Here is a 134,490-nt window from a genome sequence, read left to right on the forward strand (position 1 = left end):
AAAATAATAGTATGTAAACAATAGTTTTATCAAAAGGAAGCCTTGTAATTGAAATAAAAACAATGGGGAAATGGTTTCTATATTGGAGCGTGGCGCTTGCGCCCAGATACATGGGGTGAAATGATCGCCCTACCCCCATGAAATGCGTAATGTTTACCCTCCATAATGAGTCTATCTCTCTTTTTCATATGGAGAGAAGAGATATAGACTCATGGGATTGTTGGCGTAGGCCACACTCCCGGACAGAGTTCTTTTTTCTATATTTTTAATTTCATCTCTTAGCTAGGGATGAAATTAAGGGTCTATGATCATGGAATCGACTAGTCTAGTGATCATAAATATAGATCACAGTAAAGAAGGGCTTACAGACCAGAAACATAGTCGACTGAGACCATTTGGTGCTCTCAAATTTGGGTAGCCGAGAGAGAGAGAGAGAGAGAAGACGAAGAGGGTTGACTCAATCCCCTTAGATAGAGACTCGCCAAACAATGCTTTTTAAGTCGTGTAATTTTAATATTTTGCTATAAAAGCCACGCTTTGAAGTCTAAACTGTATCTATTACATGGGATAGTTTAAGACGGTTCGCTTCATTCTATCTCTTTTACTTGTATTCCACGAGCTATGAACAATGTTGCAAATACCCTGACTAGGAAGGCAATGTCCATCATGTGTAGGACAAAGTGACCGCATTCCATTCCCCTGCTCAAAAAGCCACAAGTTGTATACATGACTATCATCATCAGTAAATTCACTTTCAACAAATAAAATAAGAAATGCATACACGTATTATACACATATTATATGTGGTAGTCTTGTGCATCTAGCAATAATACAAGGAGAGAGGTTGGAGGTGACTACATAAGTGGTATAGCATTGGAGTGCACGGAGAGAGTAATTTCTCTCCACATACGTAAAGAGGGTTTGGACCAGGGATTTAAATCACGATATTGAGCACTGCCGATATCATTACTGATACCGATACTTGTATTGGATCAATTCGAGATCAAAACACCATTTTTTTAGTCCTATTGAGTGATCTGTACCAACAAAGTATCAATATTAGTACCAACCGATACCGATATATATCAATATACGATATCAAGATTTTATTTGCCTGATATAAACTCATTCTTCTTATCTCCCTACACCCTATCTCAAATCAATTAATTTTTAAGGGAAAAGGTTCTTGAGCCAGGGAGTTAGGTACGCGATTGTGGATTATGTCCTTGTACAAGTACAGTCCAAGGCCCTCTAAGGCAAGTCACATGGAATCCACATGGGACCGGAATCCAATGGGACCAAAGGAAGAGTGGATTTCATGTGAGTGGCCCTGGAAGACCTTGGATGGTATTTGTACAAGGACATGATCCGGTCTCAGGATACACTAGCACATCCGTGTCTATCTTTCTTGTCTTCACATAAACTGACCTTGCTGTCCTATATAAGATACCGTTTTGAGTCTTTTGACACTACCTCACTTGTACGTTCCCTATGCCATTAGCGCAGAGAAACCTCTCCCAATTTTTTTATTTTTTTCTCAGTCTACACTCTATTGTTCCGCCGACCGCCGTGTGCTTGTGGGCGAGTTTCGCTTCCAACCAAACTAGAAGTGGCTGAGCTGCTTAGGTCTGCTTACTCCAGTGTCTGCGTTTGCAAGCAGAGAGAAAGGAAGGAGATCAAGGATTTCTCTTTGCAGGGGCCGACCATGACTGGTATAATCACCCTCTTCTTTCTCATACGTTTTTAGTCATTTTAGTCATTCTCTTTGCTTGTTTTGTTCCAATGAAGCCCAAAAGAAAAGTCGTACTTCAAGATTATGTCTCTCCCTTAGATTGTCATCCTTTTTTACTTTTGTTTGGTAAACATGCCTTGATTAAATAATATCTTGGTTTTTCTTTGTGTGATTTGATGTTATTATAAGTTCTGATGGTTTTTATAGTTGAATATAATAGAGTTTGCCTCTTTTATGATATATCTGCGTTATTTATTTTTAATAATGTATATTATTTTCTGGTTGATCTGTTTGTTAGAATTTCGGTAAATCAGTGAATCCAAGGAGATGTGAAAAAATAATTATGTAATCTCAATGAGTTTGATTATCTGATTCCCGTGGCGTGTTTTCAAATTGATGGCTTTCTCTGGTCTCAAATACTTCCAGGGATTTCAGCATGCATTCATTTGCCGCCTGATAACTTCTGGTGGAGTTTAGAAGATATGATTTTCATTGGTCTTAAATACTTCTAGTGGGTTTTATTTTATTTAAATTTTTTTTAAGGTAGAGTGCATGTTTGTTTGCTTCATGACAGAAATAAAGGAAGACAGCATTTTTATAGGTCACTGATTTACAGAATGTGATTTTTCAATAAAGCAACATTTTTTTTGCAAATGTACCCCTCTTTCACCATTCTTACAAATAGTTTCCAACAGACCATGTACAAGAGCAGGAGATGGAAATTGAAGCATTGCAAGCCATTCTTATGGATGACTTTAGAGGTTTGCATTGTTGCTGAGCTGGATTTATCATTTATGCTGTTATGTATTTTATTATTTTAGGTTTTCCCTTCAGCTATATAAACAAAAGACACTCGTATCTCTGTGATGTTCAATGCCAGAAATTGGGTCTCACGAGAGTGGTCTCAATACATCAAATCGTTGCTTCCAAATTACTCTATCTCCCCAGGTACGGAATGTCTCTGATTGAAACAAAATATTTTCCTCCCCTCCCTCCGTTTAGATGTGAAGTGCATGGAAGTAAACTTGAATAAATTTTCATTTGTAAATTAAAGTTAAGGAAAATGAGAGGCAAAAAAAGGGAGAAAAAAAATTGGGTGTTTTGTTGGAAGTAAAATGAAGAGAACTTAGTTGATTTTATTTCAGTTTCACTCACTTCACTTCTAACTATATGGTCACTTAGTAAAGTTTGTGTTGATCTCCTCTGCCTTCACTTTAACTTTCATTTATAAATTAAAGTGAAGGAAAATGAGATGCAAAAAAAGGGAGAAAAAGAATTGAGTGTTTTGTTGGATGTAAAATGAAGAGAACTTAGTTGATTTTATTTCAGTTTCACTCACTTCACTTCTAACCATATGGTCACTTAGTAAATTTTATGTTGATCTACTCTGCCTTTTGATGTATGATCAGCGTACGACATGAGCTCATCCTGGCAATAGTATTACTTTGTCTGGTTGATACTCCCAAATAAGTCACAGCAATAGTATAAGTAATGCTATACTTCAGCATGTTGTGACTGGTGGTTGTTGTACTGTGATAGATGTTATTATTGGGAGTGTCAGGGCACAAATTGGAAAGTAATGACTAATAGGTCCTTCATACAAATGATGGAATTTGAATTAACCTCACAGTAGGTTTCAGATTCTTCCCAAAGGCTGGATCGTAGGAGTGTAGGGCATCAATGAAAAAAGTTCCAGATTTAGTAACTCTACCAAAACTCCAGATCTGTTGGACAGAAAATCACTAATCCTTGGTCGAACCTTCTTTGGCCTAGTTAAAGGATCCCCTGCCGGCTTCTTCTCCTCTTCCGTCAGTATTCGCCAAGGCTGCTCTCTTTCCCCCTTCCTCTTCTCTTTTGCCCTCGAGGTTCTCTCTAGGAGTATTCAGTCCAAAACTGACCAGCTCCTTATCTCTCCCATTCCCAAATGTAAAGCTCTCAACCTCACCCACCTTGCCTTTGCTGATGATCTAAGGGAGCCACAAATTTGTAGCCTATTGAAGCAGCAATGATCTTGATGTGGTAATCTTCAAGAAATCGACGTGACAATCAGTTGAAAGAAATCCCAGCAGCTTGTAGCACTCTTGAGATCGATTTGAACAAAATTAGGGTCTGGAATCAAGAACCGATGGAAGGGGATGGGGAAAAGGGAATGGGTATCTCACCTTAGGCCTCTCACCTATCCTATCTCAGGATTTCAACATTGCATAAGCAACTTTTTTATTCATTCAAATTCGTGTACAATGCTGGCCTCCCTTACAAACTTATATAGAGGACTCAAAAATAGATTTAGACACTAAAAAGGAAAGGCCGAATCCAATCCTTAACTAATAAGGTATCCTAAATTGACTCGGAAAGTGAAATAATAAAGAAAACAGACTCAAAATAGGACTTTAACTAAACTAACGAAGTGAATCCCGTTTTCTTACTTTCTACCCATATATTAGGCTTATTAAATTGGCCAATTATAAAATAAACACATAGAATCAAAGGCCTAATACATACATAACCCATCCCAAGGCTTATTTCCACTAAAATAAGACCTCTAAGTGACTTATCTACATCATTGATGGGCTTAAGTCTGGCCCATTAAGTGAAGCAAGCTCAGCCACAGAGGCCCAAACTGGGCTGCTCAATAGGCTAGGCTTGCTGGCCCCTCTGCTCTTCTTCCTTTTTTTTTTTTATGGATAAATTTCTTCTCTTTTTCCTTCTTTGAACTACATCAACAAAATAACACTTTGGCTGGTTGAATGCTGCATGCTTTTGTCGCTCAGCTTGGTTCATTGGCTTGAGCTGTATTGTCATTAAATTATGATTGACTTGATTTAGCACTCAGTTTTTTGTCTTCGTTACATTCCAGAAAATAGGAGGGCATTGAATGAATGCTACAAAAAGAAAGATTAATTGACAGAAGCAGAAATTATTTTATTGTCCACCTGTCCCCCTTCTATAGTTACATCAAATAAATCATTGACAGGAAAATAGGGGGATGGTGGTTGTATACAGCAAGCCGTCTTATAAGTAGCAATCATAGTGTAAAAAAATTATGTATAAGTTGCAAGTAATAGTAGCTATAGAACCTTTTTTCTAGGCGGGGTCTTACAGATGTACTTATTTTAAAGCCTCCATGTGTTGGTACCTGTATATTGGGATAGCCTTCAATAGGAAAATGTAAGCCTAGTTATTGAACAAGTTCACTCTTTTTTTTAATAAGAGAAGTTCATTCCATCTTAAACTATTGAAATTATCCATAGAAAGTTAGCGGGGATTTAAATAAAAATGGGCAGTACCTTGTCTCTCAAACATATTTGGTTCAATGGAAGCCAAGAGGTGCTAATGGGGTGGCTGATGAATGGCAAAACAAGGGGTATTACACACAAGATTATGTTTTGGAGATGATGTTCCTCATTGATAGTTCACTTCAGGTGTAGGTTGGATTTTATGCATTTAAATCTTTTAAGGCATTGTGTTCAGACCCCTGCTAGGGTTCTTCTTGTTTTTATAGAACGAGTTTGTATTTCTACATTTATTATTTTAATAAACTGTTACTAAAAGAAAAACCTATGTACTCATGTGCACTTTCCTATTGTAGCTAACAATACATAAGAATTTTTTTAAATCATTTAGTTAGATGATATGAGGATTATTTAGTTATGAGCTGTGGACTCAACTTGGTTCCTTATTGTTGAATATAAGAGATTGTTTGTTTATTAAATATTGATTATAAAGGGGCCTATTGTATGTGGTGCAACTTTCTGAAACTTGGGTGTGGTGGCTGTTAGTAGTTAGTCTGTTCTTTTCTTCTTCATCTTTCCTCCAACAATTCAAAAATTATAGATATAAAAGATTTTCATTTGAGTGGGATTGTCTAGTTATAGGTGGACTTGATTATTGAACCTGATGCTTAATCTGCCTTGCTTTAAAGCATACTTTGTTAGTGGAATCTCTTCCTTATTTTGTTAAAGAAGGGGAAAACATTTCATGGAGAATAATCAATCTACAGCTTTTGACTAGAATTTTCTTTTTAACTGTCAGATGTCTCCATGTCCATGAAATCATATTTCATGACTTTCTTTTATTAACAATAAAATTACTCTTTTTTGGGTTCATATATGTTGTACAAATACTTTTTTGCTTCTGGCAACATGCGTCATGGTCACATTATAGCAGGAGGGTGGGTGGGGTTAACAGTTAAAAGTTGTTAGGGAGGATAACTATCGAAACATTTCTGTTTGTGGGCAGTCAGGGAAGATTATGTGCTAATCATTGTTAGTTAGTCGTTTAAATTCAGGATTACTCTCTTGTTTGACGTGTTCTACATATTCTGATCTTTATCTTTCCATTAACAGGAAGATGATGATGTTGATGAATCAACAACCACTCCAGGTATCTCAATTTAGCTAATTGGAGCATATCTAATTTTTTAGAACAAGACAATCCAGCATCAATGGCATCTCTGATTTCCTTGTGGAAGCTTAATCTGCTGGTTGTATCACCTTGATCACCTCTTTACAAGAGTTGACATCTGTTAAATTTTTGTTGCAGTTCAACTGGCTCTAATTTTCTCACATACTGAAAAATATCCAGATGAGCCACCATTTTTGATTGTGAAAAGGTTGGTGAATGTATTACCTTGTTTAAATGTCATTTTGCAAAAATCTTTTTTGTATTCTATTGCCAACTCTTCCCTCTTCTATCAGTGAAATGAAGTTACATTATCTTCATTCATAAAAAATATTAGGGGAAATATCATCCCCCTCCCCTCTAAGTTTCCTTAATATCAACCCAATACCCAAGTTTTGAAAAATGATAATGCCCTCTCCTACTTTTTAAATATTCTATCAACTGTACCCTAGGTGACTAACTCTGTTAAAACAGCATATGAAAAGACAATATTACCCTCTTCTCTAACCGTTCAATGTAAAATCGCTTGTTTAGAAAAAAAAAAGAAAGTAAAACCGCCTGTCTGCAACCCCTTTCCCCACCACCGTCCCTGTTCCCAGACCTCCCCTCTGCAACCCCTTTCCCCACCCACTGTAAACTGCCTCTCTCCTTATGCTGCAAACCCTTTCCCCTCCACCGTCCCTGTTCTTCTTTGATGTCTCTTCTTCTTCTTCGTTCAGTTTTTCAAACAGAGAGACAGAGAGAAAGATGAAATCTTCGATTCCTTAAGAATGAGCAGATCTGCAACCAGCGTAATTCATAGATTCCATTAGCTCCATTGCATAAAACGAACTGAAATTTATAGAAACAGAGATTTGGTTCATCACAGAAGAAATAAATAACGAACCTTTTTCTTTTTCGAAGAAAAACTTAAACGCTGAGCAAAAGGGGAAAAAGTTAAGAAAACTCCTCAGCTTCATCTACCTCCTTCCATGGAAACAAATCTCAATACCGAAATACGAGTTTATAACAAAGCATAGACTCTCTGAAGAGGCAAAAAAAAAAAAAAAGAGAAGAAAGAATCTGATTTTCCTAATCTTTAGCTTCGAAGAATCGTTTCGGATTTCGTTTCTTCTACTAAATTAGATTTTATTTCGTTTAATTTATACTGTTATTTTATAAGTATGTATTAAAGCAACATGGAACTGCTCTCCAACTTCATCTGAGGGGTTTCAGTGGTGATGGTGGTGGTGGGAGAATTTCGCCACTGGTTTAGCCAGAATCTGATTCTACGGCAACGGGATAGTCTTCCCAAAGAGCTTAATAGCAGGATCTTTGACCTCTAACATTTTCTAGTCCCTTCGATTTCTGTTCTAGACTTCGACTTCGTCCAAAACCCAAAGAGGTCGATGCGCATGTCCTTCGCAACAAATCAAACCAAACCAAACTAAAAACACAGATCAGAGAGAGAGAGAGAGAGAGAGAGAGAGAGAGAGAGAGAAAAACAGGGCAGAGCGACTATGGTTTGATGAGCAAAACCCAGAAAAAAAAACTCTTGGAAGAAAAAAATAAGAACTCTTAAAAGCACGAAGAACGTGACGAAGGGAGCGTGCGATACTGCGATGAAGGGTGTTCTTTTTTATTTTAAATCGAAACCCATAGTCGCTAAGCCCCTGTTTAATCGAAACCCACTTCAAAGGATTCAACGAAGATGACGATGTCGATGAATCCTAATTTCTTCGCCTTGAAACAATCGAAACCCGCTTTGCGTCTTCGAGACCAGAGAACCAGAAGAACCAAAACCCTGTTCATGTTTTGCGATCTTAGGGATATTTCAAGTTTTGTAAAAATCCATGGCATCTGCTGTGTTTTTCTTTATGCTTTACTTTTCAGCTCATCTTTGCGTTTGTTTGATGTTCTCCAAACCGCTTTCTCGCTCTTCTTTTTCTTCACTGTCTTGCCGGAGAAGATGCTCTCAAACGATCCTGTTCCTGTGTATTGGCCATGGGAAGATGGGTGTTGCAGCTACTGCAACCTGCTCTGGGGCGTTGTGGAGGAATGATGGGGAAAGGGGTTGCAGAGGGGGTTCTGGCGACAGGCATAGTACTAAATCTCGTTTCGTTTCGGTGTTTCGGTCTGACCGAAATTTCCGAGATACCGAAATTTCTGAAACGAGATGACTGAAATTATCGAGATTTCCGAAATTTCCGAAACGAGATGACCGAAATTTCCGAAAATATTGCATTTTTCAATTTGATGTTGCATTTCGTTTCGACTCGACTAAGATACTCGAAATTCTCGAAATCTTGACCGAGACGAAACGAGTTTTAGTACTATGGCGACAGGGATGGTGGTGCGTTCTGGAGGAATGGTGGGGAAAGGGCTTGCAGAGGGGGGTGGTGGTGATGATGGTGGTGCTGGCGGAAGAAGAAGAAGAAGAAGAAGAAGAAGAAGAAGAAGAAGAAGAAGAAGACGAGGAAATGGGAGAAGAAGACACAAAAGGGAAAGTAGGGGAGGGCAAAATTGGAATAAAATTATATTAAGGGTATTTTGGAGTTTTAGAAATTTTGTACATGCCACATCATCACTTAATGGTGTTTTTTAACGGTTAAGGTACGGTTGATAGAATATTTAAAAAGTAGGGGAGGGCATTATCCTTTTTCAAAACTTGGGTATTGGGTTGATATTAAGAAAACTTAGAGGGGAGGGGGATGATATTTCCCCAAAATATTAACATTCTTCGTAATATATGTTTCATATCTGTCATAGATGTGTAACGTTAGTCTTAGAGGGCTATACTGATGTGGGCAGGGTTAATAGACCCAAGATGACCCACAGGCCACAGCTGATGGGCCCAATTCAAGGAGAAATTCCAAACAAATTAAAACTGTCAGACTTTAGGAATTTAATCAATAATTAGTTCTAGTCAAAGATACCCAACTGGAAACCAGAATACATGCACCCAACATTATAGATTCGAATGGAAAATTAAATAGGAGTTGGGTTGGCTTCCAACAAGAAAATTGGCTTGAGAAATGCAAACGAATCTGGTGAAAAATGTTTACATTTGTTGAAAGCAAAGTTGGGTAAGATTTCTCGTGCCCAGTGTATCATATACCTTTAATCTTTTAGATAATTGCCTAAGGTCTATATTTTCCTTCTTGGGCTGCTAGTTGTAGTTCTATCCTCCAACATCAAAAGACCAGTCAGACATATACAAGATGTGGTTATGCCTCTGAAAAGCTAGTGATTTTGCTAATCCTGAAATATATAACTTACCAATGGTCCCTTGTATTGTGGGAACTGGGACTTAGCCCCATAGGGATATGCAAATGCATTCTTTTTGCTAGTTTTATTAGTACCTCAGAATATACCTGAGTTGGTCTAAATGATGTTATATTTCCTAATCTCTGGTGATTGATATATTGTGCAGTATACGAGGGATACAAGCGGAGGATCTTAAAATTCTAAAATCAAAGCTTGAACAAGAGGTTATTTTCTCATGAATTTTGCTTTGATTTATTTTTTATCTTCTTTTAATACACTATTCTGTTTATGCTTATATTTCTTTCTCTGCAAACAAGGTTTCTTGGAAATTACATGATGTTGCATGATCTGTATGGACTTAAATTTTAAATTATGATTTTATGGGCTCAATGGAATAGGATTTTGTTGGCGGAAGCAGGGAAAGGATGATAGAGGAAGAAAAAGGGTAGGTTTCTTAATGGCAAAGTGATTTGGGTGCAAAACAGCAAAGTGGAACATGTTAGCATTTTCCCAAGAGAAAAGTGCGAGTAACCAGAGTCACTTTAATTGAGCAGAGCATGGGCTTGTCTATTTCTCCCTCTCTCACTTGCTCTCTTGCTCCTTAAGTGTTCCTAGTCATAATTTAAAACTTAAGAAAGACTAATTAGTAGGGTTTGTAGTTGGGTTTACTCATAAGTAGGGCTAGTAGTTGGATTTAATTCATTTTATAAGGAAAAGGTTGTCATTTCAGTTAAATTAGGGCTTCTTTATTGTGCACACTTTCTGTAATATCTTTATGATCAATCTTTTAATAAATATAACATGGAGAAAGGGGTTTCAGCCAACCTTATAACCTAAAACAGGTTTAGTTCTTTGTGTTGTCTTCTGCTGTTTCTGCTATTTGAGTCTTTTGATTTGTTGTATTCTACTGAACAAACGGTAGGGATTGATTGTTGGGAATTTTTTGTATTGTTTATATACATCGTTGATTCGTTGTGTGCCCTTCCTAATAACTTGAGCTTTTGAGATAAGCAGTTGTAACATGGTATCAGAGCCAATAGGTTGGGTGTTCATTCCTTTGTAGGTGCGGGGGAGTGTGTTATTGTTCCCCTACATCCTGTACCCTCGGTGCCGCATCTTGGTATTGTATGCAGAGACGTGTGTGTGGGCCTATGCATGCCGGGGGGGGGTGTTGATAGACATTGTTGTGCGCCCTTCCTAATAACTTGAGCTTTTGAGATAAGCAGTTGTTGTATGCCCTTCCTAATGGCTTGAGCTTTTAGGATAAGTGGTTATAACGTGTACAAAAATTTGATACTTTTTGGTGAAAAGGTTGATAGAGTGTTTGATCATTTCTTGCAAATGAAGAACAATTCATACTGGAGCCAAGAAGAACTAAAGAACTTTAAGAAATTCATAAGCAGATACGTATGGCCAGGAAAAATGAAGTAGAATGATGTATAATATTTTCCCCTTTTAAATTGAGCTTGAAGAAAGGTGACAGAAATTCAAATTTTATTTTTAAGAAATCACTCACTAAAGAGATCCTTAACCTACTAAAATTAAGTCTAAGCAACAAAAATAGTTAAAACTATTGAAGGAAAATACAGAGGCCACGTGGGGTCCATGTAACCACCAGATGACCAGCTCAGCGGTCTCAAGGTATAATCCTTATACTTTCAAGGAGGGGAAAGAATGGGGATTCCCAAGGTAACTCGTGGGTTTTATCTTGGGTATCTGGAGTCCTGGTTTTAGTAAGTGAATTTCTCTGAATCAAACTGTTTCCTACATGGTTGTATATTTCCCATAAAATATGATGTAGTGCCTCAAGTACACCTACATTAAGCCAAATAATACTCACAATGCAAATTTTGAGAAAAATCATAATTCTTCAGTGTTAGATCTGGCTGGAAATTATTTAAACCTCTCTTAAAATGTTAAACGACAATCAAGTTCATGAAACTTTTTATGTTAAACGTTTTTTTTGTTGGGGGGGGGGGGGGATTCAGTACACTTATAAAGGGTCCTAACATGTGATGAAAATCTCCATTTGGACTCAAGCTTTAGGGCTCAGTTCCTACAGATCTACTATTCTGCCAAATTTCAGCCCAAACTGATAATCTGAGGCAGAGTTTTGAGGCCACGTGACAGTATGATAAATAGGCTCCTGAAATATATTTTATCATCCATACTCTCAAGGAAATGCCTCGAAACTCAAATCAGGGATAGATTGTGAACTGCCTAACCTATACCAATCCATTCCAATCAGGTTCATCATGCAAAACAATATTTGGTGGTGTTCATTTCTGCAATTGTTTTAAGAACTTGATAAGCGTGATTTTGACTCTTCTCTATGTTTAACAGGCATCTGAGAATCTTGGTATGGCTATGGTGTACACGCTTGTTGCATCAGCTAAAGAGTGGTTGAATGAAAGATTTGATCAAAATGCTGGGATTTCAGACAACGAAGAAGAAGATACAGCTAAAGATGACGTATGGCTGTTTGTCCTGCCTATGAATTTCACTGCTTTGTGGTGATGTGTTTTCTGAATTGCAGGTGTGATCTCTGTTGATGTTGCCAAGCTCTATTTTGTATTCCTTGGCTGCTAGAAACTGAACTTCGGAAACCATTGGAACTATTCTGATGTGGTATTTTAATACTATTTATCTGGTGTTTAGGTATTCAGTTAATTTTGTGCTGTCAATGTTTTTCATCTTCGTCTGTTTGCTTAGATGTAGTGCTTAATCTTATTTACTTGAAACAATCGGTGGACATCAATTCAACAAAAATTTATTGTACACATTCATTAAAAGTGTTTTTTATTGTTAAAATAAGTTCATGGAATCTTTAGGATCACCATTAGAAATCTGAATTGGTTTTTTATTATTCCTTATTAAGTTATTATATGCATGGTTCTGTTCAATACTTTTAATTGCAATTTCAATTCCTTCATATTTAAAACATGACAATGTTATGGATCCTCACCGGGACCTCTGTTACTGAAAATATTCTTGCAATAATATCTAGGCTTCCATCCTGCATCACCAAGCCTTGCTACCTTTCATTTACTCTCATTTTATCCCTGGCTTCCGTATTATCTTTCATCTTTCTACTTATTTCCCATCTTCCATTTGTCATTTTCCTTTGTCATTTCTCAGCTCTTTCCCCATCCCTCTTCTTCCATCTTTTCATCATCTTTTTTTTGAGTATTTCTATATTCTGTTTTGTTTGGATCCATGTAGCAGACCCCATTGATTTGGGATAAGGCTGAGTTTGTTGTTGTTTGTTGTATTGTCCAAAGTGTATAAGCAGCTCAGTATTTAGATGTTAGCCAGGGAAGAGTTTTGAATCTAGATTAATCTGATTCAGGATGGGGAAACACAAAGAATGGGAAAAAGCTATATATAAGATGGCTAAAGTGAGAGAAATAAAGACCAGAGACACGACCATGTTAGATGTATTAAAAGTGAGGAAAAAGTGAGGATTGTGGAGTATTAATAAGGGATGAGGACATTAAAGAAAGGCGGTCAAAGTATTTCTACAGGCTACTTAATGAAGACCTCTCGACTAATAGGGCTTACTCACCTTGATTCCACATGGCGTAGATATATACGCAAAATTAGGGTGCTTGAAGTAAAGGAAGCATTAAGAAGGGTGAAAGTTGGCAAAGCGCCAGGCCCAGACGAGATACCTATAGAAGTGTGGAAGAGCATAGGGTTGTGTGGTTTATCTTGGCTAACCAAGCTGTTTAACAAAATTATAACCACAAAGAAAATGCCGGATGAATGGATGGATGAAGAGTATTGTAGTCCCGATCTACAAAAATAAAGGTGATATTTAGAGCTGCAATTACTATAGAGGCATAAAACAAAATGAGTTATATGATGAAGTTATGGGAGAGGGTTATTGAAACCCATCTTAGAAAGGAAACTACTATTTCGGAGAACTAATTTGGTTTTATGCCTGGAAGATCAACGGTGGAGGCTATTTTCTTATGTAGGAGACTTGTAGAAAGAAGATATAGGGAGGGAAAGAGGGATCTCCACACGGTCTTTACTGACCTAGAAAAAGCCTATGACAAAGTCCCAAGAGAATTAACCTAGAGTATATTGGAGAAGAGAAGAGTGTCCTGTAAATATATGGACTTAATTAAAGATATGTACGATGGCGTGGTATCTAGCGTAAGAGCTATAGGGGGTCAAGGTAGTGAATTCCCAATTACAATTGGGTTACATCAAGGATAAGCCTTAAGCCCGTATTTGTTTGCGCTTGTCATAAATGACTTAACTGGGGACACACAAGATGAGGTTCCTTGGTGTATGCTTTTTGCGGACGATATTGTTTTCGTGGATGAGCAAAAGCATGGATTAACGCCAAGTTAGTGCTATGGAGATCAATATTTGAATCATAAGGTCTTAAGATTCATTACCAAAAAAAAGGTCTTAAGATTAGTAGGACTAAGACTGAGTATATGGTGTGCAACTTTAGCCATAGTAGGACAGATAATGGGGGTGAAGATTGATGAGAGGGATATTACCATAAAGTGATTGTTTTAGATATCTGGGCTCTATCATAAATAAAGAGGGTGACATAGATGGTGATGTTGCTCAAAGGATTAAAATAGGATGGATGAAGTGGAGAGGTGCGTCTGGTGTGTTGTGTGATCAGCGTATTCCTTTAAAGCTTAAAGGAAAATTTACAGGAATGTCATACAACCGGCTATGATGTATGGGGCGGAATGTTGGGCAATTAAGAAGTGTCATATAAATAAACTAAGTGTAGTAGAAAAGAGGATGTTGAGATGGATGTGTGGCAAAACTAGGAAGGATAAAGTAATGACTGACCATATTATAGCTGGACTGGGAGTAGCTATGATTCAGGATAAGCTCCGTGAGAGTTGTTTGAGGTGGCATGGCCATGTTCAACGGAGGCCCTCGGATGCCCTAGTGCGGAGGAGTAACTCAATTCAGATTGAGACAACAAAAAGAGCCAGGGGTAGGCCAAAAATTACCATTGGTGAAGTTTTGAAGAAAGACATGCTTAGCCTTGGCCTCGTTTCAAGTATGACTTCGACTAGAGCTGTTTGGAGAGCGGGATCCATTAGTTGGGGATAAAACTACGTTGTTGTTGTATTAATTTTATGAGCCCAGCATTCACCAATTTAGCCACCCAGGTCAAGAAACTTCTTTTTACCTAGAGGGATGTGGAATCCAAGATGATGCTGCAGTGCAAGTCTGGTTTAGGTCCTTAGAATTCAGGACTGGCTCACCTTCTGTAAGAGCCTATGTTGGTTCAGAGGTGCAAGAACAAGACCTGGTCTACTACTAATGATTTGGAGGTGTTAGAAGTCGAGAATATGGTTTAAGTGAGGGTGTTTTAAACTTTTTAGTCCTCTCTTTGTATTGTGGTTGCCCTATCATATATATCAGAAATAGGGGAGAATAATACGATCGATTATTCTCCCCAAAAGCTTACAGTTCAGTTTCTTCTTCCTTTTCTCTCTTTTCTTCATCTAATTCACTGATCTTTACAGGAGGCACGCTAGCAATAACAATTGTGGAAATTGGCCTTGATTTTCCCCCAAAATATTTCATATTTGTGTAAATGAATGTGCAAGATAATTCTGAACCCAGGATTCGAGTGTTAATTTTGATCCAAAATTGTTACACATTTACATGCTGGACTTCAGCACCAAAAGTGTGTATGACAAATTCTTGCTTACACCAATATAGAAACAATTGGTTTCATGCTGTTTTGTTATCCATAAAATGACTGCTGAAGAAAAATTGGGGAATATATCACCTATTTGCATCGTTATCTGCTGTTGGTGATCCATACCACTTATTTTGGTCATCCCTACTATGCTCTTGTTTCATGTAATATATCTTCGACTTAAAAAAAATCTACTTACTGTTTAGTATTCTGTAGATGTCTGCAGTTCATTTTTCTTTAATAGCTCCTAGAAAGAGCATGGCAGCTTTGTCATTTATAGAATGTAGTTATTGAAGCATGACTTTATTATCTGATGCAATTATCTTCTGCTATCTTAGAGCAATTGTCATGATAGTTGCGCATTGCATATAGGGTCTTGCTTTGTCTTATCTTCTGGTGCTTTTAATCATTTTTCTAAACAATTGAGTATTGTGATAAACATGTGGATTTGCTCATCATGAAGTTCTATAATGTCTGTTATTTTTTTTTTTTTTTTTGTATGTAATGGTGAGCTTCGCATATTCATTAATACTTTTTGTTCTTCTGACTGATGAGCTTGTTCATATTTCAATTTCAGATAGTTATACCGCATGGAGAACCAGTCACTGTTGAGACTTTTCTTGCATGGAGAGAACGATTTGAAGCGGAGTTGGCCCTTGAACGAGCCAAGTAAGTTTTTACACGAATCATATCAGATGGTTTATTTGCATGTTCAACAACACCCCCCCCCCCCCAAAACTGCAGCCAATATTAATAGACAATGACATTGGTTAAAGAAAATTAAATTGTGAAATGACAGATGATTATCTTTAGCAATTAAAAGGAATGATGTTTCCAGCTTTCTATTGCCATTAACTCACAAACCATAATCTCTAATCTTGATGTTGGTGGTTACTGGATGTTCTATGCGTTAGGATTGATGTTGATTAGATTGGTTGGATATCATTGTCATAATATTTGAGGGTTGTATTTCTGTCACAACAATTTGTGACTTTCCTGGAAGTCACCAACAGATTTGTTTCATCCTTTTCTAAGGCTGTGGTCATCAAAAACTTTCCATTCTGCAAAGGGTAAAAACAAATAGGGAAGTAGTTCTCTGTCTGGGAGTGTGGCCTACGCCAGCACTCCCATGTGTCTATCTCTCTCCTCCTCAAAACAAGGGGCAAATGTGTCTTTTCATATGGAGAGTAGAGAGATAGACTCATGGGAGTGCTGGCATAGGCCACACTCCCGGACAGAGAACTTTCTCCCAAAAAAATAATCTCCTCTCTCTCCAGTAAGATTGCCGGAAAACTTTGTCAGAGAACACCATAGAATCTTAAAAATCAAACCTTGAATCCTAAACTTTGACCTTAAATCACGAAATCTTAAAACCTTAGGCAATGAAACCTAAGCCTTGAAATATTATATCTAAACCTGAAAATCTTAGGTGTTGTTGAACCCCAAAATTATTGGAGTTCTGACTTCACCAGCGGCTGAAAAGAGACTGCCTGGAGACTGAAATAAGTATAGAAAGCTTGTTCGGTGGAGATACCACCACCACCACCCCCAATGGCATCACTGTCCATTGCCATCACCGTTGTGACCGTTGACCTCGGGTCCTCGACGGTTTGCTGCCATTATGGTTGTAATTGCCGCAGAAGTCGCAGCAACACTTGAGGGCTGAAGCTGTACCGAAGGCTTAAGGATGGAGAGTGAATGAGGAATAATCGGGAAAAGAGAAGTGTGCTAAAGGACAATGTTACCCCTATTACTTGTGATAAAATGACATACCTTGGACGTGTTAATTTTTTGCCTAATATTTATATTCTTGTTATGAACTTTAATCTTCATGACCAACAACCATGTGATTGTCAGGTTAATGCCTGAGTCTGTACTTGCGGCACCTAAGGACAAGAAGCTTTCAGGGCGACAGTGGTTTGAAAGTGGCAGAGCTTCTACGGTATTTCAGTTTTGCCAGAATATTTTTACTAGATTGTGGACGATCCACTGGCCAAAAGGCACACACACACACACGCACACTCCTGCAGAACAAAGGGGGAAAAAAGCCATTTAACAACCCAAGCTTTCAGAAACCACCCTGAGAAAAAGGGGGGGGGGGGGGAAACAGCCCAAGCTTTCAGTAACAAATTTCAAAGTCTCATAAAAGGAATTATGTTAATAGCATACTTGTTTTCTTCCATGATAGAAAGGTGCTATGCCAGTCACTGAAGGCTCTGAAGAGGAGGATGAGGAAGATATTGACTTCGATGATGAGGATTTTGAAGGTGATTTCTCCCCATTCATTTTAAATTTTTCTTCGACGAACTGAAACCAATGGCTCGTTGTTTTGGTGATATTCTTTTATCTCCTTTGTCAGGTACTGTAATATTAGTTTGATATGAACCATGTGATTATTTTTAGTGATACTTAAAAGATGTTGGAATTGCAGATGATGAAGATATGCTTGAGCACTATTTGGCAGAGAAGTCAGACTCCTCGACGCATTCTTCAAGGAGAGGCAACTGAAAAGATGTGTTGTAAACATGCAACTATCAGTTAACCATAGCATGCATGATATTTTTTCTGGTATTTGTATGGGGTGGCTAGTCATTGTGGATGTTTTATCGTTTCCATTGAGGGAAAAAGACTCAATTGGTGTTACCTTATACTGAAGTTTCTACTTGGTTCTGTGCTCCATTTGTTTCAATGGAAAAAAATTTCCTTGGAAATCAATCTGCAACTTGTCTTTTTGTCTAAGATGCCACCATTTTTTTTATGGAAACATCAAAAAATAATTGGGAAGGTGGTTTCCAAGTTCATACAACTTCCTTTTGCTTTTGGGATTTTGATTCTATCAAAACATTATTTTCTTTTGAATTAACTGAGGTTTAGTAACATGTTAGAAAGGAGGGGCTTAGGGCGGTATTGAAATTACATGAGAGAAATAAATGCGCCCTGTTTCCCTGTTTCTACTTCATGCTTCCAGAAACAACAGTATGGATCTACAATAGGATACCGTTTCCTCTTATTTACCTCTTCCCCTCTCCAAAATTTAGCAAACATAGAATCAAGCTTCAAACATAATTTAAGGGGTGTAATAAAACATTACGGAGGCCCAGTGTGACACCTCAGTAAGGAATGAACTTATTAGATCGGACTTGGGAGTAGCCCCGATCGATGACAAACTACGAGAGAGTCGTTTAAGTTAGTATGGTCATATTCAATGGAGGCCTAGTGACGTCCCAGTAAAGAGTGATATGATTCCAATTGAAGATGTTAAAAGAGCTAAGGGTAGACCTAAAATGACCAAAGGAGAAGTGATGAGGAAGGACATGCATAGGCTAAGGCTTGTTCCGAGTATGACCTCGGACAGAGCCTATTGGAGGTCAATGATTCATGTCGCAGACATCATTTAGCTGAAAACCCTAAAACTCTAGGAGGGGTTTGTGAACCCTAAGATGGTGGGTGAACCGTCCTCTATGGGTGGAGGAAAACTTTGTCCATTATCATTTTTAACAATATCCCAGAACTTTTGATCGAATATAGCAGACAAACTATCATGTCCTGGAGATTATAGGCCCCGATGCTAAAAGCTGCCTCCCTAATTTCATCCTCCAAAGGAAGGAAAAATCTATTCCAAAGAATTGATGAAACCGTTTTGTTTACTTGTTTTTTTTTGGCAGGAAGAGGATCGCCAGTAATTATTAAAAGAAGAGAAATGTCAAACAAGTACATATTGGTTCTAGTTGATCTGGCCTTAATAGCCAAATCATTAGCCAGCCGAATAAAGTCCTTATGTTGCTTAATTATACAAATGTCTAGAAATACAGTAAGAAGGTTTTTGATGTCCCACAAAATAGTGAAAATATCCCATGGCCATTGCATAGTTGTAGTTAGCCACTGTGTCAAATCACTACAAGAAGGCCAGACAGTGAGTGTAGTGCCCTGATCTTCTGAAAGTTGGCGAAGCCCAATTAGAAGTCCTTGCGCTTCTGTTTCCTGAGCTGATCCTATACGACCAAAGCCAGCACAAGCACAGAAAAACTGTTTATTAACAAATATGATAGCAGCCCATCCTGCATCGCCAGTTTCAGAAATGTAACTTCCATCACAAATTATGGTGACTGAGGTTGAGGGGATAAGGCTGAGTATAGGCGTGGGGGATAAGGGTGCCTGTTGAGGACTAGATGGATGAGTGGGTACAGCGGGGTCGGTTAAAGGGGTAGGGTAGAGCCGAAGATCAACAATCCAATGGTAGATATTTTTGAGAGTGGAGTGAGGATTTGGGTTGGATTGTTCCACCCAACATCGATTCCTTTCTAACCACAAGAAGTTGCAAGTGATAGAGATGGACAAAACAAATTTTAAATCAAACGATGGCCAGGGCGGACTGAGAATGAAAGAGTGGAAAAGGTCAATGCTAGAGGCTGCCCTAAGAGATTTAGTGCGGAGCCCCCAAGGTCCAGCCAACCAGATGTGCTTGGAGAAGTCACACGAAAGGAAAAGGTGCCAATGTGTTTCAGAACTTGAATTGCAAAATAAACACTGATCATGGATAGGCATGAACTTAGCGAGATTTGAATGAGTTCCTACACCATTCCTAAAGATATTTCATAAGAAAATTTTGAATTTGGGGTGAATCTTGAGAGTCCAAATTAATTTCCAGAGGGGTTTAAAAGAGTCAATTGGGTGAGTCTCATCCAGAAGGCGAGCAGCGACCTTGGTAGTTAGTTCCCCAATTTTGGTGAACATGAAAAAAAAGGAAATCATCCTGTGGGCATGACGACAGTGGGATTTTAACAATGTTGGTTGCAATGGGGTGAGGGAAGAGAGATTGTATCAAAGGAAGATTCCAAGAACGTCCTACCATGAGATCAACAATTTTTGTTTACTTGTTAATTTGTTGATATTTTCATTTTGGTGTCAGCCAGGGCCACAACAATCTTTTCAATATCATTTGAATTTCATTGGACCCATATCTCCATGGACAGTGGTTACGCGAGGACAGATTTGTTCTCTGTAGTCCATACAAGAGAATGGAGGTGAGATATACAACCAAAGCAGAACAAAATTGCCATTGCAGGGCCTTGGAAAAATATGTAGCCCTTAGCAACTGGCAATATCAACTCTAATATGGGAGTTGGTCATTTGGGATGCTCTGCATACCCAATGGAAATTGACAAAAAGGGGGTCATCCCCCATACTAGGAGTGTCAAATTCTAACCCGAACTGCCAAACTGGTCGGTTACTGACTGAAACGAGCGGTTCATCCAAACCGAACCGATAAATATGATAAAAAAAAGTTTGTTTCCGTAATTTGTACATATATGGAAAAACTTAGTTAAAACAGAAACCAAACAACCAAACCAGACCACAACCAACCAAAGTTGAACTTTACCTTATCAGATTGGCTTTGGCTTGGCCGAATACCGGACGAAACCAATTCAGCCCAACCAAAACTGGACTGTTTACCCCATACCACACCCTCCCCCCCCCCCCCCCTCCCAAAAAAAAAAAAAGACAATGACAAGAACAAAAATATGATTAACAGTCGACACCACTAGGAAAGGGTACAGATTCCATGGTGACTTCAGTTTGATATAGTGCACTTCTTTCTGCACGCCTGTGTTGTCACTTGTCACAAAGAATTACATCTTATTTTGAAGCATTTCTCAATTGCATCTCAAGACTTGATCTGCATATTAGGTAGACTTAGAACAGCACTTCTAGCAATGAATTTCCCATCCTTGCCATTCTATCCGTACTGCCACTGCCTTGTAAGCATCTCCCTGTGCAAGGGGAATGCAATTCTTAGGATCTTCCATGAATCAGCTTTGTCCAAAAAATTACAGATCAGCAGACATGTTACAACATGATGAAAGCTATTCTCTGAGCTCCTAAATCTTTCATTTCATCAGCTCAGGTATGCGAGTAATGTCAAGAGAGACCAAAACGGCAGACAATTGGCTGGGCATTCTTGGTTATCTCCCTATGGGTGTAGCAAATGCTCACTATAATTAACAGCCAGACAGCCATTTGATTCTCCAAATATCACTATAAGTTCGGGCAATGTCCATGTTCTACACACATCCTTGATCAGTCATTGCTTGAGCAAGTGTTAGGAAAGCAGAGATGGTTGCCCCATGTACCAAGGCCCTGCCAATTACAAAGAAAACGACAGAAAAGGATTCACAATCAAGAAAACAGAATTTTAACTCCTGAATATATATTTAAAGACTCCTCTACAAGTGAAAAAAATATTACCAATGCAAAAAAAATATATATAAATAAAAGTTATTACCAATGGAAAATTAAGCAACAGTTGGGATTTTTCACTAATTAATGAGAAAAAATATTTAGTCGTCTTGAGATGATTTTTTCTTGGCAGAAAGGGAAATGTTGATTGCTCTATTTATTACCTTATTTTTATTTGTTTTCTAAAATAAATGCCCAAAAGTAGAGAAATAAATAGACACCACTCACTTTTTATGAGCATCTACAAGTATGTTTTTTTTGGGGGGGTTCTTTTTTGTGTGGGTGTGTGTTGGGGGTAGGGGGGGGGTAAACGATGACCAGACACTAAACAGAACATTGGTTGCAAATGGCTGATTATCTGAGTCTAGTCTGTCGTTGGGGGACAATCTCAAGTTTGGACCACAGTTTGCAACACTTCAAAGCAGAGCTAGATTGGTTGCAAGAGTTTCTATGATACCCATAAAAAAGCTCGCTTGCAGGCGTCCCCCTCTTCATCAAGCCAAAATAGTGAAACCAAATTGATTGTCCAGGTAAATGAACCTAATCAGATGTTTTTATGATTCCAAGTTCCAACAAACACCATGACCCAAGCCACACACCGGCCCCTTGTCTCCAGGATACTTGTTTCTTTTACCCTTGCAAAATGACACGTAATTCAGGTTGATTTTTGACCTAGGTGACCACTTCAGTGGACAATCAAGTTGGTACTCTTGTTTGGGAGCCCATGACTTCAGCCATCCCTCAGCCATACTTGCCTAGATAAGGTATGCAGTAGGATAAACAATCACATACATTATACATATTGATCTCATCATTCCAAGAGGTGGTTGAGTAGTATGAACACTTACTCTGGACTCTCTTTCTGATACCCAAAATCAGTCGCTGCTTTGATGGCCTTCTGATAGGTCTGTTTCATGGCATCCTGCCAGGAAGGGTGAAAAGGACATCAGATTACCACTTCTTCACCAGAAGTTAAACTTGAGAACAGAAGCTAGCAACAAGGCTAAATGATTTCTCTTTCATTTTTCTTTAAAGAGAGGATGCTCGTACTGAATGTTACTAGCTCTTAGCAGATTTGCAAAAATAAAATACAATGATCATCTAATTCTACACAGGAAGAGATATGAAAATATATTCTGGTAGAATTCTGACAGATCTTGATCGAGTGTCCTGGCAGAAAACAACACTCGATCCCTTACCTGATCCCTCACACTGGAAAAGGGGTAAAGGTTCTGTTCTACGGGGTTCTCTTTTAAACGGTTTGGCTTGACTGAAATGGTTTGCAAACTGCCACATTAGTTTTGTCTCTTGGTTTAACCTTTTTCCTTCTCTTTTGGTTCTGGCTGGGGTGGTGTTTGAACATTTTAAATTGTAAGGAAAAGAAAAGAAAAGATAAGAAAAAGGTAAAATGGTTAAAAATTTATAAGGATTTCAGGAATTATATCACTGTATGTTCAGCCATACCTAAAAGAGCTGGTTTCTCACATGTTAGATTACCTGCATCATGAATGCAGGGAATGTTTGTTTCCCCCATAAATTTGCTGACAGGTGCTGGACATAAACAAAGTGAGGCCATGCATTGGACCCAGCTAAATGCCCAAATTTCCCAATGACAGGACTGCAAGTGTGCTGTGCACATGAGGGAGGGGAGAATATTCTAAGCTACAAGACCGTCAACAGAAAATTTGTAAATAGAATTATGGTTCAATACTTAAATGGCAAGAGTAAATGCGTTAACAACTTGGCTGCTTAGTGTCCTCCCTGGGAATGTAGATTGAGACTCAGTATTTATAATGAACATTGATGATATGGGAATCACCAAATGGATGCTCACTATAATGAATAATGGGAAGATAAGTCACACAAAAGTCTACCTGTAATTTAGTCTCAAAGTCCTCCGGAGACCAGTGCATAAAATTACACTCATGATTTAGCTCGAGTTCTCCAGCAGCAACCTGCAACCATAGTCATTATAAATTGATCAGAGTGAAGAAGACGCAAGATAAAGCACCTCTCATGAGTCATGAGCAATATAATTGTATATGAACAAGCATTTAAGAATGGGAAGATAGATTAAACAGGTCCATAATAAAAATTATTGTTCACGGTGTGCTGCAAACTTCATTAAAGCATTGAGTTCATTCCTTTATTGAAATTAGAAAAGCAAAGCGACATAACAGGGTCTTCACTAAACAAAGAAAATGACTTGGAAATTGGTTGGTGGCTGACAACACAAGTAGAGTATGGTTACATAGTACTGTAGAACCAGTCCCCAACTAGACAAGTAGGAACTAATTTCATAGTAGGATCTTTCAATGCTAACAACAGTACTTTATACGGTTACACCCCAATTGCCAGCAATATAAACACCTAAATGTTAGGCCAGCAGCAAGGTATTCAAGCTCTTACAACTCCAACAATACTTAATAGTGGCTTAAGAGGACCCCAGCCACGAGAGATTGAACACCAATAGTTTTAGGTCTATTGCAGGGTATGGTACAGGCCAAATAACCAAAAATTAAACCGTCACCACAAATAGAAACTAGATTGCTTGGATGGAACTGATGTTCCAGTCTATGGTTGGAACACCTTCAAAACATCAGCCAAAATCAATGGTTGGATACTGAGATATCTATGGGTTTCAGAATTAGAAGGTTAAGTTCAGATTTAGAAACTCACAGGTATAACCAGACCTGACCAATTGAGTGGACTCAAATTACCATCGAAGTAAAGGTTCAATGAGGGTATAATACTGACAAAACCTGGGCTGGATCAAGAGTTACAAGTCTTCGAACTTTTCTGCAGAAAAAACTCCAACACCATGCAACCACAGGGATGAGAAATTGTTCTTCAGATCTGGTCTCCACTGGATATTGAAGGGTTGATCTTCAACACATGGACAATCACTCAAACAGTGTCATTGTACCTTTGAATTGTTCTTTTCTAATTCTGGTTCTATTTCTATTTTTTGTGGACTGTAATTGATATCTCTCTGCTGGTTGTTGGATCTGCTATTGAGGATAATCTTTGGGGTTAGGGTTTGCAACCTAGCCTTACATTATGAGGAAACAGAACAGTAAAGGTACTACTGATACCTTCGGGCAGACAGTAACGAGAAAGAGGAACGAAATAAAAAGAGAATGATAGAGAAAAGAAGGAACAAGGAGAGAGAAGGAAGGAGATGGATACCTTTCGTCTCTGACACCAAATTGGTCGAGTGCCGGTAGGGAAGAAAGGGAATCCTGAGAGAGGTCTCAGAGTTGTAGGGGAGGGGAAGAAATCACATGGGAGGAAGAAAAAGGAGGGGGGGGGGGGGGAAGAAGGATCACACAAACACCAAAGTCACGTAGGCACTCTAAAACACTTCACTATTTCATTCTTCAAATCTGAGTTCTAATTGCACGGTTACATGTACTTAAATAAAAAAGAAATCCAACATGAAATAAAAGATTGCGTGTTAATCCCAAAATAGAAATAAATAAAAATCCTAAAATATCCTATTAGCCAAAGACCCAAATTGGACCCAGTTCATCTCCGTCTGGATACCCAAATGGGTTTGGGTCAGTCCAAGGTAGTGCACCTGCATCAATAAGCCAAGCTTGGCTAGATTATCTGTCTGGATAAAACGTCTCCGAATGTCAGTGGTTAAAGAGACTAGCTATCCTGTCAGGCTTGGCAGGATGGGCAGTTGGGCACCATATCTGCTATATAGCAGCTTAGGTGGCATGGAGAAACACAGGTAGGAAAGCCCTCCAGCGCCAGCAGGATGGGCCCGACCTTTCCCTACCAACATGACAACTTAGTTCAGAGGACTTCTCCCATTTGGCAAAAGTAAAGCCCTCTTCTCAACTTAAGAAGGTCAAGAGTTAGGTGCCGAGAATACAAGAGGACAGCTAAATACATGTTGGGCCGTATGAATGAAGGACTGACCAAAATTTGACAAGTTGCCAATACAAAAACCCCTTCATCTATAATTGTCTTGATTGGCAAAATTAGCGCTTCATCTGGCTCAAATTGAGCTGCATATCCTGCTAAGTTTATCAAAATAGCTCTCCAAAAAACCTATATCATGCACCCAGGTAAATCGCAAAGAAGGCTAACCATACCCCTCCAGCGCCAGCAGCCTTTGCTGGAGCAATCAGAACATTAGCTTTCCTCAGTACATCAATTGCTTCAGGGGTGCAGGGCATATTTGAACCTGTAATTCAGATGGTAGCATAGGATTAGAAGCAGGAGAAGGTAACAAATGAAAGCACCAGAAGGCATGAGGCATCATAGAGAGGACTTCTACCTTCTATTAATATACGACAACCTGAATTAACCAAATTGACAGCATCAGATTGGTCAATTTCATTTTGTGCAGCACAAGGAAATGCAATATCACATCTTTCACTCCAAGGCTTTGCCTCATCATAGTACTTGGACCGAGCATAAGTCTTCGAATAGTCTCTGTAAATGTCAGAAATAATAACAGAAAAAAGCCCTGGAGTCAATAATATTCAAGAAGCTTATAAAAAATGTCACGTGGTAAGTGAGAAAAAATGTCATGGAAGCAGGAAATAAACACCTTAAACTTTTTTGATGGGCTTTGATGTCCCTCAAAAGTGATATTTTCACATAATCAAACCCATCCTCATCCACCAAATAACCCTTGGAATCTGCAATGAAAACAAAATACATGTATTATTAGTTAAGTAATCGAATATGTCCAACAGCCATTTCCATCTACAACTCCCAAGATTAACTTAGATAAAAAAAATACTTTATGGATAGACATTTTGAAAAAAAAGAAGAAGAAAAGTTTAGAAGCACTAAGTTTCAATTAATAGAGCAATGATGGGTAATCACTAGGATTACCAATCCCATGATTTTGTAATTCCCAAATAAAGTAAGGAAAATGATATTTCTCAATAATGTAGAAGAAAGAAGAATTGGAAATGAAGAACTACGCTGGTCTTATACCTGCATTTACTTGTTCAAGAGACAGTGGTATTAAAGCAGCCAAAATACCCATACATGGTCAAAGCAAAGCACCTTCTCAGGCAACCACCAAAAATAAAGCATCAACTAGCTGCCTGCTTCACTTGGTTGGGACAATTAGCACACTTGGAACATGACTCAGGCGCTCACAAAGTTCAGTGTCAAAGCCTTCATTAAGGCATTGATTATGTTAGTTACTTATGCAATACTAGTCGGGAGGCAGGTGGCCGCTCTGATTATTACCAAATATATTTCTATATGTCAAGAATGGGGACCCACACTGTTCTACAGGTCTAGGGCCGTTATAACTCTCCATGATCTCATATGAAAAGTAGGATCAGGTTCCACAAATTGGTGGGTCCCATTTAAGAGATTGTGCGACACCCCCACCCCCCCCCCCCCCAAAAAAAAAAAAAATTTTGAATGGATAATCCTAATCTTATCCATGCAAATACGTTCACATAATTAAAGATATGTATGATGGTGTGGTGACTAGCGTAAGAACTATGGGGGACCAAGGTAGTGAATTCCCAATTACTATACAAGACGAGGTTCCTTGGTGTATGCTTTTCGTTGACGATCTTGTGTTGGTAGATGAGACTAAAGCAGGGATTAACACCAAGCTGGAGTTATGGAGATCAACCTTGGAATCAAAAGGTCTTTTTATGTAGAACAAAGACGGAGTACATGGTGTGTAACTTTAGTCGCACTATGACGGTAAAGGAGGTGGTCAATATTGAAGAGAGGGAGATTCTTCAAAGTGAGTATTTTAGATATTTGGGCTCTATCGTGAATAAAGAAGGCGATATAGAAGATGACGTTGCTCAGAGAATTAAAATAGGATGGTTGAAGTGGAGAAGTGTGTCCAGAGTGCTATGTGATCGGCGTATTCCTTTAAAGCTTAAAGGAAAATTGTATAGGACGGTCATATGGCCAGGTATGATGTATGGGGCGGGAATGTTGGGCCGTTAAAAAGCGTCATGTAGATAAACTAAGTGTAGCAGAGATGAGGGTGTTGAGATGGATGTGTGACAAAACTAGGAAGGATAAAGACATAAAGTAAGGAATGACCAGATTAGAGCTGACTTGGAAGTTTCCCCGATTCAGGATTAGCTCCGCAAAAGTCGTTTGAGGTGGCATGGCCATGTTCAATGGAGGCTTAGGGATGCATAGTACGGAAGAGTGATTTGGTTCTGATTGAAGTAGCTAAAAGAGCTAGGGGCAGGCCTAAAATGACCCTAGGAGTAGTAACAAAAGATATGTATAGTTTAGGTCTTGTCCCAGGAATGACTTCGAATATAGCTGTTTGGAGGGCTAAGATCCATTTGGCCAACCCCATTTAGGTGGGTTTGATGAGTTGTTGATGCTGTTGTGCTTTTTCTTTTTTTCTATTATTTTTATTATCTTGTCTTTGCAAAGATTCAGTAGCTGACCCCATTTGTTCAATGGAGGCCTGGGGATGCACCCGTACGTAAGAGTGATTTAGTTCTGATTGAAGTAGCTAAAAGAGCTAAGGACAGGCCTAAAATGACCCTAGGAGAAGTAGTGAAGAAAGCTATGCATACTTTAGGTCTTGTCCCAGGAGTGACTATGAATAGAGCTGTTTGGAGGGCTAAGATCAATTTAGCTGACCCCATTTAGGTGGTTTTGATGAGTTGTTGTTGATGCTGTTGTGCTCTTTTCTTTTTCTTTTTTCTATTATTCTTATTATCTTGTCTTTGCAAGGATTCACGTAGCCGACTCCATTTAGTTGGGATAAGGCTCAATTGTTGTTGTTGCTGTAATCCTAATCTTATATTCTTTATGCATATTTTTCACTGGTCCAAGAGAATTTACTCACTGATGGAGTTATGAAAAGTTCCAAAAAGTGACACTAAAATTAGACAGGTAAAAGGCAACACATCATGCTCATTTGTATCGTTGTATGTATATAAATCTTTAAGGTGTGACCCACTCGAATACTCAATTGTAGGTCCTGGCCCTTTGAATAGGTGAGAAATGACCAGTTATTAGGGTGCCAGGCCTATGTACATGTCTTCTAGATCCCGACCCAAGGAAATCCCTTAGTACTGGTTAATTTGATAGAAAAGAAGTCAGGTGATTAAAAAAAAAAAGAATAAAGGTAAATAAGAAAGATCAAAGAAGAGAAGAGTCAAAGAGAACGCATGATCATTGCTGACAGTTGAGGAAATGAAGGAACGCAGAGTAAACATGGAAGGCTGAAACAAAGATAAGGATCAACTCAACTAAGCCTTATTCCAAATAAATGTGGCCAGCTACATGGATTCTGTTTTGTCATTCAACTTTATTCAAAGCCATACTTCTAGTCAACCCTAAATCCATGCTTGTCATACAATATCAAAGAGAATACTGCTCTTCATCAAAATCTATAGATTGGAAGTCAGAAGCATGCTTTTGGTAGGACTGCATTTATCAAGGCACTCCATTTCCTGAACTTTGGCCATAAGAACTTGTTAGACATTAATCTATCTTATGGAAAATATCAAGTACCTCTTTCTTTTAATCAGTATTTTACATATACTATCTATATGACTTTTCATGTAGTATCACCGGCAACATGTATTCTACATAAAATCCAACTGTTAATACAATTAAGTTCCGGGGCAAACACAAATAAATTGGTCTTCGACTTTTCCAGGTGATTTAACACACAATGAATTGAATTTTGATGTGCTTTGTCCATTCGTCAAGCTATGATTATTCGATCAGTAGAGACATGTGAATGATTCATTTTTAGTGTGAATCAACCAAGTTCCAACGGATCTTTATCCAATCAACACACTAATCAAAGATCTATAACACACTTATTCTCACAATAAGAGCATAAGAGGCTTTATTCCACCTCAATAAACACCATTCAACAACCTATCATACCTATCTTGAAAATTGATTATTAGGTGTCACATAACTGCTTTTTGTAGAGAGTTCTTACAATATATGTCAACCTAGTTCCTAATAGATGTTCTCATTGAATCATATTACAAACTGAAAAACCTACAAAATGCAGTTTTCCACCTTAATATACTCCATCCAATGAATGGCTGTGGAACTGATAAATAGGCACCTTGCAGCAGGTGGTTACCTTCTTAAGTATCTCTCCTATATAATGGACAAAGTTTCCAAAAATAGACCAGCAGTGCATCTAATGGGGTTTGACACTTAATAGATTAGGGTTAGAAAGCCAGGAAGAATTTCCAGTACCGCAGGAATAAGGAACAATTCAGATTAAAAGGAATTCAATAACTAAACCAAATTGAATCTGATCAGAATAAGACTTAGGTCGAAGGCTCAATTAAACAGATAAAACAGGCCTATGAATTATGAAATATGAAGTGCTTCTGATGGTTGGATTGTCTTGTATGGAAGAATTCTTCAACTTGCAGAATCAATGGCCGACTAGAAAGGTCTGAAACCAGTACTGAATCAGAATATTAAGAAGTAGATAGCAAACAGAAACCAGAGTTCAGAACAGGAATTTAAAGGACAAAGTTTTCCTCCACCCATAGCGGACGGTTCACCCACCATCCCAGGTTTCACAAACCCCTCCTAGGGTTTCAGTATGTTCCAAAATACCCTCCCGATACCCATTCCCGCCCTCTCCCGCCCCTCGGTGATGAAGTCCTAGGTAGGAGTAATCCCACTAGGAGCCAGGGTAACGGGGACACACACAAAGGCTGGCCGATTGGGACAGCTTAGGCTAATTAGGGCAGACTTAGGGTTAGGACTAGGAGTTTGAGCTAGGGTTTATTTAGTAATGATGTGCAGGTCAAAAGGAAGCTAATGATATAGGTTTTAAATAGGTTTAAACAGAAAATTAAAATTCTGAAATTCTAGGGTTAGAGTTTGGGTTTTAGGTTTTAGAATCTAGGTTGAAAACTAGGGTTTAGGATGGGATTTTAGGGCTGGGTTTCAGGTCGAGTTTTACGGGCAGTGGGGGGAAGGTTCGATCAAATTATTGGTTAATTCTGATGGTTAAAATAGTCTGGACAGAATTGAGACTATCTTAGGGTTTTGGGTTTTAATGGGGAAGAGGGGGATTAGGGTTTAGCTGTTGGAATGGGGGCAGAATAGGGATCGAGTGAAGGAGATGGATGCAAGGATGCTGTGATTAAAAATTGGATGGATTTTAATGGATGGTTAAGGCTGTAAGTGAACTAGGGTTCAGGAAATTCAATTAAAATAGAAGGGGGGATGTTAGGGTAGGCTGTAGAGGATTAGGAGAAGAAGGGGATGAATAAAACTGTAAAATAACTTACTGAATTGCAGGTTCTTCAATGGCAGCTTGGAGAAACTTGATTGAAGAAGAAGAAGGACCTCCCGATCTACAAGATGCAAGGAGTCGCCGGAGTCCACCAGCCCTCACCTTGATATTACTCAGAAGGCCACCTTGAAATTACTCACAAGGCAATTCTCTGAGAAGAGAAGCAGCAGCAGCAAAAGCCAACAACAGTCCACGATTTTTTTAAACATAATAGGTGGGGGAGCCTCTCCCACGATTTTTATTAAATAAGAGGCCAAAGGCCTTATTCCTAAGTCTATTACAAATCAAATCTCTCACTTAAATCGTGGAGAAGTGGACCAATTTAAAAACAACTTAAAAACTTAAAGAAAAAGACTTATGTACCCCTAATGACTTACAAAAACAACTTAACTACTTAAAATAAAAGAAGATTCCCTACTAGCCAATAGGATATAAGAACCTCTTGGCCAATAGGATCACTTCACTTAAATTAGACCAATTGAACCAATTGGATGCAACCAATTTAAACCGGTTCAATTAAAAACACAAAATAAAAACTAAGTAGAGAAATAAACTAAACTAAGGCTCCTACTAAAACCCTAGGTTTAGGGTGGCTTCTTCAATTCAAGGAGGCTAGGATCTGCATCACTCGGTGAATGGGATCTGGGATCCCATTCACCGTGGATGGAGGGAAACTCGGTCCATATTTAAATATTTTGTGCCCAAAGAAATATGGGTTATTATATAAGCAATAACTTGGTGAGAATGGATAATCTGCACGTACATGCAGTTGAACTTACATCTAAGAGATAACCACATGTCCCTTTTGCTTCCATAAATACCCCTACTCCCCTTCTAAATGGCAAAAATAGGACAAGTGGTTACCTCACACATGTACGTGCCATAACAAGCTAAGGAAATAGTTAAAAAAGTAACTATAGAATTTCATGTAATTAAGAAAAAAACCATCCAACTGTAATGGAATCTAGAGGCATTTCAGTAATTTTGTCACTTTGAACTCAATCCTAAGGCACTTTCTCCACTCAGTTCCCCCCTTAATGTGATCTCGGGTTCAAAAAACCCTGTTTAGGTTTGCTATGGGCCTACCCAGGTGCCTAAATAGGTAAATATATAAGGGAGTGGCAATCTCGTAAATAACTAGATTCTTCAAGGGGTCACTTGGTAAATAAAAAGGCTAAGGACATAAAGGGAAATAGTATTTATTGAATAAGGATAAACTTGGAAGCAATTCAAAATAAGAATATAGGTTGATAAGAAGTAAAGGAGAAGTGCAATAAGGGCAAGAGGAATAATGATGCAGATCCAAGCCTCCATGAGCTGAAGAAGCCCCCCTGATCATAGGGTTTTAGTAGGAGCCTTAGACTAGTTTATACTCAGTTTATTTCAGTTCTATACTTAGTTTTATTTTTATGTCTTTAATTGAACAAGTTCAAAATGGTTGCATCTAATTGGTTCAATTTAAGTTGGTCTAATTTAAGTGAAGTGTTCCTATTGGCTATTAGGATCCTATATCCTATTGGTTGATGAGGAATCTTCTTAGTTTAAGAGTTTTAAGTTAATAGGGGTAGTTAGGACTTTTAACTTTGAGTTATTTCATTAAGTCACACTCCTTCCACGTTTTTGGAAGAGAGGGGATTTTAAATTGTATTAGGATTGTGGCCCTTAGGCCTTTATTAATAGAAATCGTGGGAGAGTCTCCCCCACCAATTAAAGTTTTAAAAAAATTCGTTTTTGTGCTGCTGGCTATTGCTGCTGCTGTTTCTCTCTTCTGAGATTGTCTTGTGAGTCATATCAAGACCCCCCTTGTGAGTCATATCAAGGTTGAAGGGCTGGTGGACCTCCAGTGACTCCTTGCATCTTGTAGATCGGGATGTTCTTCTTCAAAGCTGTCTTCAAGGTTGCTGCCATTGAAGAACTCCTTAAACCAGTAAGTTATTTACTGTTTCAGCATTCCCCTCTTCTTCTTAATCCTCCAACCCAAGCCCCACCTGCCCTAATCGATCCACATTGTCTCCTCCATTAAAAACCCATTGATCCCCGTAAACCCTAATTGTTCTAAATTCTGTTCAGCCTTGTTCCTCCATCCAATCTCAACCAAATTTCAACCACAGCCCCCTCTCATCTCCTCCTTCACTCGACCTAAGTTGCAGCCCCATCCAACCACTCAAACCCTAATTTGCCTTGTCTCTTTAGAACCCAAAAAAACCCTAAATTCTGTATAGCCCAATTCAGCCATCAGAATTACACCATATTACAGCCGAGTACCCTTCCCATTGCCCCTAACACTCGACCTTAGCCCCTTGCCCTAATTCCAAGTTTAAACCCTAGTTTTAACCTAAATTCTAAAACCCAAAACCCTAACCCTAATTTCTGTAATTTTTAAATTTTGTTTAAACCTTGTTCAAACCTACCCTATTAGCTTCTCCTAGACCTGCCCATTAAAACCATATAAGATTTAACCATATTCTCATAAACCTAACCCTAGATTTGACCTAAAATACCCCAATCTGCCTCAATCGGTCAGCACCTTTTGTGAGGGTTTGCTCTACCTGGCTCCTACTAGGTCTTCTACCTATCTAGGACTACATTAAATAAAAAGGGAAATAATATATTGTCTCTACAAGGTTGTCTTCAACCTCACGTCCTCACATAGAGCAACAGTAAACCAGCGGCAGTAGGCTCCTTGAGTTCGATCCAGCCCTTCAAATTGGGCTCCAAATGCCACGAGAAACTACGAAGAATAGGTTTGTAATCCCTTACTATATTGATTCCAAACCATAAAAGCATCAACAAGCAAGCATCAATGCAAAAACCAACTCCTGAAACTGGATATGGCGGAAAGGGGGAAACCAGTTCTGAGTTCGATTTTGAAACTCAGCTGTCCAACCAGATTTAGGGCTCAAATTTGACAGGATGGGTCACCTTAAGGTAATTTCCCCCCACCCCCCCCGCGGCGGAGTTTGAAGGTAAAAGGGTTAGGGAAGGGGGAGTTCAAAAACTCCACAGCCCCATGTTAACACCCAGACAGGGAAGGAATAAGGATACACAGAAAGAGAAAGAAGACGAAGAATAAAGAGGGGGAAGAGAAGGGAAACAACTCACCGAAGGAGAGAGAGAAGGGAGAAGACAGCCACTACGCTAATAACAACTCAATTCATTCTTCTTTATCTCCATCGGCAGTTACATGCTTATATAAAAAAAAAAAACCCGACTAAATTAGCATAGTTGTCAAGGCGTCGCCTAGGCGTCCAGGCGCCTTGTTGGTGCCAACTTGATTTTGAACCCTCTTCAACACCTTGGTTGCCTAGACGCCATGACAACTATGAAAGGAAACCTATTTAACTAGGAAACAAACTCAAATAAGGAAACTGGAAAATACAATCTAATCTCCTAGTTATTCTACCCAAATAAAATAAAAGAATACATAATTCTTCCAAAATAAAAACAAGTCCTAAATATCCTGCTAGACAAAAAACCTAAATTGGATCCGATTCATTTCCGTTTGGACTCCCAAACGGGTTCAAGCCGGTCCACGGAAGCACCACTGCATCACCCCTTTTGTTGAGCTGAAACTTGACTAGTGAGATGGGTGTGGGGTCCTCTATCACATGGACCAAACCATTGTTACTAATGTGGCAAGCCATAATGGATACAAAAGGGCACAGGAGATCATTGCCTGTCTAAGGACCCAAGAAACATATCATACATCATACTTTGAAAATAAAATAAAAATAGTTTCATTTTTTTCCTATTTCAAATCTTGATCTACACTCTGATAAGAGCAGTAGATAATCATCAAAGAGAGGAAAACTAAATGTTGGTTCATACTTCATACAAAGACTATAGGAAAATTATGTTTAAAATGAATTTAAATAATCTATATTTTCTTCATCTTCATATGACACATGTGAAATATCATGCCTCTTCGCTGTACCCTTAACAATCAAATTATCTTTGAAATGGTGAGATGCCTGAAATTGAATGCAGCAGTGGCAGAAAGAATTGTAAACCAAAGGCTCTAGATATTGATAGAGTACTAATCTTCAACTGTTCCACTTCACAACATAACTTATGTATACCCATGCACCAAGATCCAGCGTATCCACCAGAAAGTTTACCTGATACTGTAATGGGGAGAGCACCATAGGCAAGAAGCTTTTCTAAAACATGCATTGCAATTTTTCCAGAACCACTTACTACACATCTGGCAATGAAAGTTCAAAATAGGATCAAGAAACGAAAAAATATAGCAGCTTCTTCATACTTAAAAGTCTAAACAATAAGATAATGCTAATCATTCAGTGACTAATAAGTAAACAAGATTCTTAAATGAATCAATGAATAAACAAGTACAACAAAATATTATATCACCTAATCGTCCATACAGCTGAGCAAACAAGTAGTGTTTTCAGAGGTGTTTGAGGAGCATGTCCCAGGGCATGTTGTAGCCCAAAAAACCCTGGATTCGAGTTTGAAGAGAAAAATGCACATCAAGTGTAAAACACCTACTTTTTCACGCCTCTAGGCAAAGGTATACACCTTGTAACACGACATAGGTTCAAGATAAAAGATAAGACTACCAGAGAATCATTATAAAAAAAATGATACCTTTTTCTTTTCCCTAACATAACTTTCAAGTAAAACAAATGTTAGTAAAATCCAACCCTAATACACCACACAAAACACAAAGGGTTTTCTTTCTCATTCAGAAAAACAAAGAAATCCTACCAACATTGTAGGCAAATATAGATTTAATAATTACTATATCTTATGTATTTATTTCACAAAGGCATGGTCATAAGAATTACACCTCATGATTTTGGCAAGTTAAATGCTTTGTCTCATGTCTAGCATTTCAAAACATTGCATGATTTAAGATTCATGTTTCCATTTGAAAAAGAAGACCAATGTATAACGGCTATCACATCAAAAGCTAGAGGCACAAAACTCACATGATGCAAACCAAGAATGAGTTAGTTGACACATTAAAACAATAACAAGAATAAAAAAGTTTCTCTCGAGGTAATATAACAATTCCAAAACCAATTTACATCCTCATCTTGTTCACAGCCTAAACAGAAATATTTTCGTCCCTTCAATTTCGGTTTTCTTGATACATATTAACTAATCCATTCTAACTCTTATAGAGCTTCATTTGATCCTTACTAGACATTGTTCAAATTTTGGTACCATTGGACCTCAACTATTTTGGCAGAAATATATTTGAAATTGAAAACCATGCCAAAACCTCTTCTCCTGATAAAATCATTAAAAAAATCCAACAATTAAGAAATTATACCAATGGTAATGTATTTCACTAATAAGAAAGATCCTATGGGCTCCAAAAAAATCTTGCAAAACTCTATTTGCACAACTTCCAAAGTCAAGTTAGAAACCTTAATCCTTTCAATTCTTTATTCATATCTGCAAGTATAAGTTGGGCAAAGAAAACCTGCATAAGACACAATCTGTGAGATCAGAAACAAGTAAGATACTACGAAAATAATTTACTGATTAAGGAGGGAAAAAATGAGAAAACTAGAAAAAATTTATCAGGAGAAATGACTTACCAGGCCATAGCCAGTAGCCTCAGTTCGAAGGCTAGAACCTGACCAGAATATCCTTGGCCCTGTAAAACTTCCCTGCATAAGTAAAGCATCCATTTTAAATCCTAAAGACAAGACCAAACACTTACCATCAGTGGTTAAATTCACAAGAAGGGTGGAAGAAAGCGGTAGTAAGTATTTAATGGATGCCGTAATTCAGAAGCATCTTAGCAGAGCACATTAGCTGAAGATCACTTTTGTCCCCCTCCAAAGAAGTTATTTTTTGAGAATAAAATTTAAGGAGCAGAAACCGATGTGTCATAAGATCCAAAGAAAAAGTAATAGGTGCACAAAAAAGAACAGTTGCTTGATATAGTGAAACATTGAAGCATTGACCATTCCACAATCAAAGGTCCAACCATAATAAAATACAGAACAAAGATAAGACATCCTCCATTAATGTCCATGCACCCTCTTGGAAACTGCCTTCATTTTATCATGTGGACAACTCCGTTCAGCCTGAAACTTGTCATGGGAGCAGCATACCTTAGGGTTGACGTGTCCACCGAAGTTCAGCACCGGCCGACTTGCCATGTGGCACAATTAGGTGCTCTGACCAGCTAGGAATCGATAGGTGGGCCGTCCAACCAACCTTTGCCCAGTTAGGTAACATATAGTTTATAAAAACGATATATTGTACTGATAACACTATAATAATATCTGTTTTTATTTAATGGTGAGGCCTGTCCTGAACAGGGGATCATTTTCCAGTAACAAAAAGTAGTGAAATTCTACAATGAAGCAAGTCTAAGTAAGATGTTTCTTGCTTGCAATAACAATAGTATGTAGAAGAGGTCATATTCCAACACAAGTTGCAGAAAATGATACAGCTATTTATACCACTGACTCCTTTAAGTCATAATTACCTGAAAATGACCAGCTAGACGCCTATATTGTCCAAATAGGTAACCCATCTCCCGAGGACCAACACCCATATCTTCCGCAGGAAGATCCTGTATTGTACATCACAAATGCCAGATTCAAAGGTCTTAGTAATTGAACATTTGAATCCAGTAAGCACTTGCAAACCACATAGTGACAGTCTTTTCTTGTTACCCGATCAGGACTTAAATACCGATGTAACTCATCCATAAAGCTTTGGCAAAAACGCATAATCTGCCAACATGGATTTCAGATACAATATGAGAACCCCTTTCAGAACCTAAGCAACATAGAAACTAACCTGCTGCAGAAGGAATGAGCTTCTTTCAATACAAGGAATTCACACAGAACATGAAATACCTCGTTATCACTTTTTCCTTTTGGATCAAAATCACTTCCACCCCCGCCACCTCCTAGTTTGTATGGCGACAAAGCATTCTTTAATGTCTGGCAGAGAAGTAGTTAAGAAGTGTAATTAAAGCACAGTCTAGCACTGGGAGGACTCATTTCTGTTCTTATTCTTCTACAGAGGCCAGGGAGCTAGAATTAGATCAAAACTCAGGTCCAACAGGGAACTCATCGAAAAGAATATGAGAGGTAGCTTGGACTCTTGGAATAACAAGATAATACAAGCACATATTGGTCTTTACTAATAAATAAAGGGGAAAAGGCTGTGGCTTACCCAGCCTGTGTCTATCTCTCTCCCACCCCCTATGGAAATGACCCCCCTACCATCCCCATTGGGAACAGCCACTAGCTTACCTGGAGCTGGCGGCTTACCCAACCCTCTCCCTAAATAAAGTTAGCAAAACCAAACTAAATCAACTCGAGTACTAATCTCTAAAGACCTCCACTCACTGTAAAAGACTACTCTAGTTATTCCAACATTCAAATGACCATCAAGGAGTCCATACCCATATGTAGCAGTCAGATCCAGTAGCACCAACACTTGTCAAAAATAAAGAAAAAGAACAAATAGAACAACCAAAAACCTATTATAGGAAGGGTGAGGAAACTCTGACATTTTGAGTCTTAAGTTACACTTAACTGCAAGAAGGGATCCTGGCAATGGTAAAATCAAATGAGATCAGTGAGAACAAAAAATACCTGTTCAAACCCAAGAAATTTGGCAATACTTAAATTCATGGATGGATGATAACGAAGACCACCCCTACATGGACCCAAGACTTGGCTGAATTGAACACGAAATCCTCGATTTACATGTGTCTCTCCCCGGTCGTCAACCCATGGAACTCGGAAGACAATCATACGCTCAGGTTCTAATAAGCGCTCCAGGACATGGATATAACTGAAACACAGGATAGTCACTTGATAAGAATTGCATAGCCTTCACTGTGAAATCGTATTACTTCATATGAACTAGTCCTGATTGAAGAAAATTGCTCCTTCAAGTTAACTCACTGAGTATTCTTTGCTATCACCCGTTCTAAAGAATGAACGGCTTCTTGCACTGACTGAATGAATTCAACCTCATTTGGGTCCCTTCTTAACACAGCTTCAACAATTGATCCAGCAGTTTTTGACATAAGAGCTTCATTTCAAGAAACATGTCCCACACATGCCAATAAAAGGAAATTCAGTCGGAAAAAGATAAATATTGATTAAAAAATGCCAAAAAACTTTAACAAAGGTACTAGGATATAAATGTAACATCAAAACTCACAAGAAGAACCTTTAACTCAAGCATTTCATCCAAATTCACAGTTGAAGGGAAAGTAAAAGAAAAATATCAAAACATTTGCACCATGATTCTCCAGGATATCATATTTATACAGTCAACAGCCATGGGCAAAGAGAAAGGTTCATACTTTAAATAAAGTAACCTATAAAATAAAAAAATCAAGAACCAACTTTTCCACATGATGAATATTATATACATTAACTACTAAGATGTATGGATGTTTGATCTTTGGTGAGTTCCATCACTCTATTCAAGACATCTGCTGTATATTGAGGTAGTTGTTACTTACTCTCACGAAATAATTCAATTCAATGACAGTCTCATTTCTTTTGTCATTTTCTTTCAAGTCTTTTTCAACTAATCTGCCAATTCCTTGAATAATGGGAGATGGAGACAACAAAGCAAAGTATGATCAATTTAGTGAAGGAACAATTGTGTTATACATGGATTCTTTGGGAAAAGTATGCAACAAGTTTTAGCAATATTCATAACTTACGCCTCAAACTTTTGAATTGAGGGACAAATTCTCTCCTAAGACCAGCAGATAAATATCCTGCTTCAAATTGATTTGATACCAAGGTTTGAAGGCAAGCCACTCTTTCAGCCACCAACATTATACACCATGTCATTATACAGATGTTAAATTCAACATCTTAGGGATAAAAGGAGAGTTAAAACAAGAATTCCAGAAAATAGTCTAGATTCTTTTCCCCCTCAATGACAGTATAATTGGGTTAGCGGGGGAGGGGGAGAATTATCTATGCATTCAGAAGTGTTTGTGCATCAATTGAAATATCACCAATATGCACAATTAAATCAAAAAGGATAAGTGGTCATCGACCATTACAGTTTTCCAATTTTGGCGAAAAGGATTTCGAAGCATGTAACTGACCTTTTACATAAATGGGTTTGTCAGCAATTGTTAAAATTTTATCCTTGGAGGCCATCTGAAGCCGAAGAGCTTCCTTATGAAGCAAACTATTATTGTGTTCCTCCAGTGCACTCATCTGCATATTTCTACTTCCTTCGTTTCCATAAGGATTCCTCCGGTGCTTCCTCCCATACTCCCGGCAAATAGAGCAAAATATCCTTGCAGTACCCTCCTTAACATCAACATAGGCCCATTTGTAGGTGTCAGCCCATTCCTCCCTCCATCTCTTGACAACCTTCTTCTTCCTTTTAGTCGACTGTGTCTTCGAACCTTCTTGGTGTTCATTCTGGTTCTGAGAATCCATTATAAGCTGCTTTTGCTCTTCCTGTTCTTCAGCAGATGGTTCTCGTGGGGGAACACCCATTAGACTTGTGGTTGAGAAAGAAGGGTCATCATCTCCAGGCCCAATCTCCAAATCAATCTCCTCCCCAATTTCCCTCACCACCAAGTGATGCCTCTGTGCCTGCTGAAGCAAGTTCATATCATCCATTGCGGAATTCATCCCTAACCGCTCCTGGTATCAGCATTCATCATAACGTCTCAAAACCCTCCATCCCCTTCCCACAGGAGCACACTGGATAACTCCAATTATCAACAACCCTGTGCGTAATACCAGAACTGAAAAACGGCAATAAATTAAGGAATTGATGTCACAAAGGCAAAATATTTTTTTTTCTTTCCAAAAAAGAAGAAATTTTTATGACTACCCATCATCGAAATCGACGAGAATGATCAACTAACATTAAAAAAACCCAATGAACACATACCTCCTAATTGAGAGACGAGAAAACCCAAACTGCAGTTTCAAGTTTCAACTGTTATTTTCAGTCAAAAGGTCTCTTTTACCACGGCTGTGATAGGTGGTTTTGCTCAACTCCTGACTGCGATTCTGAGCATGTACCATGGGGTTCGGTGGTTTTTTTAGATTCACCTGAACTCCTTCAATCTGACTCTCTGTGCCCAAATTAAATCCAGAAACAAAAAACGAGAGAACTTTTTGTCACGATTTTGGCTTCAGTGAGAAATTGATCGTACACTCCCACAGAGTATGCGTGTGTGTGTGTGTGTGTGTGAGAGAGAGAGAGACCCCAAATGATGGAAATTCAAGAAATGGAAAAGTTTAGACTAAAGGGTCTAATGGTAATGCCACCTCGATCATGATACATCATTCGCTTCCCCCAATATACAGTTTACATGTAAAGGCTGCATATAGCTAACCATTTCGGGTATTTTGGTAAATTCCTGTCGGAGGATACGGTAAAGAATGCCCAATGATTTGAAGATAACTAAGGTAGATTGGTAGGTCCATTGTGAGAAAGTGTGTGACTCTTTACTCTCATCAGGGTTTGAGGTTATCCATCACATCTAGGCGCTACCCACTACCTCAACTCCTACAACCACTTACAATCCCTCTTAGGTCGTGTGCTGCCTTCTATCTTCTGCACTGAACAATTTTTCCTTTCTTTTTTAAGTATTTAGATTATTTTGGGTATTGGGTGGAGACTATGATTTAGGAGTGCAAGATTGGTCCTGACGGTCTGAACCCATCATAGCCCGCCCTGAGCTCGAACAGGACCTGGGCTGAGATACCTGACCCTGAGGGCGGTCAAGGCTGGAAATTGCTGGCCTTGAGTCAGTGTTGGGTTGGGTTGGGTGAGGGTTGCGGCCTCAGGCTGAGCCCGACCTAGCCCAGCCCAGCCCAGCCCGATCCTGTTTTAAATTATACTATAACATATATATATGATGTACTATAAATATTATAAACTTTAAATGTCACACATATTTTGTTATATAATATATATTATATATGAAGATAATAAGTGATAATTCACACATATTTTGTTATATAATATATATTATATATGAAGATAATAAGTGATAATATATTTTATTATAGTGCTATTTTATGTAAGATTGATAATTTTCTCCCAGACCCTGCCCAACTCAGTCCAGTCCATGCATCTCTACCTTCCCCAACTCCATGATTAGGGCCAATCAGGGTCAACCCGACTCGACCCTGAGGGCGGGTCAGGGTTGGATTTTCCAGGCCCTGAGTTAGGGTCGAGTCGGGTCGGCTTGGGCTTGGGCCCAGCTAAGGGGAGTCAAGGTTGGATTGGGGTTTTGAAAAGCCCAGCCCAACCCGACCCTGTTGCAGCCCTATATGATTTGAAGAATTAGAATTAGAATCAAAATCAGAATTAGACACGGATCGGCGATTTGGTTGAATCGATCCAAATCATAGTTTCAAAGATTGGAATGAGAATTGTTGAATTGCCTGATTCCGGGCATTTCAGAGAAGTCGATTCGAGGGTTTTTGGGGTTGATTTCCAATTCGGGACCAATTCAATCCTTGATATTCTCAAATTAAAATCCTCGGAATAAAAAAAAATGATCAATTCATAATTGCGTAAGCTCATTTTTGGTACACGAGTTTAACAAATCTTGATCAAATCCATATTTGTCCAATGGATTCAATCTACTCATGATAAGAGTTCGTAAGGGTTCAATGTACTTTTTTTATCTTCAATCAATGGCCCAACATTAAATGTTGATCGAATAATATGGTTGTTCGACCGGTTAAATCTATTAATGATAATAGTAATTCATTATGTATGGTTAGGTTTCATTTGATAATAAGGAGCTACTTACTGGTCTTATAGTTTAATTAGGTGTTTTATCTGCCTTCGGTTTCATCGCTTGTTGCTTTGTTTGATTCAATAATACTACTTATACTTAGTGAGTTTTAAGAGCCTACATGCCAAAAGCTTCTCAAACTCAAGCATTTACTTTTGTAGTTATAGACCAACCAAAGTCTTGTTAGGGTTCAGGTCAATTCCACCATAATCCAATTGAATCAAAATTAAATTCTATAGAAGTTGATTCTGTTGCAAATTCTGCTTACTTGAACCTTACGGGTGAGAGAGAAACAAGATTTTAAAACTCAGAATCAGAGTTGTGGTCGATAGATCAATCTAATTCTATTTCTAGCAATGGCTAGAATGCAGAAAATTTGAAATCAGAATGGTACCTTGATGAAGAACAAGTAAGAAACATTGACACCTAGGCTTTTGCAATCCAGAAATAGATATAGATAGGAACAAAGCTTAAAAAACAAGATCATCAAAGCTGGCTGTTTATTCTGGAATTGCTGTTACCAGCTTTAACGTGCCAAGTTGGTTTCTATAACTATATCCGTTCCTTATATCGCTCGGTATCCTTTGTAATAAAACGGAAAAATAGAAATTTAAGATTAAGATATTCTTGGGAAGGACTCGTACCTTTCCAAATATCAAGGAAGGACTATTGATCGATCAATCTATAAACACCCCTCTTCACCCCCTTTCACTTCCATTCATCCCATTTTCAAGGAAGGACTATTGATCGATCAATCTATAAATACCCATCTTCACCCCCTTTCACTTCCATTCATCCCATTTTCTTATTCCCCGTTCTTTTTTTGTTTGGTTTCATCTTCATTTCCTTCCATTTTCTTGTGAAAATGACAGTCATCGTCGAACAGCCTGAACTTGGTAAGATTTTCTCTCCCTTTTCTTCTGATTCTAATCGTTGTTATGTTACAAGAAAGGCTTTGTGGGTTTTTGAATCTTTTGATAATGAGAATGGCTATTTCTTTCAGGAAATCAAGGACAGGATAAAAAGATTCATGAAAAGACCAACGATGGTGGATTCGTGGTCCCTGAATCCAACACATTTGGCCAAACCTTCAGGTCTTTTTCTTGAAAATTCTTGACCTATCTTTTCCATCAAGAACTTCAATTTCCGAAATGGGATTCAATTTCCCCAACAATGTGTACCCTTTGTTAAGAGCAGATTTCTTATCTCAAAGGGTAACCATTGTTTGACTGTATCCGCCGATACCGATACGATACTGATACTTGGACCAACACGTGACTAAACTAGTTCTATTCAAATATTTTGAGTTTTTGACTGATGAGAAAAGTTTATGTAAAATGTGGTCAACAGAGATTATGATGCAGAGAGTGAAAGGAAAAAGTCTGTTGAAGAATTTTACAAGCAGAATCACATCAACCAAACATTTGATTTTGTAAGTCCATTTCTTTGATATGAAATTGTCTTTAACAGTTTTTGAAATTGGAAGCATAGCTTTGATTTTGATGATTATTTTTATGATCAATTCAGGTCAAGAGGATGAGGGAAGAGTATGGAAAACTGAACAGAGTAGAGATGAGCATTTGGGAATGCTGTGAACTTCTCAATGAGTTTATCGATGAAAGCGATCCTGATTTGGATGAGCCTCAAATTGAACACTTGCTCCAGACTGCTGAAGCAATCAGGAAAGACTATCCTAATGAAGATTGGCTTCATTTGACTGGTCTTATCCATGGTATATTACACATATAACCCTTCCCCCTCTCTGTCTCACTCTCTCACTCCCTCTGCAAATAATAATCTAATAATGTTAATGGATTTCAGATCTTGGGAAGGTCCTTCTTCACCGTAGCTTTGGACAACTGCCCCAATGGGCTGTTGTGGGTGAGAATCAAATCGTTTCATGAAGAAAACACTTCCTCCATTTATTGTTTGGAATTGAATTGCTCACAATATTCATACTACAGGTGATACATTCCCTGTTGGGTGTGCTTTTGATGAGTCCATTGTTCATCATAAAGTATAATTCTTACCTGCTTCAATTCTGTAGAATTGATTAGATATTGTTACAAGCAAATCCCTAACTTGAATTTATTTATAACTATTTTCATTGTTTATGTTACAGTATTTCAAGGAAAACCCTGATTACTACAATACAAAATACAATACCAAGTGTGGAATTTACACAGAGGGATGTGGCCTTAACAATGTGATGATGTCTTGGGGCCATGATGACTATATGTACTTGGTAATTCCTCTTTTACCCTTTTATTAGATTTGTATTAAACATTTTTCTCAACAAAAATTGTAGAATCTAACTATGGCTTATCAATCAATATAGGTGGCAAAGGAGAACAAGACAACTCTACCTTCAGCTGCCCTGTTCATCATCCGATATCATTCCTTCTATCGTAACTACCTAATCTATGCTCTCTAATTATTACAATCATATAAAATAGATACTAATTTTGTGATTAATCCATTTATCTGAAAGAAAAAAAAATTCAAACTATAATTTTGCAGCTTTACATAAATCTGGAGCATATAAACACTTAATGAATGAGGAGGATGTTGAGAATTTGAAGTGGCTTCATGTCTTCAAGTAAGATCCCCCTCTCTCCCACACACAACCCCACTCAAAAAAAAAAAAAAAAAAAAACTGTTTTTGATTTGGGCATTTTTTACTGGCAATTGTTAGCATGATTGCATTATTGTATAGTTTAACTCATTTTAATATTATTTGCAGCAAGTATGATCTCTACAGCAAAAGCAAAGTTAGGATTGATGTTGAGAAAGTCAAGCCTTACTATCTATCCCTCATTGAAAAGGTGAGCCTCACCTATGTTTATTCTCAAGTGACATTTTCTTTGAATTGCCATTTTCCCTCCCTTCCTTTTTCTTAATTAGATGAATATTGTTGTTGCAGTACTTTCCCTCAAAGCTAAGGTGGTGAGGTCAGTATAAGCAAATTGAAGAATAAATTTGAACAGTTTGAGCAGAAGATGGCCATGATGTAGACTTTGAGTTGCTGCCATTTTTTCTTCCCCACCCTTTCCCAAAAAAACAAAAAAAAAATTTCAATATGTGTAATAAATAAAGTATTTATTATTTGTTTGTGTAATTATTCAAAAGTTTCTCTGATTCTCTGTTCTACTGAAGTAAATAAAGTATTTATGTGTTTATGTAATTATTCAAAAGTTTCTCTAATTGTCTGTTCTACTGTCTCTCATCTTTAATTGTTTTAACCATTGAAGTTAATATTAAGAAAATCAGAGGGTGAAGTGTAATTTACCCAATTTATTTTAAAAATAAATCAGTAATGAACATTGTTCAAATCCTGAACATCAAAGCTTGTAACTGAGTAGATTCAAGGACACAATTGATGAAGGAAGCATTCACTTCTCATGCCATTGATATCTTGACTTTAGCTTATTAAAACTTTTAAGGAGATACAGTTAGTGACTCGATGGAAAAGACTCGAAACCTTTGCCACTTCAGTGCCGTATTGGTTGGATGAGGACCATGGGTTCTCATCATTATCATTTCATTAACACTTCAAGCTTGATTACTTCTACATTAATTTTTAATCATGTGAATAGTTAACACCTTGGATGGGTAGAGAACCCAAACTGCAGTTTCAAGTTTCAACAGTTATTTTCAGTCTAAACGTCTCTTTTACAATATCAGCGATTTGGTTGAATCGATCCAAATAGTTTCAAAGATTGGAATGAGAGCTGTTGAATTGCCTGCTTTCGGATGTTTCAGAGAAGTCGATTCTAGGGTTTTTGGGGTTGATTCCCAATCTGAGACCAATTCAATCCCTGATTCTCAGTTTAAAACCCTCGGAATAAAAAAAGGATCAATTCATAATTATGTAATGCTCAATTCAAACTGAAACCCTGAAACTATTTAATAAACGGTTCGGTTATGGTTTCAAATTTGAGGTCGTTTAGTTAAATGGTTTGAACCGAACCGTTTAACACTCTTAAATATACATAAATGTGCCCAAAAGCAAACATAAACCATTTACCGAAACGAATTGTTTAAAACTGAAAACGTTAAACCGTTTAATAAATAGTTCAATTATGGTTTCAAAATGTTGAACCGAACCAAACCGTTTAACACCCTTAGTGGAGACTATATGGTTTTAAGAATCAGAATCAGACTCGGATCAGCGATTTGGTTGAATTGATCCAAATAGTTTCAAAGCTTGGAATGAGAGCTATTGAAGTGCCTGATTCCGGATGTTTCAGAGAAGTTGATTCTAGGGTTTTTGGGGTTGCTTCCCACTCCAGGACCAATTCAATCCCTGATTCTCAATTTAAAATCCTCGAAATAAAGAAAGGATCAATTCATAATTACGTAATGCTCACTTTTGGTACTTGAGAGTAACAAATCTTGATCAAATCCATATTTGTCCAATGGATTCGATCTGCTCATGGTAAGAGTTTATATGGGTTCAATGTACTTTTATCTTCAATCGATGGCCAAACATTAAATGTTGATCGAATAATATGGTTGTTCGATCAGTTAAATCTATCAATAATTATAGTAATTCATTATGTATGGTTAGGTTTCATTAGATCATAAGGAGCTACTTGCATTGTAGTTTAATTAGGTGCTTTATTTGCCTTCAGATTCATCGCTTGTTTCGTTCTTTGATTCAATAATACTGTTTACGCTAGTGAGTTTTACGAGCCTACAAGCCAAAAGCTTCTCAAGGTCAAGCATTTATTTTTCTAGTTATAGACCAATGTCTTGTTAGGGTTCAAGTCGATTCCACCATAATCTAGTTGAATCAAAATCGAAATCCATGGAAGTTGATTCTATTGCAGATTCTGCTTACTTGAACCCTTAGTAGTGAGAGAAACAAGGTTTTAAAACTTAAAACCAGAGTTGTGGTCAATACTAGATGAATTGAGCATCACTAATGCTAAGTTGACACGGTTCATCCTGCAATCTAATCCTGAATCTTAAGACCATTTTTATATTTTGGGTAAATTACATGTCACCCCCTAGTTTTCAAACAAAACTCAAATCATCCCCTGATTTTTGAAAAAACTCAAATCACCCCCCTTTACAGTAACGCTGTTAGTTTGCTGTTAGTTATTGCAGGTATGAAAGGACTATTTTACCCTTGTACTAGAACATAAGAATTAAATTTACAATACTACCCTTCCTTCCTGGTCAAAGATAGTTTAGGGATTTAAATTTATTTAACTGACTGACATCATCACTTAACAACATAAAACTAACAGTAAGGACTAATTTGTCATATTGGGGTCTAAACTCTAAACCAAGAGGTGATTTGAGTTTTTTCAAAAACCAAAGGGCGATCTGAGTTTCGTTTGAAAACCAAGGGGTGACGTGTAATTTACCTTTTTATTTTTCTGATACTCTGAATTTAAGAGCATGATCTTATAGCCCAAGTTATTAAGTAATCATGACTTTATTAAAATTTTCTGTTCTTTTTGCTGGTCATCAGAGAAGGTGCTATCATTCATCAAAAGCCATGGGGTCGCATAGCTATCTATAACCAAGATATGAGCCTTTTTAAATGCAAGATTTCTTGCAGGGCTCTATTGATCAATCATATGATTCTGCTCACATTGTTATTAATGCACAAGCATCTATGATTTGTACGAAAGAGGGTAAATTAGGTATGTTTATAGTCTTAAGCTGTGTCTTACTATGCATTCTCAAAATAGATTTTTGGTCTAGAACACAATATTAAGATAGACAATGAAGAAGATTGGTTTCAAAATGCATTCTAGAATCTAGATCCATAATCTATTCTGAGAATGCATAGCAAGCACAGCCTTAGTGTAACCCATTGTAATTACACACAGCAAAACCCTATTTTAAAAACCCCCTACTTGATGGCCAAACTATGATCAAACCTGTTACCCAAAACAAAAACTATGATCAACTAGGTGCATGGAAATCGAGTATTCCGATTCAACGGCTGTAGTTGATCGTGTTCATATACGAATACAAAATCAACCTTTCAGTGTAATGTAGGTGACAGTTCAGAAAGTTCCAACACCACAGATATCCATAAGGAAACCTGCTCATTTATTTATTTTAGTCGCAGAAAATGGTGGAAAAAGGAAAGAAGAAAATGCTTCTATGCAACGACTAAAGAGAAGTAATCAATCTCATTTCTTCACAAATTTCATATATTTTCTATTGATAAAATTCATATATTTCACTTCTACGCCCTTGGGCATCTATATTCTATACAATCATATAACAAGCACAGATGCATGGAAAGGGAAAGGGGAGGAGAATCTAGACAATACAGATTTAAGTTAACCTTAACATATATGCAGTTGCGCAACCACCTGACCTGACTACCCTCTCATGTGGTCATGCCCCAAAGGATTTGACGAGTATAGTGGTACAAATCATCCATGCGCAGATTTTAACCGTGATTATCGTAAAATGGAAATTATTTATGATACAGTTTCCAATTCCAATGTTGTGCTTATAAACAGCCTTTGGTCCGGTGCAGAAGGGCTCCTCATACAAGCCTGTGGAAACTAAACTACAAAATATCCTGGTACGATGATGAAGGACCTTGTGCAGTTCTTCCTTCGAACATGTTGATCTAAGAGACCCAGATATTTTCTGTCCCTTCTTTCCATATCCCCCATCTCCATCTAACCCCAGGAAAATCTCTCATACAACGGGATCTGAGTTGGCTTGCAACATCAAAACTCACATCACAGTGGATAAGCATTGCAATGTCTGATAAGTTGGTGCATTGATCCAGTAGAGAGGAAATGAATGAACATGTGACCTCTAATTCTGATAATACCAAACGCACAGTCAATTTTTTCAAATCTTTCATTCTATTGCCATCATTCAAGCATCTCATACGGAAACACATCTCTAATGCTGACCATGCCCTAGGTCCCAATGTAAGAGCATAAACATTTGGAAAAGCACTTGACAAAGCCTCAAAGCTAACCTCTCCAACAACTTCAACTGGCTCATCCCATTTAGGTGAATCCACCACCAATGTTTTGACTGTTCTGCCATATTGAAACAGCTGTACAAGGATGTAAAGATTGGCAGATATAATGCAAAGGGACTTCAAATGGAATAAGCATGCCAACCTAAACTCCTCTGTTCCTTCAATGCAAAGGCACAGATCAGAAAGTAGTGGTGTTTCAAGGACTAGATTCCTTGGTTTGACACATTTCAATTTGAGTTCAGTAAGGTTGGGGGCGTGTATGGTCAGAGAGGTAGGAGAAGTGGATACCGTCCAATGACAAGTTCTAAGTTGCAAGAGATGTATCTTGGGCTCTTTAAGCTCTCCAACCCCAATAAGACTAAGACTCTGCAGAGAGGGGAAGCATAGGTTCACCTTGTCTAGGACCTCATCATCTAGTCTGACATATTCAAGTGCCAAACTTGTGAGCATCGGCATTGACTTCAATCCCTTCACTGACAACCAAGCATTCTTCAATTCTAATTCAAGAAGAACATGACCTGCATAATTCTTGTTTGGTCATGACAGTATGCATAGACAGCAACATGCTCATTATCACGCAGAAATAGAATTATGACGGTATTCAAAATGGTTGCTTCAGTCCTCCACCCTGTATGCCCTGTGGTCCACTAACATACTTGTGGAGTACTTGATTTGATTTATAAGACCCGATTGAGAAAATGCACCCAAGCATATGGTTACCAAAAAGAAGAACTATGTTTCTAAGCTTCTAAGCAGCTTAGATGGACCTTTTCAACTGATCTAAACCATTTATGTCACCAACCTGCTGAGTTTTGGTTCTAGATGGGAAGCCCAGAATCTACCTTTGTGATAATGTGAATTGAATGGGCATAGTGAATGAATGGGCATATGAATGTTTCTTAACCATTCATCAAGTAGATGAGTTGCTATCTGTTATGCAGAGTACGGTATAGGTTTAATGCAAAGTCGACCTCGAACCAGGGAAAAACCAGTGGGAGATCGATTGCAGCAGGATCAATAAAATAAGAAAGAACAAAATTGAATAGCTGAATTTTTTATTTTTTTTTACTTCTCTTTTTCTGTTTACATATGAAAGAAGAACATAGAAGGATTGGGAAGAAGAAGGGGATATGGAAGGGGGATAGAGGACTCTCTCAGTACAGGGTCTCTCACCCACGGCCTCTCACTGTTGCTGCATCCCACAGCCACTGCCTCTCACAGCTTTAAGCCATAGCTCTCTATTTTCTTCAATCTTCAACCGTGCCCTGTATTCAGTCATGCTCCTTATTTATGTAATAATCAATTACAGCTCTTTAGACCTTTCTTAATTAAAAACCAATTACAAATTAACCCAATCCCAATCTAATTAAGAAACTAAAGAATCCTAGAAAAGGAAACTACTAATTCATAAAACCTATAAAGTAGAAACTACTATGGGTAATAAAACACCCCCATGCAAGTAATAAAAAACTTCCTAACTAATAACCTATGCAAGCTGTCAAATTGGTCTTCACTTGATCTTCACCAGCTGGCCATAGGGCCCACGAAATCTGGGAATTATCTTTATCCTTTAATATTGGTCGATATCCTCCCAAATAGGCAATCTCAAAGCTAATCCTTGGACATAATTCAACTCAATTATGGCAGATATGCTCTCGTAATCAGCAAACATATCCCCTTGATATCAGCAAACTTGATGGCCAAAAAATCTGAAAATATTTCTCCAGATAAATCTGATCGACATCCTCATAATATGCTGACTTGACTGCAGAATATGGCTGCTCGAGATGGAATAATTAGAGCCAAATAATAGGCTGCTCTTTTTTTTTTTTTTTTTTGGTAAACCATATAATAGGCTGCTTGACAGCCCAAGCCATGGTCAGTTGTGGACCAGATTTAGAGCCCCATCGAAGACTTTATTTACATCAAGTTTTCATGTTCAGATCCCTTGGGGGAACACCTTAGTCAGCGCATTGATCAAATGTCATAAAAACTCATTCTTTTAAGAAAAAATATTAGCAGCCAATCCCAAGTAATTGTTGCAAGGCTTCATTAGTGTCAAGCATCTTCATATCCAAATGTTTGGAATTTGCAATGCTTGCAGACCGATAAATTTACTCACATGTTACTAATATGATCACAAAGGAGTTTCAGACTTTGACAATGGAATTTCAGAGTTCAGATAACTAATCTTCCTTCTTTAAGGAAAAATAATTTGGATCAGGTTGGTTAGCCAAGATGTCAGAGTCATCTTTGAATTGGTAGTTCGCCTCTGATTAGCCTAGACCAAGAAAAGAGTAATTTTTCCTTCAATGTCCCCACTGACTCACTGAGATGACAAACTAACAATAACTTCAGGAAAGAGATGTGACTTATTTAACTAGACTGGCAGGAGAGGGTGATTCCACATTCCTGCACTAGAATTTTCCCCTTGATTATTGTGGAAAAGGTCTTGTCAATGTCAAAGGATAGATGTAGGGAGAAGAAGGTGGTCCACAGAAATTGTCACATCTTATTAGGCAGATTTTCTTAGTAGCATTAAACAAATCAATTGGCTGATATGTTAGCCAAGTCATTTTCTAAACTTCTTCAAGCAAGGATTTAAACTCAAGACCACTGAGACACACCAAGGTGATGCAGATTCATCACCGAAATAGGCTTTTTTTATTAGGAATAAGTCTAGGATTGGGTTTTATACATGTTGGGCTCTGATCCCATGGGTTTTCTATGTAATAGGTCACTTTTATGGACCTAAAGTATGGGTAATATGGTTGCATACGGGATTAGTTGTTTTAGTTCCATACCTAGTTTTATTTTGGTGTTTTTGTTCATAAATTGAACCGGTTCAACCAATGGTTCAATTTAAGTGATTTTAGTAGTTTTCTTTCAAGTGTTTAGTGGGGCTGGATTAGGACTCTGTTTTGAGTCTATTTCAGTTTCCTAGTCAGTTTAAGTTACCTAATAGGTTAAGGATTGGGTTAGGCCTTTCATTTTAGTGTAAGAGTATTTTTTTAAGTATTTTATATAAGGTTGTAAGGGGAGCAAGTATTGAACACGAATTTTGATATTAATGAAAAGCTTTTGTTGTTATTCTTCTCCATTGAAGATTTTTGTCTTGTGTTTGATAAAGGCAGGTGGGATCGGCGTTTGATCCGATTGACACCTTGCGGTGGGAAGCCCGGGTGGTTCGTTGGTAGGATGAGTGTTTGTCCAATCGACACCTTGCGGAATGAAGCCCAGGTGGTTCTTTGAAGCTCTCATTCACGTTCTAGTTCAAGTTTTAAATTTTATTCAAGATCTACAACCAAACAAGTTGTTGCCAAGGAAATTTTGCAACAACAGTGAGTTTGATTCATCCCATCCCTTAAACTTTCTTCTTCTAATCCTCTAAACCACCAAACCCTAACATCCACTCCATCTCTGAACATCATTCCCATAACCCAAATTCTGCCCAGACCAAACCAACCATCAAAATACCATCATATTTGGATTGAATTTCCCTCTCACCCTAAGGAGAACTCGATCCAAATCCCTGCCCTAATTCCCATCCTAAGCCCAAGATTCCACCATATTTTCTCTTTTCAAAAACACAGAAAACCTAACCCTAACCTGCTGCCCATTAAGTTTACATACTTCCCTCCATCAAAACATCTCAGAACCTTCACTGTTAGACTCCCCTACATCAACTTAACTTATAACCCACACATCAAACCCTATCCCTACCCAAACCCTAAACCTAATTTCACCGAAATACCTATTTTAGCCTAGCCGATTGAGTGTTCATAGCAGATCCTGGTTTACTGGCTTCTAGTTTGACTTTTCAAACCTACGACTACATTACAAGGCCTTTATTGCGTAGCTTAATAGGTTGAAGTTTCAAAGATAAGAGTTACTCTAACAACAAGTTGAGCTCAAGCCCTCATATTTGACACACCAAGGCCGTAACCTGGTGGATATCCCCTTTAGCAGGGAATTGGCTAGGACAGACAGGCATTGGTCCTAACCTTTGGCATTTTTCAGACAAAGTAGCCTCCCAGACTCAAGTCTAGAATTTCATGCTGGCAGCCCAACATTCTTACCATGTCACCAAATAATGGCCTTAACCAAGTCAAATGTGTTCTTTAAATCCCAATTACCAAGTTATGCACATTATTAAACAAAGTTCAAAATACCAAGTTACAGACTGCAAATTAGTTATGAATTATAAAAGTGACTAAGTTCCTTAATAATAACTTGGATGAAGGTGCAACTAGAGCTCAAAGAGAGGCAACTTGTACCCCAAACTGTACCTTTTGTAAGTGAAATGAATTAAAGAGGTTTTCATTATGACCCTCCCCAGACCCTGTAGTGGCGGGAGCCTCGTGCACTGAATATGCTCTTTCCTTTCATACAGAACTACGTTTACCATTAAATCCTATCTAGTGATGGCATGTCACAGGACTGGAAACTATCCATTTGGAATCCGTACTCTTGATTCACAAAGAGCTACAGCCTTAACTTTAGAGATTGCTTAGATGTGTAACTAGATGAATGACCTTTCTTTCCCTGAACAGACAAATTCCAGCTTATTTGGTTTAGTCTACTACTTTTGGATGGAACTTGGGAACATATTTCAGATTTCAGTAAGAAAACATAATAATTAGAAATAAAAATCAAAAGTTTTGAACTTACAACATGAAGAAATCCGGGACAGAACCTCCGATTGTCGCCAGCAAGACTGAAACCAGAAATCAGTAATCGACAACGATCTCAGCCCTCCAGAAACACTCAGTAGCCATTCCGTCACGAAATCGACGTCTGAGAGGTACAGATCATCGGAATCATCATCGTCCAAGTTCCCACAAAATGGTTTCTCAACGCCAACACAGAGAGATTCAAGATTTCTCAAATTACAAAGGAATTGAGTAACTACTTACCGATCATAAGAGCAAATGAGCTTCAAGGATCGGACATCGTAGGAGATGGCGTTGAGGGTTTTGGAAGAAAGTCTACAGTGAGCTAGATCAGTGGCATCGCTCACTCGACTCAATATTTCCAGAATTAAAGCTGGAGGAAGCCCGTCCATGGCGAGAGAGAGCGCGCAAAGTTCACATTTCTTCCTCTATTGTTTTATATGACTTTCATCATGCCTAAAGTACCCCTGATTTCTATTAAAATTTCAAACCTGCCCCCGTTCTCCAAAACGGCAAAACCCTTTCTTTGGTCTTCGTCTTGTCTACTTCCTCTGAGCTCCTTTGAAACTTAGAATACTCTGTAGAGAGAGAGAAAGAAGGGACATGGGGAGGAGAATACTGAACGATGCATTGAGAACAATTGTAAATGCGGAGAAAAGAGGCAAAGCAACAGCAAACCTGCAGCCTATCTCCGGCGTTATGGCTTCCTTTCTCAAGATCATGAAAGATCGAGGTAAACTATCACCATCTGCTACTACTTTTGGGGGAAAACCATCTGTTACTACTGTTTATTTGATATTGGTTTTGTTTGAATTGATCTATTATGTTTTGTCTGCAAAAGTTGCTAGCTTCTTTTGGGCCCCGGTTTTTTATATAAAGAAATTGTGCTGATTTTGTTTCATATAAAATAGCATTTTTAGTTGTGATTTACCCTAAAAAAAGTACATTTTTTGTTCTCGGCAGGTTGAAGGATTAAAATGTTCTCATTTGTTTCAGTAGTTCCGTTTGAAGTTTGGGTTGCTTAAACCTTATAGGGTTGACATGGATTATTGTTGTCTAAACTTTATACATTGTAGGGGAATTGTGAAATCAAAGCTTTAACTGAACAATGGGTAAGGTAGAACCTGACCAGTTATATTCATTGTAAGCAAAGCAGATGTTGATGTTTACAACCTCTAGCATCTTTTTCAACAAAATGAGAAAGAGGTCTAGGTAACCGTAAAGGAGAGAATAAAACTAGTGTTATAATTGATGGATTTGTCGCCTTTCCATGTTCTTGAAGATCCAGTCGATATTTGTTGTTACAATGCTCCTCTGAGTACTCAGAAAATTCTAGAACTGGTAGCTAACCTTTATTATTTTTTTGCTCTATTGACTAAAAACTCACCACTGCAACCCCAAGGTCAGTTTTGAATTCTGCCTGAAAAATGAATCAAGAAAAACGAAATATTTTTCTAGAGTGTTACTGATTATCTTTGTGCATTTTTTAGGCACCATCTTGGACTTCTTCACACCAAAGCCTAGAAACCGTGCCAACCAAATGTCAAACTATGGTTCTCATGTTGGGTTTATAGCAAAACATACATCACAGATGTTGGGACACAAACATTTCGTGCTCCAAATTGAGACAACTTTTTTATTAGAACCTTATTCATTCAAATTTTTATCTCTTTAACCTCTTGGGTTCATATTGTTGTATTACACTGATTCAAATTAAAAAATAACCCAAAAGAAAAAGGAGACCTTGATGTCAATCAGGTATTTAGTGTTTTTTGTGTTTTTTTTTTTGATAGATAGGCCCCAAGGAGATTTGAACTCATGACCTCTTAATTATGAGGTATTGGTCTTTGCCAACTGAGCTTACCCCCTTGGGGTTATCAGGTATTTAGTTAATAGGTGCAGGGGAACACTTCTTTTGAGGAGAGACATCATCTGATTTCGTTGCTTCTTATCAGTTGCTACTGCTGTTTCTGTCTTGTGGATTTTACTGTTAGGAAACCTATTTGTTTAAATCATTCTATTTGCTTGGGAATGGCCGGGCCTTTGCAGTTCCCTCATCCTATGTGTTTCATATTGTTCTCTTCATTTTATGCATTCATTAGCTCTCACACAATGGTTCAAAGGGTAATTTGGAAGTTATTTGATTTGAAGCCTTCTTGCTGGGAAAGAGATATCCACTTCTCTTCATCTATATCTGTATTGACAAGCAACTTTGCGATTTTCTTGAAAAGAGAAAAGAGGGGGTGCTCTTTTTCCTGACAGATCCCGGACTAGATAATTGAGGAGGGTTGTGTCAGATTCATAGTTGCCAAGGCGTGTCGCCTAGGCAGGCGCCTTGGTTGCCTTGGTCACCTTATGTCCAGGCCCCCTCTGCCTAGACGCCGTGACAACTATGGTCAGATTGGTAGCCAACATAAAACCTACATCCAAATGGTGGTGAAACTAGATTTGCATTGTTGATCCCTAGGAGTTTAGATAACTTTGTTGACTTGTTTTGATTGTCTTGGTAGAGGAATATGCATGTCCCTACTACTCCAAGTGGTTGGAATAATGCTTTGCTGACTTAAGCTGAGTGTTTAATGTCTTTCATGTTTGTACTATACTGGTCTTGAAATATGTGCCCTATGCAGGATTCTAGTTCAACAGGTTTCACCATGGCAGCAATCCATTTGCCAGTCATTTGAATGCTATCAGAAACTTGAAGTGTTAAACTGACTTATTTTATTCTGCGTTCCAGGTTATATAAAAGATTTTCAGGTATCTGACCCACACAGAGTAGGAAAGATAACTGTTGAACTCCATGGCAGGATAAAGGACTGTCGAGCACTCACTTATAGGCAAGATATCAAAACCAAAGACATTGAAGACTACAGAATACGTATGCTTCCAACTCATCAGGTGTGTTTCCTTGTTATGGCTATAGCTTTTTGTTTCTAAGTTCTTTTGTTGTTTCCTTCTTTTCCTTCATTGTTTTAATTATACTTTCATCTTCAAAGAACCACAACCTAAAGAACATACCTATATGATTGGAATTTACTATTTCAGTTGTTTACAGCCTTTCAACCTCCAATCACTATGATATATGATTATTGTATAAAACCTTGAGAATTTCTGTACATTGACGTATTTGTATCCTTCCATCATATGTATCCAATCAGGAAAAGAGATACCATTTTTAGTGAAGAAATGAGTTTAAGAGGATGGAAAAAAGGAAGAGGAAAAACAAGATACAACGCTTTTGCATGGCACTAGAATGGCTTGGTTTGAGCTATGAATCCACAATTTATATACCCCTTCTTGTATACTTATGCCACTAAATGGCCTGGTTTGAGCTCTGAATCCATAATTTTCAATTCTTGCAGGCAATAAGTTTATTGGAATACCAAAGTCACCAAAATAACAGTTTTAGGTTATCTCTAATGCATTAACATTTAGGCTGTATATGGAGGAGAACATCATCCATATTACACATGCAACTCCATCCTGTTAGTTCTAGTTGCAGCCTGTACTATCATTTCAAATATAATTAGTCATGTTTAGTGAAACTGCAGAACATTCATGATGGTTCTGTTGCTGTGTAGCACATTTATGGGTTAAATTCTTGATCAGTGTTAAGAGAATCGTATTCCATTATCGTTAATAGTATTAAGCAGATGATGACTTGTTTTCTGTACTTTCATTCTTTTATGCAGTGGGGTTATGTCGTGATTACAACTCCCAGTGGTATTTTGGATCATGAGGAGGCCATTAGACAAAATGCTGGAGGTCAGGTTCTGGGTTATTTTTATTAAGTTCCCATCGTATCTTTGTTTGGATGGGAATTGTGAGAGAGACTGTTCTGTATGTTAATGAGGGTAAGACTGAAGCTTCTGGTAAAAGTTTAGCTACACAAGTTCACAACATCCTCTCTGTTTTCATGCATGATGATATTTCATGTGAATTTGATGATATCCAAGATTTAGATTTTATTGCTTGAATGATTTATGTAAACTTCATCGGAAAAAAAAATAATAAAAAGGTTGAAGGGATATCCTAAATATTATTGCTTCTTTGAGAGTCAAATATTCAAGAATATATAATATATAAAATGTTTACGTATACGGTATACCACTATTTCCATATGTTCAGATAAAACTCTGGTGTTAGTAGGGTGGCATGCAAGCGAAGACATGAACTTGCATTTGCATAATTCAACAGATCTGGAAATCTCCATATTCTAACAAGAATGTTTTAGACATAGTACACATGGTAATATTCTTGGTGTGTGTTGATATACATTGTTGTGACCCTTATTTAACAGCTGGAACTTTTGAGATAAACGGTTCTAACATGGTATTAGAGCCAGGAGGTTGGGTTTTCTTTCCTTGATAAGTGCCAAGGGTTTTTGTTATGTTTTCCTATGCCCCTTCATGTCTTGCCCCCTTGATGCCTCATGGCGGTATATCACATACAGAGCTGTGTGGGGTATGTGTAGACCTGCATGTGCCCGCGGGGGGGTGTTGTATGTTGATATACATTGTTGTAATCCTTAACAACTCGAGCTTTTGGGTACGTGGTTATAACAACTCCGAACGGTTCAGTTTGGAAAATTTGGTGGAGATGCCAAAAGTAGGGGTGGTCTCTAATTGCACATCTTCAGCGCAACACAATTTCTTCCCATGGTTCTAGTTTCAAAGTCTCTTAAACCAAGAATTTATGTTAAAGGGTCATGATAGATGTAATAATGGTTTGGGATTTTGGATAGCATCAAAACTTTCAACATTAGCAACCATGGGGAAGATTATGATTATGGATTCTATGCCAGTATTCTTTTGGTTGGTTTTAGTTTCATAAGTTAGGGAATAATCAGTGCCACTTGTAATCAAGCCCAATGATTGATTCTTGGGTTTTTTTGGGGGGGGCTGATGCATAGGTATGTAACTTAGCAATTTAAAAAATTGGAATTGGATTGGTTGATTCAGTCAATTCGAATTGGAATCGGACAAGTCTGTTCCGAATTGGTCGATCAGGAAGGTTTTTAAGATTCAGGTTGATTCTAGTTGAATTGGTTGCCAATTCCGCTTATTTGATGAACCTAGGGTTGCAACTGGGGCTTGAGTGGATTGCATAGTTGATGAAGTTTGGAAACGCTGAGTTCGATGTATGGCCTGACGCGCACCCATGTCTATCCTGAGAACTGAGGTGCAAACTGAAGCCTTCTTCTCAGGGGAGACCGACTTGCAGATCTTGATGCCGGGCACCTTCCCTTAAATAAAGGGGGAGAGGGGGAATCGTCCCAGCTACCCTTTCAACCATACTTTTAGTAATCGGTCTCGGCTGATACCAATCTGGATTGGATAGGTTTATTCTTGTTTCCTTTGAAAATTTAAAATTTTTTTTTTCATTTTTACCCTTGCTTGTACCGATCCACCGTTACGGGATTGGCCAGACTGATACATATACAAATCAGCCGATCCGATACCGATTCTTCAAACCATGGTTTTCAACTAAATCGTAAATCGTAAGCCACGTTTTTCCTTTAATTTGCGAAAGGGTGCACATTCTTTGTCTGGAAGCGCATCTAGGCATAGACACATGGGGCGGCACAGGAGTGGGATTTGGGTCATTTAGAGGGGTGGGCTGGCCATTTTTGCCCACCCCATGTGTCTGGGCACACCCTAGGGTGCAGAAAACTTTATCCCTTCGCAAAAATTACCTCCGTGTCCAGAGATGCAAACTTCAGTTAAGATATAAGCCTTAAAAAAAGTCCCCTATCAAAGCAAAGTGTAAACTATATTTTCCCATGGAGCCACCTTGACTCAGGCCCTCAAGCCTTACAATCATGTTAAGATTTTCTTATTTACAGGCTTTTGGTGTCAAAATTTTTTTTATTTTCTTTACCAAAAAAATAATAATAATAATTTTTAATTTTATTTTGGTAAAAAGAGTATTATTTGGTCACATGGTTTCTGCAATTAGAAACAGGAGTGTACGAAATAACCATCTAATCCCTCCTAAAATCCTAGACACAGGAGTGTGTGAAATAACCATTCAACCCCTCCTAAAATCACAAATCTCATCCATGTTGATGCCCCTGTAATGGGGTAGAGATTACATGACCAAACAGCTATCTCTTGCCCATTTATGTTTTTTTGTCATTTCACATGAGCAAAGCACACAAGAAAATGACAATTTTTGCGAGCCAAAGGATGGTAAATTATTTTCAAAATATTTTGAAAAACTTTCTTCACCCTTAATTTTTTAAAAAGAGTTAAAAGTATAAGACAAAGAACCATCAAAAGAAAGTTACATGTTCTAAATAAACCTATAGATGTGTATTTCAGACAACCCCTACACGCCAAGGAAGAGCAGGCTTAAATGAATATATGTGCACATTGATGTATATACATCACTGCACTCTGGAGCCGCTCTCAACTTTAAGACACATTTCACACTGTTTCTTTCGTTCTGTTTCTCTACAGTGGCTCTTGCTTTTACTCCCTCACAGCATTGTGGGCAATTGGATCAAGGAGTTGTGTGGCACCATCTTTGTCCAGGATCTCATGGTGCTGCTACAATCTATTGCCTATATTTTGAATTCAATATTTCCCAAAGGTTCAGAATTGAACATAGCTTCATAAAATTGGACAGGCCAGGCATCCGGCCTGTCCCGGCTTAGCTTTAATCGTAACCTGTATATGAACAACCCCAATAACATATATATTCTCTAGTCACTATCTCTGTTTCAATGCCAAATATATCTTACCAATTTGTCAAAAATCAATTACAGGTCATAAGATAACAGAAGCTCAACCCAAATCACTGAAATATTGACCAAAACGAAATCTTAAATCCATAACAAGTTCCATAGGAACCGCACAGCGCCCTCCGCATGCATGCTATTTAATAAAGGCCATAAAGATCAATGACAGACAATTGCCACAAAGTGTTAGTACCAAAAACTGCAAATTGTCATCTAAAGGTCTGGGATTGTCCAAATTAGAATACAGAGAACTTCTGCAGGTCCAACACAAAAATATAATATACAATTAATATAAAAATTGAGGGTGGGAAAGTAACACAGGAACCTTCACCCAGAGCCTAGAAACAGTGGAAACAATTAAGAAGAATCAGGGTCATTGTTTTCTGTTTAAGTCATAAAGAACGCACATGTCTGCGGCAGTCTTCATCTGAAACCGTCAAGAGATTCAAGCAAAGCGTCAATGCATAGATTTATCACTAAAAGATGAGTCTAAATATGAGAAACTGGTTTTTTTAACTAAGCATCAAAACCAGTCTATCTCCCCAAAAACGGTTCATAAAATAATATTTGGTTAATATACGTCCACTAAGAAACTTTAAATAGTATAATATTACAGTACTTGAGGAAATATAAGGACCAAGTCAGTGGTAAGACACAAAAACATATGATAGAGTGAGTTAATAAATAATCCCCTCCACCAGAAGACCACAAGAAGACTCAAGCCAGGGTCAGGGGGGGGGGGGAGAGAGGAATATGGGAAAAAAATGTGTACGGTGTTTTCCTCATACCAAGACCTCTGAAATTATACTTTAAACGTGCAAACCAATCCCAACCTCAACCCAGAGTTTCAGAACCACCTCACCCAACATCTCTAGCTCACCACCCCCCTCTTTTTCCCCTTAAAATTTATGTTTACTGTTTATTCCTTCCAAAAACCCTTTACACACACTAAACTCCACGACCATCCCCATCCTTGGACAGTGATCATCATTTGCCAGAATTTAGTAGAGAGACTGCTCTCTCTGTTTCTTCAAGTGACTAAATCATATCTTTGGTAGTATAAGTGCATTTGCAACGACGGATTTTGTCCACCTAGAAAAGTTAAATGCCTTAATTTCACGTGGGTACAATTGAATGCTGTAAAGCGTGAGCTGTGAATTGCTACTAATGAGCTCAAAAACATACTCTCTGCACTTGTTCTGAATTCTGAGCTCTCCACTCTTGTTATAGTTACTTATTTTGATACACATGTTGTGGTAATTGGTCATACGCACCATAGTCGTCAAGGAGCCAAGGCGACCCAAAAGGTCGAACCCAGTGCATGAGGCTCCCACCACTGTGGGGTCTGGGGAGGGTCATAATGTACACAGCCTTACCCCCGCAGTGGAAATGCCTAGGCACCCAATGTTTTCCCCCCTATCACATATATCTAATTATTAGTATAGACACATCATAAGTAATTTAACAGCCAATTAAAGCAACCGGCACTCCGGCAGTTACATATAAATTAAAATCCATTGAGGAAAGAGAGATACCGCAAAGTGACTATTGCAGATATTTGGGGTCAATCATAAATAAAGAAGGTGACATCGAGGATAATGTTTCACAGAGGATTAAAGTGGGATGGATGAAGTGGAGAGGAGTGTTCGGAGTACTGTGTGACCGACGTATTCCTTTAAAGCTTAAAAGAAAGTTCCGTAGGACTGTTATACGACCGGGTATGATGTATGGGGCAGAATGTTGGGCAGTTAAGAAGTGTCATATTGAGAAGCTATGTGTGGCAGAGATGAGGATGTTTAGATGGATGTTCAGAAAAACTAGGAAGGATAAAGTAAGGAATGATCATATTAGAGCTGACTTGAGAGTTGTCCCGATCAATGACAAACTCTGAGAGAGTCGTTTGAGGTTGTATGGTCATGTTCAAACCAGACCTAGGGACACCCCGGTGAGAAGGTGTGATATGATCCTGATTGAAGGAGCTAAAAGAGCTAGGGGCAAGCCTAAAATGACCATAGGAGAAGTTATGAGGAAGGACATGCATAGTCTAGGTCTTGTACCAGGTATGACCTCAAATAAAGCCTATTGGAGGGCAAGGATCTTGATGCAGGAGCAATTTCTTGGACTGGGCTAAACCCATTGGGGGACCCATATGAAGACGAACCGGGTCCAAGTGGATTTGAGGTTCAGTAGGCTACTTAATTTATTTATTTATTAAGGTTTTTATTAGTTGGGATTTATCTTGTAATTTTATATTTTAATAGATTAATTAGTGATAGAATTGCATTAGGAATTTATTTCAGTTTTAGATTACGATTAGGAGTTTTATTTTCTTTAAATACTAGCTTGTAATCAACGAAAGATCAGATTGGAATAAGAAACTTGGTTTTAATTACTGTTACCGTACGGCACACAGCAGGTCGTGCGACCTTTCTTCTTCATCCTCTGCTCTCTCTCCCTCCCTCTCGTTTCTGAACTTCTTTCTTCTCTGTTCTTCCATCTTCTTTCTCTTCTTCATGGTTAGTTTGATAACTTGTTCTGCACATTACTGATATCCCAAACCTTGAAGTCAATCTCTCTCAAACCATATCCCTTTCTCCTTGAAATTTGTGTGGAAGGTAGCTTTTCCCTGGGCGACCAAACTCTTAGAACTTCGTGGCAATAAACCATTCTTGCTGTGAGAAATTGAACCTGCAAATCTGAATGGTTCAAGCCACTGCCCAGATTTGATTTCAGAAGGTAAACCTCCTCTCTTCACTTACTGTTTTGACTGAATCTTTGTTGCATTCGAGAGGCCTGTCCATCATCCACCCGCCATTCAAATCTTAAAACAAATGGGATAGTATTGATAGAGATCTCTCCTTTGAGGTCTGCTGGTTTATTGCGCAAATTGGGAGCTGGAGGTTGAAGAAGACAACATCCTTTCCCCTTGTTTCTCGACTCCTTATTAAACCCATTTTGCCCTCCCATCACTTACGTAAGTTTCATTCCTTTTCTTTGCTTTGCTTGTTTGCCTTCTTTGGATTTCCATTAATTTACCAAAGTTCCATCTCCTTGGTTAACTTCAATATAATTACAGAACTACCATTATTTCTTGCCATTGAGTCATCTAGTATTCAGGTGGGCCCATAGTGAGCCCAATAAGGGTTATTCCAACCCGTCTTTCACTTTTCTTTTATTTCCAACTTTCATTTGTCATTTTCCATTTTTCATCTCTCATCTCATTTCCCATCCCCTTTTTTTTTCAGGCCTCAGTTTTTTCCCCACTTTGCTTTGTTTGGATCCATGTAGCCGACCCCATTAAGTTGGGATAAGGCTGAGTTTGTTGTTGTTGTAACTAGTAAGACTGAATGATTCTTCACAAAAAACTAGCAGTAAAAACCCGCAGCTAAATGTAAATTGATCGAAGATGATATTTCAGTAATAGTATGACCAGATACAAAATTATAACAAGGTTTAAGATTCGATGACATACTGCCAAAAATAAAGGTTAGGAAACGAATCTATATTATATAACCAGAAAAAAGAAAACACACACATAAAACAGCTTAAGGGGCCTGCCCAGTCACCTAAGCAGACCAAGGCGGTCGCCATATCTGCGTACAGTAAGGCGAGGCATTGCCTTGATACCCCAATAATGTAGTTCTAGATAGGGTAAAGCCCTACTAGAAGCCAATTACACCAGGACCAATAACAAGGAACTAGGGGCTGTTGGTTCTGCAGTTTCAGTAGGATAGAATTGCAGTTTTAGGTCAAATCTAGGGCTTAGGTTAGGATAATGGAAGGGGGGCTTAGGGGGTATGGCTAGGCAGGTTTATAGGACTCTAATACTGTAGGCATTATAGAGTTTTAAGTGTTTTGAAAATTCTGTAAAACTGGGCAGTAAGTCAGGATCGACTATGGGTTTTGGGGAAATTAATGAAGGATGAGGGGATTAGGATTTTGATGGACAAATATGGCTGAGCGGCAAGATCTAGAGTTTAATGGAATTAGGGTTTAATGGAATTCAAGCAAAAATAAAGGGGGATCAATTGGAGAAGGGAGTAGAGGATTAGAAGAAGAAATTAATGAACAAGTTGCAGCAGAAATCCACTAGCATATGCTTGGACAGAAGTGAAGGATAGAACCACCTTCGAATTGGGATCCTCCCGGCCATCACGGCGCAAGGAGTCGATCGGATTCCACCAATCCCTTTCCACCTTGATAGAACCACAAGGATACACACTCACAAGGAGCACAGGAGGAGCAACAATGGCAGCCAACAAGCAAAAGCCTTTTTTCATTAATCAAATTCGTATTCCAGGTTTTGCCCCCTTACAACCTTATATAAAAGGCTCAAAAATAAACTTCTACTCTAAAAAGGAAAGGCCTAACCCAATCCTTAGCCTATTAGATAACTCAAACTGACTAGGAAACTAAAATACTAAAGGAAATAGACTCAAAACATGGCTAGACTTATAGTGTCGTAATCCAGCCCAACTTACATCACATGACCACTTAACCAAGTCACATGATCACTTAAATTGAACCAATTGGATGCAACCAATTTGAACCGGTTCAATTAAAAAACATAAAAATAAACTAAGTATTGGGCTAATCCCGTATGCAACCTATATACCCCTAGTTTAGGCTCATTAAAGTGGCCTATTACATAAAAAACCCTTGGGATCAAAGGCCCAACATATATATATCCCAACCCTAGACTTATTCCTAATAAAAGAAGCCCAGTTTGGTGATAATTCTGCATCACCCAAAGGCGCCTAGATGCCTGAGTGACGCCTTGACAACTATGTGCACCAATAAGATATGACCTCATTCAATGTGGACTGTGGAATGTAAATAAAATTATTAAACATCAAAACAGGGAAATACAACACCAATGGGTGCAAGAAACATTAAAAGGTGCAAAAAAAAAAAAAAACCTGATGAGGTTTTGCAAATACACATGATCTTGTAGTATAGCCATGACATTTTATCTCACAAGTATGAACCCAAAAACCTTTATTAAAAAAAAGGGCGTACCCAGTGCACGAGGCTCCTGCAACTGCGGGGTCTGGGGAGGGTCATAATGTACCCAGCCTTACCCTTGCTTTCGCAAAGAGGCTGTTTCCAGTATGAACTAAAAGACCTTTGTCAAGTAAAATTCGTTGTATTAACATGTCACGACACTATTAACATGTCACGCCTCAACTGACAATGGACATCTCTTACCATTCTCATCTTATCTTGCTTATAAAAGACCACATCCAGGGACTACACATACTTAGCCACCCAACAAGAAATTTCCTTGTTCTCTCCTTGCACCTGTCCCCCCCCCCCCCCCTTTTCCAAAAAAAACCCTGAGCATGCCCCTCAGTTCCCATACTTGAATCTTTCACACACTACGCACTCAGTCAGATATTTTATACCTTCCCCCACACCCCCCCCCCCTCCCACCAAAAAAAAAAACCACCCAAAACAAAAAGGAACAAAAAAACTAATGTAGTAAATGTACAATCCACCTAATACATTAGTAACCACAAAGAATTAGCAAAAAGCATAATGCAATCACATTCCTTGCAATCAGCCAAATGATAATTTTTTTTACAAAGTGAAAAACTCTACCAGAAATAACCTCATTTATTTATTGTTCAGACTGTTTATAGTTTAAGTTCATGATTCATGAGTTCCTTTGATTCCTAATGCTTCAAAAACTAATTCCTACAATAAAAAACATTTTCAGGATCATCACCTTCAATATTACCTTAGTGCACATTGTGAGTAAATAATGCGGTGCTAAACTTGAACCAGGTAAATCCAGTCGGAGATTAACTTGCGAGATCACAAGAAAAGAAGTAGAACCAGGAACAGAACCAGAATCGATAGCAGGGTTTTCAGTGGTTCAAACAGAGTTCAATATTGATCTGATTTAGTGGATTAACAGCAGGATAAAACCTAAACAAAGTCCTAAAATAAAATCTGGAAAATAAGACTAAGAAACTGAGAATTCAGAAAATACGCTTGAAATAGGATTTTTACTTTGATGGCAGAAACTTAGTGGATTAGGACAGTAATAACAGAAACTATTCATTAACAGAATCAGAATAATATTCTAAACTTGTTTGCCTTGGACTAAGAAAGCTTGAATCGACTAGAAAAGAAGAAGATTTTGAAACTGACCTGATTTAATAAAGGAAGAAAAGTAGAAAATGAATCAGGAATCCCACTTGATCCTCAGGGTTGGCATCCCACCAAACCTCAGCTTGGAATCACCACCAAGCTTTCCTGAAGTCACCACCAGGTTTTCACTGAATCACCACAGCAGAGTAAGCTTTAAATCTCACATAACCAAAAGGCAAAGCCAATTTCTATTCATCAAATTCGTTGGTAAGGCATAGCCTGTACATATGTTTAAATAAACCTTTTAAAAAACAGAGTCAAACTAAATCTTAAAACTACTCCATTCAATACCTTGCTATGGAGGTAGTCTTAATTGATTAAACTCTAAATAACACAAAGGAAAACAGCTTAAAAGAAGGCTGGATTCATAGAGATCTATTCCAGACTAATTAAAACATTTTAATGACAGTTAAAAATAAAGAAATAGGCACATCTCCTCCGATGTATCTTCCAAGCTTAGCTTTATCCGGCAGCGACATTGCAAGGACAACTTCAGAAACAGGCACATTTTGATTTTTTGGGGCCTTGATATTGCCCTTTTGTGGCCTCCCTCCTCTGCGTAGGCTGGCTGGCCGCCTCCCCCTCCCCCTCCCTTCCCCTGCTTCTTTTCTATTTTTTTCTTGTACATTGGTTCCCCTTTCTTTTCCCCCTCTTGGGGTTCGGTAATATATTCATTTATCCAAAAAAATAAAAATAAAGAAATAGACTCTAACTAAACTTACTAATAAAGTAAATCACGTATTCCTACCTCATGCCCATATTTTAGGCCCATTACAAAGAAAACCCATTGGTCCAAAGGCCCATAACATATATAACCCAACCCCAGGCTTACTTCCACTAAAATAAGTCCACTTCTGTGTTTTCTCTGCATCAATAAAATATTCGAGCAAAAATCAAAGGAGCAGATTATTGGTAAGGCGCAGGACCATTTTAAGTTTTTGGGGACATATTTTGGAACTAAATTTCCAAAATATACAAACAATGAGGAAGACCTTCTTAATGGCCCTTGGAACTGAGCAGAAATGAAAATTTTTCATTTTTCCAAACTAAAGATAAGTTGAACAAATTATACCTGTATAACATTAATTGCTTGCTTGATTGCCCATCCGAACAAAGCCAAAGTGACAAGAAAAGAAAGAGGTGAAATTTTGCTCACATTATTTGCTAGAACCTGAAAAGAAAGAATACAATAACTCAAACCTAGAAATCCACATTGTGAAATAAAAGTACAACTAATAACAAATTAGACTTACAACAAGCACACTTTCAGATTGGTTTTCAGCAAGAAGGAAAAGGATGATGTAAATGACCTGCACCATCAGATACCACTTGTTTTAGAAAATAAACAGCGAATAAGGAATTTTCTTTAGGAGATAAGCTGAATTAATCACCTCGGATGCCACACAGCAATAAGCCATAAAAAATCTGTTTCCATAGTATGCTTTGAATAGCCAATTAGTACTGTCTTTAACATCTTTATGGCTAGCTTTGCCTGATAGGAAAGTACTGGAACAACAAAGCAATAGCTGTTTAAAATTTATACCAAAGACAACAGAAGGGTTTCAAAGAATTACTAGAAATCTGCCAAAGGCATGGCTCAGAATTTCGGTCAAATTTTGCGAAATATTTCGGTTTTGAGAAACCTTGAAACAAAATAGAGGTCGACTCTGTAGGCATACCAGCTTTCAACCGAAATTTCAATTCATTTCCACACAATTTCGAGATTCGCCCCTTTTTGCCTGAAAATTCCAGAACTACTACAAAACCTCAATTTTTTGGCAAAGTCCTTCATTTTACTATTGAATGAACACTTGGTGGTCAACTGTGAAGCATCCACTTATACATTTGGGACTATTTAGGGCATCATTTCGCCAAATTTCCTCACATTTCAAAATTTCCACCTATAAGGCTGTTGTGATGGAAATTGAGAGATTCTTCAAGCAGAAGATAGCATGACTGCCATATGTCATAGGGCCACCAACTACCACTTTGAGTATTTTTTTCCCCTTCAATCTAATGCTTCAAACATATGTAAAAAAAAAAAGGGTGTACCCAGTGCACGAGGCTCCCACCACTGTGGGGTCTGGGGAGGGTCATAATGTACGCAGCCTTACCTCTGCTTTCGCAAAGAGGCTGTTTCCAGACTCGAACCCGTGACCACTTGGTCACAATGGAGCAATGCTTAAATAGGCAATCCCTATTAATGGTCTATGATGACACTTTTTGACAGCGTGTACTATTAAATGGTTACTCTTCATTCTTAATACATATTTCAATTGTTTTTATTAAAAGTTGCATCTTCTAGTATTAAGTTATGTGTAGGATAGGTTATATAAGAGAAAGGATACTGATAAAAACAGGGTACAGTACAAACTTAGGGTCCGAAACCAAACTACCATTTTGAATGTGTTTTTTTACAATCTAAAGGTTCGAATATGTCTAGAGTTGCTTAATTAAAGTTTCCCTGAAGTTTCGGACCAAAATATCGCCATTTGACCACCGAAATAGCTAGCTGAATTGTGCAGCCGAAATGTTTCAGATTTCATTCGAAATCTCAAAAAATGGCTAAAGGTAGAAATGTCTCCTAGGAGAAGGTTTACTTTGTTTAGAGAACCTCTGGATATAACAAAGTGGGCTTAGATGAAAATCATACCTGTACATTTGCAGCCAATGACTGGCAATATCTAACGCAAGCAGGAACAAGAAAATCAATCCAGGCCTGCAAAATAAACCAATAAAAAAACTTTGACTAAATCAATCAAGATATAAATTTTTAAGAAATACCAAGCAAAGAGTTAGATATAACTGAAAAAATCTCAACCTGTAAAATTGGGAGAGGATTACCAACAGACAAGCAGTGCTGACCCTGGGGACAGGAAATTCAAAAATCAAGAATAGCCTCTCAATAACGTGAACTGTAATATTTTTAAGTGTATTACATGAACAGTAGACACTTGAATTTTAAAAAAAAAATCTTGATAAAAAAGCACCTGTCAGTTACCATGTCCAAAACAGCTCCAAAAGTTGAAACTGAATCAGGTAATCAGAGAGATAGGAGTCAAATGCAATGCTCAGACATTTCCTCTAAATATCTAACCATGCCAATGGCAATTTATAGAAGGATTGTAAGATCATAAAAGTACTTACAATTTGAAAAGGTAAAGAAATATACACCCTTCACATCAAAGAGGGAAAAAGGAAAACAATAGGAACATTTTGGAATTGTTTAAAATTTAAGGTTCTCTAAAATTTCAAGAAGAAGCATCACAATAAGTATAAGAAGACAAAAAGGGCGTACCCCATGCACGAGGTTCCCGCTGCTGTGGGGTCTGGGGGAGGGGCAGATATGTATGCAGCCTTACCCCCACTTCACAGAGAGGCTGTTTCCCTATTCGAACCCACGACCACTAGGTCGCCATGGAGCAATGTTACTGTTACTCAAACCAATTATTTTAGTAATTACATGCTATTAAAGTTGTCTAGGAATTGAAGAAGAATTATTTTCTTTCAATATAACTATTCAAATTTAAGGTTCTCTAAAAAATCAACAAAAATAAAATTTTGGAGCCCATATAATGCAATCCTAGGTCACAAAACCCTGGTTTGGGATCGTTATGGGCCCACAAGAATGATAAATAACTCAAGTCAAGAGTATAGTGGCAGTTCATAATTTATTGGAAGTTCAGAACCTTTAAGAAGGAATAAACTGATTTTGGGATAGGATGGGTATTTAATTTAAAAGGGAAGGTTGTGTTTGGAATCCTAAACAAAATATATATGAAATAAATTAAAACTTAGAAACAGAGGGATTTATGTAAAATAGCTAGTGAGGGGCTTATTCGTAATTATGGAAGTCTCCCCTTCTTCAACCTCACAATAAGGGCAGTGAACCAGTGGAAGAGGAAGATCCTTCGAGTGAAAGATCTCCCTTGTATGGCCATCGTTTGACCAGAGATTTCAGGTGATGCCTCGCTACACTCAATCCTACTGAATCCAACAAATAAACACTAGAAAAGGAGATCCTAAGACCAACGAAAATATCTGCAACCAATGTCTTGTGGAACAAGGAACCGGATTTGAAGTTCCAGCAGAGATCAAGTCTTGACTCTTAAGTCTAAACTGTGCAGGGTGAGTCGTTTCTAGCACAGGGATGATCTTTTAAAATTCCAAACTGATCTAAAGAGTATCACTACAGATCGATGTCAACACTTGGGTGATACAAGTAGTGTTATAACAGAGCAGGAATGAAGAAGAAGAATACAAGAATTAAAGGAAGGAATAAGGAAAAGAGATCAGAGAAGGAGAAGGGGAACCCAGAAGATCTCAACCAGATCTGGAAATCAGGCCATGCAGGGCAACTACTCGAAAAAAACCAACCTCAATAATCCATTCAATTCAATTCTGTCCATTACTTTGGTTGATAACATATATAAAGAAAACACTCCTAACAAATTAGAAACTACTAAAACAAACTCTTCTCAAACTAGGAAACTAGAACAACTGGACTCTAATAAAGTAAAACAACAGAACTGGATATGGAAATAAAATAATAATAATAAAGTTGAAATGTGAGAGGATCACTTGGCTTGTCAATAATGACAGAGGCCACCACTTTATTAATAGATGAAGAAGGGATTATAAATACAGAATGTTAACTAAGGATGACTGACAATCCTTATCTAACACACGGAACATATGCACAATGTATCTAGACACATACGATGAACCTAGACACTTTGACACACTTTAACAGATGATGATAATAATAATAATAAAAGATTATGTTGGCAGAACCGTGGGTTAGAAAGAGAGGAGAATTAGAGAATTGAATTGCTTATTCATTGATAGGTAAGCCCTCTATTTATAATAGAGGGTAAAGTTACAAAGGGACTGAAATAAACATAATTACCCCTAACTAACTGACTCTATAAGAGTAGCAACTTAACCTAATGACATAAGAATTAAACTACCCCCAAAATGACCAAAATACCCCCATGGTATTCTGGATTACATATTCCAACACTCTCCCTCAAGTTGACGCATACAAGGCACTAATGCCCAACTTGAACAAAACGGGAAGAAATAAAGGTGCAACAGAGTCCAGTCTTGACAGATGAATGCAGCTCCCAAATAAACCTTCAGAACTTGAAAAATAGATTTTCAAAACCAGGGCAGACTTGATCAGCAAACTTTCACCAATCTTCAATAGCTGTCCAATGATGAATCTCAGATTGTCACAGTGATATAAAATCTTGAAGTGTAAAACTAGGGCAGCAAGCAGCGAAATAAACTGAATTAGGCAGCGGAAATAATCAACCCAACTGTAAATCCTCAAATAGGCAGACAACAACCAAATATCTTCAATACTTTAATACCTCAATCTCCCCTTTACGGCAAACTCCCAATAACAAAGGATACCCAATGGCAATGGTGGAAACACTGATCTTCTATGTTTTACACCAAGTGTTCCTGCAAGTCTGCTTCTACAATGTCTGCAGGTGTACAGTACATAATCTCCCCCTCACGTGTAGTAGTACACGTGGACATAACAGAGATGATGAATGAGATAGTGCAAAAGGATAACCTTCCAGAGTTCTCCAAAGGTGTTATGGGTAACGGAAAAGAGGAACTAATGGCAAAGTAAATTATACAATAAACTTCCAAAGTGGTTATTGGTAAATGCCAAAGGTATGGTATATGAGATGGGTAAGGAAAAAAGGCAGTGGGATAAAGAACCATGGACAAAAAACAACACACCGTAATCTTCAACCTTCTTCAATCGATCAAACTAACTCTAAAACACCAATCTCCAATGATCATATCTGAATTAAATTAAAAAAAAAACAGGTCTGATTTGTTATAAGGAGAAGGCGCCATTCTTCCAAACTTGATCAATCTTCGCACAAGGAAGAACCAGTGTGCTAAACTCCAATTTGTAAACTCATGAAGATATCTGGGCAGAATTGATGTAATAAACTTCAAAAAAACTTGGATCAAATCTGAATTAGTGAACAATGCTAGGATCAAGCTCTCAAAGTAAACTGGATATAAACTTGTAGAAAAGCTTCACACAACTGAATAGATTCGTAGTCACAACCAATAAGCATGGAACACACTATTGTAATCCCAAATAGAAACCAATCTCCAGGGTAGTAGATCCGACTCTTCAACAATGTGAAAGAAATTCGATCTCCAATAGTAGGATACTCAGTCTCAAGAACAGGGCAGTAGTATTCCACATAAAGGCAACAGTAACAGGTTAACCAGTCATGCTTACAAAAGCCAATCAATAGAACCAGCAAGTATAAGATAAATAACCCAACAGATCCATAGGTAGTTGAAGCAGCCAGTCACATAGGAACTAGAAGATAATTAGGTTGATTGATGTAGAAGGTGACCATAAGGATGAAACCTGAGTTTTGTTAAAAAACTCCATGAATGATGCTGAAACTTGGGTCGAGTACTCCTCTGATGGTGACAAAACACTCCTCAAAAAATCAACAAGAGAGAACTGCCCTAACCCTTAGATCGATTATAGTCAGGGTTTTGTAAAAACCCTGAAACTTGAGATCGATTGGAGGGTAGGGGGCTTCAAAAAGTGACGATGACTTGTCAAAGTGTGATGATTTCAGGTAATAGATGTTGTCCACAGCTGCTTAAATGGATCTCCAATACGAACAACCAATCTCTTGTAGTGTGTGAGACTTCTTCTTCAAGAGGGTGAAACACCCAAAAGTGCAGAAAAAAAATAGGGCAGCATCTATCTTAGGTAAAATACTTATTCAAGCCATGAATAATTGAAGTAGATTGCCTCTCTTGATGGTAGAGACACCTCCAAAAAATTACAGCAGCAGCAAACAACCCTAACCCAAAAAATCGATATGTGTCAGGGTTTTGTAAAACCCTGAAAGTAGAGATCGATTGGGGTAGGGATCTTTTAGAAAACTTGGATAGGTGCAAGTTGAGGTCAAGTGGTCCTAGTAATGGAAGTAATCAACCCTCCAAAATCAGCAAAAGCTAAAACCTATAACCCTAAATTCGATTGGAGTCAGGGTTTTTAGCAGGTAACCAAATTAGATGGTTAAGGAAGCTTTGCTGTAAAAACTAATCCAGCCATCAAAAAGGGTCCAAACTTAGGTCAAGTAGGGCTTAAAGTAGTAGAGAATCACCCCCCAAAAAATCTGCTGCAACTGAAAGGAGAAACCCAAAAATCGATTGGAATCAGGGTTTTGAAAAAAACCCTGACAAGTTGCGATCGATTGCGTATGGAGGCTGGAATGTTAATGAAAGCTGGAGAAAGAAAAAAAGGGGAAAGAGGACAATGGAATAGGGTAGAAAGGTGTTGGAAAAGGGTGCATGGGAGGCTCCAACAATGGAGGATCAGCCTTCTTTAGTGATAGAAATCTGATCTTCAAGAAAAACTGGAGACCTTCAAATCGTAGAGATTGTTCCAGCAGAATTTTAATGGAAAAAATAGATAGGATGGAGGAGGGCAGCAGCTAAATCATTGGTTTAGGTTTTTACCTCATTAGTGCTGCCCCCTTACAAGGATGAGAAGAAGAAAACCAGAAGAAGGTGAAACCGAGAAAGAGAGGAAGGAGGGAGAAGTCGATTGAAGAGAAGAAGGGTTTTTTCTTTCTAACCTAGATCAAACCTGCTCTGATACCATGTTGACAGAACCGTGGGTTAGAAAGAGAGGAGAATTAGAGAATGGATTTGCTTATTCATTGATAGGTAAGCCCCTCTATTTATGATAGAGGGGAAAGTTACAAGGGGACTGAAATAGACATAATTACCCCTAACTAACTGACTCTATAAGAGCAGCAACTTAACCTAATGAATAAGAATTAAACTACCCCCACGGTATTCTGGATTACATATTCCAACAGATTACACCATATCTAGATCCCCCACGATCTTGGTTTTTAAGGAAACCAGAAATATCCAACAGAACTTTCTCTTCTTTCTGGCTGCAACCTGCATCACCATAACAATTAATTCAAAAAGGAGCCCAATCCTTAATGTATGCATAAATAAGCTTCTTGCCCACAACTTGGTTTGCTGACCCAATAAAACCTAATCTTATCCACTCCCTTTAAATCATGCCACTTCCCTAGAACTACAAGGACATTTTGGGACAATACAAAGAAGTTTATAATAAATATCATACCTGAAGATGAAATATGATACTTAATCAATTATGAGAGGAAGTCTCTTCCATGGGATCTATCTAAGAAAGGCCAATGAGGTGGCACATGGTATATGCTTATGGGAACAAAAAGAAAGGATGAATAAGCTTCCAAGATATGGAATCTCAAAGGTACTACAGGTGGAGAAGGCATTAAGAATCATAGAATCAGTAACCTCGACCGTTTAGAAGATTGAGGTTAGGGAAGATCGTTATGGTTCTATATGATAGTTTCTCTGGGATCATACGGTCCCTCAAAAGTGCAATTATCAACAGTTGGACCACTTCAGCAAATTCTCGAGAGATGAGGAGATGGTTCCACAATAGAAATATTATTTTTCCTCCTTTTTGGGGGTGGAGAGAATACTCTTGGATTCTAACAGAAGTTTTGGATATGAGAAAACAAAAAGAATTTTTCCTGTCAAAGCACTGGGAAGACATGCAAGAACACAGCATCATCTATGATGAATGATGATATAATTGTCACGGGTGAAACCATGTTATGCATCAAGGGATAAATTGAACCCATTGAAGCAACTACAGCTAGTATAGACAACAAAGCAATCCAATGGCACAATGGGTCAAAGCTGCTGTTGTCCACAAAATCCTACAAGCACCCACGTCCAAATTGGACAATATTGATTGACTAACTCTTAAACCCTAGACCATGTTAGCTTGGAAATTCTTCAAGAATCCTAAATGAACACATGAAACATTATGCCTTATGCCCTTTGTCACAACAAGCAAATTGAGATAAGTTAAAAAAAAAATAAAAAAAATTAAGCCAATAACAAGAAAATTCAGATTTAAAAGTAAAAAATAATACCATATTCCCATATAAGCTTTTTAAAAATAAAAAGAGTACGTTCCTCTCGGAAAATTGTGAGCAGCTTTTTATCAAATTTTGTGATATAATACAGTTCACAATATTGCCAAGGATGTGAGGCAAGAATAAAAGTTAAATGTACAGCCATTGAACAGATTCACTTTTTTTAACTCTTCCAGTTTCCTCTTCAATTCTATCATCTGCCTCCAGTTATAATTGATGGACATATAACTTTATAGAACTAGCATGCCCTTGTGATTAAGCTGACAACCATAAATAAGATTCACCAATTCTGGAACTTACTATTCTATTCCGAACCGAATTTTGAAATTTTATGTTAACACATGTGTTCTTGGTGAGGATGGAATGGATCTAACCGTACCTTGATTGAACTTGCGGGCAAACCAACCATCTATACCATCACCAACAAAGCTGAAACCATGTAACTTCAGTTATAAGATGGGAACAGCTATAGAATTCAAAAATAAGGTTTAAGAATTTGATTAGAACCTGATGAAATATAAAGCAGAGAACAATTTTCTGTTGGAAAAGCATTGAGCGAATGCAATGCAGTTCAAGACAATTCTCATGTATCCTGCATCCCCATGCAAAAAGAGATTACCCATTAAACCGATAATGTTAACTAATTTAATAGCATAAAAAAGGGAGGATGCATCATTCCACATTAACCACTTGCCCAAAACTGGAATGTTTATGACATAAAGCAGGCAAATCTTAATTCTCTTAAATTTAATACTTTTTAAAGTAGATAAAACATCATATAAATCCTAACATAACTATTAATAAACCTACCAATGATATTGGGGATGTAAAGGTACACAGACAACGTTCTCTGAGTGGAAGTTTTAGCCATTGCAGAAATTTAAATTGCAAAACAATGCATCAAAACCCTCACGCGTTCACTGTTACGCTCTCTCCTGCATGTACATTGGCCCAAAAAAATCAAAAAATTGAAAATTTCTGAAATGCATGTCACAAAATGGTGTCGTAAAACGCCAATTTCACTGCCACAATCAATTATATTTAGTGGAGAGCAAAATAATATGGAGTTTATAAACAAATTGAAGCCTGGGTTGATGCTGATTGCATCCATCCGCATGATTGTTCCTACTAATTATCATAGCTATTGCAATGAAGTCATTAAACTCTCAGGTTAATGAGGATAATGTTGAAATGTAGTAAGAAAAACGATGGCAACTAGGTAGATCAGGTGATTTACTCTGAAAACAATATAAACTTGTATCAAATGAAGGAATTACCTGCTAACAAATATTCAGATGTGACAGAAAGGAAAAGTGACTGGAATCCTTGTTTTGGAAGAAAACCTAAACGGTTCGAGTAAGTTCTCTTCCAGATTTTCGATAGCACTTCATCAGAACCAACAAAAATGGAACTTAACCAGCAAAAATGAACTTTCTCTGTTAAAATCCTTTTGGAGGTGAATCCGTCCCTATTGTCTACGCGACTACGCTACCTAAGAAAAGACGTACGCTGAAAGGAAATGATGCCCTTCGGCCCGTTCCTATTTGGGCCGTGTACCGTGGAGAAAAGGATTCTATCCAGATCCCTGCCCGGATAGGGGTGAGGCGGTCTTTACACGCCTCATTGTGTCAAGTACTGCACGTACAGCCCGGGTAGGGGCTAGACAGGAGCTGAGTCCTGTATAGTGGGCTGGGGAGTGAAAGCGTGCAGGGACATCAATATGGATGGAATTTTTTATTTCATTAGGATCATTATCCTCTTCGGTTCCTTGTCCGATATAGTTGTCCAGTTCCTCTCATAGGGGGTCGGAAAGTGACGACCTAATCCCCTACCCAAATACACTACCCGAGTGAGGTTAAGTTGTCATTTTCACCTCCTTATGAGAGAAACTGGACAACCGTACGAGGCAGAGAACTTGACAAGAAAAAAATTTGAGGCTATAAGTGACCAAGCATTATTTTCCCATTTTTTTTCTGTTGTTTTCCCACCTTAAACTTGGAATTGGATACGGATCGGTCTCATTCGATTCTGATTCGAATCATTAAAAACGAAATCGAGCGGAACTGTTTGGGAATCGACCTAACTTAATTCAACTCAATAAACAAATAATCGGGGTTTATAGCAATCGATATCAATGGATTCCAAGTCAAACCGGCCGATTCTATCAATTATGATCTCTTGGTCTCAACCCACACTCCCAAGGTGGGATTCAATCCAAAGACCTGACTGCAACAAGCCAATGCGCTTACCAGTTACCACTGATAAAACACCAACTAAAGCGATATCTGATATACCTCGAGAAAAGACTGATATGGTCACTTTATCAAAATGAGGATCCCAAATTTGCATGAGCAATAGGTGTTACATGTAAAGAGTTGTGTACCATGACTCAAATTTGCTTCCCAAATCAGTGATACCAAACCAAGTACGAGAGTAGTAGGTCCTGAACTAAGCTCTAAACTAAGAATGTAATGAGGTACTCCAACAATAGGTTCTTCGTACAAAAGCTCAAGGCTTGATGCTAAGGAGCATGAGCTACTTTTAATTTATTGTGAGCTCAAATGATGTATTCCGTAAATTCTTACCAGTTACCATGGTAGTTTTCAACTCAAATATTTAACAATGTAATTTAGATGGTGTTGTGGAGTGCAATATCTTTTAAATTTGTATGAGGGAGAAGGAATGCTAACCGTTGATGCAGCGCGGCGTGTACCTACGCTAGGCACAACCATGTGCAAAATGATCGGCACATCCTTGGTCCTTTCCGGCTTTCCAGGGGTGTGCATCAGTCATTTTGCACAAGGTTGTGTCTGGGTGCAGGTACACGCCATGTCGGTTAGCGTTCTTTCTCTCTTTTTATAATTTGATCTTTTCTCATGTGACATTAGACTACTCATTCTCTATAATAGAAGGACTATATAAGGGCTACCAGATGGTCCACAATTACAGACTCTCCAAATGAGTACAACACTTGATCAAACAAGCGATTGCATGAAAGTTTTACAACACCTCGAACAATCTTTACATGAGTAGGGCATTAAAGAATCTCTCTTCAATTCTTATGATACAAAACCCTAAACTCCAAAAATCAATACATTAGAGAGGACATGCGTGAGATTCATTGAGGGGAGAAATAATGACTACCAAAATGCATGAAAGAGAGAGACCCTTTCTTGCGTAAGTTGAAGTTTGTCTGTCCTCTTTGCTGCTTATATATTGATTTAAATATTATTTTCCATATATCACTCAATTTGCCAAGTGGTGATATTCAATTGGATGGTTCTATCCAGGTTTTCTTATGCAAGTACAACTTTTATTTCTTAAATAATTTTATTTACGCACAAGACCACTCAAAAATAGTAATAACAATTATACCCCAATTAAATAGTATCATTAGGATGTAGTCCATCCACTTTATGATATTGCATAGTAGACCGATGAGGTATTGAATTAACTACTATCACCACCCTAGTCAATTGAAACATCACATACAAAGAATCTTGATCACACGTTAGACATAAAACATTTTTCAAAACATTGAAAAATATAGGTATTAATTTTGTAAATTCATTTGCAATCTATTTATAAAGCATACCAACGAGCTTGAAATATCAAATGTCTCTCCAATCATAACCAGATAGCTCTCTCGGTATCTCCTTATATTTTTCCTATATATGAAATGGATTCCTTATTGAGCATATCTTTTATCTTCTGGCAAAACATCATATTGAGCATATCTTTTATTCACAAGTAAAACATCATGAATACAATGCATTGATAAATATAATCAACGAGGAATCAACCGTTAGTACATCAAAATCCACAATATCTCTCTCACATTTGGGGACCAATTAAAAATTATTATTGAGAATCTTGTTTTTAAATTAATATTTGTAAGATCATCGAGTGATCCAGTTTATCATACAAAAGCATGCATACTCACTATTGTGTCTAGAGTTGTCATTCATGAAAAACACACAATGTGACAATTGTATAAATAGAATGTCTACTTCCATCTTTGGTTGCGAATAGTTTAAGGTGTAAAACTATGGAAAAACATACGACCTGTGATTTCATGTAAACTAGTCATTACTATATAGGCAACTGCCCATATATTTTACAATCTTGTTTTAAACATTCATACAAATACATTTCGTGCTAACCCTTAGTTGAGGTCAACTTTAACTATAGCTACATCACCAATGCATGTATTTTAATTATCATTTGGTGTTTATTCAAATGTTAAATGTTAATATATCTACCAAGGAAAGCTTGTCTGGAAAGGAATCTTAATCTCTTAATAACACACTTCATTTGTGCCATGTGAAATGGTAACGCGACGATGCCAAGGTAGTCCAATTGGTAAAGACCAATACCTCACAATTAAGAGGTCAAAGTTAAGCTCACATTGGGGCCTATCTATAAAAAAATGTGGCAATTCAAAGCACCAGGTATTTGTGAAACAATTTGTATTAGTTGATACAAGTCAAATTTTGGTATCATGTTCAATAATACACCCTTTTCATCTAGCATTGCATCGGTCAGTGCATTATCTTGTAGTCCTATATTTTTCAATGTATTATTTTGTGACTTGATCAATTCCATTTGGGCTGAAACTTGACATGAGTTTCGGCCTTGAAGCATACCGATCCACAATATTTGGGCCCAATTAAAACAGTAATGTGGTAATCATGATTAAAATTAAAAGGAAGTAAAAATTATATTGAAAAAAAAAATGTAATCATGGTTATGTAATCTAACTAAACTCTTATCATATTTGATAATTATATATTTTTTTCTGTAAAATGTGTAAGTTATTTTTCTTTCTAAATTATAGGAATTAGATGACAAAGTAAAGTATGGTTTAATAACCAAATTTAGATTGTTTTGAAGTTACTTACACAACCATTTGATGTAATGGTTACAAAAGTTTCCACTTTGGTATTGATTTGATATCACCTCCCATTCCCTTCCCTTCATTTCCCTTGTAACTAGACGGAGCCTTAGCGATTGGGATGATGATAGGGCTCTAGTACCTAGCTCTGATGTCTAATAGTCTATTTAAAAATTAAAAGAAAGGATGTCTAATAGTCTACAATCGATCCCACATCAACCGTCAATAGGCCAATTTGGGCAAAACAGGGGATGCACGGTGGGGGAAGGGGTTGCCGAGTCAACTCCATGTTGGGTTCTAGCTCTAGCAATCTCAAGTGGTCATCTTATATGATACCAATATTATTTGGTAAAGATATGATACCAAGATTATGGGAGAAGAAAAATAAAGTACATTCCCTTTTTTTTCCTCCGATAATAACATTTCCTTCTAATTAAAAAGATAAATTTTCTAAAAATTTGTTGATAACATTGAATACGATAACAATATTACTTCATTTTCAACCAAACTACTTAAATTTAAGGCCAAACGATCGCTGCCAGATTGTGTGGCCCATGCACAAGCATGAGGCCAATGACAGTGCATGTAGGGGCATCGACGGAGGTGGGATTTTTATTTTATTTTTTTATCATTTTAGGGGGCAAGGAGGTCATTTTGCATGGTTTTGTGCTTGGGCATAGGTTGCACGCAGCCTGACATAAATCTTTTCCTTAAATTTAAATAGAAATGATGTCAAAGCGAGTAAGAAATATTTCAACAAATAAATAAATAAATAAATAATAGGAGTAGGAATATGTTTGAAAAGCTGTTAAGAAAAATGATTAATATATTTACCAAATTTATTAATTAATCAATACATCTATGACTATGAACCCAAAAAAACAAATTTATTAGTGAACAATATACATTTTGTACCCATTGCAGGCGAAACCATGGCTGAAGCTTTCTGATAGAATAGTGGGAGTGAAATTGTTTTGTATTAGATAAGTATATTGTAAAAAATATATGCTTTAGTTGAGTATTGTAACGAATCATTAGGATTGTAAGATTCCATTTAAGAAGATGGAAAAACTCTTGACCATTATAATGGTTAGATGGTCTGTCTACCAGAAAAAACTTATGCCATAAGTTTATCTTTGTTAATATTTATGGACAAGTCCATCGTTATCATTAACTATGTTTTACTCCGCCGTAGGAAAAGAATTCACCCAAAGTCCTAGAGCCATTATTACTTTCCCTACTAGTTTAAGGGTTAAATGCCCTCCCATATTTTTTGACACTTATCCATGGCAAATTTTGAAATCCTAGAAATAGAATTAGAAGGAGCAAATATTTCACAACATTTGTTAATTTTTAGAGTTTTTGATTAAATAAACTTCCAGAACTTGCTACGAATGGTAGGTTTCATTGATTTTTCTGTAAATATAACAACAAAATAAATGCAAAAATAAAGATCAAACATGATTCACTATTGATTCAAAAAAAGGGGTAAAAAATGGTTGGAATTGATGGTGAGGGTTGTTGATTTTGATTTAAATAGGGCGATTCATCCAATTTGATTTCGAATCTAAATCATATCGTCGAGATGGGCCATGGAATTTAATGGAGAGAGTATTAATTGTATTATATACTACCAAAGATTAGGTTGCCACATATTCTTCAATTGGAGCTATATATACTATTAAAAAAAAAGAGTATGTTCTATGAGCTGCTGGGGGAAGGTCCATTGCATTTTATCTCCCTTATTCACATGAAATGCCTTACTACCCTTTTACATATGAAATCATTTTTTTTTGGGTAAACTACGAAATCATACCATGGAACCTTATTGGCGTGCTTCTCTAGGCCACTTGCTCAGAAAACCCTCTCCCTTAGGGGGGAGAAAAGGGTTTAGGGGAAAAGAACGTTGCCTAATGCGTGACTCATGTGCCTAGACACATGAGCATGCAAAATTACCGCCTCTGGCCTCGCTTCCCATGAAATCAAAATTCTCATCCATATTGATGCTTTGCATAGGGATTCTATTGACCAAGAATACAAGAGGAGACCATCAAGTATGTCAAGACGTGGGAGCAGTATCAGCTATTTGGCCCAGTGCCCCATCAACAAGTAATACAACTAGTATCACTGCTCATCTCCATTCCATTTGCCATGTTGGGGATGGACATCGTGACGGACTTTGTGTCAATCTCAGGGAATAGAAAATACGTGGTGATAGCGATTGATTAGTTTATTAAATGGATAGAAGCTGAACCATTGACCATCATAAGAGAGAAGTAGATGGAAGAGTTCTTCAAAGATAAGATCATCTAGAGATTTGGGTTGCAGCGCATACTTGTCACTCACTGATATAGTTCAGGCCACGCAACCAGGCAAGGGTTTATTAGAGAGGGAAAGAATTTCGGAATAATATACAATAAAAAACAAATAGAAATACTAAAGTGTTAAGACGAAAATACCCTTTATGCGGTGTATCTCTTGCTTCGTATGCTCTCTCTCTATATGTACTTAAACAACCAGGAGACGCCATAGTGTCCCTCTGTGCAAGAAAACTGCGACACATTTCTCTTCTCCATCTGCTTATCAGGGACAAACACAAGAGATCAGCGAACATGCCTACCGGTAGACACTTCGAATTTGCTTCTATTTTCTCTTTCCGTCATCTCCTGTACATTATAGAAAATTTCTGCGTTTAATCTTGCGTGGTATTACGATGGCTAACCAATCTGTGCAACGCGAATTACAAATCTATGCACTTCGAATTTTGTGTTCGTTTTTGTTTCATTCATATTTGTTATTGATTTTTCTCGTCTATACAATCATGGACTTTGTCACTATATGTAATTGGAGCGCTAGTTTATTTTGTTTTAAATTTTAGCGATTTGGTTAACGCCATTACTGGTTTTTGTTCGCCCACCGATCTGGGTTTTTTGGGTTTCGCCTTTTAGTTTCCCCGTCAGTTTTGCAGCTTGGCGGTGCTTGTGGGTGATAATATGGATAAAATCTTTCAGCTTCATATCTTTAATAATTTCTTCCCGGAATTTAGGGTCAAAATACTATTTTTAAGGTGATGTTCGTCCCTACAGCATTATATTAACTGTTACGAGTCAAGTATGGGATATGAAGCCATTCATTGATCTTAAGTAAATTGTAAGTTTGATGATGCCAAGCTGAGTTACTAGTTAATGCCTGATTGAATAAGATACTTCAATTAGGACTTCTGTGAGTGTATATGCAACATGGTTTTCTCTGTCTAGCGAAGCTCTTTGCTTTTCCAAGTCCTGCATACTCTATTTCAGCCATCACCATGCGGAGGGCTGCAGGCTACTCAACTTCAACAAGGAACATTGTGTTTCTTTACGTTGAGTTCCTTTTAAAAAAAGTTTATTTTTTTAATCAATTTGTAATGGTTTACATAGATACCGATACATTGAACATGATCTACGAGAAGTTAAAGCTCTCGCCTATTGGGTAGGCCGGCACAGATGAAATGGTGCAAGCAACCTGTCCGACATATTGCTGTGATGCCTTCCGGGAAAGTGGAGCGTTACTCAGATTGCCTAACATTTGTGTAACCACAATCCAGGCTCTATTCCGTTGATCATACTGCAAGAAGTCCATTTTTCCTGATTTAGTCTCAAGACGATTGCTGTTAGTTGTGTTCTACTATTTTTTCGGTTACAAGCCTTGATTTGACCTTCTTGTGAGGCATAGGACACATCACATATTGATTATGTCTGCAACCATAGGTATGAAAGCCTTTTAGTAAAGTGAAAGCTGTTTGGAAAGGGATACCTGCAGCATTGAGAGCCACATAGAATGTTGCCTGCAGAAGTGTGGTAATATGTTACGATGCAGTGGGTTAAGAGCCCTTATTTAACATGTTCTATCAGTGCTACAACTTTTGGCTTCTTGGTTAGGTCAGTAACTTTTTATTGCCTTACCTCGAACTGGTGGAAAGCCCTCGGGAAGCAAACAGTTCTAATTGTTTTCCGAGAATGGAATGTTGTGGGAAGAATTTACTGATAAAACATTTTGTATCTATTCCAACAAATATCCGGAGGTATGGACTTGTGAAACAGGATGGTATGTATTAATACGGATTGGGTTGATATTTCTTGTTGAACTTCCTTGTATGCTCATATTGAGTCAACTTGTATGCGCGAAAGAACTCTAGAGTTGAGGTAGGAAGCCTAGACTTTAGCATATTATCTATGACTTTACGTACAACAGTGTGTGTTTGATTTGAATAAAGTGTGGTTTGTGCTGTTCCTATATTTTAGGTTCTGTTTCCCCAGAACCCACACGTTGGAAGTGTAGAGATATTTGAGATTGACGAGTCTATAATTTTTTTTTGACATTTCCCCCCCTCTCTAGGGCATCATATGCTTATCTGTATGCAAGGATGAATATTTTTTTTTAATGTTTTTTAATTAAAATTTTCGACCTGCAAGCTAAAAAGATTTAAGGGAGGGAGGGCAAGCTGGATGGTCCAAGAGAGCAGTGTGTTGGCATGCCACTAATAACGATACTAGTACTCTGATATAACTGCCTCTTGAAAAGAATGGTGCCTGAGAAGAGTATGATGACATTACAGTAGTGTCACTTTTGGTGGAGAGGGTAGAGAACATCCAGATACAAGCATATGAGAAGTGGAGAAATAAATGAACTAAGGGGGGGGGGGGCTTGGGAAGGGGAGTAGAAGCATAAGAAACCCAAAACTTGGACTGGTTTAGGGAGAGCAATTTGGATCTGGAATGGGATGCTAGAGAAGGCTGAAATCATGGACAAGGAGAAGGACTTGAGTGTGCGGAATCAAGGCATCACCAACCTCAGGAACGTAGCAACTACGACAGGTCCAATTTATTGCCATCGACACGACCTGTAAGCCTAAGTAGGAAGGATTTTATCCCAAGGGGGATTAGCTCAGTTGGGAAGGACCAACATCTCATGATTTAAGAGGTCATGAGTTCAACTCTCCCTGGGGCTTACCTATCCAAAAAAAAAAAAAAAGTAAGAAGGATTGTACTGTGTTCCACACTTTGTCTGGCTTATTTTCTACCTCAATCCTAGACTTTGCAGTAGCTTATGACTTTTCCATTGTGAATACTTTCTTTGAAAAAAGAAAGGAACACTTAGTTACCTACAAAATCGGGATTCATACCAGTCAAATAGAATTCTTCCTAACTAGAAGGGCGGACAAACTGTTTTGTAAAGATTGTAAGGTCATTCCTGGGGAGAGTCTAGCCACCCAATATAAAATGGTGGTCTTGGATATATACCTCAGTGCACAGAAGCGTAAGAAGAGGGAATCTGTGGATCCTAAGATAAGATGGTGGAGACTAAAAGGGGAGCCCCTAGGCACATTTATTGAAAATGTGGTGAAACGAGGAAAGTGGGACTTTGAGGGAGACACCAATGTGATGTGGAACGAGATGATGATTTATCTTAAGAGGGTTGCTAAAGATGTGCTTGGAGAAGCAAGGGGTAGGCATCAGACCCCTAGGGAGACTTGGTGGTGGGATGAGGAGGTCCAAGCTGCCATCAAGACCAAGGAGGAGTGGTTTAAGACATGACAACGGACTCAAGAAACAAAAGATAAAAAGAAATATATGGAGGCAAGAAACGAGGCTAAAAAGAAGGTGGGGATAGCTAGGGAGAAGAAATATGAGGAGCTCTATAGTAATCTTAGCACTAAGGAAGGAGAAAAACTATTTATAAAATAGTTAAAATGAGAGAAAAGAAGAGTAGAGATTTTTGACCAGGTGAGATGTATAAAAGGGGAGGATGGAAGGGTATTAGTAAGAGATGAGGACATTGTGAGGAGATGGGATGAGTATATTTGCAAACTTTTAAATGGAGATAGTTCGAATATAACCGAACCGGTTAACAATTTTATTAATCATGACACCACACATCATAGATATGTACGGAGGATTGGTGTGGCAGAACTTAAAGAAGCCTTAAGAAAGATGAAAGTAGGCAAGACACCAGGACCAGATGAGATCCCTATAGAAGTGTGGAAGGCCCAAGGAGTTTGTGGGGTATGTTGGTTAACCAAGTTATTTAACAAGATTTTGAGCACTAGGAGAATGCCTGATGATTGGAGGAGAAACATTGTAGTTCCGGTCTACAAAAATAAGGGTGATGTCCAGAGTTGCAATAACTATAGAAGCTTAAAATTGATGAGTCATACTATGAAACTTTGGGAGAAGGTGACTGAAGCCCGTCTGCGAAGGGAGATTCATATCTCAAAGAATCAATTTTGTTTTATGCCAGGTAGATCCACGACTGAAGCTATCTACCTATTGAGGAGGGTTATGGAAAGATGTAGAGCTAGCAGGAAGAATCTCCATATGGTCTTTATAGACTTCGAGAAAGCCTATGACAGAGTACCTAGAGATTTAATCGGGCATGTTCTTACGACGAGAGGAGTGTCGAGTAAGTATATAGAGGTAATTACAGACATGTATGAGGGTGTGGTGACTAGTGTGAGGTCTGTGGGGGGTCAAGGTAAGGAATTCCCAATAGCAGTTGGGCTACATCAAGGATCCGCCCTAAGCCCTTATTTGTTTGCGCTTATCATGGATGAATTAACCAAGAACATCCAAGACGAGGTACCATGGTGTATGCTCTTCGCCGATGATATCGTTTTGGTGGATGAGACAAAAGCAGGGATTAACGCTAAATTAGAGTTGTGGAGATCGACTTTGGAAACAAGAGGCTTTAAGATTAGTAGATCAAAGACGGAATATATGATGTGTAACTTTAGTCACACTATGATGGATGATGACATGGTGAAAATTGAGGACCGAGAGATACCGCCAAGTGACTATTTCAGATATCTGGAGTCTATCATACACAAAGAAGGTGACATAGATGATGATGTCTCACAAAGAATTAAAGTGGGATGGATGAAGTGGAGAGCTGCGACCGGAGTTCTATGTGACTGACACATTCCTTTAAAGCTTAAAGGAAAGTTCTACAGGTTTGTTGTCCGACCGGCTATGATGTATGGGGTAGAATGTTGGGCAGTTAAGAAGTGCCATTTAGCGAACCTTTGTGTTACAGAGATGAGGATGTTAAGATGGATGTGCGGCAAAACTAGGGAGGATAAAGTGAGGAATGAACATAGTAGAGCGGATGTGGGAGTCGCCCCGATCAGTGACAAACTCTGAGAATGTCGCCTGAGGTGGTTTGGCGATGTACAACGGAGGCCTGTGGTCGCCCCAGTAAGGAGAAGTGATCTGATGCCAATTGAAGGAGCTAAAAGAGCTAGGAGCAGGCCGAAAATGACCATAGGTGAGGTTGTGAAGAATGACATGCATAGTCTGGGTCTTGTACCAAGTATGACTTCCGATAGAGCCTATTGGAGGGCAAGGATCCACGTTATCGACACCATGTAGCTGAGATTTTCTTGAATTCCTGGGCTATCCTCTTTCCTCTTATTTTCATCTTTCATTTTCCACTACTTACCTTTCTTATCCAATTGCTTTTAAGTTTCTCTTACTTTCCTTTGTTTTGAAAGGATCCATGTAGCTGACCCCATTTAGTTGGGATAAGGCTGTGTTATTGTGGTTAATAGTAGTATTTAATTTTATGTTCGACTGTTTGTTCTCTACTTAGTGGATTGAACCATAGTTATGAAACCTGGCCTGGCAATCAACTCATTTGGTGGCTGGGATTCAGATCAAATGGTTCAGCAACTGGGTTGACGGGGTTGATCCAGTGATGTCATAATTATCTGATTTAAAATTCTAAACATTAAAATTCAAAAATAGAAATATACTAATTTTAATCAATTATGCACGTACCTGTAAGCCGTGCGCTGTTTTTCCTTATAGGATTAACAAACTCATGAAAAAGAGGTGTATGCTTTTGAGTAATGCGCTGTTTTTCCTTTTAGTATTAGCAAATTCATGATAACGGTGCATGCTCTTGGATTGAAGAGAGAGCATGACCCATACACAGGGCCCAAATGCAAGAAATAGGTTTTATATGTTACATGAATAGCAATGCAAGGAATACTGGGAGGCACTGGTGCATTGAAATCATTGAATGAAGCATACCACACTGCAGTGTGGCGGTGTGGCAGTATCACCCCCCACAGAGAGCCCACTGATGTAGAGAAGTGAAGTAGAGATATAGCAGTCTGCTCCCTCTTCTCTCTCAGGTCAAGGGTTCCTTCTTTTCCCAAACTCAACCAGGTTATTTATTATAGTAGTGCATATGCTTCAGTTTTCTTTTACTTTAATGTTGGAACTATATTATCGCAGATGAGCACATGCTTTGGATTATATGATGGTTGACCATAATCTTGTGATTGGATATTGTGAAAAATGGAACTTACAAAATTCTGTCAACTGTAACCTGTCACTGCAATGGAGCCACCAAAAGTCATATTGTTGAATACTGAGCATGTGATGTTGAGTCTTCCTGCTTATATTTTATTCCGTTTAAGTAACATTAAAAATCATCTTTTAATGTAAATGAATCTTGTGAGATTGTCAGTTATCAGTGTTTGTGCTTCTTTCCTGGTTCCCTCTTTTTACATACACCAAGCAAGTTGCTTACAAATGATGTATGTACACTTTGTGCAGTAAGCGTGAAATGGCAAAAGGAGGTGTTCCCAGCTGTAGAAATTGACACAAGCCAACCCCCATTAGTTTTCAAATGCCAGTTGTATGATCTAACTGGAGTACCCCCCGAGAGACAGAAGATTATGGTTAAAGGTGGTTTGCTGAAGGTAACTGCAATATTAGATGTGATTAGTCAAGCTGTTCTTTTCTACAATGAGTAAAACTAGCTTAGTTAATTTGGATGTTATGGAGCACTGGCAAACATTAACTTCCAAGTTATAGAGTTGGTATTATGGAAGTCAATGGGGGTGGTAAACCAGATTCATACTTGACCATTTTTTTCCTGTGGGCAATGCAGGATGATGCAGACTGGTCAACAGTAGGAGTGAAAGAGGTTACTAATCTTTCCTTATGGTTTCAAAAGTTCTGAAATATTTTATTCTACTTCTGTAATCAATATTCACTGTTCTGCAAACTTGGCTAGGGTCAAAAATTGATGATGATGGGAACTGCTGATGAAATTGTAAAAGCCCCAGAGAAAGGCCCTGTTTTTATGGAGGATCTTCCAGAGGAAGAGCAAGTTGTTGCTGTGGTGAGTTGAATGGTTGTCTGGTTCCACAAATTGTTCTTATAGCTGAAGTCTCCCTCCCCCACCTTCTAGAAAAAAAATATTATTCATGGGTAGTTCCTGTGGGTATGAGATCTCTTGATCATTATTCCATTGCTCTATGCTCTGAAGAGACATGATTTCTGTTTTCAAGGGTCACACTGCTGGTCTTTTTAATCTGGGGAATACCTGCTACATGAACTCCACATTACAGTGCCTGCATTCAGTTCCAGAGTTGAAGTCTGCGTTACTCAAGTGAGTGACTATTGTATTATGCTGCTATTGATTAATGAAAGATTCCTTAATGATTTTTTTTTCTCTCTGGGATTAAATGTGAAGGATTAAAACTAGAAAAGAAGGAATCTTTAAGGTGTGCTTTTAGAACTTGTGAAAATTGCATTTATTCTTTAACTACTTTTTTGCACATCAATGTGATGTTTCCAACTAGGTATCCTCATTCTGGAAGAAGCAACGAGTTGGATCAGTCTTCACATCTCTTGACCATGGCGACGAGAGACCTATTTACCGATCTTGATAGAAATTTCAAGCCCGTTACCCCAATGCATTTTTTGACGGTTAGTTATCTTTGTTTAATTGATTTTTGTGCTTTGTTTCACTTATTATCTCCTTGAATGTCAATCAAATTCTGCTCCCGTCAACCAAGGAATTACATTGGCCATTTGGTTTGAAATTTCTGTAATTTTTATTGGACCTTTTGATTTTACTGAAATTACTGAAATGATGTTGGTTTTTGTGCTTGTGAGAACAAAAATATTTTAACAATGTTGATTTTTTTGCTAGTAATTCAGCAATTTTAATTGAAATTTGTTAAAAGTTGATTACATGACTATGATCATTGTTGATATACATTGTTGTTGCCCTAACTTAACAGCTCGAGCTTTTAGGTTAAGCGGTTGGAGATAATTGGAGTGACCTCTAAGTAAGAAACACAAATAAAAATGAAGACCCATGATATAGAAAATGATTTTCTTGCAACTCTTCTGCAGAAAGATGGAGCAGAAGTATCTTTGATAATCTTTTTCATACTTGCTATAGTTGGTCACTTATGTCAGCCTTTTGTATATGCACTGGCTATCTTCCCCTTTCCTCTTTAAATGGATTTATAAACATGGAAGCTGGTAGGTACAAATTTTCACGTCGGATGTCCATATGTCAGGTATATCAGGCCAGCGAAAGAGAAATTGGGAGTTGGACAACTTTTTGTGAGAGCTGTATGGGACTGTCAACTTTTTGTCAGAGCTCATCACAAAGAAAACCCATGGGATCAAAGGCCCAACACCTACATAACCGTAGTTATCAAGGCGTCCAGGCTCCTTGGTCGCCTTGGATGCCTTGCCTTGCCGCCTAGGCAGTGACGCCTTGATTTGAGACGCTCTTCAACGCCATGGTCACCTTCCCGCCTTGATAACTATGTATGGGAGGGCTGGGTTCTGTATGTAAGGTGTGGGGATAAGAGGATTTAAATCTCAGGTTATTGGATGAGGTTTGAGGGTCTAGTCATTTGATGGGTTTGAGAGTTTTATTTGTAGGTTGCAAAATTTACTGTAGAACTAGGATATAGTTGGGGGGGGGATTAGAATTAGGATTTTAATTTGATTATGGGACTCGAAGGATGCACGATTTGGTCGTGTGCCTAAGTTAAGTAGATTTTCACATTCGCCTAGAGAATGAGAACTGTCCTCACTAACTTGGGGAGGTGTTGTTAGGCAGTCTTTGTATGTGGTCTATTACTCTATGGTGTACCTCTCCTAGGGGGTTAGGTATTGGCCTTTGTTATTGCTGTTTCTTATTTCCTATATCTTAGCTATTCTTTACCAATAAAGTTTCCTTTTATCTATTGAAAGGGGACAAAAAAGCGGTAGATTTTCTCAGCTGAGTTTTGAGTCCTGGTTGGATTTCTCGGACTTAGCTAGAGTTCTGATACTGGATAATCTGGTTATGGATGCTAAGATTTGGATTAGGGTTGAATTGCCCCATCAGTTGGGGTACACTTTTAGAGTTGTTAAATGATAATAATTTGAAAGGGATTTGTAGAAGTCAGAAAATTGAAGTAGGGAATTCTGTAATATTGGTGTTTTACTGAGTACTCGTTCTCTCTCTCTCTCCTTGAAGATCATCAAGGCACCATGCAAAGCAATTAAAGTTCCGTTTCTGTAAAAGGAGTTTTGCTGATTTCTTTACTGACCCAAGATTAAGTTAAATCCTAAGCAAGGCTAAGATTTAAGCCCATGATTTGATGAGACCTCCATTGACCCCTAAAGAAAGATTACTGTAATCTCCTATTCACAGAAAATAAGAGATTAAAAGTAAACTATCTGATAAATGACTACACCAATTTTGCTGACTGATAGGCATCTCATCAAGAGAGATTTGCAATAGGAGCTATGGGGGCCATGGGACTGTGAACAATAACTGAATAAAAGGAAAAGAAAAGAGAGGGATAGGGTAGAAGAGAGAGAGAAAAGATGAAGCCTTCTTGGCTACAATTCAAATTCTATATTCTATTCCATTGTCTATTTTTATGGGGCTGGGTTACATATTTATAAGAAAACAAAAGAATGTCTCGTAAATTTAAACTCTTAGGTAGCTAGATGAACTTAACTAATTAAAATTTTTGAAGTCTAAGTCTTCTAGATAACTTGGGCCTGATACATATAAGTCACCTAAAGGGCTTATTTATTGGAAATAAGCCTTGGGTTGGGTTATGTAGGTGTTGGGCCTTTGATCCCATGAGTTTTCTTTGTAATCAGCCACTTTAATGGGCCTAAAATGTGGGTAGAAGTAGGAAAATTGGATTTATTTCATTAGTTTAGTTAGAGTCATGTTTTGAGTCATTATGTTACCTTATTAGTAAAGGATCGAGTTAGGCCTTTCCTTTTTAGTGATTGTGTTTGTTTTTGAGTCTGCTATAAGTTTGTAAGGGCTATAGCCTTGTACACGAATTTGATTAATGAGATGGAGTAAAAAAGAGATAGCTTTGTGCTTTGTTTTATGAGAGAGTATGGTGAGAGGCCCGAGTCTGAGAGAAACTACCCTATCTTCTTCCCTTCTTCAATTTCTTGGTTTTTACTTTATTGTTCTGCAATTTCCTGCAAATCTGAGAACCGATGGAAGTATTTACTGTTGCTGGACCTGAAGTTTGCGATCCTCTTGTGGACTAGTTATCACTTGTGACTGGTCTACATTAGGGCCCTACCCAACTAACCAAAATAGGACTTTTTAATGACTAAACTAAAGCTAATTACATTACCTAATGGACTCCACTACGAATTAAATATCTATTTTTTGTATACCCTTTTAGGGTCTTATAATTCAGCCTATTACAGATAGAATCCAAATAATTAAAATTCTATACCCCATAAGGATTAAAATAGGACCAATTTGATCTTAGAACCCTGTCTACAAGTTGATCTTAACTTGCTGTTTTCAGATGAAATTAACGTGATCTTGGACTCAGAAAGATATTGGATGACCTTTCTAAAGGCACCAAAGTGAACAAATTTGTTGAAATTTAAGTGTCAAGATTGTGGTTCATGAAACATGGTTTTGATTCTGCGCTTCATTGACCACTTATCTTTGTATTTTCTTGTGCTCCTTGGGTAAGATTCTTCTCTGAGACGTACCCAAAAAATGAAATAAAAATTGATCAATTTTGGAGTTGGGAAGAAGATTGAGGGTCCTTTATTTTTTATGGTCCTCTTGCAGCCTTGCCGGTTGAAACAGAATCAGAACCAGTAACCAATACCAGCACAAGATAATATAAGGCGACGAAGAAGAAAAGAAGGAGAAGAAGAGATCAAGAGAAAGAGATTAGAAGAGAAGAAGAGGCTCACGGTTTTTATTTATAATCCAATGTGTAGAAAATACAAGTGAGGACAAAAGAAATAAGTTACACATAAAGAAAAGATCTCTAAAAACTATATTATCCCCTGCGCTACACTTTGACACTCCCCCTCAAGCTGGAGCATATCACCCATGCCCAGCTTGGAGCAACCTACAAGAAAGGCAAGACAAAACAACGCCTTGGCAAACATATCACCCAACTGACAGCCATTTTTTTTTTTTTTTTTTTTTTTTATTTTTTTTTTTTTTTTTTTTTTTTTTTTTTTTTTTTTTTTTTTTTTTTTTTTTTAATAAAAATTTTTTTTTTTTTTTTTTTTTTTTTTTTTTTTTATTATTTTTTTTTTTTTTTTTTTTTTTTTATAATTTTTTTTTTAATAAATTTAATTTTTTTTTTTTTTTTTTTTTTTTTTTTTTTTTTTTTTTTTTTTTTTTTTTTTTTTTTTTTTTTTTTTTTTTTTTTTTTTTTTTTTTTTTTTTTTTTTTTTTTTTTTTTTTTTTTTTTTTTTTTTTTTTTTTTTTTTTTTTTTTTTTTTTTTTTTTTTTTTTTTTTTTTTTCAAAAGCAACAAACGGTTTAGCAATCAACTTCTTCATAACAACATTCTAACAACATGACAATCCACAATGTGATTGGTCCATTCATGCAACACAAGATTGATGGCAATATATTTAGCTGATTGGTTATCAGAGAACATATTAATAGAAAATCCAAACTCTTGAAGAAGAGATTTTAATCACATTAACGCATCTGCAGTATGAGCATAGCTTTGTACTTGGCTTTTGCACTAGATCGGGCAATAGTGGTATGCTTTTTACTCCTCCAAGTAACAAGATTTCCACCAACAAAAGTACAATAGTCAGTTGTAGATCTTCTATTACTCTTAGCACCAGTCCAATCAGCATTTGAGTATCCAACAAGATCATTTTTATTAGGTCTGTATATAAAGACCCTTCCTTGGAGTACTTTTAAGGTAACGAAGAATCCGACAAGCTGCCTCCGAGTAAGCCCGTTTGTGCATCTCCATAAATTGGCTGATAACTACTGCAAGAGAAATGTTTGGCCTGGTCACATTAACATAAATTGTTTGTAATGATGTTTTTCTGCCAATTCTTCACCATCATTATCTCCAAATTTTTGGTGTGGATCCATAGGTGTGTCAGTGGGCTTTGAAGCCAACATTGTGGTCTCAGACAGAAGATCCAACATGTACTTTCTTTGAGAAAGACCAATGCCTTTGCTACTCCTCACAATCTCAATCCCTAAAAAATTCCTGAGGATACCTAAATCTTTCAGCTGAAAATTCTGCCGTAAATAAGATTTAACTTCATCAATGCCAATAGTATCATTAACAGAGATAATAATGTCATCAACATATACTACTAGTATAACTATTCTGGAATCATGACGACAAACAAAGACTGAATGATCGGAGTAAACACTGAGTAAAGCCACACTTAGTAACCACCATACTGAATTTATCAAATCAAGCTCTAGGGGACTGTTTCAATCTTTCAAACCATAAATAGCTTTGTGAAGTTTACACGCCTTACCAACATTCTACCCATGAGTAACAGAACCAAGAAGTTGCTCCATATAGACCTCCTCAAGCAAGTTACCATAAAGGAATGCATTTTTAATATCCAACTAAAATGATGACCAACCGAGATTAACAACAATAGAGATCAACACCCGAACAAAATTCAACTGAGTGACTGGGGGAAAAGTTTCAAAGTAATCAACACCCGAACAGAATTCAACCGAGTGATTGGGGAAAAAGTTTCAAAGTAATCAATACCATATGTTTGTTTATACCCTTTTGCTACCAATTGGGCCTTAAGCCGCTTAACAAAACCATCAGGATTGTACTTGATAGTGACACCCAACGGCATCTCACAACCTCCTTACCTGGAGGAAGATCAACCATGGTTCATGTCTTGCGAGAGATAAGAGCATCCATTTCCACATCCATAGCCGATTTCCACTCAGGTTGTGATAGGGCATCAAGATGGGATGGAGTGAAGGAGCAGACAAAGACAAAGCAAAATTATGAAGTGAAACCGCATCCAAGGATTCCGACTGAACAGAGGGAAGCATAGAAATAGATTCAACAACAGGAGCAATTGATTTAGAACGCTGCTGATAAAATTGCAGTGGCGCATGCCCAGATGTAGGCGTAGAATTTGAGAAAGGAACTAAAGCGGGAAGAGGTGGAGATTGAAAAATGTCAAAGTCATGACCCTTAGTAGAATAGTACGGTGTACACTTAAAAAAGTTACATCAACACTCACAAACTTTTGCTTGTTAACCGGGTCATGACAATGATACATGAATAACCAATAAAACCACACTTAATGGCTTTGGGGAGACAAAACAATGACGAGTTAGGGAATGCAACACTCATGGGACACTTATTATGAAGCATAGATGAAGGCATGCGATTAATCAAGTAACAAGTAGTTAGCACATCATCTCCTCAAAACCCTTTAGGGACATTCATATGAAATAATAATGTAGTCCTAGATTGGTAGGAGACCAACTAGGAGCCAACCAACCAGGATTTGTTATGAACAAGTGAATTGGCTAGGTCAAAATAGGGCTTTTGGTGAAATTAGGGTTAGGGTTTGATGTGTGGGTTATGACAAGTTAAGGTAGGGAAGTCTTCCAGTGAAGGTCCTGAGATGTTTTGATGGATGGAAGTCTGTAAACGTCAATGGGCAGCAACTTAGGTTTAGGGTTTTGGAAAAGAGGAAAAGAGGAGGAATATAGGGTTTAGAGTGGGAATAGGAGCAAAGATGGTGATTCGGTTCTGATTTGGTGTGGTTTTGATGGGTGGATTGGGCTGTGCAGGTTTTAGCTTATGGGAAAATTAAGAAACAAAAAGGGGGAAAACTAGGGTTCGGTTGTTTAGGGGATTAGAAGAAGAAAGGTTAGGGTTGGGATGAATCAAACTCACTGTTCCAGAATTTCCTTGGCAGCAGCTTGTTTGATTGAGAAACTTGAATAAAAACTGAATCTTTAACTAGAACTTGAAGGAGAGCTTCAAAAGAACCACCCTGGCTTCCCACCGCAAGGTATCAATCGGATCAAACACCAAACGATCCACTCGAGTTTCACATCGCAAGGTGTCGATTGGATCAAACACCAATCCCACCAGCCTTAATCAAACACAAGACAAAAATCAATGGAGAAGAAAAGCAGCAAAAAACTTATCATTAATATCAAAATTCGTGTTCCATGCTTTGCCCCCTTACAACCTTATATAAAAGACTCAAAAATAGACTGCCACACTAAAAGGTAAAGGCCCAACTCAATCCTTAACCTATTAGGTAACCTAAAATGACTAGGAAAGGTGAAATAACAAAGGAAATAGATTCAAAACATGGCTGGACTTGTAGAGTCCTAATCCAGCCCAACTTAAATAGTTAAAAGGAAAACTACTAAAGTCACTTAAATTGAACCACTGGTTCAAACCAGTTTTGGACCGGTTCAATTTAAAACAAAAAAAGGAAATAAATTTAAGTATAGAACTGAAACGTCTAATCCCGTATGCAACCTAATTACCCATATTTTAGGCCCATAAAAGTGGCCTATCACATAAAAAAAACTCACGGGTTTCAAAGGCCCAACTTGTATATAACCCAACCCTAGACTTATTCTTAATAAAACAAGCTTATTTTTGTGATGAATATGCATCAAATGACAAAGAACGAACGACCTCTAACAAGTGACGATTCTTTCATTCAATGATACCATTCTGCTAAGGGGTATAAGAGCAACTAGTTTGATGTACCATGTCATGGGCAAAGCAAAAGTCAGATATAGCAGTTTGAGTGTATTCCAATGCATTATCCGAGCGGAAAATTTTAATAGAATTATCAAATTGTGTTTTTATTTCATTATAAAAGGATTTGAAGACAGATAAAAGCTTTAAACGATCTTTCAACAAATACAACCAAGTTAAAAGGGAATATTCATCCACAAAAATGACAAATTACATAAAACCTGACCCGACTATGAACATGACATGGACTCCATGTATCAGAATGAATTAACGAAAATAAGGACTGACTCGTAGACACATCTCGTGAAGGAAAGGAAGCATGGTGATGTTTTCCAAATTCTCAAGCTTCACATTCGATGCGGGAAGTAGACTTGCATTCAGGAACCATTTGTTGAAGCTTGGAAAGAGACAAATGACCTAATCGACAATGCCAATCGAAAATAGACGTGGAACTAGAAGAAGCAGTTGTTGCAGTAGAAAAGGAATCGCTTGCAAGGTAATATAAGCCATATTTCTCATGCCCTCCACCATCTTCCCATCTGAAGGTCTTGGAAGACACAATAAGAAGGATAAAAAGGAGACAGAGTAGCTCAAGGCTTTATAGTTGACAAACAGATAACAAATTTAATGGTAATGGTGGTACATGAAGAACAAAGGACAAGGATAAAGAAGAAGTGGGAGACACACTACCATGACCGGATACCTCATGGATACCTGAGTAGAGGAACCATTAGAAAGAATAACTCTAGAGGGATGGTTATTCTTATGAAAGGAAGAATATATGTCGGACTTACCGGTCTTGTGATTTGAGGCACTAGAGTCAATAACCCAACTTGTAGGAGAGGAAGAGCGCAGTGGTACCTGTGTGAGCAAGTGGGGTAGTGGATCAAGAAGTGGAAGCCTCAAGTTGCTGAAGATGACTAAGTAACTGATTAGAATCATCATGAGACACATAAATTGAAGGACCAACTCCAGATGTAGAGATAATTGACGAGATTAGATGACACCATATCAGTAATTGGTGAATTGGCTAACTGTTGAGCCCACTCAAGCTTACCATACTTAACCCAACATTTGTCTACAATATGATTAAGTTTACCACAATGAGAGCATTGACGTAAAGGCTGATTTTGCTGCTGTCCTCTCCCTCCCCTTGAACCACGTCCTTGACCAGGAAAGCCACGTCCACGTCCACGTCCACGTCCACCAATTCCGATGTAATAAATGTAGAGTTATCCTTTGTTGAGGAGGTGGAATCAGATTTGACAAGGGAAGTAGATACAATTCTTTGAATGCGACGAACACTTAATTCATTGATGGTACTTTTTCTCCAGCAAGTAGCTGGCTCTTTACAGGTTGAAATTCAAGATCTAAACCAAAAAGAAACTTTGCAACTTGGAATCGGAATTCAGCACGCTGAGACTTCAACATTTCAAGACCAGTAGACAATGGTTGGTTAATATATAGCTCCTCCCACATTCACGTAAGGGGGTACCATAATATTCATCGACAGATTTCCCATTTTGTTTGTAAGAGAATATCTTCTCATACAGATCATAAACACATGACAAATTAGTATATTGGGAGCAACTCTCTGTCCGGTCATCCCAGACCCCTTTGGTAGTGGTGTGAAACATGACATTAGCAGCTATTGAGTGTTCCATGCTATTCCATAATCAGACAAGCAATGTGTCATTTTCACGCATCCATTCTTTATACATCTTATTAGCACAGAGAATAGAGTAGGGACTGATTAGGAAAACTCTGATACCATGTGACCATATACAAACCTGTAACCTAGTACCTACAAGAGAAAGAGGAAGAAGGTAAGAAAGAAGGATGGATAGAAAATGGACAACCCTAGAGCCGTGAAAGGATTCAGAATTCCCCCTATCGTGGCCAAGGTCCAACTACTTATAACATAATAAACTGTTAAATTACAAACAAGGACAATATAAGTTAATTACAACTAAACCCACTAATAAGTAAAGACAACATAACTCTCCCACGGTATACTGTTTAACACAGCTCTCCATATTCGAGCATTCAAAGGCCTCTGTTGCACATGTCCATACCGCTTTAAACGACTTTCTTGCAACTTATCATGTATTGGAGCTACTCCTAAATTAATTCTAATTATTCATTCCTTATTTTACCTTTTCTAGTTTCGGCACTCATTTATTTCAACATCCTTATTTCAGCTACACTAAGTTTGTTTATATGTCGTTTCTTCACTGCCCAACATTCAGCTTCATACGTCATTGTTGGTCGTATAACTGTCCTATAAAATTTTTCTTTGTGATTGAATGGAATACGTCAATCACACAAAACTCTGGACGGTCTCCTCCATTACATCCTCCCCTATTCTTTGCAGAGCATCAGCCTCTATTTCTCCTCCTTTATTTATGTTTGAACCTGGGTACCTAAAAGTTTCACTTAGCAGTATCTCACTGTCTCAATTTTCATCACCTCCCTAACAATCCTATTGTTACTAAAGTTACACACCATATACTCTGTTTTTTGTTCTACGTATCTTAAAACCTTTTGATTCCATGGTTGATCTCCATAATTTCAACTCTGCATTTGTCCCTGCTTTTGTTTCATCCACCAAAACAATATCATTAGCAAAAAGCATACGCCAATGGATCTGATCTTGAATGTCTATAGTCAGCTTGTCTATGATTAGTGCAAACAAATATAGTCTTAAAGCTGATCCTTAATGTAATCCAATTGTAATTGTGAATTAACTACTTAGTCCCCCCAGTTCTTACACTAATACACTATTTACTGCACTATTGTACATATCTTTAATTATGGCCAAATATTTGCGTAGTGATTTTCTTACTTGATTTTATCTCCGCAGGTGTTACGTAAAAAGTATCCACAATTTGGCCAACTGCATAATGGTGTTTACATGCAACAGGTTCTTTTACCGCATTCCTTCCAAATGGTCATAGTAATTAAACAAGTTCAAGTTTTGATGTAGTCTCTTTTTAAATAATAACAGGATGCAGAAGAATGTTGGACCCAACTTCTGTACACACTTTCCCAGTCTCTTAAATCACCAGATTCCAGGTATTTTTCTTTTTCCCTTGATTCATATCAATGTAATTCTTTTGCAATCCTGGGATCATTTTAGGGTGGAATTGTGGTAGTCGTAGTTCCCTCCTTTTTCTGTATTTTGTAACCTACAACTTGCTCTCAGTTGGATGGATTTTTGGTGGTTTCCTCTCTTATATACTAATTTTTGTTTAAATCCGTTGCCAGTGCTTTATGAGTCTTAGGCTTGTATCTCTCTGGTAATCTTGCCTGGTCAGCTTTTGTATTATTGTTCTTTTTTTCTGTTTTGACACTAATTAGATCGAATTTTATTGTTAGAACATGAGATTGCATGGGTGATGTTACACGTCAGAAGATGGTAATAATGCTGACGCATTTATCGATTCTGTTCTTCTCCTCCCCCCCTTTCATTCTTTGGGCCCATTATCAGCATTTTGTTATGAAAGCCAATGCAAAGTTCCCATGCCCCCAACTTTTCTCCCACCACTCTGAATAAGCAAATAGCAAGGTTGTGAAAAGAAACATATGCATGGGCTAGGCTTAGGCCGGGGCAGGGCCAAGGCAATCACAGTTTTTGCCTTTTTGTATGCCAGGTTTCAATCCTATGCCAAAGGCTTGCCCTAGACGTTAATTGGACTAATGTTGGGCCAAATATTTGGCATTTTGGCCTAGGCCATAGGCTTGCCCAAGGAAGCCTGGGTTTGGCTATTATTTGGTTCCAGCTCATCTTTGCACCTAGTTAAAATAGTTTTTTCATATTGTTTCTAATTGGTTCTTTTAATGGTTTATTAAGTTTCATTTTATGCTGCGATGATAAGATGCTGAATAATAGTGGCTAGTAAATTTGGATTGTGGTAAAAAAAGGTGTGGGATGTTGGAAGATATGATAAAAAAAAACGAAATTATTAATGTATATTATTTTATATTATTCATGATTTCTTGTAAGTTAACTGTTCTTAGCACAAATATATTTTGGAATACATAAAAAATATCAAAATCTGATATTTTTTATATCTGAAAATTACTGCATTCCGTATGTCCTTTTAAAAATTTTAGTTGCTGAATAATATATAACAATACATTAATCAGAAATAAAGGAGGATAAATTGTGGATGGTGTTGCACAAAGAATTAGAATAGGCTAAATGTATTGGAGAGGTGCGTATGGAGTGCTGTATGATTGACGTATTTCTTTCAAGCTCAAAAGAAAAATGTATAGACAGTTATACAACCAGCAATGATGTATGGAACTGAGTGTTGGGCAGTGAAGGAACACCATATAAACAAACTTAGTCTAGCTGAAATGAGGATGTTGAGATGGAAGAGTGGTAAAACTTGAAAAGATAAAATAAGGAATGAACAAATTAGAGCTGATTTAGGAGTAGCTCCGATTCATGGTAAGTTGCGAGAAAGTGATTTGAGGTGGCATGGACATGTGCAATAGAGGGGTGATTTGATTCAGATTGAAGGAGATAAAAAAGCCAGGGATAGGCCTAAAATGACTGTAGGAGAAGAAGTGAGGAAAGACATGCATAGCTTAGGACTTGTTACAAGTATGGCTTTGAATAGAGCTGGTTGAAGAAAAAGGATCCATTTAGCCGACCCCATTTAGTTGGGGACAAGGCTGAGATGGGTTGAGTTGTGAATGATAAACAGATTCACTTATATGATGCCAATATCTCAGAATTCACTAATTGTGAAATTCTCTTCCCCCCCCCCCCCCAAAAAAAAAAAAAAAATAAAATTGCTGGTTAAAAAAAAATTGACTTTTCTTGGTCCTTTCAGTACTCCTCTTTGATGGTATCAATGTTTGTTAACAGTTAAACATTGTCACCAACTTCCTATGTGAAGAAATGGACAGAGATAGAGGACCCCCAATCCTCTTGCTGGTGAAATTTCAGGTTGAATTAAGTATTAAGAGTGCCTTCAAAGTGAGTTTATGATGCAATTCAATCAGATCTGCTGGATCTGATTGGCCAGTTGGAAATGTGTCCACAAATAGAGTGAACGTGATCCTGATCTAAGAACAATTGGAAAATCAAATATCCAGTTTGAGTTTTTGGATCTCCTAGGATTTTAAGAATTTATGTTATTTGGGGAAATAATGGCTTTTAGTTTATTTTAGAAGTTAGCTACGTATTTGTTTCCCAATTGTTCTTAGTTTCCTTATTTGAATTAGTTTCCTAGTTAGAAAGTTGGTCTTATTTTTAGGAGTCTTTTATTTCTCTTTATATATGATGTAATTCCCCGTCGTTGGAGATCGATTGAATAGAATGGAATAGTTATGGTTTGAGTAGCCTGTGTGGCTGTGCATGTGCACTCTTCTTCCCCTCCTCCCTTTCTTCTTATGCGATTCCCCTCTCCCCTGCAACTCTGTTTATACCCTTCTCAGATTCTCCCTTCTATCCGGCCCTTCACCAATTTGGTATCAAAGATGAAGGATCCATCCCCTTCCCTGTTAATCTCTCATCCCATTCTTCTTTCTCCTTTCTTATCCTCTCGTGGCTGTGCGTGTGCACTCTTCTTCCCCTCCTCCGTTTCTTCTTATGCAATTCCCCTCTCCCCTGCAACTCTGTTTATACCCTTCTCAGATTCTCCCTTCTATCAGGCCCTCCACCAATTTGGTGTCAGAGACGAAGGATCCATCTCCTTCCCTGTTAATCTCTCATCTCAGTCTTCTTTCTCCTTTCCTATCCTCTCTTCCGTTACTGTTCTGGTATACGACCAGCAGCAGTGTAAAAAAAAAAACCCTTCAACTCCAGCAACCACCCCTCCCATTCGATTCCAACCTCTTAGCAGAACCCAACCCACCTTCCTTTTCCCTTCTTCCCTGCTGTGACAGCGGAAAAAAAAAATCCTGTGTTTCCACAACACCCTTCCCCCTCACTTCCGACTCCCACAGAAACCTGCGCTATCACCATCCCACCTCTTCCCTTGATTTCCACACACACACACACCCAAAAAAAAAAAAAAATCCTGTTAATCTCTCTCATCTCATGCTTCTTTCTCCTTTCCTATCCTCTCTTCCGTTACTGTTCTGATATACGACCGGCAGCAGTGTGAAAAAAAAAAAAACCTTCCAACTCCAGCAACCACCCCTCCCATTCGATTCCAACCTCCTAGCAGAACCCAACCCACCTTCCTTTCCTTTCTTCCCTGCTGTGACAGTGGAAAAAAAATAATCCTGTGTTACCACAACACCTTCCCCCTCACTTCTGACTCCCACAGAATCCTGCGCTATCACCATCCCACCTCCTCCCTTGATTTCCACACACACACACACACACACACACACAAAAAAAAAAAAAACCCGCAAGCCCCTCCTTCCCTTCCGCCACCCCAAACCCCCTTCGATTCCACAGAAAAACCTCCCCCCTCGATTTCCAGAACCCACACCACCGTCTTCTGTTTCCATTCCGAGGCTCTACTGAGTAAAAAAGAGAGAGAGAGAGAGAGAAACAAAACAAAACAAAACATACCTGGTTTCGAAGCTTCCTGCAGTGAGTCGTCGTCCTCCTTCGAAGTCGCTGGTCGCCTGGATTTTCTCCTTCAAAGTCACACATAAATTTCCTCCTTTGAAATCGCGCATACGATTTCTCCTTGAAGCTGTTTCACCATCTGCTGTTGTTTTCCCTCTTTGGAGTAGCAGACTCCAAGTAGGAGACTCCAATCGGTAACCCCCCAAACCCACTTCTTGTTTTTTTTTTTACCATTATTTTCCCATTATACCCCTACCTTCTAAGTCTCATCTCTTTTATAACATATTTTCTCTATTTCCAGAATTATCCCCCCTCTCCCACTTATTCGTTAGTTACTTTTTGTTCTTTCCAAAATCGCCCCTCCCTTCTATTCTTATTCTATTGTCTTTCTTCTCCTTTCTTCCAACTTTACCTCTTCCCACATATACGTTTCATTAGCCTTCTTTTCTCCTCTTTTGTTTGCAGTCCAATAAATTACAATTCTGCCATTGTTTATCATAAACCCACTACATCATGGAGGTTGATCGATATGATACGATTTACTCCTTTCGATTAGTGATGGGTTTTGTAAATTAAAACTTTTTAATTTGAAGACAGGTTTTCGGGAGCTTGCTGAAAGTAATAGCACCTTCTATGATAAGGTGTCAAGCATGATAATCTTTAGAAGGCGGATCAGATGTGGAAGAAAATGCGGACAACGAAATCGACGATCAAACTCTGATTCACTGTCCGTTCAGGATCGAAGTTGAAGAATTGATCGACGGTCCGATTTCAGTTGTGAAACCCTACGATCAGATTCCGTTGTTTGCTAACGACCATCAGAAGATCATGACGGTTGATCATGAGACGTACTGGATCATCTCCCCATCAAAGCCGATGTTTATGGATACCAATCAAGTGGTACTGATTCTCTCATTTTAGATCTCTCATTTTCGAAAACTCGTCCACAAGTTTTTCTCAAATCTCAACACCGGGGGAAGTGATGCAGATACACTACCTTGGTCCAACCCAAACCCAGTTGGGTATCCAGACGAAGATGAACCAGGTCCAGTTTGAGCTTTTGGATCTCCTAGGATTTTTAGGAATTCATGTTATTTGGGGAAATAAGGTCTTATAGTTTATTTTAGAAGTTAGCTACGTAGAATATTTGTTTTCCCAATAGTTCTTAGGTTCCAGATGAAAATGAATTGGGTCCAGTTTGAGCTTTTGGATCTCCTAGGATTTTAGGAATTCATGTTATTTGGGGAAATAATGTCTTTTAATTTATTTTATTCTGTTTATTTTAGAAGTTAGCTACGTAGGATATTTGTTTTCCCAATAGTTCTTGGTTTCCTAGTTAGAAAGTTAGTCTTATTTTTAGGAGTCTTTTATTTCTCTTTATATATGATGTAATTCCCCATCGTTGGAGATAGATTGAATAGAATGGAATAGTTATGGTTTGAGTAGCCTGTGTGGCTGTGCATGTGCACTCTTCTCCCCCCCCCCCCTTTCTTATGCGATTCCCCTCTCCCCTACAACTCTAATATACCCTTCTCAGATTCTCCCTTCTCCTATTCGGCCCTCCACCAGGGATAGACCTAAAATGACTTTGGGAGATGTGGTGAGGGAAGACATTCATAGCTTAGGCTTTGTCTCAAGTATGACCTTGAATAGAGCTCATTGGAGGGTAAAGGATCCATGTAGCCAATCCCATTTAGTTGGGATAAGGCTGAGTTGTTGTTGTTGTTGCTGTGGTCTTCATTGACCAAAATCCCGGGGGGTACAATCCTTATTTATAGAAACAAGAGAAACTTTCTAGATCAGATCAACTACTATTAGAATATAATATCTAGACTTTCCTAAGTAGGACTTTTGGATAGCTAAGGAATCTAGAATTTTAAATTTCCTAAACTAAGAGACTAATAACTAGTCTTTTAACCAACGACAATAACATGGGACCCACTAAAATAAAATTTTAATTTCATGTATCCCTTAAACCCCCCCAAAAAAAAAAAAAAAAAAAAAAAAAACTTTTGGGCTGTATATTTTAGCCCATTACAATAATAAAACCCAAAAACTAAGGCCCAACCCAAGATATTTACTAAAACCTGGCATGCATTAGTTTAAAGCAAGCTAGATTCTGTTACCATGAATTGCTATCTTGTAATTTTATAGAACTTGAAACTCACTTTTTAACCATGTTTGTGCAAGTTTTGTCTAAATTTGAACTGTGAGATGTGTGGGTTCTACATCTGTCTGGTTTGCTGATCCTTTAAATTAGCTAATTGTACAATGTTCCCCTGCAGAGAGAATCAAGAGACTGTCAAGGCTCTTTTTGGTATTGATCTTGTCAGCAGGTATTTGATTTTTGCCAAATAATCCTCATATTTCTGTGTTTTGTATGTGGAGGTTATTGATCTATAATTTACAGAACTTGCTTTGTGGGGGGGGGGGGGGGTTGGAATGGTGATCAACCCGTACTGGGCTGGACAATTGGACCAGTCAATCCCTTTGTCAGTTACTGGGGGAGAAGAATCAATACAAGTTTAAAAAACCAGAAATACCAAATGGCGGCTTGCCAAAATGATATCACCATCATCTATTTGTTTGGTAATTCATGAAACTGGGCCACTAGTGCTACATTCATACAGTTGATGCTATCCTTTTAGTTAGGCTGGTATGCTTCTCTCATGCTTATCTGCATCCATTGTCAAACTTCCTTGAATGGATAAAATTACCCTCTGTTGGCTAACTGTACTTCCTGGAAGCTGTCTTTTAAGTGCTTCCCATGGAAAGTTCCCTTGGAATCAATCTGACTCTGGACTGACCGGTTCAAGTACGGAGAAATTAACTTTGTATGCAAGAAGCTGAGAACTGTCCAATGAACCTGTTGGCTCCAAATTCTGCTATTCTTCCTGCTTGGGTAAATCATCGGTGGTGGGTTTCCACTCATTCTTGATGTTCATAAATTTCATGAATGAAAATTGTGGGTCCTAGCTTGTTCATTATGTTGTGCTAGTGCTGATTGAAGAGTGTGCCTTTTCATTTGGAGTTTTATTGCAATTTTCTTATGCATGCTGTGTTGTTGGAATGCACAGACTTGGTTTCATACTAGGAACTTGTAGGAATTCATAAGTTTTTCCTGTACCAGGGTGCATTGTGCAGAAAGTGGTGAAGAATCTTCAGAGTCAGAGTCAGTTTACTCACTTAAATGCCACATATCTCATGAGGTCAACCATTTGCACGAGGGTTTAAAGCATGTAAGTATTATTTCCAATCTAAAATGCTGTTGACACATCCAAAGAGGAGGGGGGGGGGGGGGGGGAGGGGTTGAACTGTGGCTTAGTAGATCCGGACTCAACCATAAACATTCCAATTGTGCTCACATGGCACATCCAGAATGACCATGGAGATTTGAATTTGTCAAGATTTAATATTGGTTCGCTTTTTTTGTATGCATGCATGCATATTGTTTGCTTTTAACCTTTCTAAGCTAATGACTATTATCATCATTTAAAATTTAATTGAGATTAGTATTTAACTTTGCTTTCCTCCCCTCCTTTCCCAAATTTCTTTTTTTTGGTTAAATAGCATAACTTCGCCCATTATGATTTTCCATTATGCAACTTGATAACACATGCAACGAGTTAAATGCATTTGAAGGTGATATACTGATATGAGCGTTCCTAAATAGAGCTCCTATTAATGCTGGCGGATCATGCAGGGACTAAAGTCAGAGCTGGAGAAAGTCTCACCTTCATTGGGTCGTAGTGCAATTTACTTGAAGGAGTCACGTATTAGTGATTTACCAAGGCAAGAACTTGCACTCGTTCCCTTTCAGAAAAGATCAAAACCTGCTGTTTTTAGATGATCTCACGAGAATCAACTAAATCCAACTATGGTCTACAACCGTGTTGACTTAAGCAAACAAAAATTCTCTGTTTAGTTGCAGTGGTGTGGTTTGCAGGACACAATTTTGACTCTTTATTTAGATATATCTGCACAGATGTTATATTGCAGCTGTCTTTCTGAGAGATGCGCATTCCTGGTTTTTCAGGTATTTGACTGTTCAGTTTGTTCGTTTTTTCTGGAAGAGGGAGTCAAATCAGAAGGCAAAGATATTGCGGGTAACCTCATTTTTGTATAATATGTAATACATAATTGATAAGGTCATTGTTTGGATTTTATGCTCGGAGAATATTAGCCTCATCATGGAATAGTGGGTAGGCCAAAACCTTGAATCATCTGGAGTCATTTGATTATTTCATTGTGTGCTTTACTTGATTCTGTTTTACATCGAGTGGTAGGTCAGTATTGAGCAATCTAAAAAACTTTGTTTCAGAAAGTTGATTACCCATTGGAGTTGGATGTTTATGACTTATGTTCTGAAGAACTCCGCAAAAACTTGGAAGGTCCTCGTAAGGTATCATTTACTAACTTACGGGTTCTTGCTTGTGATAAATTCCAGCTAGCATTTAGAAACCACAATGCATTTGGTTGAGTCATATCTCAGTCTTTCTCTTCCTCTTTTGCCCCATATCTCGGTGCACGTTGGCATCCCTGGCATTCAAAAAAATAGATTCTAAGAGATGAAGAAAGCAAAAAGTTTGGGCTGAAAACCAGTGAGAAGAACACTGATTCAAAAGAGAACGATGTAAAGATGCTCGACATAGAGGTTACTATCCTATTCCTTGTATATGACATTTCTCATGTTTACAGTGGTCGAATAGAAAATGATAACTACAGTGTTAATCATTGCTTACTTATTATTGATATTCCACTTGTCCACAGGGATCATCAAATGGAGGTGAACCATCAACAGCTACAAACCAGGAAGGTAATAACACAACCTAGATGAATGCAAGTTTTAAGTAGAAGGATCCTTTCTTGGGTTGTTTTGCACCAAAAATGTCTATAGAATGTTATGCCTCGCCCCCACCTGGAGGAAAAAAAAGGAAGGAGAAGAGATGTGTCGAATACATTATTTTAATTCATGTAGAACTGTTGTTATGATGGAACTGAAGAAGCCAGTTCTATCTATTTTGCAGAATTTGCGTTTTACCTTATCTTTCAATTGCCAATATTAGTTCTTCATACTTGGGTTCCATGTAGGTGTTCCATCAGATAAACAAGCTCAGTTTACTGGAATCTATGACTTGATTGCTGTACTTACCCACAAGGGGAGGAGTGCGGACTCTGGGCATTATGTTGCTTGGGTCAAACAAGATAACGGTTAGTCATAATCCTGGAAAAAAACCAATCTGCTCTTTTCCCAAAATTAGAAATCTGTGATGCAGATTGATAAATTGGATTTAAAAAATGGCTTTGGGTTCCAGGGAAATGGATTCTATATGATGACGACAATCCAACTCCACAGAGGGAGGAAGACATCACTAAGCTCTCTGGGGGAGGTAAAACCAGACACAATTTTCTTGAAGGTTGATTCTGAAGTTTTTTAATAACCGATATTTTTTGTTCTTTCAGGTGATTGGCATATGGCATATATTTGCATGTACAAGGCCCGCGTTGTGTCTGACATGTCGAGTTCTAGTTCTACAGTTGGAAAATCGGTTGATTTATCTGAGGCATCATAATTTAACAGTTGTATTAGTCAACTGTGTAATTTAAAGAGGGGGGGGGGGCACCCCTTGTATTCTTTGAAATGGGTGGAATGATGTGTACAATGACCTGGAAGGACCCTAAAATTGCTGAACATTATTGACTACCCTCCATATATTGGCAGTTTGCCTCTTGTTTTAAAGGTTTAAATTTTTTACTGGATTTTTGTTTAAAATTTTATTCTCCACTTGGCTAATTTCTGTTTCAATTGAAGCTTGACAAGTGAGTAGAGGACAGAGGATCTACTTGACTACAAAATCTCAGCTCTATACAGCCTATCATGTGACAGATTTTTCAATTTTCTGCTATCCATGGATTCTACAACTGAAAGACCTGTCCAGGAAAACTTCTGTATTTTTAACAATAGATAGAATTAAGGAACCCTATATGAAGGACTTTTGGTACCAAAGATTTGATGAGGTTGGAAATCTCAACACAAAATTGATTGCGGACCAGAATGTCAAAGAAGTAACTTCATTTATTGGTCTTTTGCCTTATTTTTCTTGGATTGTGAGGGGGAGGGGAGAGAAAGAAGGCAAAATGTTTCAAACTTAGACCATGTAACCTTATGTGGTCTTATACTCTTATGCCATGTGGAACGATGATGATAGTGACATTTTTCAACTATTGGATCCTATGTGATATACTTTCTGAGTAGGTGGTCCAATATAGCCTTTTAGCAGACTAGATTTTTCAATGTTTTATTTCGTCACTTGGCAAACTTCGATGAGATTGAAATTTAAAACAAATGAGTAGGAAACTGTGGGGGTTTGGAAAATTATCACTTCAATTTGTCTGTCCGTCAATTTCCTCAATTCCCTCTAATAGAGGGAGGTGGATCTCACCCGACAGTGTGTTCGGGCAGGGGTTAACATGTAAGGCATCTTCTAAGCATTTTATTCTCCAACTAAAAAGTGGGTCTAGTGGAGTTATTTCAGTTAGAAGATTTGACTCATAATCTGAAAATTCTCCAAAAGGTTGAGAGGAGAAATTGGGGCCGCATCTTAGCTTTAGCTTTTTGCAGATAATTTTGGTAGAAAAGTTCAATCTCAACATATTGGATGTCTCTAATTCTCCTTACCTGGTTAAAATCAAGAACTTGTCCATGAAGGACGGTGGTCCCTGGTCCACTCAAGAGCTAGTCAACAAATTTAGGTGGTAAATCCAGATCATATTTTCAAAAACTGGAATCAGATCGGCCGAGGCCAATCCCAATTCCTCCTGTTCTGGAATGACCGTTTCACACTCCATTTCCAGGGTTCAGGGGGAATCTGATTCAGATGGATTCGGAACAGAATCGGATCAGAATCAGCTGGATCCGATTCTGATCCCGATTCCAAGTTTAATAACTTGATCAGATTGACGACAATCTAATATGCGGCATTTGATGGTCACGGTACAAAATGAAAATGTATGAGTGATATGAACATGGTGGAACCAGGGTACTGTCTCCAAATTCTGTTGTTATCATAGATATCAATCCCACCAACTCTTGCAAGTTTCAGGAGCCTATAATGATAATTCAAGTAGTTAACCATATCTGCATCAACAAAAGCAAAGTCGAATGTGCATTTCAGTGACTTTATCTTCCAAATTGTCAAGAACTGGAAGTCCAAGAGACTTAATGAAAGTGATTTTGTGTTCAACACTAGCTTTCTGGGTAACTGGCAACCCAGTCTTATAGGTTTCTGAATTGTTATCTCCTCCAATTCGCTGCCCGCTCCAATTTCTCCAATTCTGCACATATGAGCGGAAATGACCACCCTACCCCCTGCCCGAACACATTGGCCAAGGTAGGGTAGGGTGGTCATTTCCGCTGCTATGTGTGGAATTGGAGGAAATTGGAGCAGGCAGCGAATTGGAGGTGATAATTATTCTATGTTTCTCTTGTTCCATTGTCTTTTTTGCATTGATTAGCTTCAAGAACAACGCCATCAATTTATCAGCATCAGGTGCAGCCCCCATTTGGAGCCCTGAACAGAAGACAAGGACCGAGTTTCCCTTCGCCTTTCCCTTCACCCATGGTGAAGAAGACAACCTCTTAGTCCAATTAGAATGAGAACGGGTATTTTAGACCTTCGTAAATAGGGGATGAGAGTTAATGATGACATAACTATTTCAGGAGTCCAGTCATGATGTCAATTCACCGCGAGATGAAGAGATTTTCTCTTCACCTTTAGTGGTAGAAAACTTTAACTACCGTGACCAGACCATGAGATAAGAGTTTCTCTTATAAATTTATTTGGGAGGGGGCATCACTACCAGATTGTTTGGCCCCTACACCAGCACGGGCCAATGAGAACGTCTGTATGTGGACGCATCCAATAAGGGTAGGATTTTTTATTTCATGAGTGGTGCAATCATTTCGTCCTTCTTGTGTCTGGGCGTAGATGCCATGCAGCTTGGCACCCTTCTTTTTCCCATTTGATATTTTATATTTTAAATTTGGGAGAGGGTTCTTGAGCGAGTTTAGATCTGCTATCCACATGGGGATGGATGGGGACAGATCTCAAGTCTCCATGGGGCAATACAAATCGTCATTAATCAATTTTCGATCAGTTCGAATTGAGGTGTGATAAGCGTGTAGAACATATGGAAGCATGTCGTGCCAGTCCTTGTATGTCACTACCATTTTTTTGATAATCCTTTAAAAGTTCTTATTTGCAGCTTCAACAGCACCATTCATTTTTGGGCGATACAGAGAGGAGTTGCGGTGAGTGATTTTGAACTGTTCACACATCTCCCTCATTTACTTGTTTTTCAAATTTATCGCATTATCCGTAGGACCCACACTTTATGGAGGGGTCAGATCTGTCCCCACTCGTCCTCATGTGGATAGCTGATCCGGATTCTCTCTGAGCTGGTGAGGTGAGGAGCTAGCCAATGGGGAGGGTGGGAAAGGATTCGTCGATGAGAGAGAGAGAGAGAGAGAGAGAGAATTATCGTACCCTACAGGGCCTACATCACCAGCTCAGAGACACTTTCCCGTTTAAATTCTAGGCGGGCTCAAAGCCTCAAACCCATCCATCCAACTATTGATAGCTTGGGTTAGGGCATCGAGATAATTGTAGGGTCCACCAGCTAAGAGATACTTGTCCCTTTTAAAGTTTTAGGCGGTCTCAAACCCATCCAACTATTGATACTTGATAGGTTGGGCTAGGGTATGCATACTGGATCACTTATCCGTATATGTACGCTTCACGTATGGGCAGTGATCTTTGTATGTATATTTTTTGTGTATAATTTTGGATAAATACAACTTTTGTAGGTAGGACAGAAGTCATCATCTAACTATACGTGAAACATACATAGGTATCCAATCTCATTTGCTCTACCATCTAAGACACTGAGCGTGTGCCTATATAATTTACAGGATCAAAGCCCTAACGTCCCTAACCATTGTTTCAAAAATCGAAATTGGATTGCTCAAAATCAATTGATTCAGATCATGCGATCAGCCATGTTCTGCTTAAATTGTTGAGTTTCTCAGGACTAATTCTAGGGTTTTTAGAACTAATTTTAACTGATTGCGATCCAATTATCCAAATCAATATCGACAAAGACTGATTCAACCTCGATTTTGAGTTTAATATCCATGAACCTAGCAATTCCAAATGTCCCATAGATTCCCATCTCCCATTTATAGAATTTTGGAAGGGCCAGAAGCATAGCAGCCTATGACCAGAGTGGTACCACTGCATCAGCTTAAAGATTGACTTGTGAGGGATGCTAAATGTGTTGGTGGTGGTGGTCACAAGTCACAAGTCACAGCTACTTATCTTCTTCACTACCATACTGATCTGCCCTTTTCTCCTCATTCATAAATAAGAATGAATGATTTCCTTTGTTTGGCGTGCAGGAATGAATAGTCTTTTTTCTATCAAAAATAAAATAAAATAAAAAAATAAAAAAATAAGAATTCCATACTATTGAGAGTGAAGAACCATAAAATAGAGAGATAAATAACTATATGGACCATACACTATTATATATCCTCTAATTGATCATCTCACTCTCACAAGTGACAAAGTGAGAGAATTGATAGGAAAGGGAAAGAAGCTTCTTCCTTAGCCTTGGATCCCCAAGAAATGATGTTTGGGTCGGCCATTGGGAGCCAGTTTAAACATAATCTAGTAATGTGGTCTTATTCTTAGGAACATACAATAATAATTAGCAGTGCACCCCAAGTCATGCATTGCCATCCCTGCATGCTTGCACTGATTGGCTCACATGAATAAGAGACAGAGACAGAGAGAGAAGAGAGTCCAGCAATTAGCACAAAGGTGAAGGTATGATAGACCCATGTGCTCACCATTTGTAGACCTGGCCCGCCACCCCCCCCCCCCCCCCACTATCCACCCTGCGTATCTTCCACCCTTTCCTCCTCTTTTCCTATTTGGAATTTGAGAGAGAGAGAGAGAGAGCTCCAAGGTTTTAGTGTGTCGTCATCGATATTAATATCGATGTCAATATCAGTACAGATCAGTCATATCGGGATTGAATCAAACACTTTTGCTCCTCCAGATTTCGATATGGGTTTTTATATAATTATTTTGGCGTCCCCTGTTTTGATACCATTGATATGATATTGGGCAGATAGCTATATAATCCAATCCCAATACCTAAAACCATGTTCATCTCACATAGTCTTTAGGAATTCAATTATGGGCATAATTTTTACTTATTATGAAATAGGTTTCACATCAAAAGCATACATTTTCTCTTTTTTTTTTTATAAATATATTTTAGTTAATTGAAGACCTAAGAATTGTCTAGATTGGTTGCATGTTAAATTTCAGACTCGAATTCAATCAAATTTTCTCTCCATATTGGCATGTAAAATAACCCAAGTATTGACTTGCACAGTTGCACCCTCTCAGTAGTATTGGGTATTCAATGCTTTATTTTATCAGCAACTCTGTTTAGGCTGAAATTTAGCATATCAATGGGGGGGGGGGGGGAGCTGTCCACAAAACTTCAATCCCATTAAACTCTGCACTGGAAATAAAAAAAAAATTATTTCTTTTGTTTTTTTAAATAATCACCAATTTCATTGAAACAAATAGAGCCTTAAGTGGGATAGAATACATTTATAACATGAATTTGATGCCACTTCTCAAAGGAAGGGAACTCTAATTCTCTGTAACATTATCCCTAAATTATTTATTTTTAGCAATTTTTTGAGCCATTTTAGTTCTGCAACTACTAATCCTAAGTAAGAACAGTCCTCCACCCCCCTCCCCCATCTCAATTTTAAGGATCACTTTCTCTTATATGGAGATCATTTATGATATATATTCTTTCACCATAAGAATCAAGAAATGAAAGGAGTGTATTCAGTCAGTTGGCAACCAAGCAAGGGTATTTTTCTTGGTAAACAACTAAGTCAAAACTGCCATAGCAGAGACAGGGCAGTCCTAATTTCTGATCTTTACTGTGTGTTTCCAGATCCCATTAAAGAGTTGCATTTTTAGGATGAACTGAGATTGAGTTCCAGTGCTAAATCCTTTTTTCATTCAGTTTATTCATCTAACACCTTGCAGTCTATCTACTCTTGGATTAATCTCAGCACATGGACTCTGTCAATTTCCTAAATGATCAAATTCTGAACCACCCTGACCCCAGAAACCATAATTGAATTTAAATTGTCCAGTATCAAACAACCCCACTAGTAGTTGGATGATATGAAACTGGAAATACTAGTGTGGTCCATCATGAATAAAAACAATTCTATGTATTTGCCTCATTAGGGTTATGGACTTGGATTAACTATTAATCACATCAACCAGGCACAGATAGACTTCTCCACACAACCTACTTGTCCCTTCCTAATGTGGCTAGAGTGCTAGACTAACTACATTAACATCACTGTCACTCTCACCTTCACCAGAAACTCCCACTCTGAAATCTAATTTGTCACAGGATCATAACACAAGGGCTGAGATCCAAGGGAGCAAGCTCTTCCTAGGTTTGAAACAGTTCCTCTTTGGTGAGTGCTTGCAAGGACTTGATGATTGTAGAACAGATTTGATTATGACTTTGTACCAACTTTTATTGACTTTGGAGCGATGTCTTCAAAAACAAACTGAGAGGATACTTTAGTTACTGTTGCTACTAATAGTTGTGCATGTTGTTCAGCACAGTACCACAAACTCAACCTAGTAAACCTGTTCCAAAACTATGGTCTTTCCTTTTTTTTTTTTTTTTTTTTTTGGGTACTATGTGACTTTTAATATCAAGGATGGGTATTTTGGGAATTTCGTTCAATAGAGGGAGTTACTTAGACCACCACGCCTCACTTAGCTGCCGGGGGAGGGTACAATAGCACCCTCTCAATCTATCTTTCTTTTCTCCTCACATGGAATGCCCCTTTGCCTCTATTCGAATGAAACCATTCCATCGTTCTTCATTGGTGGGCTCTTCTATGCCGCTTACTCAGAAAATCCTCTCTTATTATTAGTACTATCCATTTGTTGACATGGTCAAGGTAGTATGAGTCAGCAATACTAACTGGGCTGAGCCAATCTTTTAGAATTCCAAGTAATGGGCAAGTAACTAGGGCCTACACTGAGATAGCATTGACACCCAAAATACAGTTTTACTGTAATGCCACATTGTATTACTGCAACTGCCTCTATTTGTGGTACAAGGAAAGGGTTATCTTTATTGTGGCCGAAGCCGGTGAGCCGCCACCGCCACCGCCACCGCCACCGCCACCGCCACTGCCACCTGCAACTGGAAGAATGAAATGCATGCAACTGGTTAGGGGGGGGGGGTAGGTGGTGATGGGTCTAATAGTCTGATTTCATCACTAAAATCCCACAATTTTGATTTTTTAGTAACAAAACTTAGTTCACTTAGTTGAATAAGGTCAATGGAAGAAGAACCACCACATGTTGCCTCCCATTTTGTATAATTAAAGTGATAAAAGAAATGTATAATATGAGACAAAACGGTTGAGAAAGAAAATTCCTCCTTGTCGGCCTTTGTTGGACCATATGAAAATGTAAGCAAATCAAATCTTGAAGATTAAGATTTCAATGGCTTGAGCTCTCTCTTCATCTCATCACATGTCCATATTTTTCTTAATTTAAATCAAATCAACAACACATTCATGAATGTCATACATCATCCATCAAGAACACCAACAAGAGAGTCAAGGGAATAAACAAAACCCTAGAAACCATAATCCTTGTTTTCATAAATTATTGTATACATATATCATGCTAAGAGTAGTACATTATACTAAAATTTTATAATAGGTACATCAGATACTACTAAACAAAACCCAAAAGAAAGAAAGAAGGAGAAACATTCCATAATGGAGAAAGTTTTCTCTTCTTCTATCTCTGCAAACAGATACCAACCAAGTACAATCAATGTCACCTTAGCATCAGAGAATGCTAAAATAAGTAGAAAATATTCATATTAATCTGTTGTATCAGATTTCTAAAATCAAACCACAAAACCAAGAAAAAGAGGTGTCTTTGATTTGATTTGATTTTTTTTTTTTTCAATTTCATTGAAAGCTTGAACCTGGGGTGTAAATGGCAAGATCAGGCCACCCATTTCCACTGCCCCAGCAACTTGAATCACCACCACCTTGAATACCCAAGAATGTCTCCTGGGTATTGTTGGTCTGCAACTCTAATGTAGGATTCACAATCGAGCTTGAGCTTGAATTCTCTGCAAATTCTCCAAATTGTACTGTTCTAATGCTTGAACCGCTTGGATTCAGACCCTCTAACAGATTCCCGAATTGACTATTGGAGGCCAGAAGAGAGCTGAAACTTCCTGTTACGTCTAGCATTTGACGATCCTGATCCATGTTGGTCACCGATGAACTGTAGAAACTGGAAGGTTCAGGCTTCGGAACTACATTCTGGGCAGATGAAGATGAAGCTGATGATGAAGAACGCTTTGGAATTGACGAACGCTTTGAGTTCTTGCGGGTGCCACCGCCCACAGGAATGTTTCGAAGGGCACCCCCTTTAGTCCAATACCGTCTGCAATTCTTGCAGAAATGGCGAGGTTGGGAAAGATTGTAATTGTTGTAGTAACAGAATTTGGTGTTCATTGAATCACAACGAGGACATTTGAGGTGTTCTTGTTCTTGGTCAAAATGAGGTTTTAGAGGTTGAAACGATGATGGATCTTGCATTCTGAGAACAGAACAAATGGGTCTCTTCAATATTTGCGGATACAAAATCTCGCAGTGACCTTTACCAAGCCTTAAAAATTGAGTTTTTGGGTTTTTTTTAAGAATCAAAAGAGAACAAAAATTCTGCAACTTGAAAACTAGAATCAATAAGTTTCCATACGAGAAAAGACTATCAAAACCAACATAAAAGATTTCAGTTTTGTAAACAATACAGAGAAGAAAGTAAAGAACTAAAACCAAACATTAGAAGAAAACCCATACTTCAACATCCATGAACCGACTGTAAGGGACGAATCTGTAGAAGTAGCTTCCAGAAAAAGGAGATCTTGAAGAAGTGGAGGACCTAAATGATCTCTCTAACTGATGATCAGAGAGCTGAAACTTCAGGAACAGAGGAAGCTGGGTTCTCAACTTGTTTGGGAATTGAGATTCCTTTAAAATACTTCGCTAAGCTTTTTAGCAAGAATCACAACCATCCCCACTAACTTTAATCTAGGATTACCTACTGCTTAATCCTAATTAAAATATTTCTCTCTCTACTCAATTAGCAACAATCTGGGCTCTTCTTTCATCTTCTCTCAAGCTGTTCATCATCCCTAATGGACCCATCTTCCATATTGGAAGCCCCAGCATCTCTTCCATTCCAATTCATCACAGCATCTAAGTAGTGGGCCATCATTTCCTTCCAAAATCGATGGTTAATTCAATGGAATATTTTTTGGAGTTCTCATAAGGACTTATTAACAGTTAAACACAAAAGAATTATTCTCCAACTATCCAAGTATCCCATCAGTAGTATTTTTAATTAATTCATCTTATTCGTATTCTGTTCCAAGTAGAAGCTTCTTTTGGGCTTTCTTGGTTTCCTGGCACATTTTTCCCACGTTCATATTCTGATTCACAGTTTGTGACTTTGTAGTTGGCTAGTTGATTTAGGTATCTTTATATTTGATTTAAAATAAATTCACTTGGTTTCCTACATTAATTTGTTGGGCTTGAACTTCAATCCTCTAAATTTGGAGAGAAATTCTTTGTGGGGGACACAGTGGCCACACCTAGATACAGTGGAGCGGGCGAAATGACCACCCCGCCCCATGCAAGGTGGAAATCTCACCCTCGAGATGTCAGTGCGTGTTCTCATTGACTGCCGTGCATGCATGGCCCCTGTGCTCTCCCACAAAGAACACACTCCGCCTCTAAATTTTGTAGTTATTTTAGTAGAGAAGATAAATGGGTGGATGGATGGATGAATGGATAGATAGATAGATAGACATAAAGGACAGAGTTTTTCCACGATGCTAGAGTGGGAAACATCACTAATGAGAGAATAAGAGACGGGTTCGTTCAGTAGAAGACTAATATTTTATACGAGAAGAGAGAGTCTCAGTGTGAACCAATGGCTCTTTATGCGAAAGGGTGTGGGAAGGAACATGGATCAAGGTATCGTTATTGTATTGGCTAATAGCCATATTAGCCAATACACATTAGTATCTTCGGTACTTGATACCAAAACAATTAAAAAAGGTTGTGCCCAACGCACGAGACTCCCGTCACTGTAGGGTCTGCGGAGGATCATAATGTTCACTGAGATAAAACTGAATTCGGACTGTTTATTAATCAGTTCTTGTTTGTAATATCAAAATCATTTATTAAACAGCTTTAGTTCCCGATTTGTAAACGGCTTAAGTTTCTGTTTTAAACGATTTTGGTCTTAGTTTTGTTACCAGTTTGAGGTAATACACTCATAAATAGTCAGTTTTAAACCCCTTTCCAGATTGCATATTTGCACATCTGTTCCAAATTATAAGTGTACTACCAAAATGTGGAGACTGTGTAAATGATCTTGTCGGATTAAATATAATAATTAGGTTAACAATTTATAAACGGTTCAAATCCGAAAGGTTTAAGATCAAACCAAACCCTTTATTAAATGGTTACATTTTTTTTCTTCAAATCAAACCATTTACTAAGCGGTTTGATGGTTCCAATTTAAAGACTTCGATTCAGTTTTGATTTACATTTAACACCCTTAGGCACGATATTGATACGGATCAGAAGTATAGTGTTGGTTTTTAATATACACCCGATATGACCAATACAAACATTCCGAATTTTGGTGTCGTGGGAATCTTTTTCCCAAATGTATAATAACTAATTGGGTTGATGTTCTCTGTGCCGCAGTGTAGCCTATGCCTGGACACATGGTCCTACCATTCAGGGTGGTAGGGTGGTCATTTCACCCAACACAGATCTTCTACGGCGCGCTGCACTGTCCTGACTGTGCTGCACAGACACAAGGTGACATCCATTGACTGCCTTACCCCCGCACGGGTAAGGCGCTTGGGCAGGGGTAAGATGGACAATATGCACCGCCTTGTGTCTGCACCGCACGGCTAGACAGGCAACCTACGTCGTAGAAGATCTGGATCCCATTTCACCCACCCCATGTGTCTAGGCACAGCCTATGTCACCGACACACAAATCGTTATCCCTCCAATTTGCTGCCCCCCTCTGATTCCTTCAATTCCTCATATAGGGGCAAAAATGACCACCCTACCTCTATCCGAAAACACTGCCCAAGGTGGGGTCCACTCCCCCTATTAGAGGAATTGGAGGAATTGGAGGTGATAATTATTCCCCGACACACAACATTTGGCCTAACTTTAGCCATGAATATCATAGTTAGAGCAGAGGATTTCTCTATGGTGTTTACTGGAGCAACGTTTGTCTGTTTAAATAGTAACACCTCGATGATTAGATTCTGATCTGACGTGACTGATGTGATAATATACGGTGACAAGTCCTATCACAATGGGGCCCAGTGAGTGGTGCCGCTTATTTACCAAAAAAAAAACAAAAAGTGGTGCTGCTTAGATTTTAGAGAAGTGTTTTTATTGAAGTTTCCTTCACCCATGGTGAATGGATTCCCATCATCCTAGGGTTGGCAAATCCTTCTTAGATTTAAGCATTTTTCCCAAAATACCTTTAGATATCCCCTACATGCATCTGAACCTGCATCGATGAATGGATTTCCATTTTCATTTACCGTGGCTGAAGGAAACTCGATCTTTATTTATTTTGTCAATCCTATTGAGGGTCTATTGGCCACTAGGGGTTGGTGTCCCAAGTCCCAACTGAAAGAAGGGCAGCCAGGGGTAAGGCGGGGGGGGGGGGGAAAGAGTTGATCAGTTGAACAAACGACCTCTCCCTTGCAGTTAGGCCAATGCTCTATTGCTACTGGTAGTCACCATCACGCCAAGAGGCTTCCCTTAATCTTTCTTGACTTCAACCTATTTTAAATAGGGCAAAACTGCCAGCTTCCACAGAATTGGATTTCGATTTACAAAACTACATGTCGAATTATTTATGCGATGAAACTTACCTCTTGTAGCAAGATCTCCAAGTTTATTAAATTAAATTAAAAAAAAAAAAAATTAATAAATCAGAAATTTTAGAAACTATTTGTTTCTTCTTCTTGACCATCCCATCCCATGTCTGATTCCTATACTTTTGAGCCTTGCCATTCAAGTGCAAGTGTGCAAAACCCCCCCCCCCCCTCCCCTTAAGAAACACTAACAGTTTTTCACTAGCTACCATCCCATGCTTGGACTCGGCTCCTGCCCAGCACCTTGCCTCGGACTTGGTGAGGCGTTAAAAGACTGTCTCACCTTTGCTTGAGCACCTTGCCCGAGTAGGGGTGAGACGGTCTTTTCACGCCTCACCAAGTCCGACGCTGCACATGCAGCCCGGGCAGGATGCTGGACAGAATCCTTTTCGCGGGGCTTCTGGTACGAGGAACAGGATGTACAGATTGATGGTACAAAAATAATAGTTTCAGCATGCCATTGGTTAAATGATTGTACGTAGAATATGTTTTGGATTTCATTTTCCCCTTGCAAATGTATAAATAATGAGCTGTTTGTTTTTAAACTCAAAACAAATTTGAGTATGCAATTGATGGGGGGTACCAACTGCCATTGGCTTTAACCAGATCTTATCATCCTTCAACTTCATGAAGGTAAGACAGATACTAAAGTTTTCTTCACTCAGATCTTTCTTTACTTGATTGAGCATGTAAAGGGCGGGGAAATGGCCACCCTGCCCTCTGAGAACACAAAAATCCCGTCTCTGTTGATGCTCCCTAGCGTGTTGGCACAGGGTCGCATTGCCAGATAGAGAATCCTCTCCCGAAATGTTGAGAACGAATCCTAACACGATGCATAAACAAATGAAAATCGCAAACAACAATCACACAATGAACACAAGGATTTATGTGGTTCGACAAGATTGTCTACGTCGATAGTGAGATGAGATTTATTTCACTATCAATGAAAAATAGGGTTATAGCCGCGCGTTCGCACGCCTTTCTCGGATTTCGTTACATAGAAAGAATCTTTGCTATATATTTATAGTGAAACTCTATACAAGAATTTTACCAAAATACCCATATAGTCCTCAAAAAAATTTTCATAGACTACTAAAAACCAAGCGACGGAATACAAGACAACGTATCCCCAACACCGAAACTTATATACCTAATAGAAAAATGATTTACATCTGGGAACGCAGCCTACACTAGCGAAACCCCTTGTGTCTATCTCACTCTCTCTATCTATTCTTGATATGATCTCTCTACGACTCTACCCCTAAAATAATTCCTTTCCAGGGGCAGTTATTTGGTGTTTTTTGCTAGTGTAGGCTATGCTCCTAGACAGGAAACACTATCCCATATCTAATAACATAAAGCCTAGAAGCAGTCTACAACCTCTTGAAATGGATTACCGAAAATCTGAATTAGATTTGCATCCGTATCCATTTAGGAACATCAGTATTCGTTTAGAGATATCTGGAAAAAAAAAAAAAATCCAAATATTCTGATAAAAATCCATCAAGAAAAAAATCCAAATACTTACTAATAAAAAATTAAGTAAATAATGATCTTGAGAGTTTTTGAAGATTCAAGAGGTTCTAAAATATTAGGAAAAGAGACTCATGATCTAAGAGAGATGGATTGAGAGTGAATTGTATCCGCTAAGGGGAGGAAGGTCCATGTTACACAAGGTAAAGATGTAAACGGAGAGTCAAAAATTTGAATTCGATCCGCATCCGAATCCATTTAGAGGTATCCGTATTCGGCTAGAAAATATCTAGATTCGATCACATCTGATCCGTTTACAGGCCTAGGTGAATGCCTTGAAGTACGAACACCAAGTCTAATTCCATTGATCAATGTGAGGGAAAAATGAGATTTATTTTAGTAAAAATACTCTCCTCTCTCTAAAAGAGCAGATCTATCGTCAATTTGGAATTAAGGAAATGTCACTAGGATTGATGTATTTAGGATCTCCTCTTAATTAATAAAGCCAAGAGTGGACATCTGAATAGTATCATTAATAGAGTCCAAAATAAACTGGCATAGAAAATCTCTTCCATCTCAATTCTCAAGCAAGTAGATCAGTTCTTATTAAATCTGTTTTAAGTTCTTTTCCTACCTTTTCCTAATAAGATTTGTGATCAATTAGATAGAATTAATAGCTCATTTCTGGAAATGAGAAATTAATTCACTCAGGAAAATCTCATTAATACCTTGGATGGATATGTGTAATCCTAAAGAGGAGGGAGGGCTAGGGTTTAGAACTAGCTATATTCATAATGAAGCCCTTTTAGTTAGGTTGAGATGAAGGCTAATCAATAACCCATCTTCTCTTTTGGGGTTAGGGTTTTAAGGAAAAATATTTTCCCCAATCAAGTCCCTTTAAACTATGATTTTACCCTTAAAAAAAAAAAAAAAAAAAAAAAAAATCTGGGATCTGGAACAATATTTCTTATGTCTTTCCTACTCTTAGGAATCTAGTTTGTTGAAGTAATGGACGGTCGGTGAATATTTGGAAGGATCCATCATCCATGGGTGCCTCACCAACCACCTCTGTACCTATTACCTAGGCCTAGAGGCTAGAGGTTCATGGCCACTCTCAGTTGGTGAGTAGTGTATCAGACCTCATTTATGGAAGAAAGTGGAATTATTCTTAGATATTTCTTCTTCCATTCCACTAGATTTCCTCTGGTCGACAATTTCTTATTTTGTCACCAAATTAACAACTAAGATAGCTGTGAAAATTTTGTCTATGGAGTTAAATAAGGCAGCTTCTTCTCATCATATTTCTCCTCAAGTGTTCAGTAGAGGTGTCTAATCTATTCTTTGGAAATCAAATTTAAGATTTTCATGTGCAAACTATTAAAGCATGGGATTCCCATGGTTGATAGGTTATGTGGTTACTTGAATATAGATGATACTTAAGGTTTTGCAACACTGAAAGAGAACATTTGGAATTTGTTCTTGGATAACCAAAACTGAAAACAACAGATTTGAATCTCTTCTAGAGTATGGACTCAGATCATTTATCATCTTGAGTGATAATGGGTTGGAATAACTCCTTCAGAGGTTCAGGATTAGACACCGAGGAAGACCAGAAAAGGGTCCTGAAGTGAAAACCAAACGTAAACAAATTTCCTTAGAATCTGTACCGTTTCATTAGATCTTTTTTTCCTGATGAAACATTTCGTAAATTTGAAATGAATTAAAGTAAAATCGACAAAATATTTCACTTCCAACAATAAAAACCCTCTTCCATCTGCCCCTTCACTTTTATCCTTTTCATGTCACTCCACTGCACTGACCTTCACATCTAACCAAATGGGGCCTCGTAAGGCAACTAACAACAAAGTTGGTTGGTGAACCACACCCCACAACAAAACAACTCCCCCCCAAAAAAAAAACCCAAAGTTTGCTACATAGAAGGCATCTTCCCTCTCCCTATCCTCTCTTGTAATGTAGCCCCTGGGACCTCATTTTTGTATAAACCTCCCCCCCTCCCCCCCCCCCCCCCCCCCAAAAAAAAACAAAAGACCTTGGGAATATTAAAAATCAGGGAAAATGTATCACTATTGCAACATGTATTCATTAACTTTATTCTGTGGCAAAAGAACCAACTAGTGCTAATTTAATGTGTCAACACCAAAATAAACCCAAAATTGGAGGGAGCACTTGAGAAAGTGAAACCTTGACCCAGGAAAAGGTCATACACTTCAATAAATCTCTCTGGCTAAAATCGGACAAACTGCCGTTTATCATCTTCCACTTTCCTTCCATAAGGATTGTTTTCACTAAACCCATTCCGGGTCCCTTCGACTTTACGAATCTTCTTCCTGAACTTGAATGCACTGCTGTCAATATTTAGGTTAACCTTGGGAGGACATAAAAAGCCGAATGATGTAGCAACTTCCTGTCCAGCATAATTCAAAACAAATGTCACTTCAGTATTCATTAAGCAACAAAGATACAGGCCATTGTCGATCAATAGCAAGGTTGGCACCTGAAGGTTGAGCCGATAAACATTGAATATGTCCTTCTGAGAATGTGAATTGTAGGCTACTATATAAGACCTATATGCATCTTTAGCTGATTTGTTCAAATAAGGGTTTCCAGTCACCAGTTTTTCCTGCATCAGATTCCCCAGTAAACTCAAGTGTCTTGCAGTTAATTCATCAAGAGCAAACTTATCAAATACGAAAGAAGATAAAGATTACCAGCTGGGACTGCACATTCTTCAGCTTTTTTTCATCAAACTCGTATTCTTTAACAGGCACTTTAGCAGCCTGCCAATAAACAGAGGAAATTCATGTATAGTTAAAACCTTATTGTCCAAACTTCTTCCCTGAGCAAGAAACCACGAAGGTAGCAATCCTATTTATAAGAAAACTGGACCTTAAGATAGCGAAGAAATTGCATCTCTTCCAGTATCAGGAAAAGTAGTGCATGACCCCTTTCGCCTTCTCCACGCGCTGTTTGACCCACACGATGAATATACTCCTGTAGTAACCATAAATAAAACAGTTCAAAAAGAGGCAGACCAAAAAGGATCCACAATGTGTTTGCATATAAGTAGTCAGCAAAAGTAGGCAACTTGGGATCATCTGGAGGATCATCCTGCACGATCCAGTCCTAGGAGTTGGAAAAGGGAAATAATGGAAAAGACAATTAAAGTGAGCAGTATTCACACCATTAAAATGAATGCTATTATCCCAAACAATCACATACAAGCAGAGCAAAGAAATATACCACTGCAGGAATATCAAGCCCACAAGCAGCAACATTGGTACATAATAGGATGCCTCTTTCTGCCTCACAGAACTCAAAAAAGGTGGATGTCCGTTTTTGCTACTTCTGTTTTCCATGAATATCAAGGCAATCTACCTGAATGTATCTGAGAAGGTCGGCGTGATATTTGACCGAGTTACAAGAAGAAAAGAAAACCATCACTTTCTTTGATAGGTTCCTCTTCAAAAAGGAGTACAGAAGAATGAATCTCTTGGCCCTAGGCATGATACAATAGCCATGCTGCAGCCCTTCATTGGTGACCTACAATGCCATGCATCTTATCAGCTTCTTTCCACAGGGAGGATTAAAAAACAATCACATAATCCTGCCACTTATCTATTTACCTTTTTCCTCCCATCATCCACACCAATATACACTGGGGTAGATTGAAATGACAACCGTGCAAGATCTTCAACCTGCACCATGTATTTTAATTTTTTTTTTAGCCTCATGACAGGCAGAAATGACTAGTCTAAGATTTTGAAAGAAAATTGCATTCCTTTTTAGTCTGAGTGGCAGAGAAAATAGCTGTTTGCCTCTCCTGCAAAATAGAAATCAATTTGATCAGCTCAAAGCTCAAAACGTTATCAACAACTACATGTCATGGCACCCAGATAAGAGTGTAATCAGAAGAAAAGTAATTAAAGCAGAACCCAAATCCCAAATAAAATGTAGGAACATAAATACTAATATCTAAAACATGAGAAATAATTAAGGCACTATGGCTGCCTATTCAGTTAAACCGGCGACCAGACCAGTTAAGTACATCTTTGAAACTGAGAATCGAATATGCCACAAAAATATTGAGGAGTTATGGAGATCAACCTTGGAATAAAAAGGTTCTAAGTAGAACGAAAACGGAGTATACAGTGTGTAACTTTGGTTACCCTAGGACGGATAATGAGGTGGTGAAAATTGATGAGAGGGAGATTCCGCAAAGTGATTATTTTAGGTATCTGGGCTCAATCACAAATAAAGAAGGCGATATAGATGATGATGTTTCATCGAGAATTAAATTAGGATAGATGAAATGGGCAGGTGTGTCCGCAGAATTGTGTGATCAGTGTATTCGTTTAAAATTTAACAGAAAATTTTATAGGACAATCATACGACCGACTGTTGTATGGTGGGGAATGTTGGGCAGTTAAGAAGCATCATATAGATAAATTAAATATAGCGCAGATAAGGATGTTGAGATGGATGAGTTACAAAACTAGGAAGGATAAAGTAAGGCATGATTATATCAGAGCTGATTTGGGAGTAGCTTCGATACATGATAAGCAACGAGAAAGTCGTTTGAGGTGGTATGGCCATATTCAACGAAAGCCTTTGGATGCTCCAGTACGGAGGAGTGATTTCATTCAGATTGAAGGAACTAAAAGAGCCAAGGGCAGACCTAAAATGATCTTAGGAGAAGTGGTGAGGAAAGACATGCATAGCTTAGGCTTTGTATCAAGTATGACCTCGAATAGAGCTGATTGGAGGGCAAGGATCCATGTAGCCAACCCCATTTAGTTGGTATAAGGCTGAGTAGTTGTTGTTTGTTGTTTCAACATTTAAAACAAAATGAATATGACATAGCATAGACAAATGGAAAGTTGAATTGCAATTTTATTTAACTAAGTAGCAATCTCACACTACCTATAAATTGATGCAGATTTATCACCAAGCTGGGCTTCTTTTACTAGGAATAAGTCTAGGGTTGGGTTTATATACATGTTGGGCCTTTGATCCCATAGGTTTTCTACGTAATAGGCCACTTTTATGGGCCTAAACTATGGGTAATAAAGTTACATACGGGATTAGTTAGTAGATTTCTTTTTACTTGGTTAATGGTCATGTGATCACTTAAGTGATCATGTGACTTGGTTAAGTGGTCATGTGACTATTTAATTGTTATTTAAGTTGGGTTGGATTAGGACTCTATAAGTCCAGCCATGTTTTGAGACTATTTCCTTTGTTATTTCACTTTCCTAGTCAGTTTAGGTTACCTAATAGCTTAAGGATTGAGGTAGGGCTTTCCTTTTTAGTTTAGGAGTCTATTTTGAGTCTTTTATACAAGGTTGTAAGGGGGGCACATATGGTACACGAATTTTGATTAATGAAAAGCTTTCTGCTGCTCTTCTTCTCCATTGAAGATTTTTGTTTTGTGTTTGATCAAGACTGGTGGGATTGGTGTTTGATCCAATCGACCCCTTGTGGTGTAAAGCCTGGGTGGATCGTTTGAAGGAATTGGTATTTGATCCGATTGACACCTTGCGGTGGGAAGCCCGGGTGGTTCGAATTGGTTATTTGTTTTCTCCATTGTTGTTACGTTCAAGTTCTACATCCAAGTTCTGATTTCAAGAGTGATTCTACATCATCAAGCACTGTTCAAGTCTACAACATCACCCCAAGTCTGATCCAATCTGTTCTTCATCCACAAGTAAGTCTAGAACTGAAAACCTGCAACTATTCTTCTTCCCTTCTAGAAGGTCACATGCAGGTGATTTTTGCGAGAATTCTTCCCAGCCAAATCTAACCGTTAGAACCTGCTAAAATTTTGATCGAATCTTCCTCAAACCCTAAGAGACTCGATCAAAATTTTATTACCATCCACCCAGCCGATTGTTTAAAATTATACTTATACCCCTCTCTACTATCTCTACTAGGAAACCTTCGTAACTCCATATTTAATCATCTGATTTAGGAGTAACTTTCAGAATATATTCCCCTCCACCCGATCCATACTCAACCTAAATATTAAGCCCATTCAACTACCTGATTTCCTGTTATTATAAACCCTAGATTCCATCATCTTCCACCTTTCAAAACCCTAAACCTAACTTGCTGCCAATTCATTCCAGCACACATTCCTCCATCAAAACTTAACGTAACCTTCACTGATAGACTCCTCTACACAGTACACCTGCTTAGCATAACCAACACCTCAAACCCTAACCCTAATTTTGACCAAAAATCATATTTTGCCCTATTCGGAGTACCAGTTCATATCAGCTCCTGGTGTACTGGCTCCTAGTTGGTCTCCTACCAATCTAGGACTACATTAAACTGATTGTAGGACCAATACTAGATACGAATGAGAGCTACACTAAAGCAAATTGTGGGTCCACTGTGAAAATAACCACTCTTACAATGGAGATGACCAGTTCATCCACCTCCTAATTCACATATCCATTCTGTTTCATCAAAAATCTGAGGTACAAAACAGTCCAGTTTATCACATTAAGTCGCCAGTTCAGTACTCTCCGGACCCCTTAATCCAACTAAAAAGTTGAAGAATGATTAATGTTGTGAACCCTAATGTGTGAATCCCTTAATCCAACTAAAAAGTTGAAGATTCATTATTGCTGTGAAACCTAATATGCGAATTACTAGGGTGCCAATCTGCAGAAACAAAGAGGTTACCTCAGTCATGTTCTCGAAGCCCATGTCTTTAATGGCTTTCATGGTAGGTTCTGAGATGCTCAATTGAGAGGAAGACATACTGCTCATGATTCCTGATCCGCTCTGAAATTTCTTCTTCTTCTGTGTCACAGCCACCGTACCTGTAACTTTCTCTTCGTCGCCCTCTACGTCTTCTCCATCCTCAGGCATGTTTTGACTCCCCACCGCTGCAACCTCTTCTTCTCCCGCTTCTACTGCAGCTTTTGCGTCTTCCTCTTCTACTTTGTTGTCTTCGCATTTGGCTTCTTCATTATTCTTCTCTACATCTGAATCCGCGAGTGTCTTCTTATTAACTCTCTTTCTCTTCTTATTCTTTTCCTCTTCATTCTTACTGTGAAGCTTTTCGTCTTCTACAGCCATGACGTCAATTCTGTGTTCGCTATGCTTCAGTGGAATCGAATAATGGTAGAGTCAAGAGTGGTTACTTCTGTGCATGGGGGAAGAGAATTAGCTGCAACTCGTCGAAAGAGGCAATACTGCAGAGTTTTATAATGCGAAATCGGTCAGTGTCGATTCAGATCTCGGATCGGATTGAAATCGGCCTTCATAAACAAAACATGGAACTTTTATAATTAGGGTTTTGGGTGTGAATCCGCCGTATAGAATTGGGAATTGATCAGAAACGATTCTAAACAAAGGATAGGAGACCACCCTTTATCAATAGCTCAAGATCTTTCTCCCTAGCCGATGTGGAACTAAAGTTCTTGGTTCTCCTCATCGAGTCATCGAGTAGTTTCTTGACCTTGGTCTCACCTCCTCGTTTCTTGGCATAGTCTCACTCCCTTTATGGGACACAACTTCCTCGTTGTGCTAGCCCTACCACCGGGGTTGGGAGTTCGCTTTGATACCACTGTAACGACCCAACCCCTCCCCCGGCATGATATTGTCCGTTTTGGCCCAAGGGTCTCATGACTTTAAAATGGTCATACCAAGTAGAAGAGACTGCCCGCAAGGGCCAGCACCATATCTTTTACTCGGGTTTAGAGCGTGACATCTACGCTTTTGGATTCGTGTGTGACCACTTTCATATATGGTTTTTCTAGTGGACGAGACGTCTATACAGGTGTTCACGAACAAGGGGAGAGAAGGGCGGGCGGCAGACAGAGGGGGTGGGAAGGGAGAGGGAGATGGGGCGGTGAGGCGGAGGGAGATGAGGGGGTGACTTGCAGGGTGTGGGAGCTTACTTTGCAACGTTGGAGATGGAGAGACACTAAGATGGGTTCTTACCTAAGTAGCGAGTTATCGGTAAAAGGAACATACGACTACGATTCAATCTAACAAGATCTATAACGGACATTTTTTTTTTGGTAAAAGATCAATTTATTCATCAAGTCGGGTAAAAGCCACGAATCCTTGTTACAAGATGGAGGATCCAAGGAGAGGAAGATGGCCAATCTATCTTACTTGACATAGACAGGGCCTCCCGGGCTAGAGAGTCAGCAACACAGTTTGACTCTCTAGGAATATGCTTGAAGCTGCAATCCTACATAGTAGGAGCTAAAAACCTAATGTCATTGACAACAACAGCAATTGCTAAGGGACAGGCTTTTGGTGATCAACCAAAAGGGCAGCAAGCTCTAAATTATCTGTCTCCACTTCAACCTTCTCAATGGAGTCTCCGATGCAGAGGAGAAGACCCGATCTGATCGACAAAGCCTCTCCAAGCAGAATAGAATCGAAGGGAACAGGCTCTGAGGAAGCTAATCTGCATCTACAACTGATATTTAATGTAGTGAGTTTAAGTTCTCAAAGCCTATGAGCTACTACATTTTAACCTAAAATAATTTCATATTATGCATGGGAATTCACCAAAGAAAATGAACTTCGTGGAGAGAGAACTTTTTAAGGATGTTTGTGTCGATTAACTAGTATTAGCTTTAGGGGAAAAGGACTCCGTCCGAGAGTATAAATCCTACATTCAGACACATGATGACACAAAATGACCATCCCACCTTCATGAAAGGCAAAAATCTCACTCCTATTGATGCTTTCTCATGTGTTTCCATTAGCCCTAGCGCAGGGCCACCCATTCGGACAGAAAACTTTTCCCCTGGCTTTTATTAAGCCAACCGTGAATATCAAATCCTAAACTCCCAGTAATATAAGTTTTATTACCATAAAAAATATATATATATATATTCCCAAACTCCCAGTACGTCTCTCTCATTCACACGCATGGATCTCTTTATGACGCATTCACACCTATGGATCGAACCAGCCAATTATAATTGAATTGACACACACGGCCACAATGTAATGTATGTATCTGATAATCCTATGGTTTTAGGTATTGAGAATAAGATATTGGGTATCGGTATTGGATACAATGGGGATCGGAATTGGATCAGTCATATATGATGGTTTTGCCCTTAAAGATATCAAATCTTTTTCCTTTTTTTTTTTTTTGGGGGGGGGGGGGGGCACTTGTCAAAAGAACTATCGTATCGTCAACGTTTATTGACCAAATGGCCTGACCCAAGTGGACCATAAGATGTCTCTTCTATTATCCTGGTTAACTTTAAAAAAAATTGAAGACCAATTGATTTTTTAGTGCAACCAATCTAACTTGGTTCATTGGAGTTTTGTTTTTGTTTTTGGCCACATGTCACAACCACCGAAATATCGAGTAGGGGAACTATTTTAAATGCTGACCTGAATTGATCTTACGTTGCCTCTTCTATAATCTCATTAAAATAAAATAAGTAATAAACCCCAATATATTGTTTTTTTTTTCATTTTAAAAAACCTTGTGACCTTTTTTTCGCCACTTGCCACAGAAGCCACGGTGCCGACAACATTTATTGACCAATCTATATCCCACGAACCAAAAAAAATCTGCCCAGGTCCAGTATATAGTCCCAAAGCATATATACTACCACTGACTAAGGGTGTCTTTGGTATAGTTTTTATTTTTTATTTTTGACTTTAAAAACGTTTTTGGTTGCGTTTGGTATCGTTTATGGAGCCTGTTTCTATTTAAAAAAGATTGAAAAAAACCAAAAATAAAAAATAGATCGAAAGCTGTTTATGGTTTTTGGCCAAAAATCACTTTTGACCAATTATGCGGGACTTTAATGAGCACGTGTTCATAGGTCTGAAAATCGAAGGGTAAAAGAGTCATTTACCTGTTTTATTAGAAATATCGACCCTCTCGCTCCAACTTCTTCTTCTTCCTGCGACCCCATCTGTCCAAGGAATCCTTCATCCCTAACGCCAACCCATCATCATCATCGTCTTCATCCTCCAGCCCTAAGAAAACCGACTCTGACTATTTCCTCCGGATCTGGAACTTTGATATTGAAGAATCATTTCGAAGGTTAAGCAAGCGAGAGCCCATGGCGGTGTCGTTTCAGAGTGGGACTCACTCCAGCGCACCGCATGCCAGACGGCGGCAGGAAGAGCCTTGTCAAAGCATGTGATCCATGATCCATTTGCAGAGGTACTTGCTGGGGAGGCCTACCTGAAGAGTTTCCATGAGAATGAGAAGATGACAAGAGACCGTCTCAACAATGCCCGCGAAATTTCTGGAGTCATTCTTGCTGTCCGAACCCTCTGGTTTGATTCAAAGCTTGAAGCAGCTCTCAACTCTTTTAATGGTGAAGAGGCCCAGGTTGTTCTACTAGGTGCAGGTTCGTAATTGCTCTGTTATATCCCCTCAACTGCATTCTACCATTTGAGAAGCCAGCACTAGTTTGTCTTGTATACAAAATCAACATGGCCCAGCTAAAGTTAGTTTCCACATGTAGCTTTGTTTCTTTCTGGCTAGACCTCTTACCTGCCTTTATGAGTTGATTTAGAACACAGAGCACCAAGTACTAAGCAACCACACCTTCCATATACTTGTTATCTGTTGATTTATTCTCCATAAACTCATTAACTAAATTTCCCTCTTCCCGACCTTGTTGAACGAAACCTCCTCCTATTAAGAATTTGGCTGGAACCCTCCTCCTATTTTTGGTTTGCAGGTAAGCGTGTTTCAGGGTCTTTTTGTTAGCTTTTCCAGCGATGTTGCAAGGATCCGAAACGGGACTTTGAGATGTTCCTTTTTGTGTTGGGTTTTTTTTTTAATTTCTCTGCACAGATTTGCCATGGAGGTAGTTTTCCTTCACCGAGGATGAATGAGTGTTAATAAAAATGAGATCTTGGGTGGAAATGAACAGTTCTAATTCAATTTTGATTTGCAGAAACCTTTCGGGATCTGGATCTTAGGGGATTAAATCGCATATGGATGAGTGATCTGAACCCAAAATCCCAAAATGAAATAAGGAAAATCCAAAGAGATTGATACCCAACAACTCGGTTCTGAATTTATGCTTTGGGAAGGAAGATGAGTAAAAATGGCATCTCTCCACCCACCCACTTCAAAAAACTATTATGCACATAAGTATGCCAAACATATTTCTTTGTCTACAATCTAATCTGTGTAGTGGTTACCAAAGGATTTTTATGTTTTGACCAAAAATGGTTTTCAAAAATGATTTTTGTTAAATAGGCAAAAATCAAAAATAAAAAGCATACCAAAGAGAGCCTAAATATTGAACAAAGAAACAATTAACATGACTAAAGTTATACACAATCCTCCACAAATCATCTTCTGAAACAAAATCCTTCAACATGTAAGTATTGAATCAAACTACAATATGCATATTATGTCAATAATAACTTACCACTCGTCAAAACAAACAAGAAATTATCAAGTTGTATGATTTAATTAAGAAAGTGCCTTGCCAATCTAATGGCAGTAACTGCAAGAAATTGTTAGTAGCATTGATATCCACAGAGGATGATTAAGAACAGCACAATCCTATCAGTGTTAAACTCTCAATTGAATTCTTAGTTTCCTAACAATTAATGGTTGTTTGGTCTTATATCTAGAACTTAGTTGAAAGCAATATACGAGAGAGAAACAAACAAGTTTATCAATCATAAATCCATGATTAGCTTCAACTTCTTAGTTAATATTTCCCCTTATTAC

General features: G+C 38.2%; 7 protein-coding genes and 2 pseudogenes across 10 annotated transcripts; 4 read left to right on the plus strand and 5 right to left on the minus strand.

Moving 5' to 3' along the window:
• The first annotated feature begins 1,672 nt into the window (after positions 1-1,672).
• On the plus strand, positions 1,673-17,687 carry LOC122653852 (RWD domain-containing protein 1-like). 2 transcript variants are annotated; one of them, XM_043847802.1, is made up of 11 exons: positions 1,673-1,712; positions 2,428-2,493; positions 2,613-2,680; positions 6,079-6,115; positions 6,275-6,344; positions 9,546-9,603; positions 11,723-11,851; positions 15,649-15,740; positions 16,929-17,013; positions 17,260-17,338; positions 17,503-17,687. In XM_043847802.1, exons 1-11 carry the CDS (start codon positions 1,706-1,708, stop codon positions 17,577-17,579), a joined length of 768 nt encoding a protein of 255 aa, XP_043703737.1. In that variant the 5' UTR covers positions 1,673-1,705; the 3' UTR covers positions 17,580-17,687. The 2 variants fall into 2 exon arrangements, with proteins under 2 accessions (XP_043703737.1, XP_043703738.1); XM_043847803.1 differs by having other exon boundaries at positions 1,675-1,712; positions 6,082-6,115.
• A 3,090-nt stretch (positions 17,688-20,777) lies between these two features.
• LOC122656134 (NADP-specific glutamate dehydrogenase-like) lies at positions 20,778-40,309 on the minus strand. Its single transcript, XM_043850583.1, has 15 exons — positions 39,653-40,309; positions 38,481-38,610; positions 38,166-38,367; positions 37,419-37,505; positions 37,233-37,292; positions 37,043-37,129; positions 36,141-36,212; positions 35,967-36,022; positions 34,689-34,774; positions 25,876-25,966; positions 25,600-25,757; positions 25,415-25,506; positions 23,183-23,263; positions 22,157-22,230; positions 20,778-21,209 (listed from the first exon to the last, which is right to left on the minus strand). The coding sequence occupies exons 1-15, from the start codon at positions 40,191-40,193 to the stop codon at positions 21,134-21,136; spliced, it is 1,893 nt and encodes a 630-aa protein (XP_043706518.1). The 5' UTR covers positions 40,194-40,309; the 3' UTR covers positions 20,778-21,133.
• Positions 40,310-43,401: 3,092 nt separating this feature from the next.
• LOC122656136 (inositol oxygenase 1) lies at positions 43,402-45,368 on the plus strand. Its single transcript, XM_043850584.1, has 10 exons — positions 43,402-43,419; positions 43,676-43,757; positions 43,853-44,057; positions 44,147-44,206; positions 44,290-44,342; positions 44,448-44,570; positions 44,664-44,733; positions 44,846-44,924; positions 45,069-45,150; positions 45,249-45,368. Exons 3-10 carry the CDS (start codon positions 43,862-43,864, stop codon positions 45,273-45,275), a joined length of 690 nt encoding a protein of 229 aa, XP_043706519.1. The 5' UTR covers positions 43,402-43,419; positions 43,676-43,757; positions 43,853-43,861; the 3' UTR covers positions 45,276-45,368.
• Positions 45,369-48,922: 3,554 nt separating this feature from the next.
• Positions 48,923-54,372, minus strand: LOC122656135 (annotated as a pseudogene).
• Positions 54,373-54,531: 159 nt separating this feature from the next.
• LOC122656366 (40S ribosomal protein S15a-5-like) lies at positions 54,532-57,948 on the plus strand. Its single transcript, XM_043850848.1, has 3 exons — positions 54,532-54,707; positions 56,712-56,872; positions 57,667-57,948. The coding sequence occupies exons 1-3, from the start codon at positions 54,578-54,580 to the stop codon at positions 57,763-57,765; spliced, it is 390 nt and encodes a 129-aa protein (XP_043706783.1). The 5' UTR covers positions 54,532-54,577; the 3' UTR covers positions 57,766-57,948.
• Positions 57,949-60,959: 3,011 nt separating this feature from the next.
• Positions 60,960-76,838, minus strand: LOC122653871 (CDP-diacylglycerol--inositol 3-phosphatidyltransferase 1-like). The gene is made up of 10 exons (XM_043847826.1): positions 76,700-76,838; positions 76,397-76,481; positions 76,269-76,318; positions 69,863-69,902; positions 69,694-69,738; positions 69,526-69,591; positions 68,264-68,378; positions 68,126-68,182; positions 67,945-68,043; positions 60,960-61,143 (listed from the first exon to the last, which is right to left on the minus strand). The coding sequence occupies exons 1-10, from the start codon at positions 76,758-76,760 to the stop codon at positions 61,090-61,092; spliced, it is 672 nt and encodes a 223-aa protein (XP_043703761.1). The 5' UTR covers positions 76,761-76,838; the 3' UTR covers positions 60,960-61,089.
• A 6,478-nt stretch (positions 76,839-83,316) lies between these two features.
• Positions 83,317-112,201, plus strand: LOC122656531 (ubiquitin carboxyl-terminal hydrolase 6-like). Of its 3 annotated transcripts, XM_043851092.1 has the most exons (19): positions 83,317-83,405; positions 89,384-89,529; positions 89,721-89,756; positions 89,847-89,954; positions 90,124-90,224; positions 90,418-90,544; positions 100,477-100,536; positions 100,621-100,688; positions 106,437-106,487; positions 107,282-107,390; positions 107,855-107,943; positions 108,188-108,257; positions 108,473-108,553; positions 108,710-108,805; positions 108,922-108,967; positions 109,243-109,362; positions 109,467-109,541; positions 109,615-109,662; positions 112,170-112,201. In XM_043851092.1, exons 1-19 carry the CDS (start codon positions 83,396-83,398, stop codon positions 112,175-112,177), a joined length of 1,449 nt encoding a protein of 482 aa, XP_043707027.1. In that variant the 5' UTR covers positions 83,317-83,395; the 3' UTR covers positions 112,178-112,201. The 3 variants fall into 3 exon arrangements, with proteins under 3 accessions (XP_043707027.1, XP_043707025.1, XP_043707026.1); XM_043851090.1 differs by lacking the exon at positions 112,170-112,201 and having other exon boundaries at positions 109,615-109,888; XM_043851091.1 differs by lacking the exon at positions 112,170-112,201 and having other exon boundaries at positions 109,255-109,362; positions 109,615-109,888.
• A 4,829-nt stretch (positions 112,202-117,030) lies between these two features.
• On the minus strand, positions 117,031-117,962 carry LOC122656139 (dof zinc finger protein DOF3.1-like). Its single transcript, XM_043850590.1, has one exon. It carries the CDS (start codon positions 117,908-117,910, stop codon positions 117,269-117,271), a length of 642 nt encoding a protein of 213 aa, XP_043706525.1. The 5' UTR covers positions 117,911-117,962; the 3' UTR covers positions 117,031-117,268.
• Positions 117,963-124,808: 6,846 nt separating this feature from the next.
• Positions 124,809-129,921, minus strand: LOC122655022 (annotated as a pseudogene).
• Positions 129,922-134,490: the final 4,569 nt, after the last annotated feature.

Source organism: Telopea speciosissima, chromosome 3 (genome assembly GCF_018873765.1).
Source record: "Telopea speciosissima isolate NSW1024214 ecotype Mountain lineage chromosome 3, Tspe_v1, whole genome shotgun sequence".
Taxonomy (NCBI): Eukaryota; Viridiplantae; Streptophyta; class Magnoliopsida; order Proteales; family Proteaceae; genus Telopea; species Telopea speciosissima.

Bases quoted from the DNA above. Each gene is read 5' to 3' on its own strand.
- LOC122653852 (XM_043847802.1), top strand. The intron at 2,494-2,612 runs GTTTGCATTGTT...GTTCAATGCCAG, and splicing joins TCTTATGGATGACTTTAGAG to AAATTGGGTCTCACGAGAGT. The intron at 6,116-6,274 runs GTATCTCAATTT...TTTTTGTTGCAG, and splicing joins TGAATCAACAACCACTCCAG to TTCAACTGGCTCTAATTTTC.
- LOC122656134 (XM_043850583.1), bottom strand. From the start codon at position 40,193: ATGAATTCCGCAATGGATGATATGAACTTGCTTCAGCAGGCACAGAGG. The intron at 37,130-37,232 runs GTAACAAGAAAA...TGTACAATACAG, and splicing joins GGTATTTAAGTCCTGATCGG to GATCTTCCTGCGGAAGATAT. The intron at 22,231-23,182 runs GTAGACTTTTGT...CCTTCCTGGCAG, and splicing joins ACTTTGAGACTAAATTACAG to GATGCCATGAAACAGACCTA.
- LOC122656136 (XM_043850584.1), top strand. From the start codon at position 43,862: ATGAGGGAAGAGTATGGAAAACTGAACAGAGTAGAGATGAGCATTTGG. The intron at 44,207-44,289 runs GTGAGAATCAAA...TTCATACTACAG, and splicing joins GCCCCAATGGGCTGTTGTGG to GTGATACATTCCCTGTTGGG. The intron at 44,734-44,845 runs GTAACTACCTAA...ATAATTTTGCAG, and splicing joins CCGATATCATTCCTTCTATC to CTTTACATAAATCTGGAGCA.
- LOC122656366 (XM_043850848.1), top strand. From the start codon at position 54,578: ATGGGGAGGAGAATACTGAACGATGCATTGAGAACAATTGTAAATGCG. The intron at 54,708-56,711 runs GTAAACTATCAC...TCTGCGTTCCAG, and splicing joins CAAGATCATGAAAGATCGAG to GTTATATAAAAGATTTTCAG. The intron at 56,873-57,666 runs GTGTGTTTCCTT...TCTTTTATGCAG, and splicing joins GTATGCTTCCAACTCATCAG to TGGGGTTATGTCGTGATTAC.
- LOC122653871 (XM_043847826.1), bottom strand. From the start codon at position 76,760: ATGGCTAAAACTTCCACTCAGAGAACGTTGTCTGTGTACCTTTACATC. The intron at 69,739-69,862 runs GTGCTTTTTTAT...TCCTGTCCCCAG, and splicing joins TTGGACATGGTAACTGACAG to GGTCAGCACTGCTTGTCTGT. The intron at 68,379-69,525 runs GTATGATTTTCA...TTGTTGTTCCAG, and splicing joins CATTGGCTGCAAATGTACAG to TACTTTCCTATCAGGCAAAG.
- LOC122656531 (XM_043851090.1), top strand. The intron at 89,757-89,846 runs GTTACTAATCTT...AAACTTGGCTAG, and splicing joins CAACAGTAGGAGTGAAAGAG to GGTCAAAAATTGATGATGAT. The intron at 107,944-108,187 runs GCAAGAACTTGC...CTGGTTTTTCAG, and splicing joins CGTATTAGTGATTTACCAAG to GTATTTGACTGTTCAGTTTG.
- LOC122656139 (XM_043850590.1), bottom strand. From the start codon at position 117,910: ATGCAAGATCCATCATCGTTTCAACCTCTAAAACCTCATTTTGACCAA.